The sequence below is a fragment of the Ammospiza nelsoni genome, chromosome 10 (genome assembly GCF_027579445.1).
Source record: "Ammospiza nelsoni isolate bAmmNel1 chromosome 10, bAmmNel1.pri, whole genome shotgun sequence".
Taxonomy (NCBI): Eukaryota; Metazoa; Chordata; class Aves; order Passeriformes; family Passerellidae; genus Ammospiza; species Ammospiza nelsoni.
The window spans coordinates 23,000,314-23,143,082 of NC_080642.1; the positions used below are offsets into that span (position 1 = coordinate 23,000,314).

The 142,769-nt window shown below is 42.2% G+C and overlaps 3 protein-coding genes and 1 long non-coding RNA gene across 18 annotated transcripts in view; 2 read left to right on the top strand and 2 right to left on the bottom strand.

The window, feature by feature from the left end:
• The first annotated feature begins 380 nt into the window (after positions 1 to 380).
• On the top strand, positions 381 to 55,362 carry LOC132077333 (vesicle-associated membrane protein 2-like). Its single transcript, XM_059478898.1, has 7 exons — positions 381 to 391; positions 620 to 674; positions 790 to 871; positions 42,697 to 42,863; positions 50,996 to 51,154; positions 52,686 to 52,737; positions 54,752 to 55,362. The coding sequence occupies exons 1-7, from the start codon at positions 381 to 383 to the stop codon at positions 54,766 to 54,768; spliced, it is 543 nt and encodes a 180-aa protein (XP_059334881.1). The 3' UTR covers positions 54,769 to 55,362.
• Positions 18,593 to 22,265, bottom strand: LOC132077764 (uncharacterized). Its single transcript, XR_009419110.1, has 4 exons — positions 22,213 to 22,265; positions 21,082 to 22,126; positions 20,012 to 20,074; positions 18,593 to 18,952 (listed from the first exon to the last, which is right to left on the bottom strand). It is a non-coding gene; the product is annotated as an uncharacterized LOC132077764 (long non-coding RNA).
• Positions 55,363 to 79,878: 24,516 nt separating the features above from the next.
• Positions 79,879 to 129,366, top strand: PER2 (period circadian regulator 2). 14 transcript variants are annotated; one of them, XM_059478834.1, is made up of 27 exons: positions 80,250 to 80,311; positions 88,983 to 89,038; positions 89,888 to 89,951; positions 91,821 to 92,073; positions 94,927 to 95,056; positions 99,795 to 100,284; positions 101,090 to 101,158; positions 104,218 to 104,372; positions 104,890 to 105,011; positions 106,530 to 106,731; positions 108,228 to 108,279; positions 109,570 to 109,712; positions 109,902 to 109,980; positions 114,274 to 114,380; positions 115,014 to 115,167; positions 115,344 to 115,452; positions 115,923 to 116,054; positions 117,208 to 117,304; positions 117,839 to 117,995; positions 118,078 to 118,205; positions 119,669 to 119,842; positions 120,101 to 120,361; positions 121,105 to 121,946; positions 123,454 to 123,640; positions 124,131 to 124,323; positions 125,873 to 126,023; positions 126,900 to 129,366. In XM_059478834.1, the coding sequence occupies exons 6-27, from the start codon at positions 100,013 to 100,015 to the stop codon at positions 127,047 to 127,049; spliced, it is 3,936 nt and encodes a 1,311-aa protein (XP_059334817.1). In that variant the 5' UTR covers positions 80,250 to 80,311; positions 88,983 to 89,038; positions 89,888 to 89,951; positions 91,821 to 92,073; positions 94,927 to 95,056; positions 99,795 to 100,012; the 3' UTR covers positions 127,050 to 129,366. The 14 variants fall into 14 exon arrangements, 13 of the variants coding, with proteins under 13 accessions (XP_059334816.1, XP_059334821.1, XP_059334819.1 ...); XM_059478833.1 differs by lacking the exons at positions 80,250 to 80,311; positions 94,927 to 95,056 and adding an exon at positions 79,879 to 80,002; XM_059478838.1 differs by lacking the exons at positions 80,250 to 80,311; positions 94,927 to 95,056 and adding an exon at positions 79,879 to 80,002 and having other exon boundaries at positions 91,885 to 92,073.
• A 12,772-nt stretch (positions 129,367 to 142,138) lies between these two features.
• Positions 142,139 to 142,769, bottom strand: part of LOC132077576 (transcription cofactor HES-6-like) — a 1,654-nt gene continuing 1,023 nt past the window's right edge. For both annotated transcript variants that reach the window (XM_059479381.1, XM_059479382.1), the window contains one exon: positions 142,139 to 142,769. This exon is cut by the window's right edge. The gene's annotated coding sequence lies outside the window, so the exon portion shown is untranslated.

The window sequence follows — 142,769 nt, forward strand, 5'->3', positions numbered from 1 at the left end:
TCTTAGATTTCCACATCAGAAAACACAGATTGGATCTGATGACACTGTTGGCCTTTATTCCCAACAGGCACCCCAAGATTTGAGGTCCAGGCACTTAGCAAAGCTGCTTGCCCTGGTTTGAATGGCCAGTGCTGGTTCCACTGACAGCCACAGAAAATCAGTGAAGGCAGCAACAGGTGAAGCATCTTTTTATAGGTGAATCATTGGGGCAGCAGTGTTAAATGCCACTGCTTGAAAAGCCATGCTGACTTTGTTATTCCTTCCCCTGTGTTTAGAGCACGTGAAGGCCTTGGTTTGCCTGTGCTGTTTCAGAGTTTCAGTTCTGCCCAGGGCAATGGGCACGCCCGGGAGGTGCTGGCGCTCATGGAGGGTGAGGCTGCATGGACAGAGGGTGGGAGCACGGGCTGTGCTTCCTCTGAGACACAACCTTTCCACAATCAGAGCCTGACCTGGTAGCCTATCTGTCTCTGGACTCGCTCTGTGGATGAAAGGACACGCACGGCAGCGTGGGATGGAGCGGCAGCACCTTCCGTCATCCTTCTCCTTTTCAAGGATGTTTCCTTCTGGCGAGAAAGAGGGTGGTTAGACAGGCACCCAGCGGTGTCCGTCTGTCCCCCAGGCTGAGCGAGCCCATCCCGGTGCCACACCCGGCGCTGTCCCCGGGCAGGAGGAGGGTGTGGAGGGGCGCTGCGAGCCTCGCCCCGCTGCCGGGCTGTGATGCGAGGCGCAGGCATGCTCAGTAGCCGGTGCCTACCCCTCCTCTCCCAACAACACCGCCTGCAACAGTAGGAGCCGGCTGGCAGCAGGCGCGGAGCCGAAAGCCATCTTTGCTGGAGAGGGAGCAGCGCTGCCCGCAGCCCCCGCTCGCCATGTGAGTAGCGGGCACAAGGCTGGCACCGCACCGGGGATGGACACGGCCGGGGGTGGGCACGGGGCAAGGATGGACAGGGCTCGGGGATGGACATATGGCAAGGATGGACACGGGTCGGCGGTGGGCAAGGATCAGGGATGGACACATGGCAGGGATGGACACAGGTCGGGGGTGGGCAAGGATCAGGGATGGATACAGGTCAGGTGTGGACACATGGCAAGGATGGACACGGCCAGGGATGGACAAGGACCGGGGATGGACACATGGCAAGGATGGACGTGGGTCGGGGGTGAACAGGGGCTGGGCGGGGATGAACAAGGACCGGGGATGGACACACGGCAATGATGGCCACGGCCGGGGCTGGACACATGGCAAGGATGGACATGGCCGGGGATGGAAAAGGACCGGGGATGGACACACGGTAACGATGGCCACGGCCGGGGCTGGGGCGCTGCCAGGGCGGGGGCTCGGCAGGTGCCGCGCTCGGAGCTGCGGCAGCACCGCCCGTCGGAGCCGCTGCTGCTGCTGCACCTGAGAGCACGGATGGGCTCTCCCCGTGTCTGTCCAGCAGCCCAGGGGTTACTGGCGCGTTTCTGGTCGGATTCATGCTGAGAAGGGAAGGCTGGGCCAAGATCCTCAACAGGTTCGAGCCAGGGTGGTTCGATAGCATGAGTCACCGGCGCGGCTGCTCCCGGCACACGGGTCCCGTTTGCTGTCCGTGTTTAATGAAACGCTCTCTGGCAGACGGGAGCTGTCTGATCAGGCCAGCCTCACCTCCTCCAGTGCCTATGGCTTCCTGTCAGCAGTGCTTGGTGGTAATCTGTTCCTTCTTGCTCCCATCTCTCCAAATTCCTGCTCCAAGTTTTCACATGGAGCATTAATGGCAGCGTCAGCGTTCTCTGCTAGGCAGCGATGAAACCCCCAAAGTCCATTCTGAAATCAGAAGTGTGCTGAGGTAAAGAGGAATTGATCAGACCCCTGTTCATTCACAAAAGGGTTCAGGCAGCTGAACGCATCATTTTACTATTGCCTCAATTCATTTCTCATTGCCAGTGACCCTGAGGGAGAGCCCAGGAGGATGTCTCACACAAACAGTCATTTGTGCTGGTACTGGGTGATCCTGCAAGGGCTGGAGCTGGGGTGATTCAGAGAACATGAGGAGTGCAGGGAATCTGTGATTAAATTGCTTTAAAAATATTTCTAATAACCAACTGTTCTTCAGGAGGCATTTTCAAAATAGAGCCTGCAGACACATATTCTGAAATGTTAGCTTTTGTCTTTAATGCTGCTTCCTATATAATATCTCAGACAAGAAGCTTTTGTCCATGTTGTCCAAAACATTTCTAAAGCAAGGAACCATTTGGAATTCAAAAAACCACTTTCTAATAGAAGATTCCTTCTGCAAACCCCCAAGCCTGTCAGTTGAAGCCAGTTCATTGTAGGCTCCTGTTGCCTGGCTGTGTTTCTGTTGAGCCAGATGATGACATCAAACACTTTTATTTGTACGTGAGCTGTTCTTCAATGATTAATATATGAGTTTGCTGCTGCAGTTTTGTACAATCTGAGCTGCTCTGACACTAAGCAATAATCAGATGATGTTTAACATAACCTGTGTGTGTTTCAGTCTTGGTGTATGTAGGTTTTTCATGAGAGGATTTGTATATTAAGTAGAAAGGGTGGTACTGATATAACTGTGGCAGTGCTGGGCTCCTCCTGGGCTGTCCAGACCTGCCCTGGCACTCAGGCTGCTCTGGCTGGGATAAAGATCTCCTGCCCTGGGCCAGGTGCCAGCCCCACCCAGCCCTGTGCTGTCCCCTGCAGCAGGGTTTGCTCAGGAAGGTACAGGGCTGTGCTGAGCTATTCCCAGTTTCCAGCTCAGGAAAAGGTCTCCAGCTTGGGGAGTGCCTGAGCCTCGGGGGAGTTCTCTGTATTTCATGTTTGTTTGTGTTTCATTTCTCCTGGTGGGCTTTGTGCTCTCTGTAAGGTGGCAGGTGCTCAGTTTGTGGTGTTTGGGGTGAGGAGCTCTGCAGAGTGTGGCAGCAGCTCCCTGTTGGTTTGGAGCTGACACGGAGCAGGCTCTGCCTGATCTCACTCTCATTTTGGAACCCAGAGAACAGCATTCCTTATTCGCTCTGTTTTCTGTGGCCCGTGGCTGTGTGTCAGCCCAGCAGAGCTGCCTAATCCACATCAGGTGGGGATCTGTGCCTGTGGCCTCTCTCAGTGAGCACAGCCCAGGGCAGGTGGGATCCACCCAGGTAACAGAACTTCCACCTTTGTGCGGGCAGAGCAGGGGGAGCTGCAACATCAATGAAATGAAATGAAAGGAGAAGGACGTAAAAAGTGTTTAAAGCAAGAACAGGGAGAGGTCAGACCTGCCAGGAGAGCTGGGAAAGTTGTTCCAGGTCTGAGGAAGAGCACACAAACTCATTTGGAGATGTGAGAAGCAGTGAAGGACAAAATGGTGCCCAGAGCTGAGGTGCTCCTGGGCTTTGTTCCTGGCTGGAAAATAGGCCAAGAGCAGCAGGTGAAGGGGTGGCTTTGTCTCCTTTACAATGGCCACAGAAAAATGCCCATCACTTGTTTTTAAAAGTTTAATAGTAATGAAATGGTTATAAAAATAGTAATACAATTAGTGTAATAATAATTTGGACAATTTGAATTAGGACAATATGAGACAATAGAAACAAAGAGTTATGGACAGTCCAGGTACCTTTTCTGGGCAAAATAAGACCGAGAGGGGACCCACATTAACAGAGGATTAACCCTTAAAAACAACAGCCTGTTGCATATTCATACACCTCATACATGATGCATAAATCCCATTCAAACACAGGATTCTGTCTGGTCAGCGTTAGCTTCTTCCTCTGAATCCTGACAGTGCCTTTGAGGTAGGAAGAAGTTCATTTCTTCTGATAATGGAGCAATAAATTATTTTTCTCTGAAAGATTCAGGTGTCCTGTGGCTGCTATCTCACTGTGAGTCCTTTCTTTAAAAAAAGTCTTACATAGCATAGTTCCTATTTTAACATTTTTTATAACCTAAAACTATATTTAACACACTACTTAAGAGAATTACTACAGCATAACTTTCTAACACAACACATACAATATTCATTTTAATATTTGCAAAAAGCCAATCATAAAACGCATGCATTTTTCACACAGCTCAATGGGCAGTCCCATACAATAGCAGCTGCAGGCAAGGTGTCACCTGCTGCTCAGGCAGGCCAGTGGCTGCAGGGAGCCTCTGGCTGCCTTGGTGCAGCACCACAGCTCCATGGCAGGGACACCTCCTGTGAGACAGCAAAAGCACCTGGGGCAAAGTCCTGCCTCATTCCCCAGGCAGCAGTTAGAGCTTCTTAAAAAAATTATTCTTGTGCTTGTTTTGGAGCAGCAAGGAGGGCATGGGTGGGATTAAAATGGTTCCAGCAGCAGAGTGAGTCTATTCTGGTTGGGTGTCTGTTCAGTTTCTCTGAGAAGAATGTCATGGCTGTTGTCTCCTGTTGTTTGTGGAGTAGTACTTAGCCCTGCTTTTGTGGGCATAATTTTATAAAACTTGTCAAAACCTCCCTGCCCTTTCCTTGTACCAATCAGCAGAGACAAACAATTCAGTATAATCCTCTTCACAGCCCTGATGCACTGCTTGCAGGGAGTTCAGTGCTTTCCAGGAGTGCATTCAGCCAGGGCATGTCCTGGGAAGGTCCAGCACGCAGGAAAGGGAGGGATACACATCCAGAGGGGTTCCACACTGTGTCTGTGCTCCCTCAGAAATGTGCTCCACAAGGGTTCTGCAGATCCAGGCTGCAGGGAGATGGGATTGCCCTGGAGCTCTCAGGGTTTCACACCTGGTGCCAGTGCTCAGGCCCAGCCAGGCAAGGCCAGCAGTGACATTTGCTGCCATTCTGTCCCCTCCTGCAGGTGCTGGCTTCAGGCTGGCTCACACTGCCATGGCTGAGGAGCTGCTCCTCGCATCCAGGGCATGTAATGGAGCTTGTGGTGAAAATAACCAGGCTGTGCTCAGAGCTGTGTGCATGGGAAAAGGATGCTGAGGAGTGGGAAGAGCCCAGTTTTCAGCACAGCTCTGTGCTGACCCCTGTGCTGGTTCTGAGGCTCACAGCTCTCAGTAAGAGCCTTTAAGGAGTAGGAGCTGCTGTTTAATCTGCTGCCTGGAGACATCACCAGGGGGATTCAGGTGTTTTATTCACTGTTGGCTTCCCCTGACTTGCTCTCCCGTGGCACCATGCAGACAGATCATCTTCATGTGTTGCAATAGAAATAAATGCTGCCAGCTCACAAGATGTGCTGTTCCTCATACACTCACCTTGCCCTTGGAAGTGAGGGTGGCCCAAGTAGGTCATAAATTGTGACAGCGTTCACAGGGGTTCTTGGATGAGGGAAAAGACGAGAATGTTGACTCCATGTTTCAGAAGGCTTGATTTATTATTTTATGATATATATTACATTAAAACTATACTGAAAGAATAGAAGAAAGGATTTCATCAGAAGGCTAGCTAAGAATAGAAAAAGAAGGAATGATAACAAAGGCTTGTGTCTGAGACACAGTCCAAGCCAGCTGACTGTGATTGGCCATTAATTAGAAACAACCACATGAGACCAATCACAGATGCACCTGTTGCATTCCACAGCAGCAGATAATCAATGTTTACATTTTGTTCCTGAGGCTTCTCAGCTTCTCAGGAGGAAAAATCCTAAGGAAAGGATTTTCCATAAAAGATGTCTGTGACAATAAATCTTTTGGATATTTGGGTGATAAGTGTTTGGAAGTGTAGAGATCAAACTGTGTGGTGTCTTGAGGGCCTCAGCCAAGGAAGTAATCTCAGGAAGGGAAGGATATGTGACAAGTGCAGGCAAAGATTGTGTCCTAATAAACATTCTTGCAAAGTGGCTAATATGAAATAGATGAAACCCAAATCCATGTAGTTTGGAGATCCCTTTCCTTGTGACTTAGCTCTCCTTTGTTGTGCTGTGCATCACCACAGCTTGTTCCCCTTGACTCCCAGCATTTCTCACAGATAGCTCCAGCTGTGGAGTGACTCACAGGACACTGAGAGTGGCTGCAGCAGCAGATGAATTGGTCTGGCAGAGGAACACTTCTCCTTCTTCAGGAACTATTTCCATAATTAATGTCTTCCTGCAGAATCAGTGATCAGGCTGAGCCACATTTGTGTGCAGGTGTGTGGAGAATGTTCCTGGGTGGGGAATGAGCAGGCAGGGCTGAGGGGAGGAATGGGCTCCATGTTCTCCCTCTCCTTGACTGCCACTGGGCTTTCTAGCGAGTGGGAAGAAGGATGGAAGGCAGGAAAAAAAGAGGTGTTGGGATCTTTAGCTGCTCAGAGTGACCCCAAGAAGAGTTCCAAAGTCTCTTTTCCCAGCTTGGCACTTGAAGAAGGAGTCAGGGCTCTTCATTTCTCGGTCTCAAGGTTGTTTATTGTTCCTTATCTATAAAATTCTTTCTCCTGCCCTGCTGAGGTCCGTCCAGCAGGACAGTTCCAGGCACTCTGCCTGCCCCCAGGGCAGTGTTATGTCTTTATACTAAAAACTACGTGTACAATGTTTACAATTACTTTCCAATACCTATCACCTGTGTTAGACAGTGAGCTGCTACTCTAAACCAATCTGTCAGTGCCACCATCACAGCAGAAGATGGAGGCCAAGAAGAAGAAGAAGGAGAAAGGCTGGGCACACCCAGTTCCCTCCATCTTGCCTCCTGACCCCCCATACCAAAATCCCAAAATCTACTTTTCCAACCCGTGATAACTTCACTATTATTCCACCTAAACTGTTGTGGCTTGCTGATTTTCATACAAGGTTGGTAATTTGATCCACGGGTCATAATCAAACCCACAGGTGTTTTGGGCTGTGTGCCAGGGTCTCTGAGCCCCCTGGCAGGGTCCTGGCCATCCTGGACAACCAGAGGGATGCTCTGGGTCCTGATAAAGAGGGAGCTACCAGTCCAACACAGCATCAGCTCTGTGCATTCGAGTCATTGATCAGCAGACAGGGAAATCAGAGGTACTGAGCTCCACTTGCTCCTCTGGCAGTCTGTGTGTGCAGAGCCCCTGGAGCTGCTCCCTGCCAGCCAAACCTGCCCAGCCCCAGGCACCAGTGGGTTCAGCCTGACCAAACTGTTTGTTTGAAGCGGTTCCAGCTCAGAGGGAGAATATTGCCTCTCCTACGTCACTGAGCACTCTCTGCTGTCATTATTCATGGCCATTACCTGCAATTAACCGGCCTGGGTTTCTGGAATGATGCAATTCCTTTTCCCTGCCTGTGGCTGAGCACTCCAAACCCTTTCGCATTATTCACTGCAGAAGCATCAAGTGATTGCGAGGTGGGGTTTTTGTAACTGCTCAGCTATGACAACCTCATGTTTTTTCAGTGTAAATTAGTGAGTAACTCATTGAAATAGAGCTGTCTGTACCTTTGCAAGTGTTTTGTTGGTTGCAGTTATATTGCTGCTTCTGTACTAGGTGATATATTTAGATTGGAGGTTTCTGATCAAATAATCTGAATTACATGATCTAGTTCCTTGATCTTTTTGGATGAAACTATTTAATAAGTAAAATAAAAGTATTTATATTTCAGAATAAATGAGAGAAAAATTTAATTTATCTGTGTTTTAACTTACACCTGGACTCAGCACCACAGCATCAAAAGACAACTCTTCTGGAAAGCAGAGATTCTCCTATGATCACCTTTTAGGAGATAAACCCCATAACATTTCAGGGGGTGTGTTTTGTTTAGTTTGGGGTTTTTGGTTGGTTTTTTTGGGGTTGGTTTTTTTTGTTGTTTTTTTTTTTTATTTTTATTTTTTTTTTGTCTTTGGGGCTTTTGGTTTTTTTTGTTTGTTTGTTTGTTTGTTTGTTTTGGGGGTTTTTGTTAGTTTGTTTTTTGTTTGTTTTTTTAAAAGTACATTCTCCTCTTTCTCATCTCTCTCACTGCATTGCAGTGAGAACCAGTAGATGGATGGTCATGGTTCCCGAAATGTGGGCACTGCACGTTTGGAAGCACCAGGGAACTGAAAGTTTGTGTTGGTGAGGGGTCTGTGCTGTGACCCTCAGTGGAAATTCATTGTTTTGGAACTGTGGAAAGCACAGGGAACTGCAGCAGCCTTTGCAGACAGAGGCAGAGCTGCTGCATGGTGGGAGCACCCCAGAGGTTCTGATGGGTCCTGTCCCATCCAATGGTCCCTAAAAAGAATGAGGCTCCATGGGCTGGAGCCTGAGCAGGCGGAAAAGCATCCACAGAGCTTTCAGCACTCCCTATGTGATCTGGAAAAGAGGTGAAGAGAGGAAACACACAGTGATGAGTGTTGAATTGAACTCTTCTTAGTGCTTGGTACTGGAGAGGTGCTGGTTTTCTTTTAGGATGTGATCTTACACAAGGTCCAGGTGGGAATTAATATATTTAAATTTTAAATTTTTAATTAGTAATTGAAATTTGAAAAGCAAACAGTATTAAAAATGCAGTAATTGTAGCAAAAGTGTTTTTTTTCTTATTTCCTATTCTGGAAAATGTGTCATTACAAAATTATCAAAACGCTTCTTTGCATTCAAGGAAATGAAGTTGGAAAATTTTGGTTTGAAATAACTTCTTGAAGGGCTTCTTGCAGTGCCTGTGTTGAGGAGAGATGTTTTGAAAATTGTTTTGGGAGATAATGAAAGGTCTGACTGGATGGTGTCCTGATCAAGTCCATGTAATGGGCTCTGCTTTGAACAGATGGTTGCACTAGATAATCTCCAGAGGTTGCTTCCAGCCTCAGTGCTTCTCTGGTTCTCTTTGAAAAGGTCACTCATAATTGAGAATGTTGGAGTTAATTAAACTAACATTTGGCTGTTTCCCAAACATTCAAGATGCTGACGTTCCATCCATGATAACTTTGATTCTCAACCCATTGGCAGTGGATGCCACAGAAATCCCTCTGATAGAATGGGCAAACATATGGTATTCAGGAAGGGAGGGAATGGAGGAGCTTGGAAAAAATGCAGATCACTGGAATGCATTCTTAAATTTGTCTTGGATGCAGAAGTTTGTGTTCTTCCCACAGAGAACAAACCCCAGATTCTCTGCAAGTGGGCTTTCTCATCTCTCACCTTCAGTGCAGGCTGCTCCAGCCTGGTGCCAGCTCCCAGCTCCCTGCAAGGGCCACAGGGCCCTGGGGCTCTGGGGCAGCCATGGAGCTGCTCCTGGAAGTGCAGCCTCAGCAGAGCACAGTGGTCAGTTCAATAACACCAAATAAATGTGTTTGTAGCAAGTCAGGGTGTTTAGGCCGCAGCAGAGGAGAAGGAAATGTCCCTGCTGTCACCTGCAGCATGAGGAGGGGTCACCCACAGCAGGCAGGGAGTGCTGCTGGCCAGGGCACCAGGGGATGCCTTGGGAGGGCTGCCTAGAGCAGAGTTAAAAGAATAAAGTGGGGATTTATTAAAGGCCTTCAACAGCCACACCTTGGGCAGCCACAGCCTCCCAGAGGCTACACCCAAGCTGGACAATGGGCACCAGTTTTTCAGACAATTATAATTTTGGTCCATTTACATATCAGGGGTTAATTATCCAATTACAGCTTCAGCTAATGAAGTCATTTACCCCCAGTTTGCTGCCCCCAATTCACTTTTGTTTGTACTTTTTGGGGCCTGAGGCTGTGGGGTGTCCTTGGATCCCAGGCCCAGAGGGATTGTGTTGTCTGACCAAAATGTGAGGACAGTAATTCACACTCTGTGTGGAGTTTGGAGTGATGCACTGATGCAGTACTGGATCTGAAAAATAAAAAAGCTGAAATCCTAAGGCATCATCAGAAGCTGGATGGATCCCTAGCCTAGCACCTTCCCTGCCTCTCCAGATCTCCTTCCTTATACCAGACTTGTGTACCTCTGGAAGAGGTGAGCAGTGAGTTTCCCATGCCAACTGCATTTCTTGCTGGACTCAATCTCTGAACCCTCACAGGGAGTGATACCCCCCAAAGCATGGAGCCTGTGTGAGGGGAGCTGTGCATCCATGAGAGGAGCTGTGCATCCATGAGGGAAAGGTGCATCCATGAGGGAAAGGTGCATCCATGAGGGGAACTGTGCATCCATGAGGGGAGCTGTGCATCCATGAGGGGAGCTGTACATCCATGAGGGGAACTGTGCATCCATGAGAGAAGCTGTGCATCCATGAGGGAAAGGCCTTGGGGCCTGGCCTGGGCTTCTCAGCATCCCCTGCACACCCAGAAAGCCTCTGGGATATGGGGGTGCTGTGATTTACTCAGTGCTTTTCACACTCTGAGGTCTGGGATCGTGTGATGTGTCAGCATTTTAGAGATGTAAGGATCCTGATAAAGCTTTCCTAGAAATTATGAAAAATATTAATTATCCCCAAACCCACTTGTTATCTACTACAGGAGGTCAATGGTTAGAAATTGCATTTGTTCACTTGAATTCACACACAAAAATAGCTCCTCTCTATCTGCTGGTGGCTGCCCTGTGCAGGGCCTTAATTCCAGTGTGCAAAGGGCACTGCTGTGGCAAGCACAGAGCTGCTCTGGTGGCACAGACTGGGGCATGGGTCAGAGAACAAAATAATGTTCTCTACATTATTTTGGAGTTTGGAGGGGGATTCTGTGCCTGTACATTCCTTACTGCTGTCAGTGATCCTGAGCAACACCAAAAGAAGAGACAAAACTCTCTCATCCCCTCTCCCCCTCACTCTTTTTAGGCTGACTTGTGGCAACTGAATTGAACTTGTTTCTGAGCTGAACTTGTTTCTGAACTGCAGCTGGCTTTGCTGATAGCTCTGACAGATTCCCCTCACACATCTGCAGCAGAATCACTCCCAGGTGTACCCAGAGACAGCACCTGGTGCCAGCAGCTGTGACAGCTCAGCTGGGGAAAGGGGAAGGGAAGCAGAGGAACAAAGAGCTTCAATCAATAGCAGCAAAAACATCCCAAGGACACTGAGTGACAGAGCAGCCCTTCCAGGAGGCTCTGGGTGCTGGGCTGGTTCCTGCACCTCAGAAGGTGATGGGGTTTTGGGTTATTTGGAGTTTGGGGTTTGGGGTTTGGTGGTGACCTCTGTCCATTGGCTCAGCCCAGGGTTTGAAGGCAGAATTTGCTGAGTGGTGTCAGAGCTGTGCTGGAGCATTTCTGCTGATTGGCACCAGGGACAGCTCACTCGGGGTGGGCAGTGCCAGGATGAATCAGCAGATATCCCCTCCTGGAAGCACTGACAGCCTGGATATCCCAAGTGTTCAGAGAGATCCCAGCAGGCTATAAAATGAAATGTTTGACTTCTCCTTTCCAGCAGGGAGCTGTACAGTCATTCCCTGACAGCTGAGCTGGTCTCCCACACATGTGTGAAGATCACACAATGACATTTTTCAGCAACTTTGTTTACTAGATGATACAAACACAAAAATATTTCAAGTCACTTAACACCTTGATGCTTTTTTCTTTGCATTGAACATTTTAGGGAGATGGGGGAGGGAATGGGAAGGCAGAATGTGCCTCACACTCTTGGCATGCTGGCAGGAATGACATTTCCACATCAGCCTCATTGCTGCATGTACATGAGGTGATGTGCTCCCTTGTATTTCATCTCTGTGCCTGATCTGTGGCCTCAGCAGCAGCAATGTTCCAGCACAGACCTTTCCATCACATGTTCACTGCCCTTCAGTGACAATCACCTTTATGCACTTGACTCTGGGGGAGAATGAGCAGATTTGATTAACTTCTGTGCAGACTGAGATGTCTTAGCAGTAGGATGATCTCCTAACAGAAATCACAGCTGACAGGTGCTTTTCTTGTTGAACCCACCTGGTAAAGCTTTGAAAACAAATCCTGCTCAGTCCTGATGTGCCTGGGGCAGCCATTCCTGCTCCAGGAGCAGCCTGGATGCTGAAACCTGTCCTGCAGAGAGGACTTGGGGTAAAACTTAACAATTGGAGTCAAATACAAAATATTGGGGCAGAAGGAAGAACTCTGAGTGTTCGTGTGTGCGAGTCAAGAGAGGGCCTGCACCTTGGAGAGGGAGACAGGGACCCACAGAGCAAAATTCCTCTCTGGAACCTTGGAAAAGGAGACAAGGAACCCACAGAGCAGAGTTTCTCTCTGGAACCCTGGAGAGAGAAAAGAGGAACCCACAGAGCAGAGTTCTTCTGTAAAACCTTGGAAAAGGGACCTCACAGAGCAAAATTCCTCTGTAAAACCTTGGAGAGGGAAACAGGGACCCCACAGAGCAAAGCCCCTCTGAAAAACCTTGGAAAATGAAACAAGGAACCCACAAAGCAGAGCTCATATGAAAAACCTTGGAGAGGAAAACAAGGATCCCATAGAGCACAGTTCTTCTGAAAAACCTTGGAGAGGAAAACAAGGAACCTACAGAGCAGAGCTCCTCTCTGGAACCTTGGAGAGAGAAAAGAGGAACCCACAGAGCAGAGCTCCTCTGTAAAACCTTGGAGATGGAAATGGAACCCACAGAGCAAAATTCCTCTCTGGAACCTTGGAAAAGGAAACAAGGAACCCACAGAGCAGAGTTCTTCTGTAAAACTTGGAGAGGGAAAACAAGGAACCCACAGAGCAAAATTCCTCTGAAAAACCTTGGAGAGGGAAACAGGGACCCCTCTTAGAAAAACCTTGGAAAAGGAAAACAGGAAACCCACAGAGCATTGCTCCTCTCTGGAACTTTGGAAAAGGAAACAGGGAACCCACAGAGCAGAGCCCTTCTGAAAAACCATGGAGAGAAAAAAGGAACCCACAGAGCAGAGTTCTTCTGTAAAACTTTGGAGAGGGAAACAAGGATCCCACCGAGCAAAATTCCTCTGGAACCTTGGAGAAGGAAACAGGGAACCCACAGAGCAGAGTTCCACTCTGGAAAACCTTGGAAAAGGAGACAAGGAACCCACAGAGCAGAATTCTTCTGTAAAACCTTGGGAAAGGAAACAAGGAACCCACAGAGCAAAATTCCTCTGAAAAACCTTGGAGAGGGAGACAGGGAACCCACAAAGCTGAGCTTCTCTCTGGAATCTTGGAGAGAGAAAAAAGGAACCCACAGAGCAGAGTTCTTTGGTAAAACCTTGGAAAAGGAGACAAGGAACCCACAGAGCAAAATTTCTCAGAAAAACCTTGGAAAAGAAAAACAGGGAACCCACAGAGCATTGCTCCTCTCTGGAACTTTGGAAAAGGAAACAAGGAACCCACAGAGCAGAGCTCCTCTCTGGAACCCTGGAGAGAAAAAAGGAACCCACAGAGCAGAGTTCTTCTGTAAAACCTTGGAGAAGGGAAAACAAGGAACCCACAGAGCAAAATTCCTCTGAAATTCCTTGGAGAGGGAAACAGGGACCCCACAGAGCAAAATTCCTCTGTAAAACGTTGGAGATGGAAACAGGGACCCACAGAGCAGAGCTCCTGCCTGAACCCCCCATTGCTGTGTTCTGGCAGGGACCAAGGGGCAGCAGGGTTTCTCAGTAACTCTCTGTGCTCCTGGAGGAACCTGCAGGTCCTGATCCAGGGCAGGAGCTCCAGCAGTGACACTTCTGGTGGCACTGAGGGCTGCGAGGCCTGAAGCCCCTGAGGAGATGAAGTGTAAGCAGCAAAGGAAAGGGGGTGCAGAAGGTCAGATCTGTGTGGGAAGGCAAATCCAGAACCCTCAGAATGGGGCTATTGACTGGATCAGGCTCAGCTCAGAGCCAAATCCCTCTGTACCAGCTGCTGTCCCTCTGAGGCACTGCAGGAGCACTGCACTGTGTGAAGGGAAACATGGAAAAAAGCAGCCAAGAGTAGTTTAGAAGGTAACTCCCAATGAATTGAGCAGTACTTTGCTGAGTGAATGTGAAAAATCCCCCCAAAATTGCAAAATATTAGACATTTAACAAAACCTCAACAGCGACTGGCCAAATGTTTAATTTAAAACTTCACTTTTTTGTTTTGGTAATTTTGGGGTATTTTTTGCTTGTTTGTGTTTTTTTTTGTTGGGTTTTTTTGTTATTTTTTGGGGGTTTTTTTTGTCCTTTGGTGCTGGTGCCTGTCTCTGGGTCTGTTCTGGTTCTTCTCGTGTGTTTACAGCAAAGGCAGCTGTTTCCTCAAAGTGGAGCAGAGTGTTTGTGCCTCACTGTTTGGGTACATGTAACCATTTGTAAAACCCCTCCAGTGGCAGGGATTTTCTGCAGGGGCTGAGGTTGATTTCTGTTGTCTTTGTTTTGCTCTGAAACTGATGGTGCAGGCTGCTGAAGGGATTTTGCAGGTAAATGAGGAAGGAGTAGCAACAGAGACACATCCAACAGCCTGTCAGTGGTGACAGCAGACAGGATTGCAGCAATTCCTTTGTGTTGTCAGATGAACAAAGGGAATCCCTCTGCTCTGAGCTACAATTTCCTTCAATTTGGTCAAAGTAGAATAATCTGCATTTATTCTTCTTGGCTGTTTCTTGGAGAGAATAAATGAGGCAAACTCTGCTCATTCTTTCATAACAGAACAGACTGGATGTGGGTTGGGGTCAGAAGAAAATTAATTTAGAATATGTGAGGGATTGAGGTGAAGGCCTTGACTCTTTCTTACAGAAAGAGAACTTTTGAATTTCTGTAAAGCCTTTGCATTTTCTGTTCTGACAAGCTCCTACCTGGTAAATCCTTTTTTTGGGAGCAGCACAGAAAACCGAGACTTGTCATGATGGACAAAGTGAGGAGGACACACGGACAGCCAGAAATCACTCAGCCTCTCTGTTGTGCAGAGAATGAAATTACTGCTGTCTCTGCCTCCTGTCTGCAAAGCACAACAAAGAATAAAAAAGAAAAGGACTTTGGTTATTTTCAATTATTAAACCATTTGCCCAAGGAGTGGGGGCTTGTTTGGGTCTGGAAACTCCTTATAACCAAAGCAAGGTTCTTCTTGAGAGGCCTTTAATTTACTTGTGGTGTATTTTGTATTTCTAAATATCTGTGTGATTTTTTTTTACATAGATTTTACATAAAACTTGCTCTTGGGTGTGTCCAGATAAACACTCAGGGTGCACAGCTCAGACATCACAAAGACAAGTTGACCTTGCAAGGATTAAGAGAAGGTATTAACACTCCACAAGAAATGTGAGATTTAAGGTGAGAAGATATTCAGCACAGGAACAAACACCTCTGTGCCTGGGAGCATGCAGATGCTTTTTTTTTTTTTTCAAATTGCTGCTATTTATAAAAGACAGTTGCTTTGTGCAAGTGTGTATAAAGAAAGATCAATTCAGAATTTTCCATGATGCTGTGCAAGAGCTATTTTACATATGAGCATTATGATTTCAAGCATGTTCTGTTTGACAGTTCAGTGTTTTGTTCTGTCTTTAGAAATCAAGCCCTGAGAGGCTGGTGCTTTTTCTATGTGTTTGCATTAGATGCCTTGTTTTGGGATGGGAAATTTGTTCTGTTTGTTGTTCAGAATACGTACAATGGAGAAGTTACTTGACAAATTTAAATGCTGGAATGTAACATTTTGTTTTTGGGGTCCAGTGCACTGGGGTGGCTCCTGTCCAGGCGGGGGATGTGGCCTTTGCAGAGCTCTTGTTTCTTGTCACTTTGCTGTGCACCAGGATGTGCTGCTGGTGCTCACCCTCTCCACATTGAGGTATCATTTGCAATAAGTCTATGGCAACAAAACAGCAGCAATTATTTTAAGTTTGTGCCTACAGCATCAGAGAAATGGAGAATTTATTTCACAGCAGGACAGTGGGTGAGCCCTGCCTGCACAGGAACTGGCCCTGCTCATAGAAAGAGAAAATCCTGGGCTATAATAATACAATACCATACCAGGTGGAAGAGGATGCATCCAGCATCTTTCTCTTGCCTGTCTGTCCCCAGTCTGTCATGTACATGTTAGGAAAGCAAACTGATTCTTGCAATGCTGGCAACCTCAGCACTGCACAGATTTACACAACACAAACATTGACAAATGAACCAAAGATGAATTAAAATTTCCTTGGAAAACTAAGGCAAATGTAGCTGTATAGAATATATTTTCTGGATTATTTTCCTTCAGAATAACAACTCTTGATCTAGGACTGAACCTTGAATATCTTTCTCTCCTGTAAATATTTTGCCTCACAAAACCTTCTGTGGAGTGAATTTGCTCCAGCAGTTTGTACACAACGTGTGTCTTTTAGATTTTTCATCAGAGGCCATATCTTGTGTCATCAGGAATAAACTTGCCTGGCTTGGTTCTAATTTGAAATTTGAGTTCTTAAGTGTTCATAAATTTTAAAAAAACTTTAAAAAAGCAGGGAAAAATAAGCATCATGCTGGGATATGTGAATGGAAGAGCCTGTGGACTGGGGAAAATATCTTCTGACTAGAAAAGATCTTTGAAGAGAGAAAATAAATTCCCTATGGAAAGATCAAAGCATATGAATGTAATGGATTATGACAAGGTAAAAAACCACCTGGAGAAAATAGTTAGTTCAAACATAAAAGAGGGGAATAGGAAGGAATAGGGTTTTTTTTGGAGATAAAGGGTAGTTAGATGGCTGGCTAAGTACTTGAGATTACATGTTGTACCTAAAGGGTTATTAGTGGGAATTGGGGCTTTTTTCCTGTCTGGTGCAGCCTCCACTTCTGTGGTGTCAAAATAACCTTGGAGCTGCAGTCCTGAATTCCTGCTCTGTTGCAGAGCCCTGTGTGGTGACTGCAGCCTGATGCACCCCGCTCTGCAAGCAGATCCTGACAGACTGACAAGAGACTGACATAATTGCAATTAATCTTAAAAAGTCCCTTTAATAGTCTGAGCAGGTCATGACAGGGTCAGAAACAGCAGAAAGAAAGGCAGAAACGCATCTGGTGAGCTGGGAAATGTTCATGGGTAGAGAGCTCTGGGAAAAAACTTTGGTACAGGTTATGTCAGCAGAGATCCCCTGCCCTGCTGGATCCCTGTTGTCTCATATATCAAGAGTTCTATTATCATTATAGTGCAAGGATTCCCTACTGCCAGAGTTTCACACAGTCAGCTCCTCTAAACACTGACTCTTCTTGGTCCTTGCAGTAACCAGCTAACTCCAGTTCCCCCCAATCCACTCTTTTATGCCACTGTTCTTATTGGCTACAGGTGTGGCCTGCTCCTAGTCTTTAGTAATTGGTTCAGCTGCAACTTGTTGGGGGATAAGATTACATTCTGTACCACCTTATTTACCCATACTGTGTCCCCCTACCATTCCCCCTTTTTCTTTTAACCACAGAGTTGCAGCATTTCCAGAAGTACACATTCAAATAAATTAATATATTGCATTTAGAACTAAGAGTTATATAAAGGTTCAAACAGTATATTATAGTACAGATATATATATGTATTTTTCTAAATGTTAGTTCAGTTTTATAGCTTTTCCCAGTTTACAAAGCACTTATCTTCAAGGTTTTTACACTCATATTTAACAAACACCAATAGCGGTAATTGATATATTTTACCAATAGTTTAGTATTCAAATCCTGTTTCCCTAAATCCACAGGTCAATATAGTTTAGTCCTGAATCACGTCAGGGTCACCATTTGTTGTCTGATATTATCAAGGATTCTATTATCATTAAAGTGCAAGCATTCCACATTGCCAGAGTTTCGTACCTCCTCGATGTTTCTCATGGGCATCTCCTCTAAGCACTGACTGTTCTGGTCCTTGCAGCAGCCATCTGACTCCAGTTCCCACCAATCCACTCTTTTATGCCACTCTTCTTATTGGCTACAGCTGTGGCCTGTTAACATCAGGCATGTTCCTAATCTTTAGCAATTGGTTCAGCTGCAACTTGTTCAGGGATAAGATTACATTCTATATTATTTACCCATACTGTATCCCCCTATAGATCTAGCTAGAGCTGAGCAGCAGGGACAGATCTCAAGGATGTCCCTGTCAGTAGCACATCACGGGGAGCCAGGCTTTGCCATGCCTCCAGGAGCTGAGATCAGTGACTCTGCCCAAGGCTGGGCCCAGCAGAGCTGCACTTCATCGTCCTGTTGCTATCCCATCCCTCCCTGAGCCTCAGCACAAAGCAGCAATGCCAGGGTTTGTGCCAGGCTTCACCTGAACCAGGAGTTCAGAGTGCTGGATTTCCTGAGAGCCCCTCAGAGCCACCTGCAGGTGTTGCTGCTGGCCCCTCTGGTTTATTGCTGCAATGTTGGAGCATCCCACAAACCTGCTGCTTGTTTCCTTCATTGCCATCCTGCCTAAACAGCACTCAGTGCACCTCAGCAGTACCTGCCTGCCCTCTCTCTTGGGTCACTTGCTCCTTTGCCTTTTCAGTTTTTAAGGAACAACCTGCCTCTCTTATCTTTGTCTGCAGAAGTTCATTTGGAAAAAGGTAGCAGGTTTGCATAGTGACCCTAAGGAAGGGTCACTGTAAATTCATTTATGTGTGTCACCTCTGTGCTGCTGCTGAACAATACTGAACAATAGTAATACTGAATAAATAATGAATAAATAATGAATAAAGCTGAGCAATCCTGGGGTGCACTTCATGAGCCCACCCCATGGGTGCTGTGCCTGTGGCCATTGCTGTGGGAGGGGTGTTGGTACCAGATGGGTACAGAGGGAGATGGAGGCCTGGAAAATCTCAGCTGTAAGAAATAGCTACTCACTTTTCAGAGTTTAGGAAGGTTTATTAAACCTTATCAAAAATACAACCGAAGACTGAATAAAGAAAAAAGGTCACGGCACTGGGAGCAAAAGATTTTCCCTGCCATGTGCTCAGCCACCTCACAATGGAGGTTTTACCCTTTTTAACCCTTTAACCTCTCCCAAAGTTCTGTCCATCAGCCCCTTCTTTGCTGTCCAGTGGTGGAGATCCCCTCCTCAAACCCTGACTGGAGCTCAGGTGTTCCACAGTGACAAGCCAGCCCTCCCAGCTGTCCCTTGATAACTGCATGAGGGGTAAAACATCACTATAAATCTATAAAACTTTTCCTAGCCTATATACTTGATATCTGTCTGTTAATTGTGAGAGTCAATCATTGCAGTACTCATCTATCACACAGCCCTGGCTCCTCCTTAGCACTGCCTGTGCTTTGTGGGTGTTCCTCTGCTCTTCTATGAAGTGCCTAAACTGGTGTAGTATTTGTTGCTTCCAGCTCACAAGTAACCTGGAATGAAAAAAAAATTAACTAAATTAAAAATAAAATTCTGAGCCTTTCTTTTGGTTAGACAGTTTTACTTTAAACTAGCAATTTTCCCTTGTGTTAAAGCAAGAGCAATCTCTTATCTGTCCCCAAGACCAGAAGGAATTACAGAAAGAAATAGATCTCAGTGGGGGCATGGTCCAGAAGGAATGGAGCAACATGAGTGCAAAATTCAGCCTTTAATCGCAAAGCATTGCTATCTTCTCTTCTCTCAAGGTCTTGTTTAGTTTGGCAAAGTACAAACAAACCCCAAGAAGTTATGGGAAGTAGATGCAGCAAGACTGGGGTGGATAGAACAAATGGTTTTGATGAGAGATGTTATTGCTCTGGAAATGAGAAGGTAACAGACCTTGAGGTGAATGTTTGATATTCAGAATTCTTGATAGCAAGATGCCAACAGAATTTCACATGAGTAATTGGCCAGGGCCACAGAGTGACTGAGGCAGGATGTAAGAACTGTCACAGTGTTGAGCCTTTGCCAGCTCCCTGTGTGAGGCCATGTGTTCCCACCTTTTCTGGGATGCTCTGGTACGGTCCTTCCTGTGCCATGAGAAAATTGTGCACTTTGTTGTGTCTGGCACCACTTTTTGGTTGTGTTTTTGGGGTTTGGTTTTGCTTTTTGTATAACCATGCTATCTTAGTTCCCAGCTAAGCTTAGATACCAGCCCTAAAATTTCAGTTTTCAACCCTTAAGGGTTTTTAACCCTTATTTTCCCCTGGTGCACCTGGTCAGAGCAGCAGTGACAGTGGCAGCCCGGGGCACTGTGTCCCTGCCAGGTCCAAGGCAGTGCTCCTCCCAAAGATGCAGTGACTCCTCCTCCTGCAGCTCCTCCTGCTTCACTCAGCTCTGAGGGGCTTTGCTTTTGGGTCACTTTTTGCCATTTTTATCACTTTTACCATCAGTCATGTCCATGGCAGTGTGGAGGGTGGAAGGTGACAGCACACACAGTGAGGTATCATAAAATAAAGGTGGGATAAAAGCAAGAATTAGCTGTGGACATATTGAAAAATCATCATTCCTACCTCACATCGTTGTTCCACCGTGAGCAACACATTTGGCCACCTTGGCTTCTTCTCTTCTCATAGCTGGGAAGAAAACATATGGGATTAGAAAGCAACAGCAGCTCAGTTTTCATTTGAGGAGGGAAATAGAGTGATTCATTCTGAAGCCATGGGCTCCAAGGGAGGAAAATCTGAATTATTAACAGCATATTTAAACATGACAGCTGCTGACACCTTCATCTCTTATTTTTACTGCCATGGATTTTCTTCACATGCAGCGAGAGAATTTACACTGTAGGAACTGTGAATGGTTTCATGCTTCCTATCCATTTTTAGCTGCCTAATTTATGGAAAGCCATTAAGAGGTGAGTCACTGCTTTCACAGGATTAGTGTGGTTGAGATAGAGCTTTGGGTGTTCCTTTAATTTCCATATTTGCTTGAAAGGAGCAGCAGACCCACATTAAAACTGTTATTGTTTGGTATAACAGGGGAGCTCAGAGTCTCTGCTCTCCTTGATCATGTGCAAATACTGAGGAGATGCTCCCTGAATAAACAAGAGATTTTTATCTGCATTCTAGATACTCTGAGTCAGGGTGGCTCATTGCTCAGAACTTGTGCCTAATTGGATGGGAATTCAGTAATTCCAAAGATTACAAACCAAGGAATACTGGGAATTTCACTAGAAATCTCACTTTAAAGAACTAATTGGAGAAGCACATTTACTCTCTGGTTGATCTTGTTGAGAATTAAGACATTTACAAGTTAAAAATGTAATGTGCAAGCCTTACACAGGGTGAGGGTTTTCCACTCATAGTAATTGTGGGGGGAAATACATTTGGGCTGTCTGAATCATGAATGAAACAGGAGAAAATGCAGAATGTGAAATACTCAAGTGCAGAATAAGGGGCAGATTTCATAGCCAATACTCTTTGTAAGAAATAACTCAGAGATATTTGTTCAGTTTAGACAACAGACTCCAGCAGGCGGTAATAGATAAAATTTAAAGGAAATCCTGAATTGATTTTTAAAGCTAATTTACTTGTCTGTAAACCTCTAAACTTGTCACAAAAGGCACCTGTTTGTTACTCACCTTTCATGCAATTACAAGCTCTGAAAAAACCACAAAACTCTTCATAACAGCGCTTGAAGATTGGTATTTTTGCTGGATAAATTCTGAGGCAGATCTTCAGCTACTACAAAGAGAAGTGACTCTGAAGCTTTTCTTTTTTTCTAATGAAAGACCTCTTTTGTATGAGCTACCCACTTCCTTTTTCCCTAGGGTTTTAAAATGCTTAAGAGATTTTAAAAACCAATGGAAATAAGTACAATAGTGACTAATGTACATAAGGATGGAAGACAATCAGTGATCAGTTAATGTTAAATTACATAAACTAAAGATCCATCATGTTAATCAATGTGCATGTTTTCATGTGTACCCCCAAGTGTGTGATTTTGAAAGAGTTGTTAGAAAATTAATTCAAAATTAAATTCTTAAAACCTGTCATCAAACTGATCTTAAGAGCATGTACTTGCCTACATATTAACCAATAAACATTTTTTGGCTCCTGTTTTACTGTGTGAGTCTGTGGTGGAAATGGAACTCCTTGGCATTGACTTCTGTAAGGAGATTCAAAGTACTTGGAGTGTTTATTTAGAATTGAATTGTTCCATCATGCTTTTCCAGTAGGATCTTTCTTAATGGAAATGTCTTTGGACTACATATCCAGTGGCCATCCATCTGGATTTTCAAGCAAGCATTTTTAATTTTCTTCTGAACTGAGATCAATACAAAAATTTGTGGTGGCTTCTTTTATTTGTACTTTCCAAGCACTCCACATTTCTCAAATTGCTTCATTCAGGGCTGAATGCAGAGCAACAGCATTCCTTGGAAGCTGAATGATTGCTGCTCATGTTTTACACCACTTTTACGTAAAATGAACAGTGTCCTCCCCTGGGAGCCACTGGTGAGGCTGAGGTGGAAAACTGAGAAGCAAAAGCAACAGCAGAGGCTAAAAAGAGATGCATGCAAGAGCTTTAAATGGTGCTGGCTTTGGCCAGTTTGTGTCATTGCCCTTTTACCATCCTGCTAAACTCCATAGAGTGGGGAAAACCTCAAAGATGCAGATTCCAGATTCCTGCGGGAAATCAGCAGTAACCAGGTGAAAAGTCAGTAGGTGCTGCCATTACAGTGCAAGGGTTCCATATTGCCAGAGTTTCATACCTCTTTAATGTTTCTTGTGGTCAACTCCTCTAGGCACTGACTGTTCTTTCTCCTTACAGCAGCCAACTGACTCCAGTTCCCACCAATCCACTCTTTTATAACAGTCTTCTTATTGGCTACAGGTGTGGCCTGTTAACATCAGGCCTGCTCCTAATCCTTAATAATTAACCCAGCTGCAACTCTTTAGGGGCTAAGATTACATTCTATACCACCTTCATTTACCCATACTGTATCCCCCTACAGTAGGCAGGTGGGAAATCACTAGCCAGGTGGAAATCAGTAGCCAGGTGGAAATTCAGTAGGCAAGTGGAAAATTAGTAGCCCGGTGGAAAATCAGCAGTAAGCAGGTGGGAAATCAATCAGTAGGCAGGTGGAAATTCAGTAGTCAGGTGGAGGAGAGGCCCAGGGAGTGGTGGCAGCTGAGGAGGAGAGGGCAGGAGCAGCTCAGAGCCTCTCCCTGCTCTTACAGCCCTGCTGGGACCTCACCTGAGCTGTGCTCTCCCTGCAGGGAGAGGCTGGAGCAGGGCTGGGGATGGGGCAGAACTGCAGGAATTGCAGGTGAGCAAGTCTTGTAACAGAGGTGAGCTAAAGGTGTTTGGTGGTGTAGAATTTTGGGGATGTAGCCAGGCTCTCTTGGTTTAGTTACTGCTGGAACAGTTCATAATGCAGCAACAAAGGTTCTTTTTGCTGGCAATTATAACGTCTTAAAGCAGGGGTTAAATGGAGTAATTCTCACGTTTTAGACCAGGAAAAGGGATAAGGCTCAGGATCAATAACCCTAACCACAAAAAAAAGGCAGAAATTGATGCAAAGTGAAAAATGTGATAATATACCATGAGTTTGTTCTATAAATAAATAAGCCAGTGGATGGAGTATTTGTCCTGCTTTGATGCATTTCATTTCCAAGCAGACTAACATACAAATGATAATCAAATGGAAATATTCTTTCCTTTTGCACTCTGACTGTTGTCTCCAGTTGCACCAGAGGAAGCTGAAGGGGTGAGATGGAGCTAAAAACCCCTTGGACATTGCCTGATAGACTTTGGAGTTTGACAGTAATATTTTACTTTAATTGCTTTCTTAAGGAGATGACAGGCTGCTGAAATTGCTGTCACTTTTTCTGCATGAGTTAAACCAAAGATGTGTGATTCAGGCCTGCTCACTGACAGGATGCTCTGAATTTACATGATTGGAAAGTTCTTCAGATTAAAAGCAATTTATCAAGGCATTTCTCAGCAGGCAAATACCTGTGTCAGATTAGCCCCTTTCCCTCTCTGACGGGAGGACAGTAATCCTGCTAAATTCAAGCAAAATCTCTGAACTACCTGCACAAACCATCAGGTGGGGAGTTGCATAATGTCTGTAGTTAATCGCTGATGTAAAACTCTGCAAGTTCAAGATTGGAGGCTCAGCTGAAGCTCTTTCAAAACAAAACAACCACAAAAAAAAACCCCCCAAAAACCAAAAAAAACCAAACAAAAAAAAAAAAAAAAATCCAAAAGTGAAAAAAATCAAAAAACCTAAACAAAATAAAAATCCCAGTACAAAGTGGGGTACCACAAACTTCTGAAAAAGAATTTTTTTCAGAAAACTGGGCCTTTCAAATCTATTGAATCCCATTAAATGTTGGTAAAAATCTTCATTAAAAATGCTTAGCAAAAGGTGTCAGAAGGTTCTTTATCATTCTGGAGCTGCTCAGGAAGGCTGTGCATGGAAACAAGCTGCAGTTCTCTGGGGAGTTGCCAGAAAAGGTTCTTATGGGGTGTCAAAATATCAAAAACCACTTCCAAACTGTTCTTTTCTGCTGGTTGGAAGCTCCAGGAAGTGTTGCTATAAATCCATGTGGTCAGGGGGTGCATTGCACCTGGTGCTGCTGGGATGGTGTGCAACAAAATCATTGCAACAAAATCATTGAAACTGAAAGAACTTGCATTTGTTGTTGAAAAGCTGTGATGCTGTGCAGTCACTTCTAATATTTCTAATATTTGTTCCAATATTTGTGAGATCCTGATTCCTCAGGACAAAACTGGGGGAGTTTGAGACAGCTTTATCCAGAGCAGAGTGCATGAGAGGAGTGGGAAACTGCAGAGTTTTTCCATTGATAAAACAAGTTGGATCCAGGTTTTTTTCCCCATGTTTGCTCCCTGTGTGAGCACAGAGTAAAAGATAATTTGCTTTAGCCCTGCTTGGTTGGATGGTGTTGGTGAGACTGTGGGGATTATTGGCTCATTACTGGACAGGGAATGCTGCTCTTGTCACTCCTAAAATGTTCTGTGAGTGTTCAGTGACTGAATAAACAGTGTGTGAGCAAGGCTTTGTGAGAAGGGGAGATTGTTAACAAAATTGGGGTTTTTTCTGCAAGTTACAGATTACATTTCATTTACTTGAATAACCTGGATGTAGCAAGGTGGAGAGATTAGCATAATCACCAAATATATACTTAATCTGAATTTAATTTAACAGCTATTGATAGAAATCAAATTGTTTCAGCTAGAAATTGATTTTTTTTCCAAAGGAACTGCAGTCTAAGGCCAAAATGCCATTAAATCCTGATTTATTGTGATGTGTAGATAGATTATTTCACAGTCTAGTTTTTTAAGCCACTACAACATTTTTGAATTACAGCAGGGACTAGTGTGTTGATGTTCAATTTTTTAAAATTGAAATTTAGCCTTCATTTAACCATTTAAATTGATAACCCACTAATCCTGGATCATTGTGGCTTTGTTTGCTAGATTGGAGAATAACCTAATGCCTGACATCTCCACGTGCAGATATATCCATGCTTACATATTTGTGGGATTCCTTCAGGTTTTTAAGCAGCAAAACAAGCTCTTGTGCTGGTAACTTCTGTGATTTTGAAGTGAATACTTCACAGTTTATTATTTAACTTTTCAATTTAGAATTGCCTATGAGAAGTCTGATAATCTAATTTTTTTTTTTCAATCGTTTGGAAGTAATCTCTGGGAACTTCTATTCAGTGGGTTACTCACAAGCTGTTGGTTGTTTTTATTTCAAATCTCGTTGTAAAAATGGAAATGTGGTCTGTTCATCTAGGCTGCACTAGTTCTGTTACTTTCTCCTCCATTTCAATGCTGGAATCTGACTTCAAAATCTGTTTTCCCAACAACTCTGTAGTTTGTATTTCTGATAATATTGCCTTAGTTAAATAATTTAAATATTCACAGGTAGCAGGTCCACAGACTGCAAATTTCAAGATTTTGATGAGTATATTATTAAATTATTTTTACCAAGTTAGTTCTGATTAAGACCAGGGAATTGAATCAAAGCTATAAAGATATAAAGAGAGGGGGCACAGAACAGGGTAAAATGCACTTTGCCAGTGATTTCATTGACACTTCTCCAGAATAGGTGTGGTTTCTAATGTACAACTTTATCCACGGAAGATTAGGAAAGGAAAGATTATCCAAGGAAATTCTAGCAGAGAAAATGAATTGTGTTCATTTCTGTACTGAATTCCTCTGTGGATATTCAGTCAATCTAGGGCTTCATGTATAAAATAATGAGGTTGATTTGAAGGTTTTCATGCAGGCACCAAGATTTCCTTGTACTTACAAGTCAAAATTCTTTCTTTTCTGGGTGCTGTGGTCTCCCAGCTGATTCCTGAAATGCTGCAGGTGCATTTTGGGGGCCCTGGGCACTGCAGAGCATCCCTGCAAGGGTTAATGTCTGTGTGAGTTAAAGTGCTCAGGTGGCCCCAAAATGTCCAACACAAATCCTGCTGGGGAGGGGACAGACAGGGCAGGGCAGCAAAGCTGGGGCAGCTCTGAGGCAGCACTCACTCAGCCAGGCCTGGGAACAAGGGGTGCTCAGGGTGGCCTCTCCACTCCTTTTTCACATCAATTTTCTCTTTTCCATTGGGGTAGAAAAAAAAAATAAAACCTCATTCAGAAGGGAATTTCCTGCCAGAAACACTCCCAGCTGTGTCAAAATAAGTTGTTCACACTGGGAACTGACTGACCTTGCGTGGTTAGTTCCCAAAATTTTTACTATCATTCCAAAGCCTAATGATTTCCTGTTATCATCTAAATAAAATCTAGTGTTTTTTTTTTTTTTTCTTACTATTCCAACAGTAATCTATTGTTTAATGAACTTCAAGGTACCTTATTGGTGTGAAATGCTTGCTGCCCTTTGTCAGCAATCTGCAGGGAGCAGGCCCTGCCCAGGCCAGCACCATCAGTGACAGAGCTCAAAGTGGGGCTTAAAACTGGATCCTTCTAAAGCAGGGCTGGATTCTGAGCTTTGCTGCACTCAGTGACCCTGTTGGGCTTTCTGGGAGCACTGGGCTGGGCACTGACAGGTGACTGAGCTCCACACACAGCAAATCAGCTACAGGGCAGTGACTCAGCACTGCAGTGCTCCTGCTGCTCAGGAGCTGGTCGTGATGGGAGAGGTGGGGAAGTGATGGGGAGGGAAGGGGAGCAGAGAGCTCCTGCCTGCCTGCAAGTGATGCCTCAGGATTTCAGCTTTTGTATTTTTCAGGTCCTGTGCTGCATCAGTGCATCACTCCAAACTCCACACAGAGTGTGGGTTACTGTCCTCACATTTTGGTCAGACAAAACAATCCTTCTGGGCCCAGAACCCAAGGACACCCCACAGCCTCAGGCCCCAAAAAGTACAAACAAAAATGAATTGGGGAAACAAACTGGGGGTAAATGACTTCATTAGCTGAAGCTGTAATTTGAGAATTAACCCCTGATATGTCAATGGACCAAACTTACAATTGCCTGAAAAACTGGTGCCCATTGTCCTCTGTGAGGCTGTGACTGCCTAAGGTGTGGCTGTTGAATGTGGATGTGACAGTTTGGTCAGAGAGAGAGAAAACCAAATAAGTTTTCCCAGAATTGGCCTGAGAGATTTAAAGGAGTTAAAAATAAACAATAATAGCTTATTGTATGGGAACACAGTATGGGTAAATGAAGGCGGTGTAGAATGTACTCTTATCCCCCAACAAGTTGCAGCTGAACCAATTACTAAAGATTAGAAGCAGGCCTGATGTTAACAGGCCACACCTGTATCCAATAAGAAGAGTGGCATAAAAGAGTGGATTGGTGGGAACTGGAGTCAGGTGGCTGCTACAAGGACCAGGAACAGTCAGTGCTTAGAGGAGGTGTCCATGAGAAACATTGAGGAGGTATGAAACTCTGGTGATATGGAACCCTTGCACTTTAATGATAATAGAACTCTTGATATATAAGACAACAGCTTATTATTATAAACAGCTGCAGGTATTGTTTTCCTCAAAGATTTTTTATAAGAAAAGCATCTTGTTAATTAACCAATCAAGTAAAATGTATTAACTAAATAACCAATCACATTCACCTAGATCAAAACGGCTTATAAAAAAGACCATTTCCAAATATACAACATGTTATACCAGTCAGCCTTCTAGTCTCTATCATTTCTTACTTAACAGCAACAATTGAAGGCCTTCAATAAATACCCACTTTATTCTCTTAGTCTTGTCTAGCCTCTGTTCTAGGTAGCCACCTCCAGGAATCACAAGGAGCTTGTGAATGAGGATATTATATAACCACCTCATTAGGGAGAAATTTGTCTGTTTCTTCACAGATCCAGGAATTTCTATGTGCTGCTCCTCCATTGTCCGTGGTATCTAGGAAAGTTAGTCATGTGTGTGGGCCTTTATTGTGTGCATTTATTTACTTATCACCACTTTCCCTTTTGAAAGATCTTTTGGTTACCTAGGGAACTGGCTGCAGCCCTGCACATTCCTTCTTCTGTTTACCTGTCAGGTGTGCACAGCTGATGCCTTGAAGGGACTGCCTAGAGCAGGATAGACAAGGGTCAGAGCATAAAGTGGGGATTTATTAAAGGCATTTAATAAATACAATTTGGGCAGTCAGTAGCGTCCTAGAGGCTACACCCAAGCTGGACAATGGGCACCAGTTTTTCAGACAATTATAAGTTTGGTCCATTTACATATCAGGGGTTAATCCAATTACAGCTTCAGCGAATGAAGTCATTTACCCCCAGTTTGCTCCCCCAATTCACTTTTGTTTGTACTTTTTGGGGCCTGAGGCTGTGGGGTGTCCTTGGTTCCCAGGCCCAGGGGGATTGTTTTGTCTGACCAAAATGTGAAGAGAGTAGTTAACACTTTATATGGAGTTTGGAGTGATGCACTAATGCAGCACAGGATCTGAAAAATATAAAAGCTGAAATCCTGAGGCATTCTAAAGGCATCTATCCCATCCACAGGGCTCCAGCAGCACTGGGAGTCTGGAACCCACAGCCCAGCACTGCACAAGGACACAGAGGCCAAAAAGGAATAGTAATAAAAAAGCAATAACTCTGTCAGTGCATTGAATCTTGCTCTAGGTAGGCTGGATTTGTTGTGGACAGGTGGATATAATTCTCAATATTCAGCTGGGCTAGCAGTAGCAAGTTATTTATTTTTATGGAAATAAAATGCATGAATAACATTAAGTTTTAAATTTTCTGTAACTTTAAAGTATCAGAATTGTAGTAGCAGCAGGTAATGCTTTGTCCTTCAAGGGATGTAGCAGATGGAATAACTGAGAGAGCCTGAAGAGCAGCTTTGAGGGCAGGGAATGCCAACTATGGGACTGTTCCAGTCAGCTGATATCTGCTCTATTTATATCAGCAGGAGTTTATGGCTGATTGGAAATGTGTTGTTTTGTCCCAAGCATGATTGTCACCCGTTCTTCTGTCACTTGAATAACACGGGCAGTTCAAATTTTTGTTGAGTCTTTGACTTTTAAAGCATAAATTTAAATTCAAATGCTCTTTGTCAGTCCCAAGGATCTTTTATTTCCAAAGAAGGACAGGAGAAACAAGTGATCACTTTTGAGGTATTGTAGAAGTAATAGGGGCTGCTTGGAATGCTGCAAACCACTGGGGATTTTCAGGCAGGAAAATGTTTGGGTATTTTCACAAATAGGAAAAGGCAGAATGTACCAAACCTGAAAGGTACAACCAGAGTAAACTGGTCTCTACTGAATTAGTAGATGCTCATAGATTTATTGGGGAAGAAAAGCAAAATTGAAGTTCAGTTTCTGGCCTGTGGTGTTTTGCAGATGTTCACAGCACTGATCCACAGAGTGTGGCTGTGACTCCAGAAACCACAGCAGGGCTCTGGACATGGGATTTAAACATGCAAAGAGGATTTTTAAAAATCAGAAGGCTCTGGAAATGGGGTCTTTAAAATTTCCAGGGCTCTGGAAATGGGATTTAAACATGGGCTCTGTGTAATGCAAAGAGGATCTTTAAAAATCTGAGTTGGAGGGCAAGAGAGATGGTAAAATAAAGGTGGGAGCTTAGCCCAAGGAGAAACCACAAGGCTCTTGGGCATCCCATGAGGATGGGGAGCTCAGGAGAGGTGGCTGTAGTGCTATAGACCAATCTTACCTGGCATATTTGAAGTTTCAATATAGTTCATAGTTTTCTGTATTTAATGAATTTACATTAGTTTGCCAAGCAATTTATTTCGCCAAATAATCTCAAAAATCTTTTTAAAAAGATCTTTAAAGCTCTGGCTTTGTTTTATTCAAAATATTTTGTGGTTTTGGAGATCTATTTTGTTTTTTTAAATCAATGAGAACTTGAAGTGAGAAGTTACCCTTCATTGGTTCAATGTATTTAATTGGTTAAATGGAATCCAGTTTTAGGAATTGATGGATGTTGAAACTGGGAAGGAGGGATATTATATATCACTGGAAGGAATGTATCACTGTGGGAAGGTTCAGCCCTTGTGACAGACACTTGCAAATGATAGCTGCACTTCATGGAAGCTCTTCAGGAGCTGAGTGTGACCTTTTGGGAGCAATGAGGGTGAGAGTTTGGCTCTGTACAGATCCCTGTGCTGGTCTCTGACACTTGCACAGACTGCTATTTAAGTTATGAATAGGTGGGATAAAATATTCACTGCAGTTTTCTTGGCCAAGTAGCTAGACAAGATTTAAACTTAACAAGCTTCCTGATAATTAAGATTTAAGTAGAGGTGGTAATTACCCTGTGAAGTTTAGCTGTGATGAAACTGCCACTGAATAGCAGTGGAAAATACATAGACAGGCTACAAAAACTCTTCACTGCTGATGGAAATGTGACCTTCTTTCTGCTGTTTTGTTGTTTCTGGGACTTTAAAAACAATCAAACAAAAAACATGTTAAGAGTTGATTTACTTCTAAAATGCAGAAATTCTAAAATTTACTTCTAAATCAGCAATGCTGGGAAGTGATGTACAGGAAAATGGGAAGCCCCAAAGCCTCCTGGGTTTGGATCTGAAATACATACAATTAGTGGGCAGCTGAACTGAAAAGCAAATTACCCCTCTGGGAGCATCTCAGAAGTGGGAGGTGATGGTCTCCAGCCAGGGCTGTCTTTTGGGGAGTCCTTTCACCCTGCAGGCAGAGAACATCATTGCCTGTTTGTGAGAGGAATGAGAACCTGAAGAACACTTAATTTTATGGGGGTGCTGAAAGTCTCTCTGGCCTTCAATCTGAGTCTCTTAAAAGACAGGCAGAAAAACCATCCTTCACTCTTAAGAAAATACTGCTTAAAAGCAAGGAAAGCTTATCAACCTCAGCAGTGCTTTGAGAGCTTCCTTGCTGTCTGTGTCAGAGCCCCTTTTCCCTGGCTGCAGCTCTCAGGTTTCTGTGGTTGGGATGACCCCCAAGGTATTAAAATGTCTTTTTCCCAACCCCACGACCGAAGAAGTCCAGATTCCTTGGTTCTGCTTTTCAAGGTTGTTTATTTTCTCTTATCTGTTCCATTCCTTCTCTGACCTGCTGAGATCTGTCCTGCAGGTCGGGTTGTGGCACAGTCCCTGCCCTTGGGGTGGTGTTGGCTTTTTATACTAAGAGCTACATGTACTTTATTTACAATAATTTCTCAATACCTATCACCTATGTTAGACAGTGTGTCTCTATTTTAAATCAATCCAAAGGTGCCACCACGAGGAGAAGGAGGACAGGACACACCCAGATTCCTCCATCTTGCCTCTTGAACCCCCCTTCTAAATCCTCAAAATTCTACTTTTTCACCCTGTGACAAATTCACTAACATTCTACTCAAACCCCTGTGGCTTGTAACTCTTCACACAAAGTTGGTAATTGTTTCCATGGGCTAAAATCAAAGGCACAGGTGTTTGTGACTGTGTGCCAAGGTCTCTGAGCCCCTGTCAGGGTCTGGAGCCCTCCAGGGCAGCCAGAGCAATGTCTTGGGTTCTGACATCTCCCCTCCTCTCCTGTTTGCACCAAGAACACCTCCTTTGCAACCCTGTTCATGGCCTGTTGCATGTACTGAAAAACTTGTGGCGAAAGGAGCAGAAGAATTACAAGCCCTACTAAAATGTAAAAAAACTGTTTTCAGAAGTTCCTTCCACAATGATGAAAGGTCCAAGAAATCAAACACACCATTCAACCAAGATCCAATAACTTCTCCAAGTCTGGCTATACCTTCTTGCAATTGCTTTATGTTTTCATGAATTGACTTTGAGTGATCAGACAAGTTCATGCAGCACATTCCCTCAAACTCCTCACACCCATGCCCATGTGCCAGCAATAAATAATCAATTTTTTGAAGAGTGGCTCATCTCACACTGTTGGTGTCTGTTAACCTGTCGTTCAGTGCAAGAGAGGTGGCACAAGTGTGCTTGCTCTGCCAACAACCTATGTGATCCAGTTGGGCCAAGGCTGCTCCTGATACTGCCTGAGGTGAGAATATTGCCACCACAATTCTCTGAGCCTTGCTCTGTGTGTGAACACTGTCATCACAAGCTGGATCATATTGTTTGACCAATCTTGTCCCTCTATGTTTCTGCTCTTTTAAAAATGTCAGCAGCAGCCCATGAGTCAGGGGGTGCTGAGCCAAGGCTGCCCAGCTGCTCCCTGAGTACCCCTTGGAGTAATCCCCACGGAGCTGGAAGCAGGGGATGCTCTCGCTGCTCTGCAGAGGTGATGTCCAGCCCTGGGGTGACACATCAGAAAGAGGAACTTTGCAGGTAACGCCTGTAGCACCTGCCCAGAAACAGGAGCTTTGCTTAGAGCTGACCTGTGTCATCTGGGACTGCTCTGGTGCTTTGTCTTGGTTTGGAAAGACAGGTGTTTGCTAAGGAGGGCAGGAGCCTTCCCTGAAATAGAAAATGTAACACCCCCCCTACCACCACCTTTTCTGAATTGTTATAAATTTTAGATTAATTGTTATTAAATTTTAGATTAAAAAATATGGGAGCAGGAATAACAGTTCTTTAATAGGGAAGAAAATAAAAGGATAAAATAAACAACGTAGAACACTAGAACAACACTGACAGAGTCAGAACCCAACCTGACACCCTGTGGGTCAGGGTGTTGGTGGCAGTCCCATTGGAATTGTGGCTCAGCCCTCCTGCAGTGTCAGGGGTGGTTCTGCTGGAGCAGGGATCCTGTAGAGAAGGATGGATTCTTCCTCTGGAGATCCAGTGGAAGGAGAGGCAGCTGCTGTTCCTCTGGGGAATCCAGTGCAGAAGCCGTGCTGGTGTCTCAAAACCTCTGGATTATATCTGGGTAGGAATGCTTGGCTCCTCCCTCTGGGCTCACATCTCCCAATGGGATGCTGTAGTTCTTATCAGCCATGCAGTGACATTCAATAGCTGTTATCAGCAGATGTTCCCCAGTTGTGGAAGAGATGAGGCAAACTGCCCACTGAACAGAAGACAACTGCCATACAGATGGCAAATAGAATACAATTTACTTGACAATCCAGGACAAACTTCTCCTTCCAGGTTTGTGAGTCTGGAACTCTGCCAGAGCACACCAAGGTGTTCAGCTTCACTGGGTTTCTTCAAATCTGCTCCAGCCTTAGAGTCCTGAACTTTGGAAACGTTTCTCTAGCAACATGTTTGCTATTTATGTCTTTGCCCTATAGTTTGTTACGGAGGCAGATTGCATTTCTTAGCTTCCAGTAAGAAATGGCAGCAGTGGCAGTGACTCATTTATTGTTTTATTCTTGCTTTGTTTCAGCTGTGTCTCACCAAGGCTCTGAGTAAAGCTTTGTTCTGTTAGGCCTCCTCTCTCTCTGTGCTGCTGTACTTTGGTGATTTGTGCTTCAATCCAGCATTGTGTGTTTGCAATCAGCTTTTTCTTTCCCTAATTTCACATCAGTAACTTAGGACAAGAAAAATAAAGGCTTTGTGTTATCCAGGATTTGTTTCTTTATTTATTTAATTCATTCATTTATTTTACTTTTATTTATGCAGTGTTATCCAGGATTTGACTTCTCTGCTGATTCTCTTTATTTTGGTTTGTTGGGGTTTTGTCACTGTAGCTGAGGGGGGTTGTGTCTTCTTATGCCCAGTAAAAGAACTTTCCCATTTATAAACTAAAATTCCTTTAATAAAGTTTGCTGGGGAGAAAATGGCATCTCTTCCTGTGATGGTCAGAATTTGGGTTCTCTTTCCAGGGGTGTAACCTCAGTGTGCAGGACAGAGCTGAAAGTATTGAAGTACCAAAGGGATTTAAGGGCCACTTCAGCTCAAATGAACCCCACTAACATAACTGATGGGGCTAATGGAGCATAAGGAACCTTGGGAAAAGAAAATTCTGGTATTTTTTTTGTAACTGTGTGTCCGTTTACATACACTAGATTTCATCTGTATTGAAATAATAACCATTTTGAGAGAAAATGAGATGACAGAGCTGATCTTTGTGCCAGTTTTATTGCCTTTAGCCCACATCTTCACCCAGATAACTCAAGGTTAACAAGATGAAAAGCATCAAAAAAAAAAAATTAAAAAGGGAAAAAAAAAGAAGTTTGTGTTCTTTCAGCTGGTGAAGAGAAATTACTACAGGATCCTGCAACCTGGCAATTCTGAAACCTTGTAAGAATTAATAGAAGGTGCAGTCAATACTACCCAGGAACTAGAGATAACCCTTCCTTCTGAAAGCTGACTTTATTGTAATACAGTGTTTTGGTGTTCTTCTCTGTAGACATTGCACTGAAGGTAGATTTTATTATTAACTATTATGAACATATCACAGAAATGATTTTCTGTATGTTTTACTAAAAAAATTTCTATCTGAAAGCAGCTTGATGGAAATTAAGCAAATTATGAATTTAAACAAGCAGAATGTAGAAAACCATATATGACATTTGTCTCCTTTTACAATATAATGTTAATATCTGTATAAATATTAAGAGAAAGGGTTTTTATTATTGTTCACACTGGTATTTGCTTTCATTCCCTAATGAAAATAAATCTCATTTATGTAGTTTCTAAATGAATACGACGTTATAGATGTTAGAAATGAAGATGTGACAAATAAAAATATTTCTCTGTTCTTGGTAGGAAACACAAAAACCTCACAGTCATAATGCAGATAGCAAATAATGTTTATAAAAACAAATTTCAAGGTGCAGGTATGTAAATCCAAGGGCTTCAAATGATGAAAGAATGTTCTTAAAATATCACTGTAGATCAGAATTTCCTCTAATCCTTCAAGTTGGTGAGCAACATTCATGTGGCTTGAGTAGAAGATAGTGGAGAAGATAAATCAGTTGGTCATCACTAACCTAACAAATGTTGATCAAATTAAAGATGATGTCTTAGGGTTCCTCCCCTTTTCCTCTGTGTGCCTATTTAGTACACCAGATGGTTAATGCAGTCATAATAAACTAGTGGGAGTATTTAATTAAATGTGTTCCCAGGACATTAAATGCAGAGCATTATCCTTTGGCTGGTGATCAGAGTAAATATTTGGTAATAAGGGAGAGTCCTTGTAGAATATTGTCGGTAATACATGAAAAGCACATTTGAGAACAGAACTCTGTTCAAAGCAGAACTTTCTTCCCAAAATGACGACACCTCAAATGCTAATTATTTATACTTGGGGTTTTGTTCTACCACCAATTCACTATTAATCATGACACAGTTATTGCAAACAACAAATTATGAGGAATAATTTGAAACTTGATAGTCCTGGACTGGAATTAGTCAAAGCTTGTAGCCATTTACCTGTCAATAGTCACATTTTTACTGAATACTGAAGGGCTCAGATAGAAAAAAGGGACCATAAGGAGCAATCTCTGTTCTCTTGTAGGTGAAGGGATCCTCTTTGCTCTTGTTGGGAGCTGGTTCTAGAGATCTCAGAGGGCTGAAAACATCTTCCTGTGGTCTGACAATCCCTGCAGACAGCCACTGGTCCAGCAGTGATGCTCCTCTGTCAATCAGCTCTTATCTCCTTAGCCTGACCAGTTTTATGATATCATGGTTTTTTCACTCCCATTGAGCAGCTTTTGTTTGCTCCCCTGCAGAAGTGAGAGGAGTAGAATGCAAACAAGGATAAACCTGGCTTATTAAAATAGGCTGGGCAGTAACTGGTGGGGGGGAAGATGAGCTAGAAATCTGAAATACATACAGTTAGTGGGCAGCTGAACTGAAAAGCAAATTACCCCACTGAGAGCATCAGGATTGGGATGGGATGGTCTCCAGCCAGGACGGTCGTTGAGGAGTCTCTCACCCTGCAGGCAGAGAACATCATTAACTACCTGTAAAAGGAATGAGAACCTGAAGAACACTTAATTTTATGGGGTTTTATGGGCTAATTTTATGAAAATTTTAGAAATCTCTCTGCGCCTCTCCTGGCAGAATTAGTGTGTGATTTTCTAAGAGTAACAGGACCTGCTATTTGTCACTATCCCATTTCACTATGGGAAAACAAAAACATTGGTGGGAGGTGCTGGGGTGGATAATGAATGTCTCTTTCCTGGACACAAGGAGAAACATGACTGTCCTCCCACAACTGTGGCTGAGCTTGGTTCTGAGTCTGAAGGCTCAGAATCTTAAAGAGTTTAAATATAAATTCTTTGAGAGGTGACACCTGAACAGAGGAGCACAGAATTTGAGTCTGCTCTCTTTATCAAACTGAGGTTTGTTGGGGTTGTGCCAAACCTCACATGGCCACGCTGATTGGGAAGAAAGCTTTTTTAGCTAGGCTTGGCTAAACTGGCCTCATGCAGAAATAAAATCCCATGTGGGATTAACACATCCAGAAATGTGCAAATTCCCCCAGGATGCAGAAATCTCCAAGCACAGGCAGTGCAAGTCCCTCTCTGCAAACCAGCAGTGGAAAAGTTGGTTTAGCTGTTACTGCATAGGGACAAACAAGGCAAGCCCAAAACTAACAGCAAACCCCAGGGCTGTGGTGCTCCTTTATTTCTTTAGAGACCCTTGTGCCTCAAAGCATCCCAATTCCCTGATGAACATTCCTGCACAAGGCACAATGGGAGATGGATTCGTTTCTTCAGCTGCTCCTTGGGCCAGAACCTTCACTGACATGCACTAAAATAGTGTGTAAATGTGCATTTGTAGCTAATTTTGGTAATTGTTTTAGAGTTAAATCTCAAGAGTACAAAGCTATGGAGATGTTCTGATTTCCTTTACAGTTGAACAAAGGGGTGTTTGTGGCGTATTTTTCAAATGCCTTTGAAACCACAGACTGTCAGACTCTGCTCCCACAGCAAAACCCAAATGGGTGGGGTGCTTTTCGAAGGGGTCCACATAGAAAAAGTGTCTTAAATATGTGTAAGTTACAGCAGTAAATATGTACTACACAAATGTCATAGCTGAACAGTAAAAAATAAAAAAGGGGAGAGAGGCAGTGCAATTTTGTTTTATTTGAACAGCAGGGAAAGAGTTTGAGGAGAGAGGACTCAGACTGGGGTTCTTAAAAAAATCTTTTCATTTTTGGTAGGGATCATGGATCAGATGTGCTGCACTGATGCACACTCAGTGCCTCTCCCCTGGGCTGTGCCACTGACCCCCCTGGAGCTGTCTGATGGGATTCTCACTTCCCATGGGCACAGCCCCAGCTTTTCTCACTGCTTGAGTCTGAGGGGTAGAAAATAACTCCTGCTGCTGGAAATAGGTTGTGAGCTCTGATTGGAGTCAGATTGGAGAGGAGCAGGAGGAGGAGGAGCTGCTCTGCCCCAGCTTTCCGTGCCCCTTCATCCCCTGTACCTGTTCCTGCCATATGTGGGATAACAGCTGCTCCTTAGCTCAGTGCCTGTTGTCAGGATAAAGGCTTTGAAGGGATTAGGTCCTGCAGTTGGAGGCTTTAAGAAGCACTTTGGATAGATAAAAGAAGATGCTGAAAGCAGCCTTGGAGGTCCTCATGTGAACTGTACCAAGGCACAGTGGTACCAAGGCCTGGCATCCTCCTGGTGTTTGCCTCTCCCTTCCCTAGCCTGACTAAGGGAAAAATTCTGCTGTGTAGCTCACACATATGTGTCGCAGACATCTTTTCTGAAAAATCCTTTCCTTAGGATTTTTCCCCCTGGGAAGCTGGGTGGCCTCAGGAACAAAATGTAAACAATGGTTATCTGCTGCTGTGGAATGCAACAGGTGCATCTGGGATTGGTCTCGTGTGGTTGTTTCTAATTAATGGCCAATCACAGTCAACTGGCTCTGACTCTCTGTCTGAGACACAAGCCTTTGTTATCATTCCTTCTTTTTCTATTCTTAGCCAGCCTTCTGATGAAATTCTTTCTTCTATTCTTTCAGTATAGTTTTAATGTAATATATATCATAAAATAATAAATCAAGCCTTCAGAAACATGGAAGTCAGATCCTCATCTCTTCCCTCATCCTCAGACCCCTGTGAACACTGTCACACATATGAACAAAAATGAAAGTGTGTGTCAGATGGTTTCTCAAAATATTAGATACACAATCATCCTTAATGTTCTTTCAGCCAGTGCTGAAATGCAAAACAGTAACACTGGGTATCTCCAGTTGTCTCTTAATTAAGAGTTGCAGCTGCCTCTCACTGTCAGATCTAAACAGCGAGTTGTTTCCAAAACATCTCAGTGAGATGACAAATCTCTCAGTCATGAGTTTGACCCCCCAGCGCCAGGCCCAGCTGGGAGAGCTGAGGATGTCTGAGTCAGCTGAGCCTATTGTGCTGAATCACTCAGAAAGTCCCTGGAGGTTTCTCCCAAGGTGGCTGCAAACACAGAGCCTGCAGGGCTCTCAGTCTGCTGGGCTGCCTCTGTGCTGACTGATCTGATGGCACAGGGTGGCTGCCATTTAACAGTATTTCCTAGGGATTCATAGCCTTTTTCAACAACAATTGCAGAATTTTGTTCCTCTTTCAAAATTAATTTGACTTGTTCTTGGCAATGGCAGTTCTCAGAACCAATGGTAATTTTTTTCTTTTCCTTAAAAAAGTACACAATCTGATGGTTAGGGGCCTAGTGATGGAGCTTTTATATGGATTTTGCATTCTTTGTAGCTCCCCAAAATCATGCCAGACGGTGATAAATTATATTTTAAAGTTGTGATGCTTCATGTAGTTCAAAATGAAGTTCTACAACACAGTGCTAATATTTTTGCACAAATTTCTTTGAATAACCCTTCTGAGAAATTAGAAGCTGATATGACATGGTCCAGAGGCAATAATAGAAGAATTATGTAAATGCAGGAAGAATGATGTCAATGTAGGCTGGACTTTAATTCCAGCTTTAATTCCTGCTCTGTGATATTGCAGAGAATGTCTGTGCTTTCAAGTGATGCAGGCCTTCAGTTCCCTTCTTTACCAGAAAGCTTGGATTAGATTTTAGGCAATTAATTAGGATGGGCACGCTAATTACGAGCTTGCTGTGCCTGAGCATAAAGATTGTCACCTCTCTTTGGTGGCTGCTGTCACTGTCATATTTTCTGAAAAATCCTCTTTGCCCAGGATTTTCTCCTGGGAATCTGAGAAGCCTCAGAGAGGAATGAAAACAACAATGATCTGATTGCTGCTCCTTTGGAATGTGGCTTGGACATTGTTTGCCAACAGGTGAATGTTGGATTGGTTCCATGTGAATTGTTTTTAATTAAAGACCAATCACAGCCAGCTGTGTCAGACTCTGAGTCACAAGTTTTTATTATTCATTCTTGTTAAGCCTTCTGATGTATCCTTTCTCTTTCTTTAGTATAGTTTTCGTATAGCGTAATGTAATGTAATGTTATAATGTAATGTAATATAATATAATATAATATAATATAATATAATATAATATAATATAATATAATATAATATAATATAATATAATATAATATAATATATCTCAGCCTTCTGAGAACATGGAGTCAGATTCTCATCTCTCACCTCGTCCCGGGGACCCTCACAAACACCACATCCTGCAACTCCTGCAGCTGTAAAACCACCCATCCTTCCCATCACCTCCTGCCTTGTGCAGGGAGCAGAGAAGCTCCAGAAAAGGCAGCTGAAACCAAATTAGATGGCAGCAAGAATGCTGGAAGGGAACAACCTTAAGAGTATCTACTGTATGTCAAGTCATTTTAAGGACAGCTTGGGAGCTGCAAAAAACAGATGAGAATTAGTAGGCAGAAAAGGTGCATGGCAGAGCTCCAGATTTGCAGTTATCTCATAGCTCTGACCAAGAACATCACTGAATTTATAAGCTCTGCTCACAGCAAAACACGTGGCAGGGAAAAACTCTTCTCACATACTCCTGTGGTCTCTGGGACTCCAACAGTGCATAACTCAAGAGAGGAGCTCTCCTGACGTTTGTGGTAGTGACACAGTGTTTCCACAGGAGAAAATCTGCTTGTGATGATTGGGAAAATGCCTATTTACTTCCTTACCTGCAAAGAAGTTTAACAATTTTAATTTTAGCTCTGTTGTTGTACCAGGATCTCCTTTGAGGCTGCTGATGCTCCAGGGAGATCTTGTTTTGTGTTGTGTGTGATGTACGTTATAGTCAGATTTTGATCCTTTGTGACAACTCAAAATAAATCCTATTGGGATGGAGTGGTTTCCCTGGAAGGTGGAACTTGGTTTTAATGGTTTTAAGTAGTGGTTGTGAGGTCCTCAAAGGTTGGGCAAGTTCAATTTCTGCTCTTTCAGCTCAAGCCCCAGTGAAAGGGTGAGGTGTGAGCCACAGCAGGGCTGCAGGCAGCTCTGGGAGCTTCTGGGGCCACTGCTATCCATAGGGATCCCAGCCTCAGGCAACACTGCCAAACTGAATTTTGCAGCCAAAGGCACCTTTGGGGAGCCCACTTCAGTGCCCCAGGCATTCTGGCAGTGCATTAATGAGGCCATAACTCCAGCAGCATTAATCAGAGCCCAGGATGTAGAAGGGAATGATTCACAGAGAAACACTGTGTTCTCTCAGTCTGTCACTGTGGGAAGGCATTGGTGATGCATGAGTGGGATTTGTGATATTTCTCAGTTCACATGCTCAGGGATTTCCTCTGCAGCTTGAGGAAGGGTTTGTTTCCCTGTGGGGAGCAGTGAGGGTCCCTTGCAAGGAGAGGTGAGGTGTGGGTGTGAGGATGGCTGGCTGAGGCTCAGGGACCCTGCTCAGTCTGGGGGGGCAGATTTGTCTGCACAAACTCACACTCTGAGACAGAGCAGATCTGCTGTTGGGGTTTCAGGACATTTGTTTTGTCCTTTGTTACAGAACAGCCTGGAGAAGGGCAGTGTTGGAGGTTGGGAGCTGCTGTGCAGAGGGTCAGGGCTCTGACCTTCTCCAGGGGCTGTGGAGCTGCTCTGGGGGGCAAATGGGGAGGGTCAGCATTGCAGGGCTCTGACCTTCTCCTCCAGGGGCTGTGGACAATGCTGGAGCTTCTCTGGTGGGCATTTGGGGACCAAATGGGGAGGGTCAGCATTGCTGGTGCCAGAGGTGACTGACCCCATGCTGTGTGCAATTCTCACACCCATTTCCGCCTCTGTTCTCTGGAGGTTGCAGCTTATTGCAGCCCTGAGACACGTGAAAAGTCTCTGTTTCGGCCTGCACATTCATAGAATGACTCACAGCTCTTCAGTTCTCGCTCTCAGAGTTGTTTATTGTATCTTATCTATAGAAATTTTTCTCCTGCCCAGCCAAGGTCCGCTCAGCAGGACAGACAGAGGCACTCTGCCTGCCCCCGGGGTGGTGTTATCTCTTTATACTACAAACTACCTATAACATGTTTGCTATTACTTTCCAATACCTATCACCTATGTTAGATAGTGAGCTTCTACTCTAAACCAATCCCAAAGTGCCAACGTCACAGCAGAAGATGGAGGTAGAGAAGAAGAAGAAGAAGGACTGGACATGCCCAAGTCCCTCCATCTTGTTCCCAAAACCCCCATTCTAAAAACCCCCAAAATCTACCCCTTCACCCAGTGATAATTTTATTATTACACTACTTCTGTGGCTTTCAGGTCCTCATACAAAGTTGGTAATTTGCTCCATGGGTCATAATCAAACCCACAGGTGTTCTGGGCTGTGTGCCAGGGTCTCTGAGCCCCCTGGCAGGGTCCTGGCAGCTCTGGACACCCAGAGGGATGCGCTGAGTTCTGACACTCTGATTGTTTCTTCTCTCTTCTGTTTGTGATGGATGTGATCTCCTCCCGTTTCTGATTGTTTCCTTCTGTTTCTCTTGGCTTGGTGAGCTCCAAGCAGGAGGAGCAGGGCAGAGCTTTATCAGCACACTGTAAGGGTCACAGCCCATCCCTTCCTGCAGTTACAGAGTGCCCAGAGCTCAGGGGGTTCCCTTGTTGGACAGAAGCTCTGTGGTCACTTTGGTTATTGGCCTAACTTAGGGTAGACAACTTGAATTTTTTACCATTTAAAAAAACAGCAAGGGAGATGGAAGAATTTGATAAAGTCCCATCAAGAAACAGTGTAAAAACTGCTTGTGGTATGAGAAGGAACAGTGCGAGAAGTAGATTTGTAGAAAATTTTCAAAACTTGACAGCAGGTTCACATAGCATGCCTCTGTATACCAACCTTGAGATAAGAAATGCTGATTTAGAAATGCCATGGAATAGAACAGAAATTGTGGAGAGAAAAATGGAACTAGAAACAAGTTTCAAAGGATGGCCTTATAAAAAAGACTGGATACTTTGGAGAAATAGAACCATGAAAGATGCCCTGTAGTAGGACCCATGAGGGCTTTTTAAATGATTGGCTTTAAGGCATCTGCAGCATGGTGTGGCTAAAAGCTGATAAGCCAAGAAAGGCTTATAGTGTTTTGTAATTAAAAAACAGTTGGCTTCTGATTGTGATGGTTGAATTGTAACATCTGTATTGTCTCACCCTTCCTGTGAGACTGAAAATGGAATAAAAGTGTCTAAAATACCTCTCAGTTGCCCTATCTCTGGGTCAGAAAAGAGTATTGTCTGACAGAATGGAACAGTAGGGTTGTGATCCAAGAATGGAAACAAGCGTAAAGGTCTTCGAAGAAAAACAAAGTGCTTTGAAACTTCAAAAATTCTTTGAAGAGAAAGGTACTTTTTACCATTCTAGAAAGGGGTTGTGAGCAAGTCAGGATGGTTTGGTCACTCAGGTTCTCTGGTTCTGCCCTAGGTCTGTTCCAGGATGGTTTGGTCACTCAGGTTCTCTGGTTCTGCCCTAGGTCTGTTCCAGGATGGTTTGGTCACTCAGGTTCTCTGGTTCTGCCCTAGGTCTGTTCCAGGATGGTTTGGTCACTCAGGTTCTCGGGTTCTGCCCTAGGTCTGTTCCAGGATGGTTTGGTCACTCAGGTTCTCTGGTTCTGCCCTAGGTCTGTTCCAGCATCTGCCCAGGGTCCTGCAGGGGCTGCAGGAGCTGCAGGGCCCCCTCCTGCCGCCAACGTGTCCAGCAACAAGAGGCTGCAGCAGACACAAGCCCAGGTGGACGAGGTGAGTGCTCAGCACCAGGGGCTGCTGTGCTTGGGTCCCCCTTGTGCAGCTCCTGCTCATCTGAAGGGAGTGGGTCCAGAACTTGAGATTTGCCAGCAAAGAGAGATCCTGGATATAAATATCCCTGCACCAGGAACAGCTCTGCAGATTAAATGTGGGCATTGCTGCCATGTAGGAGTGTCACGGATAGGATGGTGGGGATGGACAGAGCCCAGAGATCTCTGCAGCCAGGTCCTGGAACTTGTGGGTTATTGCAAAGGGCCTGGGGGCAGGGCCCTGCTGGGATTTGGGGTTTATTGCCAAGGGCCTGGGTGCAGGGCCCTGCTGGGATTTGGGGTTCATTGCAAAGGGCCTGGGTGCAGGGCCCTGCTGGGATTTGGGGTTCATTGCAAAGGGCCTGGGTGCAGGGCCCTGCTGGGATTTGGGGTTCATTGCAAAGGGCCTGGGTGCAGGGCCCTGCTGGGATTTGGGGTTCATTGCAAAGGGCCTGGGTGCAGGGCCCTGCTGGGATTTGGGGTTCATTGCAAAGGGCCTGGGTGCAGGGCCCTGCTGGGATTTGGGGTTCATTGCAAAGGGCCTGGGGGCAGGGCCCTGCTGGGAGCTGCCAGGCACAGCTCAGAGCAGGCCCCAAAGAGGGAGAGAGAGGGAAAGAGAGAGAAGGCAAGAGCAGAGTAAAGAGAAAATGAGAGAGCCAGGAAGAGTAAAAGAGGATGAGAGAGCGAAGTTCCCATTACAGTACCATAAATCTTCTTCTGTACTGAATATTCTGATTCTCACTAACCAATCTAGTACAAGATACAAATCCTATAGCATTTACATACAGCCTATAAGAATAACTACATTACCATACTGTGTTACATTTTAAACCCTAAAAACTCCTCTTTAGGCCCCTTCTGCCAAGCTGTAGGGTCTGCTATCACCCTTGGAGCTGTCTGCAAGCAGAGGGTGTTGTTTCATCAAAAAAAAATTACCTTCAACCAGCCATACCATTGCTTTCCAGTTGTTGAGTAACTAAAGTATCTCAAAGCTTACTTGCATTTCAATCTCACTTATAATTTCCATATTCTCAAAATCTTTTGCCAGGCAATCATATTTATAAGGCTTTCATGTTTCATCTTCCCCGACACTGCCAGTTCAGGAATTTCTCCCAGTCGTCTCCTTAGGAGGAGATGTCATAGTGGAAGCAACTCTTGTAGTGTGTCTAATCCTAAAGTTTAGATACTATTTTCTCAGACTGTGTCACAGAGACAGAAGAGCATCAGCTTCTTCCAGATAGATTAAAACCACCAGAACTGAGCCACTGAGGGCGGTGTTCATTAGCAGGAGCTCTATTGATTAATCATCCCAATTTATTCCCAAAGAAAGGCACCCACACATGATGTCATAACAGCTTCTCTAACAAATCCCCACTCCTTTTCTTGATCTTGCGGGACCATGTGCCTGTTCCAGCACATTCTTAAATTCTTGTTTTGGCTGTAATGCCAGAGTCCCTTCAGCTGCTGTGGGAATGGGAAGAGTGAGCACAGCTGTAGCATCCTTACATACCTGCTGGGTGCCTTTGTGTGCTGGCTATTGAGGAAAGAATATTGTTCCACCCCTCCAAAGGCTGAAGTAACTCATTACTTACTGTCTGTGGCGAAGTGCACAGAGCTTGTGTGATTCTTAAAAGCCAATTTGATAAAATACACATTAGAAAATATGTACTTACTGTGGTATTCATATTCACTGAAAAATCCCTTTGCCCAGGATTTTTCTCCTGGGAAGCTGAGAAGTCTCAGAGAAAAGGAAAACAATTCTGATCTCATTTGCTTCTCCTGTGTTGTGCTCATGTGGAATGTGTTTGGAGATTGTTTACCCACAGGTGATTGTTCCATTGGATTCTGCTGGGAGTTGTTTTCACTCTTTGGCCAATCAGGGCCAAGCTGTGTCAGGACTCTGGAGAGAGTCAGGAGTTTTCATTATTATCTTTTTAGCATTCTGTAAGTATCCTTGCTGTATTCTTTAGTATTGCTTAGTATAGTATTGTTTAATATAATAATAAATAAAATAATAAATAAAAATAAAATAATAAATACAAAATAAATAAAATTATAAATAAATAATAATATACTATTATCATATATTATATAAATATATAATAATATATATTATATAACATATATAATAATATATAATATATCATATATAATATATCATATATAATATTATTATTATATATAATAATATATTGATATGCAATATAATAATATTATATGAAAATATAAAAATAAAATAAAAATTAAAAAATAATAAATAATAAATAATAAAATAAATATGCCTTCTGAGAACATGGAGTCAGATTAATTTCCTTCCTGCCACGGGGCACCCTCCAAATACAATAACATACATGCCTAAAAGCCTCTATTTTCAAAAGCTTTGGGCATGCTTTGAAGATAGTAGAGAAGACCTCAAAATATCCAACTCAAATGCATTTCTTAAGATGAGTTAAATACACCTGTCAAAATGGGCCTTGTCTTTTTGAGAAGCTTTTGTTTGTTGAAAATCTGGAACAGTGACTTTCTGGTCTTCCCATTGTTGCTGCTCAGATGTGTTCACAACATCCTCTGGCTGCAGAAATGCTGCAGAAATGTCTAGACTAGGTTCTCTCTTTATCTCTTTTTTTCCTCTTCCAGTGGGGAAATGAATGTTACATTTTAACTTTTGTCTTTGGTCAGAATAATGAAATAAATTTCTTGTCCTCAAGATGTTACATCATGAAGGCCCTGTAATTGTTTATGTGAATGACAGCAAAAGTAACTATCCCTAAAAGGTGATAAAATTGCCTTTTATTATCTTAAAAGGAGTGATGCCTGTCAGACACATAGGGCTCTTCAAGTAGATCAGTAGAGATGGCATCAGTGAGGAGAGTGAGCCCCTGCTTTGTGTTTAAGATACTCTGTATTCTGATTCTTTTCACTCAGACCCATGAAAATCTGTCTTTTTGTGGAGATGATGAGATAGTTTTGGATGTTGCTCTTGCCCAGTATGGGGGGGACAATGAGTAGTTCTTGGATTTGAGGGTTGTGTTGGTGAAATCCAGGATTTGTGGGGGTTTTGATGCCATTTGAGAGAGAGGCTGCTGCTGTCACAGAACCACGGAATGATCTGGGTTGGAAAAGAGCTTTAAGGTCATCTAGTCCAACCCTGCCCTGACACCTCCTCGCCACCAAGTGCCCCATCCACGCCTTGTTAAACACTCCAGGGATGGCGACACCACCCCTCCCCGGGCAGACACTTCCAGTGCCTAATTACTCTGTCAGTGAAGAATTTTTCACTGGTTTGGAGCTGATAGCACGTGGTCAGCAGGTCCTTTTTAGCAGGGAAATCACAATATCAGAATAGCCAAGGGAGGCAAGCTGGCACTCCCAGCACTGTGAGCTCGCTGGGGTGGTGCTGGTTTGTAACACCAAGGGATCCAGTGTGATGTCATGATGTTTTTTTTTACTTTTTAAATATATTTTATGTGTTCTCAATACTCATAACAAGCATATTTCTAATTTTTTAAACTTAATATCCTGGTATTTTGCTAGGCCAGACATCTTAAAAGCCTTGCAGCTGGGGACTGGAAAGCCTCACCCTATCCTGAGATACCAAGGCCCCCTCCTAAAACATTTATTGTAAACTAAAATCAGGCCCCTCTGGGGGGAAATACTTTAGAATAGGGAGATGTCAGGCCATTCATTTAAGCCCCTCATTGAGGCATCTTTGTTAGATATTTTGCTAATTTGCAAGGTCTATACATTCACATACATGATCTACTGTGTGTGTGCACCTTGATGAATTGTTGTGCTGATGCCTTGGAGGGGCTGCCTAGAGCAGAGGCTGGACAAGATTCAGAGAATAAAGTGGGGATTTATTGAAGGCCTTCAACAGCCACACCCTGGACAGTCACAGCCTCCCAGAAGCTACACCAAGGTTGGCCAATGGGCACCAGTTTTTCACACAATTATAAGTTTAGTCCATTTACATATCAGGGGCTAATCCCTTAATTACAGCTTCAGATAATGAAGTTATTTACCCCCACTTTGCTCCCCGAAATTCACTTTTGTTTGTACTTTTTGGGGCCTGAGGCTGTAGGGTGTCCTTGAGCTTCAGGCCTGGAGAGGAATTGTTTTGTCTGAATAAAAGGGAGAACAGCAGCTGACAGGTTTTAGAGTTTATAGTGAGTTTAGAGTTATGCACTGATGCAGTACAGGATGTGAAAAATATAAAAGCTAAAATCCTGAGGCATCACTACTGTGAAAAACGCCAATCACTGCTTTTTAAAATTTTAAAAGTTTAATAGTAGTGAAATGGTTATAAAAATAGTAATATAATTAGAGTAATAATAATTTGGACAATTTGAATTAGGACAATATGAGACAATAGAAACAAAGAATTATGGACAGTCCAGGTACCTTTTCTGGGCAAAATAAGCCTGGAAAAGGACCCACGTTAACAGAGGATTAACCTTTAAAACAATAACGTGTTGCATATTCATACACCTCATACATGATGCATAAATTCCATTCAAACACAGGATTCTGTCTGGGCAGTGTCAGCTTCTTCCTCTGAATCCTAACAGCATCTTCAGGGCTGAGCAAGATGGGAAGAAGTTCCTCTCTTCTGATAATGGAGCAATAAATTCTCTTTCTCTGAAAGATCCAGGTGTCCTGTGGCTGCTATCTCACTGCGAGTCCTTTCTTTTAAAAAAGTATCTTACACAGCATAGTTTCTATTTTGACATTTTGTTATAACCTAAAACTACATTTAACACACTACTTAAGAAAATTAACACAGCATAACTTTCTAACACAACACATATAATATTCACGTTAATATTTGCGAAAAGCCAGTCATAAATACGCATCTTTCACAACTAGAAGAAAGATATTTATGAAATACCGAAGTCAAAGCCCTTTTATCCCTCACCTGTGGCTCTGTCCCGGCTCTTTTCCCTCCGTGCGCCCGCAGGTGGCGGCAGAGCCCGGGAATCTCCGCTGTTGGTGATGCTGATGTTGTGATGCCCGGGGAGGATTTCACCTGTTTCTCTATTGGGGTTCCCCCCCCCGATTCCTCCAGACACCATAGAGATTATTTTCTAAGGCCCAGACAAACATTTATCTATTTGACAAAAAATGAAATCTCACCTGGGCGAGTGTTCACTGCAGCCAGGTTAAATTCCGTAAGTGGTTCTGGGGAAACAAAAAAAAAAAAACAAAAAAAAAAAAAAAAAACAAAAAACAAACACAGAACCAAAAAAGCAAACTAAGCAAAAAACCACCAAAAAACAAACAAACAAAAAAACCATTAAAAACCCCCCCAGCAAAACTAAAAAAAACAACCAAAAAAATAAAAAACCAAAAGAAAACCCAAAAAGCCACAAAAGAAGCCCCCCCAAAAAACCCCAGACCAAAACCTAAAAAACCAAAACAAAGAAACCCAAAGAAACCAAACAAAGCAACCCCAAACCCCAAAAACAACACAAAAAAACCAACAACAAAAAACCAAACCAACCAAAACCAAACCAACCAAAAACCCAACCAACCAAACCAAACAAAACAAAAACTCCAAAAAACCCCAGCAAAACTAAAAAAAGAACCCCCCCAAAAAAAACCCAAACCAAAACCTAAAAAAACCAAAACAAAGCAACCTAAAAACCCCAAAAACAACACAAAAATTCCAACAACAAAAAACCAAACCAACTAAAACCAAACCAACCAAAAAACCAGCCAACCAAACAAAAGAAAAACTCCAAAAAACCCCAGCAAAACTAAAAAGAAAAAAACAACCCCCCCAAAAAAACCAAACCAAAACCTAAAAAAACCAAAACAAAGCAACCGAAAAACCCCCAAAACAACACAAAAAAACCAACAAGCAAAAAACCAAACCAACCAAAAAACCCAACAAAACAAAACAAAACAAAAACCCCAAAAAACCAAGCATACAAAAAACCCACAAACAAACAAAAAAGCCCAACCAAAACCGCGCAAAAATGAAGAGAATGGGTAGGAAATAGCAGAGTATTTTGTATCAGCATTTTCAAATAGTTTATAATTTTCACTACAAATCATTGCAGCAAGATAAAATTCAACTAATTACTAGCTGAAAAATCAATAATTTAAAAAAAATAGCATTGTTTATATGAAGTTAAGTGCTTGGAAGGTTTTGGTTTGGAAAAAGCAAGTAAGAAAATTTGGATTGACCAAAATATTTCATTTTGGTTTAGGTTTGGTAGACAAGTGAAACAAATCTTTTGAGACCTTCTGCCAGTCCTGTTAAAGATTCTTTCACTATCAATTTCCTCTCGCTGTATTTGAATAATGTATCCTTTAAATAATTCTGGATTTTTGCAGGTAATAGTTAAATTTTATTAAATATGTATAACATGGAATTCCTTATTATAGAGTGTGAGAATTAATTAACAGACCATCAGCCTCGTTCACTGCTAGAAAAATTGGACTCAGCTTTACAGAGATTGTGACACTGTCTGACATTTGCATTAAAGTGGTGACTTTCTGCAGGATTGCCATTTAGTTATTGGCTTGCTAGAAGAGGATTTTCACCTCAGCCAAAGCATAAAATCCATTTATGAGCAGCCCTTGCCTGTTGCATCCTGGCTCTCTGCTGCCCTTTGGGATGAATTTGCTCAGGTGAAACATTCTCCTCCTCCACTTCCAAGCAGGACGTCAGATGATGGCTGAGAAGTCATCCTGCCCAAAAGATCTGCAGAATGATTAAATGATTTGGTAAGGAAATGCACACAGTTCCCTTTAGAGTGGCCTTTGTCTGTCTGCTTTCCCTACTTCAGGTAAGGAAGGTATTAAATGTACAAGGAGAACAATGGCTTGCTCTTAGTGATGTCAGCCAAATTGTGCTGCAGAGATCTTCATCAGATCTTTGTATTTGTATAAAAGAAGTCAAAAACTTTAATCAAACTAAATGTGGTGTTTCATGAGGTCTCTTTATTTTCTCCCTTAAGGACATCCAGCACAGTGTATCTCACTGGGGCTATTTCCACAGGCTGGGTTTTGGGGCAGTGCTCAGGAAATGCCATCACACACCACACGGCAAAAGGCTGGGCATCACTGCCGCTGCTTTTAATGAAGGGGTGGGACTATTTTGGGGCTGAGAATAATTTATTGCTCAGATAAACATCAGTCTCAGAGGCTGTGAGATTTTAGAGGAACAAGCAGTCAGCCATAGCTCAAAGCAGTCACAAGTTCTTCATTACAAGGCAATATAGAACCTTCTGATCCAGTGGACTGTGACCGTGTTCACAGGGGTCTGAGGATGAGGGAAGAGATGAGGATCTGACTCCATGTTTCAGAAGGCTTGATTTATTATTTTATGATATATATTATATTAAAACTATACTAAAAGAATAGAAGAAAGGATTTCATCAGAAGGCTGGCTAAGAATAGAATAACAAAGAATGAATAACAAAGGCTTGTGTCTGGGACAGAGAGTCTGAGCCAGCTGACTGTGATTGGCCATTAATTAGCAACAACCACATGAGACCAATCACAGTTGCACCTGTTGCATCCCACAGCAGCAGATAACCATTGTTTACATTTTGTTCCTGAGGCCTCCCAGCTTCTCAGGAGGAAAAATCCTAAGGAAAGGATTTTTCATAAAAGACATCTGCGACAGGGGACAGTTGCCACAGGGTTTATTTTGCTTTTCTAACCTATCACCTTTACTCACTTCCACTGCACTGTGGTTACTTTTACCCAATGGGCTTCTGTCTCACATGCACACAAATGCTTCTGTTATAACCTCTAAACTCTTGGCTGCTCTACACAATTACACCCCTACATTATAACCCTTCACCATCTTATCAATGCAGTTTCTCACTTAAGGCATACTCTTACTTAAAACTACAGAAACATAAACTTATGATTTTTCTGCCTAATGTCTGTGTATTGTATTTTTACATCAGTCCAGGCTTCTCCCAAGGCTGCAGATCAAACTCTCCTGTGTCTGTGGAATTTCTGTTTTTCCAATTCCCACAGCTGGGTTTAGGATGAGGTGCGACACTCCAGGGTGTGACCAGATGGGTGCCCCTCATCTTTGCTGTGGGAGGGGTCTCAGGTGTGTCTGTGCCTTCACAGGTGGTGGACATCATGAGAATGAACGTGGACAAGGTGCTGGAGAGGGACCAGAAGCTGTCAGAGCTCGACAACCGGGCAGATGCATTGCAAGCAGGTGCCTCACAGTTTGAGACCAGTGCAGCCAAGCTGAAGAGGAAATACTGGTGGAAAAATTGCAAGGTAAGGAATATAAACCCTTGTTTGGAATCACTTCTTGGCAGGAATTGCTTTCACTTGCATTTAGTGGGACTTTGCCTGCAGGATGGCACCTCTGACTCATCTCGTCAAGGTGAGAAGGAGGTGCCTTGACCTCAAGGCTCCAGAAGTCAAGCAACTCTGATCTTTACCAGAACCCATAATTTCTGCAGTATATAAAATGTAGGTACAATGTTTGATGCTTCCCCAGTGCCTTCAAATAGGGACGGGAAACCATTCCATGTCAATTTGTGTCAGTTCTCTGTGGGAACCACAAAACCTGGTCAGGTGCAGCGAATTCCAGCAGTGGGAGAAAAGAAGCTTTTTCCTTGTGGGGATCATTGATTTGATTTTTCTTTAGGATGGTAAACCATAAAAAAATACTCAAAACTGGGTTCTGTACACTGCTGTGAGAAGGGAGAAAATGACAGTCTCTTATGAAGAGGGGCTGATTAGGATAAAGCAGGACTTTGATCAACCAGCTCCAAAATCTAATCCTTCCCCAAGAGCAGAGGGAGCCTCACTCTACTTTGCTTTTTCAGACCTTCTCCAATATTTGTGGATTTTGGACCCAGAAACTTCATCTTTTACTCTTCTAAGACTCATGCACCACCACCACAAACACTGTGCCAAAAGTTCACCTTGGTTTCCATTGCTCAACACCAACTTTCCTGCTGACCACTTATGTCCACCCAAATAAAAGCAGCTGTTCCCAAGGGGGAATCCCACATGTGTCCCTCACTAGCCTGTTGTCTGCTTTGTCTCTCCAATCCACAGTGCTATGAAATGTAGAGCAAGACAAAATATTCTGGGTAAAATACATGTAAAAACACACCAGAAATAAAAGGGTCTACATTAGAAATTTACCATAGCAGGTCCTCTGGGCCTCTTTTAGCTGTTGCCCAGCTGATAAGTCCAGCAGTGCAGGAAGCAGGGCTTTTGGGATCTGCAAGCACAGATTTTGAGTTAGGTTCACCCCCGTGACTGCCGTCACCAGAGTGACCTGCACTACCTCCAAACCTGCCCTCATTCTCCTTTCCTGCTTTTTGCTGACAAACAATCCCCCTGTCCTTCCTCTGGCTCCCAAACTCTGCAAAGAAAGGGAAGAAATTTAAAAAGGATCTCCTGCAAGCCAATGGCTGGCTCTGTCCTCGTGGTAGGAGGAATGAAGGCTTTGATTTGACATTCCCATGTTTGTTGTTTTTCAGTCTTTCCGCTCACTGGGGTAATAATGGCCACTGGGCTGAAGCCCCGGAGGGTTCATCAGCTCTCAGGGGGCTCTGGGCTGCCTCTGCTCTGCTTTGCACCCACCTATTTCTGGCCAGCTCTGACAACAGGCTCTGCCCATTGCTGATTTTAAAACCAGCAATAAATCTGGGGCCTTAGTAAGTCCCTTTCAGAGTTAAAACTATGAGGATTGAGTCATTAAGTAAAAGAAAAAAAATTGAGGGGTTAATCTGTTGCACATGAAAACCTGACTTTCTGTTTTTCTTTCTCATATCTTCTCTTTTTATAGATGATGATCATCCTCGGTGTAGTATGTGCAGTCATTCTCATTATAATTATAAGTGAGTAATTCATTTTCTCTTTTATTTGTGTTCTTAATGGCTTGTGACTTAAGAATGGCTGATACATTGAAAAACAAAGCAACAAAAAAATGGATATAAAATATTTAAACTGATTAATTTGTGAAATTTCCCTTCTAGTGTTATGCTTTTATAGTGAGAATTACTGCAAACTCCCTGGACACATATTGGCAGAATTTGTTGACATTTAATGTTTTTAACATCAGCATATTACATAACTTTCCCTAGGATTAAAAGCTCTCCCTTTTTATGTTTTAAATAAATTTTTATGCAGTCTCAGAGATCTTCCTTTTAGTATGATGATGATGACTGCCACAGTCCCAGTGTTTTCTGCTGAGAACAGTAATCCTTGAAATATCTCATGCCTATAAAAAGAGGGTGAAGGCACACAGGCATCTGATGAATTTTTAAAAAGCATGTAGGTGCCTGGTTTCTGCCATACCAGCTAGAATCTGAGATGTCAGTGCTTCTGAAGATCCTTTTGCACCTCGAATGCCCAAATGTTGTTAAAAGATACGGCCCAAAGTCTCACTGACTTCTTTTCTCAAAAGATCATCTCGTTCCACACAGTTGTGTAGGGAAGGGAGCTATGAATGAATAATAGCAGCCCTGCTGCTTGGGACTCAGGGACCTTGTAATGACAGGAACTGAACATTTTATTTATGTAACCCTGTGCTAGCAACAGCTGTTAGGTGACATAACTGTAATATGGCATTAACTGCTAAAAGGGAGATTCTCCAGATACACAATGCAGGTGGTAACCCAGAAGAGATTCACCAAAAGGCCAGACTGTGGATGTGAGTTAATTCCCAGCTCTCAAGTTACATGCCTGATGCTCAGCATGTTTCCATTTTCCTCTGTTGCTCCTGTAAAGAAAGCTTGCAGGATCACCTGTAAACATGACTAAAAGGAATGAGATACATGTGACAGTTTATTAGCCTTATGAATGCTGGCACCAGAGTGACCCAGAATAATTCCAGGGTTTCGTAACACTGATACAGTAAGAATGGGAAATGCTTAGATATTAACTGTATTAACTGGGTACTCAAGAGAAAGACCAGTCTTTGTGCAGCAACCAGACAAAAGAAGATGTGCAGCCACTGAACTAATTGCTGGGTATATATTCCTCACTGAGCATTATGTGAGTATTAAGAAACTAAAATGTGGTCAACATAGCTCATATCAACCTCCGCGGAAGTTTAGGAAGTAAGAACATTGTTTTACTCCTGGTTAAAATGCTGAATGCCTGTTCTGCTAAAGTAAAAATAAAGAAAAAAAAGCCAGTGCAGGTTTGACGTGGGTTAGGTTGAGTGCAGGGTATTTAATCACAATATTGTTCAACCCACGCTGTGGCTCACCACAGTGAGATCCAGTACCAGGTCAGTGAGATTTGACTGTACCTGTTGTTCAAATTATTTTCCCAGTTTGATTCCTCTGTGTTAAGTTGCAGCTAAAGGTTGCAGCTTCATGAAGGACCTTGTGTATTTAACTCAATGCTGTGTTTACTTGCACTATATGTTTAAATGCCATAAACATCAAGCATGCAGGTGCTGTTAGACAAGGCCTGCATGGCTTTTCCAGTCTGATGTGAGTGGGAACAAGGCCATGCCCTCCCTGGGGGTGGCTGTGGGTGCAGACAAGCTGAGCCATTCCTCTCAGCAGCCATGGGTGCTGCCTGCAGGAGGATGCAGGACAGCACACGGCTTTGCTGTACTGGGGACAGCAGATAACATCACTGCCAGTCCTTGCCCTTTCTGCCTTCTGAGCCTCAGTCTCCCCTGCTTTCTACCCCACTTTCACCTCCAGATTCCCTTGGGCACAGGAGGAGCATCCCTGTGTCTGCCACACACCCTGCACTCTTCATCTGGAATGTGCTAAGGATTTTTGCAGCCCTCTGACACTGCTGTGAGAAAAGCACAACAGTAACTCTGTAATAACTCCTGGGTTTTGTCTTTTTTTTTTTTTAATCTTTCTTTCCTTCTGCTTCATTTCCCAGTTTATTTCTCCACTTGAAAAAGCAGAGAAGGAAGACTTGGCACACCTTTGTTCATATCAACCGACGATATCAGTGTTCCTTTGTTGAACTCCGCTTTTTAATTCCCGCTGTCTTGGGATTTTTGCTTGTAATAACCCATAAGCATTCAGTGTGGTGTATTTTGGAATTCTGTTGTTTCCACAAGAAACTGTACCAGCTAAATACTGCCAAGTAGTTCCATACACTGTCTAATCACTGTGTCTTAAGATGTGTACGCACTGACCTTCAGAAACTGTAGTATATGAAAAGCATCCTAAACCATCTCAGAGTCAGAGAATGCAGCTGTGGGGAAGCTCCTGTTTAAAGGGACACTGCCAGGTGGATTGGACCCAAATCTAAGGTTGCAGCAAACATTAGGACCAAAATTCTCAATCTGAGCTCCTAAAGTTGGATGGCAAAATCCATTGTCAGACGTATCTGCTACTCCCATTGAAGAGAGTGATACCTCTAAGTATTCATGTAAGATATCATATTTCAGTTTAGCCAACCAAACACAGATTTCTTTGAGGTTAGATGTAGAATCCAAGTCTTAAAACCTTGTCTGCAGAAAATAAATAAAGACTGGTTTATCATCTTTTATGGATTTAATATTTTTCCTCATGGAAAACACCTCTTGGTGTTCTGAACAACCAAGATGGCCTCAATATGAAAGCCAGAAAGGAAAGAAAACCCTGTGTGACAGCCAAAAAGCATTAGCTAGTCACAGTCCTGAAAAAGCCAAGGGAAATGCAGAAGTGGTGATGCAAACATCACAAATGGCTCAGGTGCAGTCTCTTGCTGAAAACTCAAGGCCCCATTTGTCAGGGTCCATGGGACATCTCTTGGATGCCAATCCCCAATGACTGGGCCCTGACCTGAGGCCCATGAGCAGCTCTGGTGGTGTCGGAGGCTGCCAAGCTCTGGGGAGGAAGCTGCATTTGCAGGAATGGTCCCCACTGCCAGGATGGTTCAAAAATCAGGAAGAAGGCAGGGGGGAACAGTGGGGAGAGGCTGAGAAAGGGAAGGGTGCCCAGCAAAGCTTTCCTGGAAAGGAGGAAGGAACAGAAACACTGTTCAAAGTAGGGGTGTTAATAGGCTTTAAAAAGATGTATTTTAATTTGTGCATGTGGATAGTTCATAGACTATAGTGTCATCTTTGTAAAGTGCTCAGCTGAGACACCTATTATACTCAATTAATTTAAATTAACACTTGATGTAATTAAAAGAAATATATTGTGGCTTGAGAGAAAGTTCTTTATGCTTTGGTGAGTTTCTTGTTTTTCTTTTTAAAACAGTGAATAGTTTAATCATCCTTAATCAAACTAAAAATGAATTAATCAAATTTTGAGCCAGGAAATTCAGGAAAAGGTCTTTTTAGGTTAACTCCTTCAGAATTTATAAAAATAATTAATAGAATTTTAAAAAATAATTTGATGGGTTGGGTTTTTTTGTCTGCGATTTAATTAGGGAATAGAAACAATGATAATAGTAGTGTAAATATTCCCACTGAGGAGTATTTCTCTTGACACAGAGTTAAAAAAATTGAGAGCCTGACCAGTTTGTTACTGTGAATCTATACATAAATTATGCTGAAGTAGAATTTTGCAGAGAGAATAAGTAATGATCAATTGAAAGGTTCCAGTTGCATTTTCCCCTAAATATTTATCAATTTCTAGTCATGTGTACTACTTCATATCATTAAGTCAAAAGTGGCCCCAGTCTTAATGAAGCTGAATATTCCAAGTTACTAATGTGATACTGGACTCCCTGGTATGCCCTGATCATACAGTCCTTCGCTGGGTGAGAACCCAAACAATTCAGAAATCCTCCTGGGCTGGACAAAAACGTAGCAGGGATGAAAGACCTGACTCTGTGGGGTGACACAATTGTATAAATGAGCTTTCACTGGGAGAGGAATGAGCCATCCAACTTCAGGAGCCCTGTTAAACTGCTAAGGTTATCTGATACCTGATCTGAAGGAATGATCTGCTGAGAGTGGGACCCTGCCACCCACACCTGTTACTGATATTGATAATTGATATTATTGATATTGATATTGAGCGTGGTGTCCTCACAGGGCTTCTCTGCTGAACACACTCATGAGATGGGCACAGCTTTAGCTGGAGGTGGTGCAACCAGGAAGGTGAAATGCTGATACTGAGCCTTAATACAGATGTTCCTTCTCCTCTGAGAGGCTGAACTGATACTCAGCTGATAGGAGTGCAAATACACATTAAAGAGTTTGAATCCTCTAGCTGCAAACACACCAAGCTCCCACATGAAAATGCAGTGGAAGTGCTACAAGGATGCAAAGCTCACATTCTCCCAGCTAATGTAGTTCAAGCAAGTTAATAATCAAAATCAAATCTCACCTTTAGGTGAGAGTGGAGAACAGAAACTGCTCTTTGTGGAATGTGGACCTATTCTCTCTCAAAATTGTAACTAATGGGGATGACTGCTAAATAAAAGTGAGAATTTTCAAGGAAGAGTTAAGAAACCTACCTTCTAGTGGGTTGTAGAATGTTTCCTCCTGACTATTTCCTCCAGTGTGGTGATGAAGTACAGTAAATTAATGTGTTTAACTTTTCAAAGTCATTGACCCATGATGTGCTCTGGAATGCTCAATGTTTGCTACTGCATGTGCTGTGGTGGTTGGTTGTCATTAGTGAGATAAGCCATGGAATCTTTCTAATTCTGCCCAGGGAGCATGAACAAATGTGTCTGATGCACAGAGATGAACAAATGTGTCTGATGCATGGAGCTCAGCTGCTCTTGCAGAGGGTTAAACCTTCATCATGGTGATGGAGGACTGTTCAGGGTCACAGATTGTGCAACAGCATCTCTCCCATCTGTGCAGGGTAATGCAGAGCACAATCTATATGAACACAGCTGGAGCTCTCAGTTGTGGTGGAGCCAGGATTGATTGGAGCTGTCAGTTGTGGTGGAGCCAGGATTGATTGGAGCTCTCATTTGTGGTGGAGCCAAGATTGATTGCCTTCCACTCTAGGCTGGAAATGTCTGGGCAGTTACAACTGCCTGCCTGTGAATTTTCCATGAAATGGTTAAGTCATTCTTGTTCAGTCACCACCAGTCAGAATTTCAGCTCCTGCTCTGTGCCACTGATGCTGCCTGGGCTCTTCCCCTGGGCTGGTGAAACAAAGGGTCACAAAAAGGCTTCCTTTAGTGACCCTGGCATATCCCCAGGGACTGCAGGGCCACAGCTTCCTGACTGCCACCTTGGGCACCAAACTGACGCCTCTCCTGGCTGGAAGCAATGCTCTTGGTAGCTTTATCCAGAATCAGACACTGTTTGAGACCTGCACATTCCATCCTTTCCAGAAGCTCCTCCTATGCTGTCTGGAGCACAGCTGTACATGACAGAGGCTGTACAGCAGGAGATGCCCTTCCCACAGAGCATACTGAAAGGAAGGGGTTAACAGCTGCTCAGGGCCTGCACCATGGCTGCTGCTGGGCTCCTCAGTCATCTTTCAATGATCTACATCAGCTTCTGAGCTTGAATAAGTGTTCCTTGCACCCACTATCAACAGGCTACTGAGGTCCTGCTTGGGCACTGCACTTCCAAATTTAGCTCGTGTTGCAGTGACACAGGTGTGGATTTAAACCCAAAACACAGGGGTGGCTTTAAACCCAAAACACAGATGTGGCTTTAAACCCAGAACCAGTGTAGCACAGAACTTGGCAGGAAAACTTAGTGTGGAAGCCCTAACGAGGTACTTGACCTGATTTTCACTTGACAGCATTACATAACAGCACAGTCAATCCAAGAGAGTCAAACCTAATCCAATACTATTAGAAGGAGGATGGGAGAATCTGATAAAGATTCTGAATGTAACCTAGGGTCTTGTAAGACAAGGGGTGATTTAGAAATGTAGCCAGCTGGACTTCTAAAGCTGGCACTTCCATTCAGTTGGAACCTGCGTGATGTTACCCACAGGAACAATTCAGGCAAGTCAAATATTTGGCTTTTTCTTCTTTTTATGTAGTGACCTGCAATAAGTGACTTAAACAGTGATGGAAGATCAGGACATTATTGACTGCAAGGAATTAATTAGAACAGCCTCAAAAATCTGCTATGCTTTTGTCTGAGTAGCAAGACCTTTTAAAATTCCACAGTTTCTGTCACTGCTCCTGTGACAAGGCTTCACCTAACTTTAATTTCATGAGCAGCTGCACCACTTCTTGTCTGAATACAATGGATTTTAGCTCTTAAGACCAAGTTCTTGACATTGATATTAGAGCATACCTGCAAGAAGGTGATGTCTGTTTCCCAGAAGGGCATTGACCATGGGAGACTCAAACTTGGGGAACTTCCAGAAGCTCGGCCTCAGCTCTTTCATGCTTTCACAGAGTGAATTTCCTCTACTCCAGGGGAGATTATCCACACAGAGGCAATATGCATGATCTGTAATTTTTTTTTTAAGAGAGCCCCTTGATTGCATGTTGGTGGAGGACCTTCCCAAATAACCTAGGGAGCACTTGGGCATGTTCCAGGATTTGCCTCTCAGCCCTGCTCCTCCTGCCCTTTAAACAGGCTTGGCTGAACCAGCAGCCACATAAGGCACTGGGCTCCCTCCCAATGTACACAGTGAGTATTAGAGAAAGGCCTCAAAGTCTCTTTGATCTGGATTTGCATCCTGACCTGAACTTTAGACCTGTAACAGATCATAACCTTTGGGCCCTCTATCTCGTCAGAAGGCTGAGATGCTCTGCCAGCCAGTTCTTCCTCATCTGATTTAAGTCCCTGTTGCTAGACAAGATACATTTGTGCCAGAGAAAGCACACGAACCATCAAATTAACTTCTTTAAAAGAAAAATCAAAGGCTGAAGAAGGTAGTTTGAAAAAAATTAATTTTAGATATATTATTGGCTGAAGCTTTCTCACACTGTTACATTATTGTCAGGAGGGATACTAGATTGGGATGTATGAAACAACCAAACCAGAACCTCACACCAGTTGTTCTTTCTCCATCTGGTCTACTTCAGAAATACTTCAGGAAAGGATCTTGTTTTCCTCTCCAGTTGATTTCCCTTCCTCAGCTGATTAATGAGTGTCTCAACCGATGTGCTCAGTAGTTTTTATTCTCCATTGAGAACCCCAAGACTCTCTGCCTTTAAACACATGCATAAAAAGAGATCTGAGCCACCCAAGGAGTTTACCTTCCTTCCTGGTGCACTGACATTTAAAAGATACATCTTGGAATAAAGCAGGGAAACTGTGGCAGGCTGGTTACATGCAGTTTTGGTGGAGTAAACACTTGATTATTCAACAATGAGTCACTCCTGCAATAACCTCATTCTGTCATGAGTGTATCACATCTGCTAACTCTCCAAAGCAAAAACCAGAACCTGCACCTCTTCAAAACATGAACACAGCCTCGTGGTTTGCACGTAACACTCCATTCAACCAAAGCCATGTACTAGAGTGTAAAAGGGCAAAGTACTTGTTCTCAAAGGGAAAATAGAGAGAACAACAAAGACAATTGGAAAAAAAACCTTCTTCATTCTTTAGCTCTTCTCACAGTGTCTGGCTTATCCATTATTCTTCGAGCCTCTTAGAAAGCTGTTGAGGTTTTGGAGTGTAGTGTGTTTGCAGCACAGAATTTTGGGGCCGTTCTGCCTCTGGGCTGAGTCCCTTTTGCCACGCCGCCACTGCTGCCCTCAGCCAGAGCTCAGGTGAGGCTTGGCTGAAGCAGAACCTCCTGCCACAGCCCCCAGCTCTCCTCAAACCTCCCTCCTGCTCAGCCACACCTGGGGCAGAACACCTGGGCCTCCGTTTGCTTCAAAATCAGGGGGTACAAAAGAAGGCCAAACAGCAGCATTTTTGCTACACTACCTTAAATTGTAACACTGGACTTTTAATTAAATTTATTTAGCAGTTCTTGTAACAGTAATTTCATTCATTTTGTTGGAAAGAAACAGTAAATAAAGATAATGTGGTAGTGAGAATATCATAAATGGGAAATGGTGAAAGTGAAATATCGCTAGCATTCAGTAAAATCCCTTTTGTAAGTGGCTGTACCTAGGAGAACCCTTTTTATATGAAAATTTAGCAGTGCTTGTCTATCAAATTCAAATCCTTACAATGAACTCTGACAGATGGTGGTGTTTCTCCTGGACAATGCAGGAAGGATGGTGCAGCATTCCTTTGAGAGAGAACCTATTGGGGTGCTCTAGCCCCAGACATGGGGATGCTGGCAGCTGCAGCAGTGCTCAAGGACCTCAGTGAAATTAGGATTTCACAGTGCCTGGGGCAGTAAAGATGCAGCCTGAATGTCCCCTTTGTCCTACAGCAGTTTGGGCTCAGCAATGGAATCTTTTTTGCACAACAGGATTATTTTGGTTACTCTCAATCCACCCCAGTACCTGTGCTTGTCCACCTGTAAATGGCCTAAGGTGAGAATAAAAAATCCCTTCCTGTCATATATATGTGAACACATGGTGGTGGTCTGAGCTTTTTGTGAGGAAAAGTTTGAAAGAATTAAATCAGTTTCTACCCCTGATACATTGCAGGTTTGTTTAAAGCAAAACTAAATAATGGCAGCTGCAATTATTTTCAAGGATTGAGATAGTGCATATAACGGACCTACAAATTCATACATGCACAATGCATAAATTTTTTTGGAAGTTTAGCTATTAATATTTATAGTATTGATCTGAAAGTTTGCTAAAATTTCTTTATTGATGAAAGTAGTCTTGGCTGGAACTGGAAATTGAGTGATTGGAGTGACTACCATGCCACTAGCAAGCTGCTAATTAATACAAGTTCAGCCTCTCCTGAAACCCAAAGGGAAAAAATATTCAGAATAAAAGTAGAAATGTATGGTAAAGACTATGGGTATAAAGTTTACTCATTACTTATTTATGTATTATTTAAGCAATTAGCAGCTATAAAAATAGTCAAATAATTAGTTTCCAAAGCTTAACTATAGATGAAGGAATATTTTTTTTTCTCATTTGAAAAGCTAATTTCAGTCTATGTTCCCCAGACAATAAAATGCCAATAATGCTATGACACACTCACAGGTCTGCACAATAAAATGTTACAGATAGCTCACTCCTTTTTCTGAAAAACATCATCATTTTTGTAAATGAAACATCCTCCCTCCCCCAAACACAAACGTGGTAACATATTACTCAGTCTTTTACTAAGATATTATGAGGTTTTTCAGCATCACTGAAAGATTAGAAATTAGCACCTCCTACTCAAGAGCAGGACTTAAAAACAAGCTTTGTCTGTTGCAAAAATACATTCTGAGGGGGATGCACCAAGTGTGGAGAGGTTAAAGTTTTATTTGGCAAGTCCTATTCTTTTTTCCTTCCCCTTTCCAAAGGAAGTGCTTAAATATGCAGACAGGCATTTGCCATTTGGGTGAGAGGTTCTCCTTCCAGGCAGGAAAGAGATGGAACAGCCACTGTCTGCTGTGGGCAACCTTTAGTTTGCTTTGCAGCATAAAAAGCCCTCTAAGTGGCAATATATGAACTCTTATTATAAACTTGTTATGCTCATTGCAGGAAATGAGTTCATAGCCAGCTAATTAGTATTTTCCTTAATGACTTGTGCCTGAGTGTTAGCGCAGAAGAGCAGCCTCTGGAGGGGTTTGTGTCATCAGCTCAGCCCTGCAGTGTCTCACACTTGCTTGCCTGGAGTGAGGAGCAAGGCATGGCCAGGCCTGGAAGAGGTTTCAACACGTGCCTAAGCAGGCAGTGAATTTCTGTTTAACACAGTGAAAAACCCTCATTTGTCCTGGCTAAATCCAGGCCTGCCGTGGAATCTGTGCCGTGTTCCAATTCAGAAGAGGAAAAACCTTTCCTTTGAGTGATAAAAAACAGGGATAAAGGATTGCTGGGGTTGCCTGGTCCCATGTCCTGCTCGAGGCAGGGCTGCCTTTGGGGCTGGGGAGGGTTGCAGGGGCTTTGTCTCCATGAGGTGTGACAATCTCCATGGCCCATGGCTCCACAACACATTCTGTCATTGGCTGTGTTCAATGCCCTACCAAGGCTCAGAAAGGTGTAGGAAACACCTTTGTGAGTGCATGTGGTTTGTGGTTTTGCCTTTTTGTTCTGTTGTGCACCAATCTCATTGGAATCAAATTCAGATCTAGTGGAATTAAGTGAAACCCCCCTTTTTTCAAAGAACTTCCACTGACACCAAGAAATTTTCTTTCTTTCTTGTTGCCATTGGACCGAGGCAGATGTGATCATGCTGAGGACATCAGAGCATTCTCTCCCCTCTGTGTGTGTGTGTGAGGCCTGGAATAGGCACAGAATCAGAGTCAGGACATCTGTTGAAATCTTGTTCTCTATTGTCTGAGGTCAGTGACAAAATCTTGAGTGGCTGCTAAGTTACTAGACTGGCACCAAAGAAAGAAGAGGATTTACTGAGGTTACCCTTTCTCCTCACGAGTATCCTTGGCAATGCCACGCCTGTTTCAAACGCTGATGGAATGGCAATGCAAAATAAAAACCTTTCTTCTACCTCTTTCCTTGAGATTCTTCAAGCTTTACTTCCTGAGATGGGAACAATCAGAAATAAGTTTTCAGTTGCCCGTTTAAAAGCCCAAACTCCAGACCAAATATCTAGTTGCATTCTTTTACAGGCCACACAGGGGTGTTGAGCTCTGTAGGAACACACTCAGAAAGGGCCTGAAAGTCTGTGCTGAGAACAGCATCTCTCACCTCATAGACTCAGCTGTACTGAGCAAGGAGCTGTGATTCGTGCCTCTACAGAAAACAACCCATTTGCACCTTATTGGAACTATCTGGAGAGGAAAAAATAACCTTGTGGAGACCAGGACATTTCTTAAAGTGCTTTACCTGGAGGTCAGTGGAATTTCATTTATAAATGATAAAATGCATGTATTTTGATGCTGAAATTGTGATGACTTACAAAGTTTGATATTACTGTACTTTTTCTGTGAACAGTGATTTTTTTGAGGTGGTGAACATATTTTCCAAGAGTATCGTAGACATTTGTAACATGTATGTTTGTGCCAATAAATCTTGTTTTAAGAAGTTCGAGTTTGTATCATTCTGTTCCAAATACACAGTTTAAGCAGCTTTAGCTTTCATTCCCTCTCTGTTTTATGTACTAGAGACTTCTAGAAATGAAGATTTTCTAATTCACACTGAGATTTTCAATGTAACAGAAAAGAAAAAAAAGCTCTTCTGTTGTATAAACAGTAATGAACCCTGTACAAAAATATACAAACATTAACAAATGGTGAATAGGAGGAGATGAGAAAATGTTTTTAGTGCATTTGACCATATTCTTAATTTTCTCAATGGTAATATGGGATTCATTTTAACAGGGCATGGTGAACTCAGTGCTATGAAACACTGATAGTTCACCAATTTTGTGTACATTGGACAGATTTTGGTTAAAAAAAGAAGGATTTTCAGTGAGGGGAACAGAGGCCCTTGCAGGGTCCTCTGCTGCCTTGACTTGAAGCAGCTGGTGCTGGCCACTTGTGTGATGGATTAATGGGGCATGGCAACTGTTGCCATGGTTATTCCTAATGAGCAATTAAGCCCTTTGAAGGGACAAGGGTTGGAAGCTGCTTTTCTCCCCTTCCTAGAGCCTACACTAAATGTTAAATTGCATAAGCATCACAATAACTCCCAGGTAGCTCCACACCTTTAATGCACCGGGGGCCTCGTTCAATACCTTCTCTAATTTTGTTGCAAATGATCTCAGAACACATAAAAGGCACATTATTGTCTCTCCCCACCCCAACCCCAGGTAATGTCAAGATGCCTTTTCAAATGAAGGTTCTTTATTAGCAAAACTATAGATTTGTCCTTGGTAGCTCAGTGCACCTGGCAATCAGCTGGGGACACTTCTGAGTCTAAAAGGAGACAAAGCAATCGCTGATTTCATACACTGCACATTCTGGTCTGTGTGAAACAGCAAATAAGGATGAAGAGAGAAAGTGAATTATGTTGACTGATGCATGTGGACACAATATTAAAGGACACAGGAAACACATCAAAGCCAAAGTGAGGCTTATTAAGGCAGTACAATGGGCTGATGCTCCACTAGCTCTCTAACAGCAAGGTTGTGTAATTAGCTCAGCTTTATTGGAAAAAAAAAAATCCCAATTTCTGACTTTTGAGCTTACACAGAATTCTAGCAAATGATAAAACCAAGTGAAAATGAAGTTATGTTTAAAATGATGCAGAGATTTAGATGGATATGGAAGAATCAGTAAGATTATAGGAAAAATCTGTCATTCTGGTCAGAGAGATTTGCATAAGTCATGGCAGTTTGGGGAGCAGAAAGAAGAACTGATTCCTAGGGATTATTAAATTGGGTGGGGTGATGAGCTCTTGGGACTTGCACATGCTTTGGAAAGTCAATACAAGACAGTTCAAAGACAAAACAATTCCTGAAGTGACTGCCTGCATACTTTGCTGTGTAAACTGAATAATCTGAAGGTAAGTGAATGAATAAGTACTTCTAAGTGTTCCTGACAGTTTTAAATTTTTTCAAAAAAAAAGTCTCACATGACTAAAGATGGTCAAAACTGCAATCTGAGAAGAAATGTTGGTAAACTGCTCAAGTTCCATAAGAAAGAAGGCAAGAAAATGGTAAATACTGTAGAGCTGAGGCAGCTTTTTTTGCTTTCCCAGGAGTTTCTAATCTAGAGGAACAAAACCTTGCAACACTGCCTCTGGTTGGGCAGCTATCATCAAGAGCTCTTGCAGGCTGTGGTAACCATAACCAGTACATTTTACTAGGGGAATTTCCTGGCACTGAGCTGTTACACTTTTAAGGGGCAGTTTTTGGAATTGTTCTGCAGAAATAACACCCTTGTCTCCTCCCTTATCATCTGATCAGTGTAATTAGGATTTAACAGCTGCTGGCTGACTGCTTTACAAAGGCAAGCAAGGCCTGGTGTTTCTACATCCTGTTGGCCATAATGCAGATTTACTCTGTAGAATGTACTCAGTGGATTGGATAATTTGACTTATAATACTTACCTAATGACTGGCAGGTTGTTCTTTTTACCAGAAAATGTACAATACAGCATCAAGCTGTTTACACCTTCCCTGGTTGAACCTAGAAAATACCTGATCCAAAGCCCAGTTACAGCAGGAGCTGGAAGGGCTCCCCAGTACCCTCCAGTGCATGCTCCTGTGATATAATCTGTAATAATCCACTTAGACTGTGCACTGCAAGAGCTGCCTAGATCAGGGCTGTTGCCAGAACCACACAGCCCTGCACCAATCCAGGTTTTGTTAAACTTCCTCTCTAATGATCCAAGAAAGAGAGAAAACCAAAAATTCTCACTAGTCTGAGTCAAACAGACAAGAAGGAATCGCTTCTCTCAGATCAGACTGTCCAGTAAGTCAGCTCAATTTTGGATAGGATGCAGAAAGGAAGCATCTGAAACTGTCATGCCCTAAGGAACACTAGGGTTAATAGTGATTGAAATATAAACCAGTAATTCCAATGCACACATTGCCCTGGCAAAGAATACTTTTAATGTCCTTTTAATGTCTGACTCTGAAGACACCTACAAGTTTCAGTGGCAAAGTTCAATCATGTTATCACCAGGAAGTGTCTGAATTCGTTTTGCTATCCTTTTACCTGCTTATCAGCCATCATTTCATAACCACAGACACTCTTGGCATGCTTCAGTCCTCTAGAAAGCTCGATCTGAGCTGGCTCAAAACCTCTTTTTATTGTTCTGCCTCCTATCTGGGCACAATGTATAGTTCTTACTCTTCTGTTTGCTGTTTTCCTTCAGTTCAACTGCCCATGTCCTCCTGGAGCATCCTGACAGTCCCTCCATGCACATTTGCCAGTTCCATCTCTTCTGACCATTGCAGTTCTCAGCTTTGTGCCCCGAGTAAAGGTTTGCCAAATGTTCTGGTATCTGCATTGGAAAAACCTGAAATATCTTACTACCACCATAGAATTTCTCACAGCTGCCTTTACCCTTCAGCCTCCATGGCAGTCATCTTGATCATCCTGTTACACCTGCTGAGTCTTTTAATCTCTTTTTCTTATCTCTACAGTTTAGTGTGGTGGTGTTCACAGGGGTTTGAGGATGAGGGAAGAGATGAGGATCTGACTCCATGTTTCAGAAGGCTTTATTTATTATTTTATGATATATATTACATTAAAATTAAAAAATAATAGAAGAAAAGGTTTCATCAGAAGGCTAGCTAAGCTAAGAATAGAAAGGAAAGAATGATAACAAAGGTTTTGTGGCTTGGACAGAGAGTCTAAGCTAGCTGACTGTGATTGGCCATTAATTAGAAACAACCACACGAGACCAATCCCAGATGCACCTGTTGCATTCCACAGCAGCAGATAACCATTGTTTGCATTTTGTTCCTGAGGCCTTTCAGCTTCTCAGGAGAAAAACTCCTAAGGAAAGGATTTTTCATAAAAAGATGTCTGCGACGAAAACCTGCCTAGTGCACTCATTAGCTGGGCATTTCTTGGCTACTCAGGCATCTCTGTTCTCTTTGAATGCCTGTTGAAAATAGTCTTCTTTCAGGATGCCTAGGGTTGGCAGCTAGGTAGAAAAAACACAGTCTTTGTTAAGGAGAAAAGGCATCTTTGGACAGCTGTAAGCTCAAGTATCCTCAAGGCCTGTCTTTAGCACAGACAGAGCCAGCCCACATCTTCTGCAGCTGAGCCTGGAATTTGAAACTGTATGGGGTGAGAAAGCCAAGCCTGGCTGTGTAAGTGATGGTGCTGGGCCCATTATGGGCTTCCCTTGCCTATATGGAGATTTATCAGCTCTCATGTAGGGTAATGAAGTGTCTTCTGATGCCATTAAGACAAGGTATCCCTGTGTCTGGGCTTGATTAAAAATGGCCTTTGGGTAGATCATTAATACCCAGTTAAGTGCAGCTGAACACTTCTCCAGCCTTGTAGAACACATCATGGTGTGTGAGCCTGGAACAGCGAGGAAGCAAAAGGCACATAATCATTAAAAAGGACCTTGTCAGCATAAAACCTGTCTGCTCCTATTTGGCCCAGACATGAGGGAGGAGTCTGATGCCGGCTGGGGTCTGTGTACAAATCACAAACGGGAGACAGGACTGCTGGGAACGTGCCTTGAGCTGTTTGATTTTCCAGCATCAGCCTCATTCCATGGTTATGACAATGGGAAGATGCCAGCAGCTCACATCCCAGGCAGCAGACACAGAACTTAATGTTACAACTTACTTTAAAAGTTTTTTGACCAATCACACAAAGCAAAAGCACATTGATAGGAGTTCTATCCAAGCACTATAAGCACAGGTACCTTTGGTTAAACAATGCTTGCTTATTTCCAATACAATACCTGCTTGTAAGCCTTAAAACACAATGCTCAGAGCTCCATTATTAAGCTTAAAACTTCCTAATATCTTGCTAGATAAACTTTTCTGTAGCTTAGAGAGTTATTCTAGACAAGTGTTAATATACAGATCATTGTTATATTTGTCTGTGCTTTTCTATAGTTTAAATAATTTTTCTGCTGACCAATCTCATAGCTGCTGCTTAGTTCTAATCACAGTCCTGTGCCTTTTGCAGCTTTCTCAAAGCCCTCTAATTTTGTAGATTCCCACAGAGTCAAAATTCAATCCACTCCAACCAGCACCTTCTATTCCTGATTGTTTTCTCTTTGCAGCCCACAGCACAATCTTTGGGAGCCTTCTGTAGGATCTGCAGAACCACCTCTGCCCCTCAAAATACCCTGACAAGGGTGGGCACATCACTGTATATCTGCAATCCCAGAAAGCAGGCTGTCTTTAAGCTTTCTTTCCCCATAGACAAATAAGTAAATATTTAAAAAGAAATGTTGTCTTGATTTTAATGGAGGGGAAAACCCCAAAGAACAAAAAGGCCCATGTTTATTGTTTCAGCTGTCCAGCAGTGCAGCCAGCTGCCTGCTGCAGCTCCCTGAAGGGATTCTGCTGGTGCCAGGAGGCATCCAGGGGGCAGAGCCACCACCACCCCATGGATGGTGCCAGCCTGGCAATGCCAAACAGGGGCAGTCAGTGCAGGCAGCACTGCACTGTGACAGCAGGGGTTCTGCCAGTCATCTCTCACTGCTCCAGGGAATTTGTTTCACAAATAATGCCAACATAGGCCAAGAGGGTCAGACTCCATCTCAAATGCAAAATAAATTTGGTCACAATTTGTCTGTATAGGATTAAAGTGCATTGTCCACCCCTTGGGTTAGCCATTCTGCTGTAAGTGGCATTCATTTAAAAAGTTTTTCAGAACTCTTTTTCATCTCTTGTACATCAGTTTCTTTAGCCAAGGCTTCAAATTTCTCAAGTGTTTTCAAACATAACTGCATTTTTTTTGTGGGTTTGTCATTGTCTCACTCTTCCTCTTTGCTTCATCCCACCTGTTCTCTGTTTCATGGTGCTGAATGAAATATTGTTCTCCCTCTTGTCTTCAACAGCTATTACTTCTCAAGTAAGTTCATTAACTCTTAAATTCCCCAATTCCTCTATGGAAAAAAGTAATTAGATGATTTGTGTCCAGCTACAAAAGTTGCACACTTTGCCTAAGCCATCTTTGAATTATCCTGATGCTTCCAGAGCTGCTTCCTACACATTGACATTCTCTGTTTTGGCATCACTCAAGCTGACTGATCATGTTGTCAACTCTTGTTTATAAACAAGTATAAAATATAAATGGACCTTGGTCTTCAAATGAAAGGCTGTGAGTTTCTTGTGTGTTTTGGGCCTGTCCTGTGCTCTTGCAAGCATCAGAAAACTCTGCATTGACATGAAGTGCCTGTTGATCCTTCCATCAGCACCTCTGTGAAAAACGCCAAACACTTGTTTTTTAAATTTTTAAAAGTTTAATAGTACTAAAATGGTTATAAAATAGTAATACAAATAGAGTAATAATAATTTGGACAATTTGAATTAGGACAATATGAGACAACAGAGACAAAGAGTTACAGACAGTCCAGGTACCTTTTTCTGGGCAACACGAGCCTGAAAAAGGACCCACGTTAACAGAGGATTAACCCTTAAAAACAATAACCTGTTGCATATTCATACACCTCATACATGATGCATAAATTCCATTCAAACACAGGATTCTGTCTGGTCAGTATCAGCTTCTTCCTCTGAATCCTGACAGCACCTTAGAGGCAGGAAGAAATTATTTTCTTCTTACAAGAGAGCAATAAATTTTTTACTCTGAAAGATCCAGGTGTCCTGTGGCTGCTATCTCACTGCAGGTCCTTTCTTTTAAAAAAGTATCCTACATTGCATAGTTTCTATTTTAACATTTTGTTATAATCTAAAACTATATTTAACACACTACTTAAGAGAATTAATACAGCATTACTTTCTAACACAACACATTACTTTTAATATTTGTGAAAAGCCAATCATGAAATACATGCATTTTTCACAACCTCCAAAGGCAGGAGCCAACGTGCAGCATGTTGCCTGCAGCTGTACAAAGGCTCCCTGTGTCATGTGCTGCATGGGAATGAGCTCACAGCTGAATGGAGCTACTCGACCAGTTGTGGATGCAGTCTGACAGTCACACAACAAACATGACTCACTTAAGAACATTCCCTACCTTCCTTTTTAATAACTGGTTTCTCCAAAGTCAGTAAAGTAGAACTGAGGGGAGAACAGAGAGTTCTCCAGGGAGCTCTGCACAGTGTTCTCACACACCCCTTCCTGTGCTGCAGGAGCACGTTTGAAACCAGAGCTCCACAGCAATTCTCTCTTCTCTCTTCTCTGGTGGTGTCCCAGCCCTCACACTGCAATCACCTCCACAGCAGAGATGGACATGCCAATACTTACAACAGCAATGGATGGCTCTGTGTCCTGGATCTAAAACCGAAAAGCTTTAAAAATACTAAATGCTGGTGTGCTGCGGAGACCATCATCCATGATTATGACTATGATGGTGTTGAGATGAGAACAGGATTCTGAAAATAAAGAGATTTGTGTCTAATTCGACCATCAAAGCTTGGTTGTGTAGCTTCACATACAACAGTGTTCAACTTCCACACTTTGTTTTCTTAACAATGAGCTAAGAAATTAATTCCTGGTATGCTTTTGCCTTTCCACCTTGCAGTAAATCAGTTACCACTTTGATAAAAGTTTTTGACAAAGTAGACAATAGAAATTACAATATATCAGGGTAAACTTTGAAAATTAGAGCTTTATTTGTAAAATGTTTTTGGCATTATAAAATCTTGACCAGGGCCATTAACAACAGAGAAAAAAAAATCTTAATTATATAAGGGGAACTAAGGCTTTGTTTCAGATGAAGCTATTAAAGTATGCAAATAGTAGCATAATTTTTGAATGTGGAATACACAAGTCCTCATACTAGTTCTTCTTCTGTTGTTTCACTTTGATTGTAGTGGACTGATAGCACAGGATTGCTGTGGCTTCCCAAATGGGAAGCAAGGGAATGCACCCACCTCAGGAGCAGTGGCTGTGTTTGGATGGGCCCAGGGCAATTTTCAAGTATATTTTCTTAATAGTCTTCTTATAAAATTTATTGTACTGTCATCCAACATGTAGCTGGGAAAAACTTCATTCAGATAGATTTGGCTGCTGTAACTGACATTTGACATTAACTCAGTGTGAATTGCAAGATTCTCAATCTCACAATTCAAGGTGTGGTGTAAGGACCTCATGATGTGGGAAGTGCCACATCTCTGGTCATCTACACTGATTTGCCCTTCTGAGGGACCTGAATCCAAGTTTTAATGACCAAGTTTATGGGACATAATGAGCTTTAATTGCATTTAAGAACTTGAGGAGATGTTTTCTCAGTAGTAAGTCAGTGTACGACAAGAAAAGTTGATTCACTGGTTATTAGGTTCCAGTGAAGTCCAAAATCTTTCATTTAAAAAATTCATCTGTCATTTTAAAAATTCCCTTTTTCAGTTTGCTTTCTGAAGTGCCTTGAAGAGTAGGACAGCATCCTCTCTGCCTATGGTGACCTTGGGACGTGCTTTCTCGCACAATGTCACGTCATCATTGGAACATGACGAGAATAGTGGAGAGTAGGGCTAGAATAAGGAGTCGAGGGGAGTTGTGAGAGTTGGAAGAAATCCCAAGGATATTCCAGCCACAGCTGAAGTAGATTAGCCCAGTATTTAAATACAAGCTGTGAAGTTTAATCAAAACACCTGTTTGCTTTTAACCCTCCTCTAAGGTGAGTTAGGTAACCCTTGATAGGGAATCCCAGATGGGGCTATAGGGAAACCAACACAGTGAAGGTGCAAAGTCTTTCTGCAGAGGAAAATGCACCTCATTCTAGCAGTGCCATGAGTGGGGGAGCACCTGAGGAAACACTTCAAGGCACCAAGAGTTAGGGTGGCAGCAGCAGCACTGTGGAGTAACCATATGTCCACAGATAGAGAAACATGGTACTGATAGTACAGGACTGCTGTGGCATCCCAAATGGGAAACAAGGGAATGCACTCACCTCAGCAGCAGTGGCTGTGCTTGGATGGGCCCAGGGCAATTTTCAAGCATATTTTGTATAAATAGGTCCATAGATAGAGCAGCATTTTTATAAATTGTATGGAAGTGTATGGAAGGCATAACTCACAACTAGGCTTTTTTGGCAAGGTAAGATTTCTTTCATCTTTCTGTTTTGTTATGGCTACTCCATAGTGGTGTAATATGTAAGTGGATGGAATATGTCCATGCTGTGAGCTCCCAGCAGGAGCAGGGCTCTGGCACCACAGGCTCCATGATCCAGCACTCCTTGGGTCCTTGGTGGGCTTTGCATCCACTCAGCTCTGTACCTGTCCAGGGAGTGCCACTGCTTCAAAGCTGACTTGGGTCTGCCCTCTCAGGCTGCCACTACAATGCAGATGTGCTCTGAGGCTGCCCCAAGTCTTCCTTGCACTGTGCTCACTTTACAAAGCCCAAGAATGCTGTCCCTGCATGAGAGGAATCAGTCTCCCAACCAAGCACTGCTTTCTTCAGTGTTAAATGAAGACAGCAAAAGCTATCAGCATTATTACCAACCACAGCTGTTGAGTAATGCACAGTAGGAGAGCAGGGCTGGGGAAACAAAATGATAATTGTAAATTACCCATATCAATAAAAGGAATGAAAGGTGGCTGGATAAGTTTTTTAGACCCACTGGAAAGAAAGACACCCCAATGCTCACTTAGTTCTTCATCCAGACACAAAGAAACCGTGAGCAGCATTTTTATAAATGTGTATGGAAGGCATATGTCACAATTGGGCTTTTTTGGCAAGGTAAGATTTCTTTCATCTTTCTGTTTTGTTCTGGCTACTCCATTTTTCTCAAATATAGTTCCTTTGCTTTCATGTAGCACTTTCCTCTAAGGAACAACAAATAATTAATATTACTTAGGATTATTAATTCTTGCCTTTTTTAAAATGTCCTTTAACCATTCTCCTTTAAGAAATGTAAGGGTTTGGTTTAGTTTGGTTTGGGTTTTTATTTTTTTCTAGTCACTGAAAAAAATAAAATATTTTTTCTACTTCTACTGCTAATGAAGTATGACATGTTGTAAGTGTATAGAATATACTCTCATTGTGGTAATGAGTACTATATTTTAGTTGGTTTCTGTGTAAAGGCTCATGTGATTGTTTTGTCTGCTTGTTTGGTTCTCCCCATTCAAATAGTAATTTTAAATTTATTGTCTACTGACAGATAGGAAGAAATCCCAAGGATATTCCAGGCACATCATTCTCAAGAAATTTTACACTCAGGAAACGAGATGGTTGAGGATTTTGTCCCCAGAGCTGCACTTAGTAAAGGACTGTAGTTAAGCTCATACCAATTAAATACCAGATAATCCACAAAGATGGGAAAGATTTCTGCCCCCTTTGGTTTAGTTACTCTCTTGAGCAATTGCCAAAGCTGTTTATATCAAAGGGATTTATTCAAACACACTTTGTATCAATCCTTTGCTCCCTGGTTCTGTGTTTCAATGACAGTGTGCAAAGTCAGCTGTCCTTTCTGTTTTCCTTCTAATTTATTAGAATTAAACCAAAACAATTCCTGATCACTTATCAGAAACTATTTATTGATAGCATCTGTAAAACTTTGTTTACTGAAGTCTCTCAAATTGACTCAGTACAAGGGACTTTTGCAATGCCTGATTATTAAAATCCCTGCTTTGTTTTCAGCAGTGTGACCAGGTACATCAGGTTTTCTTCCTGAAGCAAACTCAAGCAGTCACTGAACACAAAAAGTCCTGAAAACAAACCCAAACTTCCTCTGACTTCAGCAGCAGCAACGAGCAGCTCAAAACAGCTCAAGTGTGAACGAAAGCCGGAAAATTAATTGACACAGAGGAGTAATGGGAAATCCAATCTGAAAATGAAGTGGTTTTAATTAAGAGACACTCTCCAGAATTATACCGAAAGACACTCTTTCCCATTTGAAATTTGGCTCTTCCTTCCTCAACAAGCACAAATCACCGGTCTATAATTAGCACTGTTGTAGAAGGAGTGGCTGAGAGTCTGGCTGGAGTCAGGCCTGGGACTGTGGCAGGGAGGGCAGTCACTGTGCTGCAACACTTCCAGCTAGTTTGCCACTTAGCATCCAGTTTCTTACAAATGTTTCTGTTATGATCTTTTAATGTTATCATATTTGTTTAAAATGAAAACAAAGTAAGGAGGGAGGGTGCCTCAATTCCCAGAATCTGAGAGCAGCAGCACAACTCCCTGGCACGGTGATTGTCAGTTTACCTGTGAGCAAGTCCAGCTCCAATCCCATGCCAAAACCTAATCCAACACATTATGTAATGATTATTTAATAAAAATTGCATAAATGCTCACTGGTGGGGAAGTCAGTACCCAGATGTTGTCTCTCTACCCTTATTCTGTTTGTGAAGCAAGGTTTGTCTCTATGTTCCTGTAAAAGACTGGTAACATTTCCCTCTGCAGCTGTGAGGCCAAAAAGAGATCACAAACGTGATGGAGGGCAGTAAACTGACTCTGGTCAGCAAATGCAGACCTAATTTCATTGATTTCAATGCAGAGTGTGCATTAGGAACCAGTGGGGAGGCAAGGGTTGGAATACACTGTGGTACAGGTCCAGCACCATGTCCTAGACCTGGATGCTCAGGTGTGTGTTGAAGAATTTGGGTCTCTCAAGAACACCTGCTAAATATGGGCACATTTAATCCAGAAAGGAGGGCACCTCAGGTATCAAAAGCTGTGGAAATATTTTCTGCAGTCTCATTGCCTTTAAAAGAGCTTTTCAATGCCTTGTCCATGGCATACCTGCACTTGGGAATGTACTTTCTCAGTAGCTTACAGGCAGGAAACAAACCCAGGGAGCTTTCTGAGAGATTAACAAATTGAACTGGCTCACTGAGGGGCCAAGGAAGCAGCAAGACCACATAGCCATGAGTACTTGGTGGCAGTGGTGCCAACCCCTTGATGGAAGTGAAATGTTAGATCAGCTCAGAAATGCTGTGAAAGCTGTCTTTGGCATAAATGTCTGGATGATTTTGAATGGTGAAGCCCAAGATGTGATCACTTTCTATCAGGGCAGAAGAGGATGCATAAATCCAACACAGTAGGCAAGAATAAGGATGCACTTTTCTGCTTGGCATCTCTTATTAGCTCTCTTATGCTAATCTAATGACATGCAAATTTCATTTTAAGTGCCTAACTCTGTAATTTGATGTTCCTCTTGGTCTTGGATCCTCGCTCCAGCTCAAAATATGTTCTTTGATCCTGTTTTGGTTTGGCTTTTGTGCTCCCACAGCTGTGATGTAATCCAACCAAAAACTTCTTTCATGGGATATTTTCAGTCAAGTTGGTTTCCTAACCTAACTAACAGCACAGTTGCATAATCACTGCTTTTTAACTCAGTGGAGGTGGTGGGACTGTTCCTTTTGGTGGATGTGTAAGGACTTTGATCACCCGAGGCAGGCCGTGAAATCACAAACTATCACTCTGTGAGTTATGCAGGAAGCTCTAAACCCCTTTTCAGCACTGTGAATTCAATTTCCAGCTCTCTTCATTCAGCCTTCTGTGAGGCTGACTGCAGAAAATGAGTTGCTAATACACACTAAACAGCAGGATCTCAGACCTGGAATGCTCTGAGCTGTCTGCTTCTAAAATCATGCTCGTGAGCTTGGGGATGAGCACATAGAGGTACAGTGGGGACATACACCCCTTCCATTTGTATCCTTCTAAAAGAACAATTCAGGGCTCCTTCATGTGCCACTTTTCAAGATACTTGGAACATCAAATTACACTGCATTTGCCAACAGAAACTGAATTTAATAAGAATAGGGACAGAATGAAAACCTACATTCCCCAGAAGTTGTCAGCAAAGGTTTTCTCTCTGGCAACAACAAGACACTTGTGTAAAGGACTTTTGAATGGCAGCATATTTCAGGAACTTGCTGCTTGAGTTGAAGTTCTTTATCGGGTTTCTTACATTCCTCTGCATTTTAATCAAAGCATGTATGTTATTGCTTTCTATTTGTTACAGTTTGTTCCTACATCCTCCAATTCTTTTAGAAAAACCTGTCCATATATTTACTGGTAATGGGCATAGTGGGTTTTTTCCTTTCCTCCCCCTTTTGTCTGTATGGAGAGTAAGAGTGACGACTTTTGCTCATTAGCAAAAAAAGCCTTTCCGGATCTTTGCAAGAATCAATGACTGTCAGCGTCACTGTAAATGGTGAGTAATTAGACCTAGGAAATGAAGAATTAGACGTGGGCTCCAGCTGTAAAGTATTGATTGGTTTTTTTAATAATATACAGTTCCGTCAATGTTGTGGAGTATCTTAAAACAGGAGACCTCTACAAGTGGATAGGGAAGCATAGATATTCAAAAAGAGGAGACTTATTTCCTTAGCAAATAGGAAGCTACCTAGCTTCCTCAGGTAGTTTTCCTAGTGGTCTCAAATTATTAATTTTCCACATTGAAAGACTTGGATTTTTTCCCCTTTAAAAATGTAGATACTGTCAATACATTGCTGCTTATCAGAACTGACTGAATTGGTTCAGTTAAGCAAACATTCTACTTTTTATGAATACTGAGAAAAAGCTCGGCATTTGTGTGTGTGGCTAAAAATCTACTGATAGAAGTGTGAGAATGAGCGGGATCCATAGGGAGTCCCACAGGAGCAGCATTTTCCCGGCGGGGCCGCACGAGGGAGCCGGGCAGAGCCTGGGCAGTGTCCGGAGCTGTGTCCGGAGCTGTGCCCAGCCCTGGGCAGTGTCCGAGCTGTGTCCGGAGCTGTGCCCAGCCCTGGGCAGTGTCCGGAGCTGTGCCCAGCCCTGGGCAGTGTCCGAGCTGTGTCTGGAGCTGTGCCCAGCCCTGGGCAGTGTCCGAGCTGTGCCCAGCCCTGGGCAGTGTCCGGAGCTGTGTCCGGAGCTGTGCCCAGCCCTGGGCAGAGCCTGAGCTGTGCCCAGCCCTGGGCAGAGCCTGAGCTGTGCCCCAGCCCTGGGCAGTGTCTGAGCTGTGCCCCAGCCCTGGGCAGAGCCTGAGCTGTGCCCCAGCCCTGGGCAGTGTCTGAGCTGTGCCCCAGCCCTGGGCAGTGTCCGAGCTGTGCCCAGCCCTGGGCAGAGCCTGAGCTGTGCCCCAGCCCTGGGCAGTGTCCGAGCTGTGCCCAGCCCTGGGCAGAGCCTGAGCTGTGCCCCAGCCCTGGGCAGTGTCCGAGCTGTGCCCAGCCCTGGGCAGTGTCCGAGCTGTGCCCAGCCCTGGGCAGAGCCTGAGCTGTGCCCCAGCCCTGGGCAGTGTCCGAGCTGTGTCCGGAGCTGTGCCCAGCCCTGGGCAGAGCCTGAGCTGTGCCCAGCCCGCCGGGCAGCGCCGCCCTGGGGCAGCACCACCGGGGGGACCGGGTGTGCGAGGCACACAAAGGGCTCGCTGGACATAGTAGTGATTTGTTCTGCCATGCTCCAAGAGTTACAACTGAACACACACACTCACACAAAATAAACAAAGCTGGGGAAAAAACCCTGACCATTTTAATGCTTTTCTTATATTCTGGAGAACCATTTGTGTGTGCATATATGTATTTTACTACTGCCTACCAGACAAAGTGACCTTCAAAACAAACATGTAGCGCCCATAAAATTTTGCAATAATTTTATTTTGCTTTGTTCCTTAGTAGATGAGTCAATAGCAATATTCACTCCTTTAGAAGCCATGTGCCTCCACTCTTGTTATTTCAAATTGGAGGTGTCTGGAATAATTTGTATCTACACACATGATTTCTCTTGTGCCAGTTTTCTGGAAGTTGCAGAATTTGGACTGAACTTGTTCAGGGTGCATAATCACATTTTGACTAACATAGCTTACCCTGGTTTTTGGTACATGAAATATAAAGCTGTAATGACTAAAAAATGGTATGAATAAAACTTTTAAATTATTCCCATAAGCTTGACTGAAACAATTGATTAGTATCCCTTTAAAACAAGCAGAACTCAAGTAATGGCTCTGGTAGTTACCAGGGTGGGAAAGGTACTGGCTGTTTGTGGTGATGGGGGTTACTCTTCTGCCAGGACTGGCATGTCCTGGGAACTCATTTAGCTCTAGTGCCATGCTTTGCCATCCTTCTCATGGGGTGGGGGACAGTGTGGATCTCAAGGTTTTGCTGTGGTTGAAGTGCCTTAGTTGGAGTCTGTGGTAACAGACCACAGCCCTTAGCACACAGTCAGGGACAGGTATTTTTGGCACATAACATGAAAAACAACATGCCATGGAAACCAAGAATATTATTCTACATCCCTTTAACCCTAAAGCAGAGAACTTGCAAAAAGACAGTAAAATTCTGGATGTGAAGGCCTACCAACAACAGGTTGACCAAACTACAAAAAGGCTATCTAATTAGGATTAATCTTAAAATTAGACTCCTCAGAGGAGTGCAACCTAAGAATGGTATCCTGGTAAGCTGACTTGTGCATTGCAACAAATCCAGTTGCAGAATCTGGTCCTAATGCTTCCGCTGCCCACCCCCTCTGCTGCCCAGCAGTTAAATACTCCACAGTCCTTTACTCGCAGGCTGTTTCTGTAACAGTCAGAGCATAAATATCTGTGTACCTAATGGACTTATCCTTAACACCGCACTGAGGGAGGGAAGCGGCATTAACCTCATTTTGCAGATAAACAGTGGAAGCCCTGATGGCTGTCCTGTGTTTCATCCTATGGAGCAACTGCCTGCATGCAGTGAGTGTAAAATGCTGTCAGCCTGAACGTGGCTTTGGCACATTCTGTTCCTCTTTGCAAAGCCATCTACCACAGTGGAGACACAGGAAGCTCAGAATACACACACACTAACATTAACACTAACACACTAACATTAATTTCTCAGCTACTGCTCTGCCTAGCCTTGGAAGATGTGGAGGCTAGAGCAGGCTGAAGTGTTCAGCAATGGTTCATGGGGTTCTCTCACCAGTGTAGGATGGATTGGTGCAGGGGCCTGAGCAAAAATCTGTGTGACCAATGTACAAGAACTCATTAAATTCTTCCTTACTGTGAGATGGGAAGTGTCAATGGTCTCTGAATATTTTGCTTGAACACAAGGGGGAAATATTATTTTAATACATATGAAAAACTTCTTTAAACAGTCAGAACTGAAAGCAATCGCATAGTGACGTGTTACCATGTGGAAATGCTGTTGCCAAGAACAGTACGTTTGAGAGCTCGGAAATTCTTAGTTAAATCACTGCTGTAGTTATATTCACGCTGATGCTGCGGGCCGGTGCGGGAGAAAGCTGCAGCCCTGCGCTCTCCTGCGCTGCCCTTTGCTTTGTGACCCGGCGCCTCCTGAACAATCCGCGGGGGCACTTTCGAAACTTCAGGGCGTGCACCCAGCGCGGGCGGCAGCACCAGGAAATGGGATCCGGTCGCCGCTGCCTTATGTAAGCGGACCGAGCGGCAGCGGCAGGGTGACCCGGGGGCCGCGGCGGGGCCTGAGCGGGCCCGGCCGGTGTCCGTGAGCGCTCAGGGGGCCCTGGCGGGGCGCTCGGGCCGGCCCGAGCTGCGCTGAGGGGCCCGGGCCAGGCCCGGCGCGCGCGCCCCGGCCGCCAACGGTCGCTGCCCGCCCGCGCGCGCGCGCGCGCACGACACGTCACGCGCGGCTCCGAGCGGGCGGGGGCGGAGCCGCTCTCCCCGGGGCCGTCACGTGACCGCTGCCCCCCAATCCATCCTCCCCGGCCCGGCGGTCCCGTAGCGGCGGTGGCGGTGGGCGCGAGGGGAGGCGAGCGGAGCTACCGCGGCTTCGGCGGGAGGCGGCGCGGGGGCCGGCGGTGAGTGCGCCTCGGTGGCGGCGGCGCGGGGGAGGGGAGGGGCGGGCCGGCGGCGAGGCAGGCTCGGGAGGCGGCCGCGGCTGTCGGTGGAAACATGGTGCCACACGTGAGGCTTATGTAAAGTGAGCGGCGGCCCGCGCGGCCAATGGCAGCGGCGCGCGCCCCGCCCCCGCCCGCGCGTCTCGCAGGCGTCACGCGGCCGCGGCCAATGGGAGCGCGGGCGGGGCGGGCGCGCGGCGGCCGGTCACGTTTCTGCCCGTATGAAGCCCGAGCCGGGAGGCGCGGGGCCGGCGGGACGCGCCGCGCGCGGTGAGTGGGGGCCCGCCGGGCGCGCTCCCCGCGACCCGAAGGGGCTGGGGGACCCTCGGGGAGCGACGGGAGGGGGCGGCGAGCGGCGGCCGCGGGGGGCACAGGGGCTCTCCCGCCTCCCCCGTCCGCCGGGCCGAGGTTACGTAACCCTCGCGCCGGGGCTCTCCCGTTGCCGGGACGATGCGCGCTCGGGTCCCTCTTGTGCCGCGGGGTCCGTCCCGCTGCCGGCCCCGGCCCGCCGCAGCGGGGGCGCGCGGGGCTCCCTCGGAAAGGCGGCTGTGACACGCCCCCCCCGCTGCCCGTGAAACCGCGGCGAGGGAAGCGGCGGCCGGCTGTGAGTCGCTCCCGGGGCGGGGTGCGGGGCTCAGTGCGGCACGGCCCCCGCCCGCCTTGGACCGGGAGAGCGCCCGGGAGTGGGGGTACAGCCGCCCCACAGGGCCGGGACGGCAGCTGGGCTCTCCGAGGGGCGGCCGCTGGGGCCGGGCAGGGGCGCGCAGGGGGCGGTGGCCCCGGCCCGGAGCGGGGAAGGCGGCAGCGGGGCCGGACTCGGTCCCCCGGCGGGGCTCCGCTCTGCCGGCCGCGGGCTGCGGCCACGGCTGTGCCCGGGGTGCGGAGTGGGGGAACCGGCGGAGAGCACGCGTGTCCCGGGGCACCGAGAGGGGACCGAGCTGGGCCTCACCGGGCGGGCGGGCTGCTCCACGGGAGGAACCGTGTGGCAGCGAGTATCAATCTCAGCGCCGCTGAGATGTGCGAGCTACAGGTAGAGTAGGCAACAGGTGCTGTCCATTTGTTTTTTGCGGTGCCCGTAGCTGTAAGGACAGTCTGTGCCTTGAGACGGTGTGGTCGTGCTGCTGTTCACATTAGGTGCATAGTGTTACATGCATGATTACAAAACGCTTTATGTAAGTACAGTTTCATGCAAATAGGTGAGCAGCATGGTAACAGTCAAGCTGACGCTTTACATTTGACTTTTCGCAATAGGGTAAGCCTTTTCATAATGGGACAGCATTTCCCTGTGTGCCATAGGAGCTTAAAAGGCCTCCCAGGAGGTCGATGTGAGGTATCAGGTACTTGAGAAACTACAGTGCTTTGTAAGTGTAGTCCAGTGAAAAAGTAACTTGGCTGAGACAGTGCATTGATTCGGATCAAAGAAACAGAACCATTAAGTAGGAAAAGACCTCTGAGATCCTTAAGTCCAGTTGTTTCATCCATATGTCCAATCTACCCTCTTGCAGTTTCAAACCACTGCCTTTCATCCTGTCACCATATGCCCTGATAAGAAGTCTTTTTCCATCTTCCTTTTAAGCTCATGTCTTTCTTTTCCAAATGCCAGACTTTGAGATTTATTGTCTTGGACGTCTGAGATTGAATAGCTTTCATGAGTAAAGGGAAAGAAGTGGAAATACTCTAATGATTCTAGTGGTAAGAGTATCTGTCAAGTCAGAAGTAGAGTAAAAAACCTGACTAGTATAGTGAGAAAACCTTACAAGTTGCCAGTATTGTTTCAGCCACAGTTTGATTGATGTTAGGGAGAGTGCCCACATTGTTGCACTATAACATCAAGTTCCTTCTTGCTTGTGCTTGTGCATGTTTAAGTGCTTTTGTGATCTTTCTGTTTTGCCTTTGTCTCTGAAACTTGCGTTGTTTCTGCAAAGTGAGGAAGTTTCACTGTAGGACTGGACTGTGTCCTTGCTCCATGCAGAGCTGGATGTTAGTCTTGTGGTGACGACACTGTCCTGAGCTGTGCAGTCCTGATTCTGGACTCTGCAGGTTGCTCACCTCACTAGTAACACATAGAGCAAAAGAGATGGCCTTTGGCCTGGAGTGGAAGAAAAAAGTCTACCAAAACTTTCAGGTTTTGGACATTTCAAGTGTGTATTTCAAGGTAGTTGGGTGTCGTAAATGTCAAACACCGCAGTGAAAGAGGATGGTCTGTCCCATGAAGAAGTGGTTTGGCTTGATGTAGTTCAGAAGGCAAAGGCATGGAAAGAGGGTTTTTGGCTTTTGTGCACTTTTTCAGATTTGGCAAGTTTTTTTGGTTTCATTTATAATTCAAAGAATGCATGGGTTTGCTGGAATTTTTCTTTATTGGTCCATTGGTGGGACTTGTTATAGACTTCCTATATTCCTTTTAGCAAACAAATTCTGTTGGTGAAAATCCAAGTAATTTTTATTTTTACAATTTACTGTTACTTATTTTGGATTTCCACGGAGAGGCATTAAAGAGGCAGCATACTCTTGGCATAGTACCTTGTCTGCTTTTTCTTCTTCTAGTCATAAGATTAAAGTATGTAACAACACAGTTTACTTGATAAACTTACTTGAGCCTCTCCCTGAACAGTATGCTCTTACATTAATAAGCTTTTCTATTAAACTGAGATGTCGATGGAGTTTAGTCTCAAAGTATGAATATAGAATGAAGTGGGGAAAGTGACTGGCAGTAGAGTTCTGGATTCTTCTTCTACTTCAGACGTTTATTATGACCAGGAAGTGTTTGGCTTAGATACAGACTGATAAACAGTTTTCTTTTTTCCTGGGTTCTTGCCACACCCTTATTTCTCTAACATCTTTACAGTATTAGAATATGCTTTAGTGCATTAAAAAAAAAAATCTTTTTTTCGCCCCTCAAAGAATAAGGAAATGAGCAAGTTACCATGGGATGAGGTGTATTTGTTGTGGTTTAAAAGCAAGAAGATTACTGGTAGCCAGTAGAACAAGTAAATTATCACTAGTCTAGATCAACTGTAGTGTTTTCCATAGGGTTGCTATGGTTGGCCTATGTTAAAAGGAACGTCATGTTCTTAGCGAGGCCTTGTGTAATAGCTGGCATGAGTGTCCTGTAGACACTGTATTATACTCATAACATTACCACATCATAATTACCAGGTGATCAGGTGTTTCTGAAAAGGAATTTTTGTCTCCAGTTTTGATTGCATGGCCTAGAATTCCTCTATAAGGATGGTGGATTATTGGGATCTTTAACTGGTTTGTCTTACTGCATTCCACATTCAGTTATATCCCTGTAGTGCAAGTTTTAAACTGCTTAAATATTCATTGTGTTAACTTAGCTTGTCAAGCACTGAACAGCAAGGGAGTCAATTAATATCCCCATTATTCTTTGTGATACTGTTGTATTACTCTAAAGAGCTTTTACTTGTTCTTTTGATTATGGATGAAGTTGAATGCAGAAAGTGTTGGTCTTGAAAGTAATGCTGGTGCTGTTTTGTGCCCTAAGAAGTGTCTGTCTGCTTTCTTGCTTGAACGGTGGCCTTAAACTTAACCCCTGCTGGGGGGTCAGACTGGAATATTGTTGGTTAGCAAGGCAGGCTTTTTTAAAGTAGAACTGACTTTTTAAAAGTAGAACCAAAGCTGCATTGCCTTTGTTTGTAGAGGTCTGCCTTCTGACGCTCAGAGCTTTGTTTGTGAGGGGATAGGGGTGTTTCTTTTGAGACGTCTCTCTGTGAGGTATTGTGAAAAATGCCAATCACTTGTTATTAAAATTTTAAAAGTTTGATGGTAAAAAAATGGTTATAAAAATAGTAGTACAATTAGAGTAATCATAATTTGGACAAATTGAATTAGGACAATATGAGACAATAAAGACAGAGTTACGGATGTCTGGGTACTTTTTTTTGACACCTGTTAACAAAGATTAACCCTTAAAAACAACAGCCTGTTGCATATTCATACACCTCATACATGATGCATAAATTCCATTTAAATACAGGATTCTGTCTGGTCATCATCAACTTCTTCCTTCTAACCCTAACAGTGCCTTTGAGGTGGGAAGAAGTTTGTTTCTTCTGATAAGAGGCAATAAATTCTTTTTGTCTGAAAGATTTAAATGTCCTGGGGCTGCTATCTGGTGTGAGTGCCTCACTCCTTTCTTTAGAAAATCTCACTAACATAGTTCTTATTTTACCTACAAAAGTTATCTTTTAATTACAAGACTGCAGTTATCATATTATTAAAACGTTAATACAGACTACTAATTAATACATCAAAATATGTGCGAAAAATGCATGTATTTTATAATTGGCTTTTTGCAAATATTGAAATGAATATGATATGTGTTGTGTTAGAAAGTAATGCTGTATTAATTCTCTTAAGTGTGTTAAATATAGTTTTAAGTTACAAAAAATGTTAAAATAGAAACTATGCTATGTAGGAGACTTTTCTTTAAAGAAAGGACTCGCAGTGAGATAGCAGCCACAGGACACCTGAATCCTTCAGAGAAAGAGAATTTATTGCTCCATTATCAGAAGAAACAAACTTCTTCCCACCTCAAAGGCACTGTTAGGATTAGAAGGAAGAAGTTGACGATGACCAGACAGAATCCTGTGTTTGAATGGAATTTATGCATCATATATGAGGTGTATGAATATGCAACAGGTTCTTGTTTTTAAGGGTTAATCCTCTGTTAAAGTGGGTCCTTTTTCGGGCTCTTGCTGCCCAGAAAAAGGTACCCAGACTGTCTGTAACTTTGTATTTGTTGTCTCATTGTCCTAATTCAATTTGTCCAAATTATTATTACTCTAATTGTATTACTATTTTTATAACCATTTTATTACTATTAAACTTTTAGAATTTTAAAAACAAGTGATTGGCGTTTTTCACAATACGGTAAATATCTGTGTAGAGCCATATAATATGCGCTTTTCACAAGTATGATTAAAGGACATGGGAAAAGAGAAGGTAGAATCAAAACCACAGTTCAGAGGGTGATAGGTTTCCTATCTCTTGCTGTGATTTCTTGCAGCCCCGGGCTGCTTTTGTGAAATATTGTGGCAGAGAAGACCAGAAGGAGAAGGGTGAGATTGCAGCGTCTGTAGAGCGAGTGGAGATGCGTGCAGTGCCTCGGAGCCCGCTGTGTGTGTAGTAGGCAGCAGCGAGCACATGGGACCCCGCATGCCTGGTGGCCACGCCGGCTGCGCTGCTCTAAAGCGCCTGGGCAGCCCGCTCGCACCCTGCTGCCGGGACACTCTCGGGAGCTTGCGGGTTACTGCAGCCCCGAGACACGTGAACAGTCTCTGCTCCAGCCCGCACCTTCGGAGAATGACTCACAGCTCTTCAGTTCTCGCTCTCAGAGTTGTTTATTGTATCTTATCTATAAAAATTTTTCTCCTGTCCAGCCTCAGCAGGACAGACAGAGGCACTCTGCCTGCCCCCGGGGCGGTGTTATCTCTTTATACTACAAACTACGTATAACATATTTACATCTAATTCCCTATACCTATCACCTGTGTTAGACAGTGAGCTTCTACTCTAAACCAATCCCAGAGTGCCAACATCACAGCAGAAGATGGAGGTGAAGAAGAAGAAGAAAGGCTGGACACGTCCAAGTTCTGCCATCTTGTCCCCATTCTAAAATCCCCAAAATCTACCTTTTCACCTAGTGATAATTTTATTATTACACTGCTTAAACTTCTGTGGCTTTCAGGTCCTCATACAAAGCTGGTAATTTGCTCCATGGGTCATAATCAAACCCACAGGTGTTCTGGGCTGTGTGCCAGGGTCTCTGAGCCCCCTGGCAGGGTCCTGGCAGCTCTGGACACCCAGAGGGATGCTCTGAGTTCCGACAGGACACGGGCAGGCTCTGGACCTCTGTTTTGTATTCTGGAGGTCCTTTCCAGTGCAGATGGGGTCTTTGAATGGCTGTAGCTGCGATAAACAGGGCCAGGACACCAGCTCCTTTCAGAAGGCTTTTGTTAAAGACAGCTCTGGTGGGAACCCAAGGGGTTGCCCACAGGATGACGCTGAGGAGGAGGAGGAGCAGTGCAGCTTTGTCCCTGGGCAGAGCTGGGGCTTCCCTCCTCACCAGAGTCCTTAGGAAGACAATGTTGGCTTGTAGCTTAGGGGGATCCTCCAAGCTGAGCACTATTAAAATGATGGTGGCAGGACGGAATCTGGCTCTGGTCAAGGGTGGATGATGTAGTGTGGTTCTGCTGGGTTAAAATCGTAGTTTATGTGCTGCTTTGTTGTTTTGAGAGGGTTCATGGAGTTCCCACAGCCTCTCATTTAAATTCAGTCTGGGTGCAAGTCCTCCTGGGAGCAGGGCAAGTGGTTCCCGATGGAAAGGGGTGCAAATACAGAGTATGACGGGGAGAGATACAAATACAAGGTAAAATAGTCACACTTAATAGTGGCAACTAAAGGCAAGTCCTAGAACTCTAACATTCAATATTTAACAACAGACCAACACTTCAAATTAAGACCCTATCAACTTCATTAACATCAGCTAGCAATTACTACTCTGAAAAAGAACTCTCATCTCCAGGGTTTCATTTCTCACATTTGCAAAGGGATTGCACCTGTAGGGAGTCCTTTGACTTGGTCCTGTCCCCTGTGAGGGGTTCCTGAGGGACAGCAGCAATTCACTGAGTTTCAGTGAGCTGCCCAGCTGTGTTCTGTGTTTTCTTGCTTATCCACATATGAAAGGGAGGTTAGGAGCATTTGTGTGTATGAAAGCTTTTGTAAAGTCAAGAAGTTTTTCATACAGATGTTCTCAGCTGCTGGGGATCTGCTGCTGAAGTAGTGTGTGGTAGTCCTAGAGGAGCCTTATAAGTTCTCTGATGTTTTTTGGTAGGCAACTTTGCTTGTAGAACACAATCAGAGGCAAGGCTAAATTTACCTTCCTCAACATATATAAGCATGGAATATGGTTTTCATTTTTCCTTAATTTTCTTAATTTTCCATAATTTCCTTATTTTTCTCCCAGTAGGAAGGAACATTTTATTGAGGATGCTGTAGGGGTAGTGACTCAACATGTGGTTTACTGAAATACACAGAAAGCATTTCTTGGGGCAGGAGGATGAGGAGATTCTGCAGGTGGTGTGAGCAGGCTGCAGAAGTTCTGTGCAAGCAGTACCAGTGTTGATCCTGACAGGATTTGGTGGTGGGAAAGAAACTTCATCTGTATGCCAAAATGTCTGGGAAAGACTTTAGTTTTGCTTCCACCTGTTTTTGAGCATACCATGGTAATTCTTAACACTTGATTTTTCTTATAGGTAGAATAGTTTAGAGATGGTCAGAGATTTCCTCGTATAGATGGCATTTTTTAAAGCAGAATGGACTTTTAAAAAGTAGAACCAAAGCTCCATTGCCTTTCTAACATCCTGTCCTGAAACAGAGGCAATTCACTGTTAAATAACACCTGCAATTGATTGTAATTGAAGCTTTAGGGAGACAAGATGAAGTGGTGAGGATGTCTAGTACTTGTCTTTTTTCTTGGTTTCACTTCCTATCCTCCTTATTCCTTGCAGCTTTTGTATCTTAGTACAGTTTTTGTGCTTGACCTTATTACATGTACTTTTCAGTTTCTGCTTAGTTTCTTTAATTGTACCAAGATCTTCAGTGTATAAAAGCACTTACTTGATTCCAGTTACAGCTCTGCCATGGTTCTCCTGTGACTTGAGCTCTCATTTCAGTACTAACACATCCAACTCCTAGGACAAGTACATGGTGTTTGTCAGGTTGCTGCACTTTTTAGAGTGGAGTATTGCTGTGATGGGGACAAGAATTTCTTTGGCACAGCATCTTCCAGAAGGGGACTTTGATTCTGGCTGAAATTTTGAACAGGCTGTGGACCACAGCAATGTCTGAAGGGCAGCATTAGCCTGGAATTACAGTAGAAGTAGTAAAAGTGTGTCTTTTTCTTAGAGAGGAGTAGTAGATATGCAAATATACTGCTTAATGGGGATGTCAGCAAATACTAAAGTTCATGTTTGAGATACTTTTGAATTGAAATACTCTTAAATCTAGTTTCAGCTAGAATAAAGGTGAAATATATGACTGGTGGGACATTGTTTTTCTCTTTTCTGTGACAACACTTGGCAGTCTCAAATGTATAATCTTTCTCATTTTTTTCAAAAGGAGCAAGAATTGACATGCTAATTTAGAGTTCTGATTATTGATGTTGTGCTTAATTGTCTCTCCAGTTCTACTTGGGAAGACAGTGGCATTTTCTGGTTACAAAGGAAATAAGGTGTTTTTCAAAATTCACACTGCATACAAATAATTTTACATACCTTTAAGAAGGCACCTTTTTTAAGACAGGAAGCTGGAAGGAAGGATATCTAGAAATCGGCATGGGGCATGTGAAGGAGATGGTGTTTAGTGTCTGTGGAAGATGTCTCAGCACAGGCTGCTTTTTTTTTTAATAGCAAATACCCAACTTGTTGGCAATTAAACCTGGCTCCGGGCCAAGTCTGTTATTCAAGGTGAAAGAACACATTTGAGAGACAGTTTCTGTTTGTTCTCAGGGATGATCAGATTCACTATGGAGTCTTGAGCACAGATGGTGGGTTTAACAGCACAAGGAATACTTACCTGAGAGGGTAAAAGGAGCTTTATTTCTGCTCTGGCAGAAATGAGAATTTGGGGTGGTTTCTTACATTTATAAAGGGAACAGACTTCAGTGGGTAATTTTTCTGGGCATTGCTCAAGGAACCAATTTAGAAGTTAGGTTACAATAATAAATTCTTTTATCAGTAAAATTTGGTTGCATTTCCTCTCATCTTGTATTTGTAGTCTTTATAATTGTTCTTCACTTGTGGAAGACATATTTTGCATGATTTGACTTCTGTTGCGTTATGAAATGAATTTGACTTATCTTTTAAAGAAAATTATCTTGCTAACAAAACCTGATGGTCTTTTTTTCTTTTTTTAATAGGAGCATATTGATGACACTTTGAGATTGGAAAGACCATGATTAGTACATTCATTGAGGTGAGTGTTTGATGCTGTACCCAAGAAAGTAATTTGTGATATCAGTTCTGAACTTGGGAGGGTGGGAGGTGTCTCTGTGGTTTTGTTATTGCTCTTTTGTGTACTTCCTTTAAAATGTTGTGTCAGAATGCCCAAAAACAGGGATCTTCAGGGCTTTACATTTCCAAAGACCTGTTGCACAAATCATGAAGCGCATGGAAATGCTGTGGCTTCTCTAAATCTTTATGAAACTGGAATTTAGTGTAGCGTCAGTGTCGAGTGCTGCATCTGCATTGTTTGTGCAGGTGTTTATTAATAGCTTCCGTTTTTTTGATTGCTCTTGCAGGTGGTAAGGAACTTTCAATGATGAGGAAAATTTTGGGGTCCAGAAAACTTCTACTGTTACTTAGAAAATCAGGATGATAGCTCAGGCAGAAAAGGGAAAATATTATGCTCCTAAACTTGAATTTAAAAAAGCAAATCGTGGTTTCCAATGGTATTTTTTGGTTAGCTGTGCTCTGCTTTGAAAATAAAGAAAAGTTGATTGTTATTGGAACCAAAAAAGGAAACATAATTAGAGGAGTATGGTGGAGGAATGTAATCTGTGATGTGAACAAAATTTATAATGTGCTTTCATTAAATGTGATCTGATGATGCCACAGTACTGGCCCTAGACAGGAAAGACAGATGATGTGGATAGTACTGAAATATTGCAGTACAGATGGAATTGTAACTGAGATCTTGAGCATTAACACTACAATGTCTGTCAGTCTAAATGATTGAGGAAAAAACCCAAACAATCCTGTTTTTCTATGGTTGGAAAATGTGATCTGAGTGGGTTCTAACAGCTGACTCTTTTCAATGCTGCAGGTGTGACTTCAGTTGTCTGCAGAAAGTGAAGCTGGTTCAGCTTGGTTTGCCTCCCATATCACAGGTGTGTTCCTACAGCAGGGTTTTCACTCCTTTCTAGTATCTGAAGTCTTCTGTGCTTAGAATAGAGATATGTCAGTGTGGAAGGAAATGAGGAAATGCCACAAGTTCTGTCTTCCTTGGGAACTGAACAAATTCGATTTCCTTCTGTGGAAAACACTTTACTGGAGATGCCATCTGTAGATAAAGTCTTTTAGTGTTTTGGGACTTGGGCATACTCAATCACCTGTACATTTCCTCTGAAAAATAACAGAAAACAGGTAAAATTGGCTGCCTCTAATTCTGTTCAGACTGTTTAAAGACAAGTCATTCAAACCAGGCATTTTGTTTCTGATAAAAATCCTGTTGGTGTAGATTTGTCTTACTTTCCATTAAATTGCAGAAAGGCTTATCATAAGAATTTTTAGTAGTGTACAAGGACTATTTTTCTTGATGTTTTAATGTCTTCTTAAATTGTTAAGTACATGAAACCAATATGATACACAATTAAAATGGTACATGCTGCCACTGTGAGTATATCCTCAAACTTTGACTTTCGAAAACTTTTTAAACTTTTTTTAATAGAAATTTTACAGGGAGTTGAGTTAGTGTAAAGGAATTGCAAGAGCTGTCTTTAACCAGTTAAATCCTTTAAACAAGGATTTAACTGGTGCTGAAAGACATTCCACATTTTCAATGTTCAGGCTAAAAACTGTGAAATCTGCAAGTAGTTCTGGCTACAGCAATTTCTAATGCTTCTTCTGGTCAGAGATAAAGCCTATAATTTAAATCCTGTACTATCAGTTTATGATAAAAACAGAAGCAAAACATTTCAAGAAGCAGTGCATACAGATTTCTATGATAATTTGAGTATTTTAGAACTTGTACTGGCTTCACAACGTCACACAGGACTGAGTGTTGTGAATAAATTCTTCCTTTAGTCTGGCCAACACAAGTGTACTTCCAACAGTTGTAAGAGTTTGCAGCATGTTAAATTAAGGCTTGCTAGCATGGGCTGCCTTCCAGACTGCTTAGCTTGGGATTTGAACACTGTTCCAAACATTTCTTCTGCGTATTCAGATGAAGCACTTAGAATGATGTAATTGTCTGCCACACAAATGTTGGTCTTCTGAACTTCTGATTTTTATTCTGCCATCTATTTGTCCCACATGGCAGTGGCATGCACCAGCAGATTTAGTTTCTTAGATTTCTTAGAAGAACTTTCATTTTTTTGTTTTTCATCTGAATTCCAAGTGTTTCTCTTGAGAAACTTTTTATTAGAAAGAATCATAATGTTAATGGAGTTTGTTAGTACACACTTCTGACCATAAAGAAACAATTTTTTTTTACTGTGTGAGGGAGTGAGCACTGAACAGATTTCCCAGAGAGACTATGGAATATCCATTTTTGGAGATAGCCAAAAGCCATCTCTTGATGCTCCTCAGCAGCCTCTCCTGGGTGACTCTGCCTGAACAGGGAAGTGGACAAGGAACCTCCAGAAGGTTCTTTTGGTCTCAATCCTTGTGTGAACTGAAATTTGATAACTGCCTGGAAAAATCTTTAATGCTCTTACCAATCCTACTGTGACAGAGAGCCATAAAATGATATTGCAGCAAACTTGATGAGCATTGAAGCTCCTGCTGACCAGAGCACATCAGGCTCTGTGCCCAGCTGGGGCAGCCAGCCCTGTGTTCCCAGTGGCTGTGGCAGCCCATGCAGACTGTACACAGTGTGATACCACTCTGATTGTGAATCCTAAGGGTTATTTTATAGTGCAGAACATAGTATTACTTTAAAACTCTTATTTCAGAGCAAAAGTGTTTAAAATGTAAATTTGTGTCTTCTTCCTCTGCTGTATGACAGTTTCATGTTTAACCAACATTTATCTGCATAGGAGTGACATAGCTGTGAGCATCTCTCTGGTATCTGTTTGAAGAGGACACTGTTGGGGGGCCCAGGTATTTCTTTTATATTTTATAGTTATAGAGGTGTCCGGACTCTGTAATGGTCAAAGATTTCCAGTAGAAGAGGATGAGACAAGAATTAAATGCATGTGGGAGACTCTGGACCTAGGCACCTCATGCTTTTGATGCCAGCTGGGAGGGAGCTTGATACACACTTTTGGCACCTTTTCATAGAAAAAACAGGTAAGAAACACACATAATTATTATCATTCATGCTAGTAGAAAGATGCTTCCCCTCCTGCTCCTCTAGAGCTTATGCAGAAAATATATTGTTCTGTCTTTGTTATCTTTAAACTGGGGTTTCAGTCAAATATATGTACTCATTCAGAGCAGTATTTTGGGTATAAATGGGGAGTTACTTTACTTGAAGCTAAAACATTTTTTAGCCTTAAACCATACTTATTCTTAAATTTAGGTTTGAGTTTCTTCAGCAAGGAAACAATCTGGTTGGAAACATCCTCACTGTGGGTGCCAGGGCCCTGATCTGATGCTGACTTACCTTCCTGTGTAGGTGCTGCTATAAATTCAGGGTGGCACTGGGATGGTTCTGGAACAAGGCTGTGTCCTGATCAGTTCCCTTTGTAAAGTGGCACCTGAAAGCAGTGGTTAATGAAGATGACCCTTATAAGACAAATAACAGTCTTGTGTTCAGGATTTTCTTGAGCTGAAAGGTGAATCCTGATCAAAAAGCTGTGAAATGAATATTGTGAAATTCAGATTTTATGGGAGCCTTTGTGATATAGTAGACAATACTATAATTTTAGTATAAAATTAGTATATATAAATTAGTATTTAGTATAAAATAAAATTGATAATTTTATTGACATTGACATCTCATTGCTTGTTTAAAAAAAGAGCAAAACTTTTTCATGATTACTTGGAGTAAATTAAGTAGTCTACTAAAACAGTTCCCTTTCTTTTTTTTAATGAAAAAAATCTTGCAAGAAATTACTGAGCATCTTTCTCATTGTTTCCTATAATCTGAGAATATTGCCATCTTTTCTTTCCCCCCTTCCTAGAAAAGTCCTAGTGAAAGTATTCTGTTCACTGTTCTTGCCAGGAAAACACAAAGCTCTCAATGTTGAAGTTGCACAGTTGAACAAGTCACTTCTTGGATTATTGCTTGTTTGCCAACATTTTCTCTTAACGTTTTTCGACTCACAAGCATTTAATTATTGTCTAATTGCACAGAGAGAATGCATTCATTGCAGATGTTAATTTTCAATCATATCTAGAATTGCATGATCTGGCTAAACCCTTGCTAGTTATTTGTCATCTAAATAAGAAAACTTTTATCATTTTGCAAAGCAAAAATCCAGAAGACATTTGGAAGCCCTTGTTGTTGGCAAGATCTTCAGTAAAATTTAATCCTGATCATGAGGAATGTCTCCCGTAGGTTCTAGTACAGTTAAGACTACCTGAATATTTACATGTCTATAGGCATAAAATGTAGTGTGGTTCTTGCTTTTTTGGGAATATTTGGAATAAGTTGATAGTAGTTGTGAATTTAGACTCAAATCATGAGAGGTTTGCCTCTTACTCAGTTCTTGAATTGGATAATTTTGACTCTGGATTGTTAGTTTCCTTTATATACCAGTACTAAATATGATAGTTTTTGTGTGAAAGGAAATCTGGAAAAATGTTCTCTGAATATAACCACATCTCTGCTGAAACAAGATTTTTTGGGTTTAAAGTTGCTGTTAGAGAAGAAATCTGCCTCCTTGGTGTTCTACAACCCTTCTTAAGGGTGTTTTTCAAAAACCAGCTCAATTACTTCTTCCAGCATTTATCCATACGTATTTTGGTGTGGTTTTTTGGCCATGTTCAAGTTCAGGCTATTTCTTTTGTCTTGCTGCAGAATAAAGGAGCAACTGTAGGTAATGAATAACCAGAAGACCTTTGCTGCATATCTAACCTGGCAAATCAATGCCTGCATTTAGTGCTCAGTGGAATTGTGGTACCTTTCACACACTGCATCAGGATCTTAGAGCGCTCTAGTCTTTACCAGAGGCAATAGAATGGGTTTTTGTGAGCCAGTTGCTGTAAAATTAAGCTTAGCTGGTGCCAGTTTAATTTTATATAAGTTTTTATTTACAGAGTCAAAATAGACATCCCTTAAAAGTTTAGAAGGTGGAGCAGAAAATAAAAACCTGGCTTCTTTTGATACCAACCCTAAAAGAGCTCTTTGTGTTTCCATGTTGAGATGCTTACTGAACTTGGTATGGGATGTAATTACCTTCCTCAAACTGTTCACAAGAGAGAACCTCACACTGGGAAAGCATGCAAGCTTTTGCCTTCCAGTGTTGTTTGGTTAGTGATTGGGCATTTATTCAAGCATATGAGTGGGATGAATATGTGCAATTTATTCTGTCATTTTCCCTGAGATTAGTTTCAAAGATAATTAATCTCCCTGTGTGCTGTCTGACCGTCTGTGCTCCTGAAGTGTTCACACAGTACTGGTGTCTGCATGCAGATGTTCCACTTAAAGGCCTTTCTGTGCTCACAGTGAAGTCTGGCCAGCTGCATCTCTTGTTATCTAAATTGCAGAGCATGCTGGAGGCTTATTGCCAGCCTGAGCTTTTTTCACAGTTACTCCTATCTCTTCTAAGACAATGTCTCCAAAGTTAGAGCATATATTAACATCACATTATAAAGTTTAAAAGCACCAACGTTCTCCCAAAGAGGTAGTCTTGTTTTAAAAAGGCTTCCCTTTCTGCAGAAGCTCTTGCAAGTTTATCATAATATTTTTCTTGTTCCTTCCTCTTTACTCTTCCTGTATTCCTTACTCTGGTATGTGCCTCTGGCGCTGAGGCCTTTGAGATTTTGAAACTGAAGAAATTTTGTGCAAGACTGACTTTCAGTGACGTTAATCTTCCAGTCTTGGCTAGGAAAACCATTCCAGCTCATGCTGAGCCAGTTCTTTTTGAAACATACCTTTAAAGATGACAAACTTGTGTTTTCTCCATTACTCAAATACTCTTTTTTTTTTTTTTCTGGTTTGTTCGTCGTTGTGATCCAAATTGTGGTCATTATTAGATGTGGACAAAGCTGCAGAAATTCTGGCACGTTGTTAGTTAGAACCAGAAGTAACACAACTGAATTGCTTCTTGACACAAATTTCTGCCAGGTATCAAGAGGAAAAAAATTCACATAGTGTCTCCTAAGGGTCAGTATCTATTTCTTTTATATTGGTGACTCTCTTAATTTGTACTCATTGCTTAAAATAAAAATGTTTTTTAAACCCTACAAGCTTGACTGTCATTGAATCGACCAACTCTTGTTTCAGGAATTACAGGAAATTCCTCAAAAGTTATTGGATAGCATACAGATTTATTTTATTTATTTCTTTTGGGAACAATTCTCTCCCACCTAAGGAAACACTGCTGAAGTTTCCTACAAATAACTGGCAGAATCTAGCCTGGGTGTCATAGAAAGAAGGGAGGAGATGAGACAATAGATGATATTTGGAGGTGGAAAAAATTATTCACCAGTGGTTTAACAACTCAGAATTTCAAACTGTAAGACTACATGCTGGCTATGGCACTATTTTCATTGCCTCTTAGACTTCCAAAGATCACAGAAAATACTTTGGGAAAATAATTTTTCAAGGAAAGATTGTGTCAAAAAAGTGTTTGTGAACAATTCTCATGGCTGGAAATACTACAGCACATGTAATCCTCTCTGGCATCAGAATTCAGGAGAAGAGGTTTCTTGTGCCTAAAGGCTAAAACTCAAAATATTTACATTCATTGTTGTTCTTGTAAACTGCACAATTTTACTGCATTACTGCTATATTGGGCTAATTACCTTCAGAGAATTTAGGGCTATTCTGATACTCTGTCTTTGGTAGTTCAGGCTTATAAACCTATCAGTAGTGATTTACATAGTTTTCTTTATAGGAGTAAATATAGCAGCCCAAAGTTGGATTTTTTTTTAGTTTTTTATTTTGTGAGAGCTCTTTTCCCCTATCTCTAAAGAAAACATAATTTCCTAACAGATACAGTGGTGTTTTGATTATGGCAATATTTTTTTCTCATGTATCTAAAACTCTTTCTAAGTAGCATTTTGTCAGGGAAACAGGAAGAAACTCCAAAGTTGGGTACAGACTATAGGATGAGAAATTGTACATCTTGCCTTACATTTGTGCACCTCAGGCCTCCTTTAAGGTGATGTTGTGAGTGCATTTTTTTCTTAAAGCTTCATTTGAACTGTGATGGGGTTAATTTCCTTCCCTCATGGAACTCTCCATCAGGCTTTACAGTCTGAGTGTCCTCTGAGAAATAACAGGATAAATGACACTGGGAAATGGCTTTGGGGAGTGGCTGCAGTTATTTAAGCAGACATGCTCTGGTTTACACAGCAGTGGGAAGAGCATCCCCTGGGTGCAAATGGATCAACACATTTATGTGTGAAATGAATTTGTACAGAATCCTACAAGACAGCCTTACAAATAGGACTAAATACTTTACAGAAATATGTGAAAAACACTAATCACTTGTTTCTAAATTTTTAAAAGTTTAATAGTAATAAAATGGTTATAAAAATAGTAATATAATCAGAGTAATAAAAATTTGAACAATTTGGATTAGGACAATATGAGACAATAAAAACAAAGAGTTATGGATCTCAGAGACAGTCCCAGTCTGTATATTTAAAATAAATAATATATTTATTTTGCCCAAAAAAGACCCATGTTAACAGAGGATTAACCCTTAAAAGCAACAGCCTGTTGCATGTTCATACACCTCATCCATGATGCATAAATTCCATTCAAACACAGGATTCTGTCTGGGCAGTGTCAGCTTCTTCCTCTGAATCCTAACGGCGTCTTCAGGGCTGAGCAAGGCAGGAAGAAGTTCGTTTCTTCTGATAATAAAGCAATAAATTCTCTTTCTCTGAAAGATTCAAGTGTCCTGTGGCTGCTATCTCACTGCGAGTCCTTTCTTTAAAAAACTATCTTACATAGCATAGTGTCTATTTTAACATTATGTTATAACCTATGTTTAACACGCTACTTAAGAAAATTAATACAGCATAACTTTCTAACATAACACATACAATATTAATTTTAATATTTGCAAAAAGCCAATCATAAAATACGTGTTTTTCACAAATAGAACTATCAAAGATGCATGGTAGTAGGACTCACAAGAAGTAATCTTAGATTATTGGCTTTAAGGCCATAAGCCTTATGTGTATGAATATGCAACAGGCTGTTACTTTTAAGGGTTAATCCTCTGTTAATGTGGGTCCTTTTTTGGACTTACTTTGTCCAAAAAAAGGTACTGGGACATCTGTATCTCTATGCCAGCATGGTTGTGGCTAAAGCTGATAGGCCAAGAAAAGCTTGTAGTGTATTGTAATTAGGAAATAGTTGATTTCTGCTTGTGATGGCATAACATCTGTATTGTCTCACCCTTCCCATGAGACTGAAACTGGAATGAAAGTGTTTAAAATGCCTCTCAGTTGCCCCATCTCTGGGTCAGAAAAGAGCTTAGTCTGACACATTTCTAGAGCAGTACTAGGAGGGGAGGTTTGTTCATGCAGGAATTCCTGTTCCATGCTGGCTCTCAGGGCTGGGTTTGGTCCCTGTCATACCCAGCCAGGCTGGCTGAGCTCAGCTGTGGCACTGCTGGACACAGAGCTTCCCTCAGTGTCCCCAGAGGGCAGGGCAAGTGTCAGCTCCTTGTGGCACTGAGATTAGATCAGAGATGAACCATCTGACCCGGTTAATCATTGGCCACCAGAGAATGTGCCATTGTGACATAATCCTGCAGTTCCAGCTCACAGCAAATACTCTTTTATCGTGCTCTGGTTATGTAATTCCCAAGACAGAAGTGGTTAACCTTAGTCCAGGAAAAAACTGTCAGAGCTCCTGAGGGGTAATTTAGTGCCTGGATATGGCAGCATCACAGGAGGTCTGGTTTATCTGCATTAAAATACCTGAAGGAATACCTGAAAAGGAAAAAGTATATTTTTACTCTACTAAAAGGCATTTTTCTAAGTCAATTATGATAATATAATTCACTTAGAAAAAATATTATATTATATTATATTATATTATATTATATTATATTATATTATATTATATTATATTATATTAATTATATTATATTTATTATATTATATTATATTTATTATATTATATTATATTATATTTATTATATTAATATATATAATTTTCCAAGTGAATGATAATATAATTCACTTAGAAAATTATATAATATATCTTGTATATATAGTATAAAATAGATATAATCTATATAGTATAGAATCTATTATATGTATTTTATATATATCATATATTATACATATTGTATATTTTATATATAATATATATTTTATATAATACATGTTATATATTTAACATATAATATATTAAATATATATTATATGTTATATAATTTTCAAGTGAATTATAATAATATAATTCACTTGTGAATTATACACACCTATAATTATTCACCTATAATTCACTTGTGAATAAACTTGTAAGGAAAGAAAATTATTTATATCTTTATACAATTACTGATAGCTTAAGTGAATGTCCTTAAACTATACTTTTAAATGAAAGCAGATATCTTGCATGTTATTTTGACCAAATGAGGAGACTAAGTAGTGTTTTCTGGAAAATGCAAAATAAATGTAAAATGTCTGGAAAAACATCAATTAGAAGGGTAAGCAAATAGCTTCCATGTGGTGTTGCTTTGGAGGGAGTTGAATCATGGTGTGTTTTAAATTACTGTTGTGAGTGTTTCCCATTGCAGTCTTTTCTTAAATACCTAAATATTTATTTATTTGTGTTTAAGACAAAACTGCTGTAATTAATATTAACAAAACTTGGTTGTTAATTTTTTTATTCACTGTCATTCCTGTCAAAGTTTTATTAGTTAATAATTGTAATGGTGAATATTTTAAAGGAACAAAGGGGAAGGAACATACATGGTTCTGTTGTCATGAAAACAACAGAAATTCTCAACAAAGAATCTTAGTTCATAGTTTTACACTCTTGTTGTCTCTGAGTTGCTGAAATGGATGAGGATGTGAGTCATATTAAATATGATCTTTTTAAAACATAAAGTTGAACTGCTCTCCAGTACTTCTCTTTGATGATACTTCAATATTGGTCTGCCCTTGATTCCCCTCTGTATACACTCTGATTGTTGAGCCTGGTGCCTCAGAATTTGGTTTAAAAGGAGGGATATGGGGTGGTTTTTGTTTTAACCTTCCTTTTCCAAGCAATTTTTATCATACCCTCCCAAATTAGTGATAATTAGCAGATAAAATTCTTCTCAGGGTTATTCATGCCTTAGAATTTTTGGTGGTGGTGATGAGGTGTGTTTGTGTGTTTAGTTTCCCTGTTCCTCCTGCATGTTCTGTCTGCTCACCTACATGGCTTTTGTCTAAAGAAGGAAATGAAGAGTACAGTAGTGTTCCTTCCCAACTGATTTATAAAAAACAAACCCCCATATAAAACAAAAGACCAACACAAATTACCTCCAAACCAAACAAGCAATGCTCTGATGTCTGAATAGAGTTTTTTTCCTTTATCAATGCAAACTGAAAATCATAATAGCTATAATCCAAATTCTAGGCAGCAATACTGACAAGTGTTAAGTAAGAAAATAGAAAACAAGGGAATATGTGATCTTTTCAGGAGTTTTTCCATGTTTCCATTCAACTTTCCTTCTTATGTGTGGGTTTTTACTAAAAAATAAATACCTTTTTTTGTGATAAAACATTGTGAGATTTTTTTCAATTTAAATGAAACATTTCACCATGCAAATACTGAATATATTAACCATGCATGTCGTTTTTTACTTTCTTCAGTCAGTGCAAATTCCAGTTTGTCAGCAAGGCAAACAAGAAAATAATTTTTTTTTCTTCCTTCCCTTCCTCCTCAGATTTGTGCATCTGTACTTCCAAAAAGAGTTTATACAGAGGGAAAATTCTGAATATGGCTTGATTTGCTCTTGGTCTTGGCAGTGTTTCTGATGAGTGTCCCACGGACTCTGTCAAATTCTGGGGGTTCTCCTCTAGCACTGAGGAGCAGAACCCTGAGCAGCAGCCTGGCTTCAGTGGAAACCTTTCTCCATCCTTCTCCTTAAAAGAGCAGCTCAAGATGAGTGACTATCCTGGACTTCCCACTGACCACAGCCAGATGATTGCTGAAGACTCAGAAATTCAAGCAAAGCCTGAACACTCTCATGAAGTTCTTCAGGAGGATATTGAAATGAGCAGTGGCTCCAGTGGCAATGACTCCAGTGGGAATGACTCCAGTGGGAATGACACAAATGAAAACTATTCAAGTGGGCATGATTCTCATGGTCATGAATCTGATGAAAATGGGAAGGATTCAGCAATGCTCATGGAATCTTCAGACTGTCATAAAAGGTAGTAGCTCTTATCAAATACATTTCACTTTTATTTTTGCCCCTAAAGACTTTTTACATTTGAATCAATATTTCTGAATAATAACTAAGGTATAAAGCCTCTTCAGCAGGGAGCTGAGTGTGCTGCTTAAGTTGTACTCTCATGTGGTGTAAATTATGTAGTATAAATCTTAAAGAAAAGGTCTCTGCTGTTGGTGTTTGCACTGTCAGCATAATTTGCATCTTTCTTCTCATCACTGAGTGTTTAACTTGCCTTATTTTATTTATTTTCTTGTAAACCAACTTCTGTAATTGTATGTCAAAACCTGTGAGTTAATTCTTATGTGTGAGAGTGCAACCGTGCTATTTTAATCTTTTCAGTAGTAATTTCCTGGACAGAGCAAAGCTGTGTTAAGAACCATCTCTCTAGTAGTCCTGTGAGACCAGGGTGTTGGGACTCAGTGATCCTTATGGCTCCTTTCCCACTCAAGCTGTTCTGTGCTGCTTAGATAAATATTTACAACTTTAGTGCCCATTTGTTATACCATGCAGAAGCTTTTAAAATTTGGGGTTGGGATTTTGGGGTTTTTGTGTTGGAGTGATTTCTTTTGTGGGGGTTTTTGGTGTGTTTGTTTTTGTTTTTTTGTTTTTTTTTTTTTTTTTTTTTGGTTTTTGTTTTTTTTGGGGTTTTTTGTTTTGTTTTTTGTTTGTTTGTTTGTTTGTTTGTTTTGAGGTAACCAGTCATTAATAGTAAAATAAACTACAATGAGCAAAAGTTTGTTGTTAGGTTTTCAAATATTAATCTTTTTCTCTTTTGCTTATTCCAGTTCAAGCTCAAATGCATTCAGTCTGATGATTGCAAACTCTGAACACAATCAGTCCAGCAGTGGATGCAGGTAAATTAATGGGCATCTGTTTCTCAGTAATATGCTAAATGCTGAAAACTAAATAATGTTGTATTTTGGTTTTTTTGTTTTGTTTTGCCTCAACCTGGATGACTACACAAGAAATCCTGTCTTTGATTTCTTCCTGTCCATAATCAGTAGCATCTCAATATATATTAACCACTTGATTAAATTAGAGCTTTTTGTTGCTGTTCCATGTGAGTTTTGTAGTAACCTTTGAAGTTGTGTTACTTTGTTTTGATTTGGTAGCTTAAGTCTGTAATTTTGGTTTTTTTGTGGGTCCCTTTGAATAATGCTGAGGTTTTGTAGCTTTGAATTTTTTTTTGCTCTTCAGAATTTAGTCTGGACTTGGTGGTGTGTTAACATCAGAATCCACCATTGAGCTGGGTTATCCCTGGTGTCCAGCAGCTGTATCACCTGCCTCTCCTGTGTTCCATTTGCTGGGATTCAAGGCCCCAGGGTGTAAGGACAAATGCTTCACATTAATCCCTCTGTACGAACTCTGCTTTTGTCCCTGATAGCCTTGAAGGCTCATATTTAGACTCTTCAGAGTACTGTGCTGCACTTGTTTTAAGTCAAGTTTTTTTAAGTCAACTTGTTGACTAAGTCAACTAAGTTGACTTCTTTTAAGTCAACTTTTAAGTCAGATTAAGAGATCAAAGCCTGGTCTTCAGCAGATCAGAGATATCTAGCTAGATCATGTTGATGTTAAGACCCATATCTAAGACCTGCCTACTTGAATGTGTTTCTACCTGATGCAATTCCTAGAAAAGTGGCAAATTTAAATTATTCCCATTCACCATTTGGTGTGTGTTCACCATATTTTCTGTGTCTGCCTTGCATGCACCTGGAGATTTTGTTTCATTCTGTATTTTCAACTGGAAGTTGTGATCCAGACTTTATGTTGCTTAGTGTGAAAGAGTGAACCAAAGGCATTTCTTAATCTTTGTTTCCCATTGATTTAGTTTTCTTCACTGTGAAATTTTGGAGGGTTTAGTTACTACAGTTTTTTTGGTGTTTCAGTTTTAAATTTTATTAATAGCTCTCTGCTCAGAAATAATTAAGAATCCAGATGGTAGTGTGTTCCCCCCAGCCATCAGGGTTACAGAGCATAATCTGGGAATGGAAGACTGAAGATATCTAGAGAATGATCTTCAAGGAGAAGACTAAAGTAGTCTGACAAACTCCTTACCTTTGTAGGCTTAATCTTTGATTCAGACTACTGGGGTTTGCATTCAGTATCAGTGCCAACCAACAACTCTAGTTTAATATCTGTAGGTACCTTTCCAATTTGCTGTCCACAAAAAGCAAAATTAAAAACTCCTATCTTTATAAACTTGCTTATTCTGTCCTGTGGCTGCCTGCTGTGCCTGATGCTCCTGCTCTCTGGAAAAACATTCTGGAGTTGTGTAACTTATTTTCCAAAAATGTCCATCTTTTGTATTTGCTGCTGTTGTAGGCTGATTTGGAAAGGTTTTTTTCCTTGCAGAAGAATCTGACACTCTCATGAAGCAGCCTGTACTCTGAGAGTACCAACCAGCAGTATGCTCAGTTATTTCATAATCTTTCCTCTCTCTTTTTCCCTACTGCCAGCATGAAGGGTTCTTCTATGAAACTCTCTTAACAAAGCCCTGTTTGATTGCAGCAGTCCAAGCTGTCAAGCCACGTTGTACACATGATTTTAATACACAGCATGAACATCATGTTTCCCAAGGGAGTGCTACAGTCTTTTGTTTGATCCCTTGCCATTATTTCTTGGTACAAAATGACCAGTGAGTAAACGAACGCTGCGTGTCTCACAGTGCTCTGTGATGGAAGCAAGAACAATGTGTATTCTCTAGCACAGCTTTGTCACTTTGCAAGCATTTTTGGTGAAATACACCCAACACCTGTCAGATGATTTATCTACCTTTTCAAGCACTTAAAACTTCTCAGAAAAATGATCACAAATCCTCTTGAAAATTACTTGGCAGCTGAAGCAGCTTTTCTGGCCACTTCAGTCAGGCAGTGCAGTTGCCAGGACTGTTGTTTCCACAGCAGTGCCCAGGGTAACTTCTTACAGATTGCCAGCCAGGACAATCAGGTGTTAAGAAAAGACCTTCCTTTGGAAGGGAAAAAAAAATCAGGATATTTAAGAACTGCTCTACAATCCTCTTGATCATTGTGAATGATCAGCTTTTAAAATCTCCAATGTGGAAAGCAAGGTGATTTATCATTTTAACTCCTTCCTACCCATCTGCCATCCATCTTTGCTACCCTCTCCCTCACTTCCTTCACCTCCTTTTCTCTTCCTTTGTGACTGTATCAGCACCTCTCAATAATGGGGAGAGATCCCAGGAACTGGAAAGGAGGGTGACAACTTTCTGATATTGGCAATGATGGTCTCTGTAGTTTGTCCTTCTCCACTGAGACAGCTCTTCTGAACATGCACCTGAGACCTGTGAATGCAGCTTCTGTCTCCAGCCTCCTCTGATTCTTTCCCTTACAAATTTAGTCAGAGTTTCCTCATCTTATTTAATGTGTTGCCATGCTTAGATGAGATGGATTCAAAGGATTTCTCCATTTGTTTTGTTAACTTGATGCTCTCCCACTGCCATTCCCTTTTCAGGGACTTTTCTTAAGAGAGCCTGCTGGAACAGGAGGTGAAGAGTTGAATGGACCTCCTGCTTCTCTTCTTTGGAGTCCATGAACATTTCTGAGTTTGATTTTGAAAGGAGCTAAGGAAAATACCACTACAAAGGGAGGAGGGGAACTGTGGCAAAGAAAAAAAAATAAATTTTGTGGTGCTTGGACATATGTACTGTTGCACATACAGAGTCCATTTTACAGTTACATTCCAGGTGGTGGTAAATCTTTCATTTTAAATGGTCACATAAGAATTTCCTTAAGTTCTGGAACATGACACTGAGTGAGTACTGGCAAAGTTAATGGGGCTGGTGATAGAAATTGATGTTGGTGATAAATGCCAGAGTGTGTTTGGGCTTCTTTGAGGATGCTGTGTCACTTCAAGCATTCAAGTGATGTTGTGGTTTTTGTTTTTCATCTTACAGTAGTGAGCAGTCCACTAAAGCCAAAACACAGAAGGAATTGCTGAAAACACTGCAGGAGCTGAAAGCTCACCTTCCTTCTGAGAAGAGAGTCAAAGGCAAATCCAGTGTCCTAACGACATTGAAATATGCCCTTAAAAGCATCAAACAAGTTAAAGGTAATAAAGTGTGATACTGCCTAGATAATGCCAACCTGGCTAAAGTGAAACTTTAAAAATAGGAGTTTAAATAAACATAGCCCTACAAAGAGAGCTGTACTATGACTGAAAACCTTCCTAACCAGATATTTTCATGTTGTTCCTCTTTGTTGGCTTTGTTAACTTTTGTTCCTTTGGGAATTGAAGCAGCTCTCTAGAGGCTTGATGTTTTACTGCTGTTTGGTTGAGTTAGAAAATTGATTTGAAAACAATTTACAGTTTCATACTGTTTGAGCTGTCAGACTACAGTATGTGACCATTCATATATGGGTAGATTAAGATGTGTACTTTTGTTTGAGTTACTGATTAGGAAGCTCTACCAGGGAAAATGATATATTTGGAATAGTGCCTAGATTTCCCAACTGCCAACTTCACAACTTCTGCATTTATGCCAAATAAATATTTTTGCCATTTACTTCTTCTGGGCTGGGTGTTTATTGATAATCTTGATTATAAATTGTTTGTTGTTCTCATGTAGCCAATGAGGAGTATTACCAGTTGTTGATGATTAATGAATCCCAACCTGCTGGTCTCAATGTATCATCTTACACAGTGGAAGAAGTGGAGACTATAACCTCAGAATACATCATGAAAAATGCGGTGAGTATGGTGCCCTGAGTCTCAGTGTGGATTGAAAATGTTTCCTGGAACTGGAATTCTCAGGCATGCCTCCTTCTTACAAGGGAAGGGTTGGCAGCTAGGCCACAAAGCTGAAGAAAGTGCCTTTTGCCCCTGAGGGGATTCAGAGTTAAGAAACTCTGAACCTTTTCAGATTTTACAAACTTGTTTCTGTTGGTTAGGTGGGAAATAAGAAGCTTGACCTCCCTGATCCTCTGAATAGTTCCTCGTGCCTGGAGGTGGTGGTGTGACAAATCTCTGTGTCCATGTGAAACACATCATTAGGTTTCATTTCAGTGCAATTGCAAAAGTTGGAGAGTTAAATTTTTCCAAATTTTGCTCCAGGCACACAGTGAATCACTTCAGCTTATTCTTATACTAGGGGCTATTTGATGTTTCACCAGTTTTATGTTAGTGTGACTTCAGAGTGACAAAAGTATTGGAATCACTGTGTCCTTTTCTGTGAGATTTGTCTGGTCTTTGCAACTGGTACAGGCTTTCTGTGGGATCCAGTGAGGCTGTGTTCTCATAGAGACAAGAACAGCTAGGACCATCACTGGAGTTCTAGCAGTGAAATGATAACCTGGATGATTTTTTAAATTATATTTATTTCCATATTACTAGTATTTTAGCAATAAGTTATGGAGTCTTCAAAAAATAATGGCATCTAAATGTATTAGGCTACCTTATACTATTTTTTGAGCTGCAACCTCATTGAATATATGAAGTCTGAACTCTCTAAAACAAGAGCATGGTGGGGGATGTTCCATAGCTTGAAGTAGATGGGTTTTGTTGAACCTGTGAATAGTAAAGACTGCCCACAAGGTGAAATAAATAGGAAGCACAGAGTACAACTGAGAAATTTAGCCAAATATCATAGACATTGTTCAATTAATGATTATCTGTTTGTGAAAGCAGTGTTGTGCTGGCAGCTCTTCAGATCCTGTGCAGTGTTTGTGAATGCAGCACTCGGGGTTGTGACGCAGGGAGCTCTTCTGTGGCAGGAAGAGAAACAATACAAGTGTGTGGGACTTCTTCCCACCTGTGTAGTCATTATTTTTTACCAAGTGGTTTAGAGCCCTTTTTTCACTTTTTGTGGATGGACCAGCTAACACAAACAGCCTTTCAAAAACACCTGAGTTTCATACATGTAAATCATGTCTGTAAAAAGCACAGGGAAAATGTGAAGTTATATAGCTGGAAGGTCATTAATTCTTAATTTGTAAATTCATTCTGCATCACAGAACTGTAGGCAATGATATTTAGGGCTTGTAACTCAGTAAATAGTAGTGTGTTATTCTTACTGCATAATTGAAAAATATTCTGTGTCTACTTAATGAGCAGATTGATTGTGTTCAATATCTGTAATAAAATTAAATTTCCTTAATTCTCATTTTGAACTTACTAATGTTTTTATATCTTAAAACTTTTTCTCAGAAATACATGCTGCACTGAAGAATCTTTCAAACAGTCTAAATAATTTGAGATTTTTGTTTTTAGGATATGTTTGCTGTAGCTGTTTCTTTGATAACTGGGAAAATTTTATACATCTCTGATCAAGCTGCTTCTATTCTCCGCTGCAAGAGGGGCTATTTTAAAAATGCCAAATTTGTGGAGTTCTTGGCACCTCAGGATGTCAGTGTGTTCTATACTTCTACCACTCCATACAGATTACCATCATGGAACATCTGCAATAGAGCTGGTGAGTGGGCTCAGCAGCAGATACTCCTCTGACCTTCTTGCAGGCACACAAATGCAAATACTGGAACTGATTTTGAATGTCCTTCATCCTTCCCCATCACTTCTGAGGGTATAGCACAGGGGCATTATTAGAACACCTCTGAACAGCTCTAGGTGTACAATTCTATTCTGTAAATCAGCAAGACTTGTCTCTTAGTTAAAAGTCTTCTCAATGTCATCATTTACCAGTTCTCATTCCCCTTTCAACCAGATGATGAATGAAAACAAAGTAGGAATTCATGCTGAATGGTGAATTTACTTTCCACTTGTACTAGCAATCAAATGAAAACAATTTTTCTTCACATTTTCTCTTCCTTGAGTGTAAAGGGGACAATACTCTGTCTCTTTCCTTTTAAAAGAGTTATGATTTGAATACTGGGCACCTTGATTATTGTGTAGAAAAAGGTATTTCAGCCGTCATCACTGACACTCACCAAGTGTAATCACAGCTCTCTTCTTCTAGCCTTAGAAAAATTATATTAGGATAATTAATGGTGAAGGATCACATGTCTCTGGGCACTTGATATTTGTTTGTGGTAGGATTGTTTTACTCATGTACCTGCAGCTGTTAGTAATTGAGAAATATCTGCCAACTGTTTCAACTAAATACTTGAAATTCAAGGTCTGTTCTAAATGTTTGAAATTCCAATGTGTTGCATACTAAATCTATGAAGTAAAGCCAGGGTGTGAACCATATTTAATCTGAAAAAACAATCAGCAGTAAACATGTGCTAAGCAAGGCAAACGTAAAGCAGGTCAAAAGGGACCTTGTGAGGTCTCCAGTGCAACCTGTGGCTCAAAACAGGGTCAGTGGTAAATTATATATAATCCTAATTACTCAGGCAGGAGGTTTTATACATTTTCTGTAGCTTTATTATGTTTGTGTACAGCTTCAAATTTAAAAAATGCAGCAAGTAGAAGTGTGCACACTCTCTCATGTATTTGTTGTTGCCAAACAATATAATATCCAAAATATTGTGCACTGGAGGCCTTTGAAATGCCAGAGCTTCCCTTGGGCATCAGAGTGTGGCTATTCTGGAAAAGGAGAGAAATTAGCTAAAAACATGAGAAGAAGTCTTCAGGAAAAAGAGAGAAGAGGGGTGCTAGGAAGTGCTTTTGGTGGTCAGATTTTGGGTCCTAGGTAACCAAACATTTTTGGTCATTGGTATAAAGTAAATATTGATAAGAGTAAGCAGCTCAAACTGGAGAGCTGTTTAGATATGTTTAAGAAACAGACTTGATAAACAAAGAGCTGTGATTCACATGCCAGCCTCAGAATCTGAGTGATGTTCAGATTGAGTTGCTTATGATGTACATTGTTTAACCAATACATATGGAGAGTTCAGGGAAAACTTAAACTTTAAAAAAAATGTATTATCTAAGAAAAAGTTCTTACACTAGATATCATCATTTTCTAGTAATTTGTAACTTGTTATGAAATATGTTTAATATTTCTAGAGTCTTCCACCCAGGATTGCATGGAAGAGAAATCTTTCTTCTGTCGCATCAGGTAAGACAATATTGTAAAGCTTAGTGCTGTGTTATGAAACCAAGCATTACATAAGTATTTGACTTTTATAAGAGCCATATGGTTTGAACATTTCATGCCTTTTCATAATGTGATTGTAAAGCAAAACATATGCACATCCTTGAGTTGATGAACTGTAGCAGCTACAGAGAAAACTGAATTGATTTCGGGAAGTTCCATCTCGGGAGTTAATCCCTGTGAGTATTGACCTTTGTGCCATAAAGGAAGGTGGTACAGCATCTCCTCCTGCTCTGGAAAGCCTTTGGGTCATGGAAATAGAACTGTTCAGCACCTGCCTCAGTCTCCTTCATTCTAAAAAACCAATGGCTCAGATTTATATCAGCTTTCCCCAGGAAGACACCCCAGGGTTACTTGACTTGTCTCTTTTGGCCTCTGGTTAATAGAGGACACAATCCTTTGGTTTGCTTTTCTTCCTTCTTTTCCTGCCCCAATCACTCTTCTTTAGTTTTGGGGTTTTTTTATTTATTTAGGAAAAGCTGGCAACTTAGTTCATGGTCTTTCTTGTGCACTTTGATTTCTTGATGCTTACTGCCTCTCTGGCAGCATTTCTGAAGCAAAAATAGTGGATCCAATTATTTAATTACTTCTGGAGTAAAAAAATACTTATTATTGAGGTATGAATATACTTGAAATGAATTGGAGGTAATGCTCCAGAGGGTTGCACTGGATGTGCTGTAGAAGTACTGCTGGTGTTACTGGAGATTTATTGTCCAATAAACACTGGTTTCAAAAGCTTTACTTTTATTTAGCTCTGCTGTTATAAACTTACTACAACTGATTCTTCTTTGTTCACTGTGTAAATGGTTGTTGTTTTCATTACTGTGTTTGCATTCTGGTTAAGCAAACATCTGTTATTAGATATTGAGTCTTCACTGCTTCTAAACTGGAATAAATATTGATTAAAAGATGACCTTTGTGTTAACTCAGGGGATATAGCAGTCTTCATAAAAAAGCCCTGTAAACTCATCTCTCTGAAGGAGAACAAAGTAATTTAATGTATTGTGTGAGCTGGTTTTCTGTCAGACTCCCATGTAATGCTGCTGCAGAATCTTTATGGAAGTTGGTATGCAAAGGATACCATCAGAATTAGGTTCTCTTCCACAAAAAAAAAAAAATAAACTAAGACCCTGGGTGCTATTTTAGTAGCTAACATGAAGTTCTTGTGTCATGAGGGAAATAGAATGCATAAATTAAAATTGTGTTCAGTGTAAGATGAATCTGTTGAAATAATTAACTCTCTTTAATTATTAGTGCGGGGAAGGAGCGGGAGAATGAGATTTGCTATCACCCATTCCGGATGACTCCCTACCTGATCAAAGTGCAAGACCCAGAAATAGCAGAAGACCAGCTCTGCTGTGTGTTGCTTGCAGAAAAAGTCCATTCTGGTTATGAAGGTAATCCTTGAGTGCTTGCTTTCCTAAAAGTAAGATGTGTTCAAGCTTTATTAAAATGAAAGAGAATTCTTTCTGTTCTCTGTCCTTGCTGCTTTCCTCTTTGCTCTTGGCCAGAATTTTGGACTGGCAGCTTGAAGTACTATATATGCAAAACCCCCAGTTGCTAATATGCTTTTATTTTTCTTTCAGCACCCAGAATTCCTCCTGACAAAAGGATTTTTACAACTACGCACACACCGACCTGTTTGTTTCAGGATGTAGATGAAAGGTAACTTAAAAATTTTCTTTAAATTTGCTCATGAGCAAACTATCCAATATCTTTGCAGGATTTAAGGTTTCTGTATGGGGTTAAAAATTATGCAACTACTGAAGGGTGTTTAACCTAAGAAAAGCACATCCCCCCATTTTCACTATGCATGAGAACACATTACACTGGTATTTAATTTAAGTGCCTGCTAACAACTTGTTCTTCCACTTTCCTTCCCTCTTGGGAAGTTCTGGACATAAATTCAGTCAATGAACCCATGTTCAAAAGAATTCCTGTGCTGCCAATTATTACCTGTATGAGACATTTAAGTGTGGATTTTTTTGTTTTTTAAGTTTGATTCAGCAAATATGCTGCTATTGCTCTCTGCTGGCCCAGGTACAACTAGAGGTACAGCTTTTGAATACAACATTAGATCTTCTAAAAAAAAACGTGTATAAAAACGATTCAAATTACACTGGCTGAAGGCTTCAAATTGCTTTGACAGTCATAAAAGCTGGTTAGAGTAAGTATTTACATTCTAAATTAGAAAACAAAAATGCCACTTGTGATCTTAATGTATATACAAAGATTTAGGAACTAAGCTTTCATAGAATCGTTTAGATTGCAAAAGACCTCTAAGATCATCAAGTCCAGCACTAAGCCCTGTCCCTAAATGCCTCATCTGCACATTTTTAAATACCTCTGGGGATGGTGACTGCACCCCTCCTCTGGGCAGCCTGTTCCTTGACAACCCTTTCCATGAAGAAATGTTTCCTAATAGCCAATCTAAACCTGCCCTGAGGCTGTTTCCTCTTGTCCTGTCACTTATTCCCTGGGAGAATCAATTCTCTCACCCAGTTTGTTGTTGTCTGCAAACTGATGGAGTGTGCTCTCCATTCCCTTGGCCAGATCATGGATAAAGACCTTAAATACAATCCTGAGCCCTGGGGACTTGACTTGAAAAGAGAATTCACCTATTCCTGAGTTGAAAACACTGCCTTTCCCCTTCCTTTTCCACTTTCCTTGATGTTTTCTTTGTGATGGTTTCTGATATTTGCTCTGGATATGGCGCTTTGTTTTGATTTTTTTTTTCTCCTTAGCAAAACCCAAGTAAGCTGCAGTGGTAATATCTGACTGCTGAGATTCTCCTATTTGTTTTTAAGCAGTCTAAGAACGCTAAAATTTTCTTTGGAGGTTGAGATGGGGGGATGTCTTCAGACAGAGTAGGACCATAATTGACAATCTTGAGATTCTGTGGTATTTTTTCAGTGGAAATCTAGTTTCTAAAAAAATATTTCATTCGTGGCAAAATCCTTAAATGCAGCAGAAGAAAGAGGGATTGGAGAAAGGAGGTTATTGTGATGTTTGACTAAGATGGAGTCAAGGTGAAAAGAACTCTGCTTGACTTCTGAGACAGTTTTACCTGTAGAGATACAGATGATGTGGCTGAGTTGCTCTAGGACAGACAGTGAAATGCTGACACACTGTTTTTCCATGCTGTGGTTTATACAGTTCCTCTGAACAGCTCCAGTTGATAAAAGCACTTAATCCACTGTAGTTCTGTCTTCTTCATGGATTTTTCTGTCTCCTTCATTTCCAAGCTTCAAGGCAGCTGCAGAGTGGGTTTATCTTTACAGAGAGGCTGAGGGCACAGTGCAGAGCTTCTGTTCCTCTGTGCATGCACAGCTTAGTGATCTCCAGTAGTCATTTAACAGAAATGGCAAAACTGCTGAGTGGAGAGCCTTGCCCTTATTTATTCTTGGGCTTGAGTGGAGCAGTAAATCCTTCCTTGTGAATCCTATGGAAGCTTCTTTCCTGCTAGTTTGATGTTACCACTTGTTCTCAAATACCATTTTCTAACACTTCCAGTGAGGGTTGATTGAAATTAGGACTTTGTGTCATTTATTTCCGTTCTTGTGATTGTGTAGTTGACTTTACTTTTATTTAACTCCTGAGAGCATTGGCAGCCTGATAAATGTTTACCAAGATATGCATATGCAGTTTGTTACTCTTAAGCTCTCCAGGGTTTGGTGGAATACACAAAGCAAGAGATTCTTAAAGAAAGCAGAATCTTAATATTTGAAAATGTGCAACTTAGCACCTGCTGTTGACTGAGTGTTGTTCATAACATAACCCTGAAACCATTGCTTGACTTGCATAAAGTTAATTTCTGTAATAAGTACGTGTTGATGAGTTGGAAAAATGCATATTTGTCTGAACTCTGCAGGTCAATCTCTGCACAGAGTATGTTAAGTAAAAATAAATATTTTCTTTAAATTAAATGGATCATTCCTATATGTATTTGCCTTAATATATTTGATACTTCACACATTTAATGGGTGTAAGTTCATAGTGGAATGATCTTTGTAAATTAATTTAAAGCAGTTTTGTGTGTAACTTACAATAATAATATAAAGAGACTTCTTATTTATGTTTTTGATACTTTAAATGTCATTCTATGAAACACAAACTAAACTTGGCAGCATCTCCTCATCAGCCATTCTTATGCCACACGTGTATTTGCATTCATAAAATTAATTTATTAACTAAACCTCTGAATTTTTATGAGTTATTCATTATGAGGAAGCATAATGATGCCAAGATGTCATTCTCAAATACAGCATTATGTGAGCACTGAAGGGCTGGTTGGAAGGGACTGCTGGAGGTCTTAGTTCTGTCCTTTTGCTTGAAATGAAACCTTGCCCAGTCTGGCTAAGGTCAGCTGTGGCCTTGTCTCAATAATGCCTGAAAACTTTCAGAGACAGAGATGACACAATCTGTATGGGAAACATCCTGTGTTGCACTGCTCTGTTAAAAACCTTTTCCTAACATGCAGCATCAGCTTTCCAGACTCCAGTCTGGGACCATTGCCTGTAATTTTATTGTCTGGCAACATCAAGAAAATTTAACTCCATTTTTGTAACTCCTCTTTCCAGCAGTGTGGGAAGTCCTGGATCATCTTTTAGTTTCCTTTTCATCAGAGCAGGCAAGGCCAGCTCAGTCTCACATTCTAGATCCCTGACTGCCATAAAGCAGTGGCAAACAGGAGCAGTGCTGAACAAAACCTTCTTGTGGTGTTATTTGATGAAGCCCTGGCTGAAGTTGTTTGGAGTTGACTGAGATTTTAAAGTCCTCTAGCAGCACAACTTTTATCATGTGCTTTGAACTTGGCAGCACTTCTAAATGTCAATGTGTCAAAGTGATCTGGTTTGCTATGAGTCCCATGCCAGTTTCTGCTCTGTTGCTTTAGTTCATCTACAGGCTTTTAAGACTGATTATTAAACTAATTGCTTTGATAATAAGGCGTTAGTTGCTCTCCACTTTCCCCTCTCAGCCTCTTGTTTGATGTTTGATGTTTTGGGGAACTGATGTAATTCCAGTGGGTTGTTGGAAGTGCAGTGTTGAAGGCATTTGCTGCATAATGCTTTTGAGTTCCTGCCTGACACAGATCCCCTGTCTGGGGCTGAGTTCTTCATTAAAGCTGTTCAGATACCTCATATCTCCCTGCCCCTGGGCCTTTGGGGAAGATGTACAGCATTTTGTGCTTACAAGAGGACTTGCTGCCATTTGGCAACTTAAGCATCACTGAGTAGTGTTCACTTAGTACATTTTTTTTCCAAAGCACATTTTCAGTGGTTAACCTTCAGAGTCGTATTTGGGAACTTTCACTCTTTATCCTTAATACAAATGCTTGAAGTGATCAACAAATATTGTTCTGTCGCATAAATTAGTTTTTCACGTCACTAGAAGTGGTCATGGATAACGTGCAGGAATTCAGAACCATTGCTTTTAATTCTCTAGTTAATAAGCCTGCTCCCTTGCAGCTCCTCTGAGCTGAACTCTTCACCTGCCTGTGAGAAAGTTGTCTTGAAAGTTGTCTTGCTGGTCAGCTCCCCTGGTGCTAGTTCAGCTGTGGTAATCCTGTGATCCTTAGCCATGGCTCCCAGCCAAGGGATTGGGCTACTATTTACCTTCATGAGAGTTTTACAAGATTAGACTTCATTAATGCTCTTTTAAAATTGGGGTAAGTATTTATCCTCTAAAGTGAGGCAGCAGAGAAAAGACAGAGCTGCTGTAGCAGACTCCTTGATTTGGTCTAACCACCACCCCACAAAGAAACAAAGCCTCCCTTGCCCTAAGTGTATGGCTGTTGTTAACTTGGCACTGCTTTTTCACCAAATGTAAACTTAAAATTATTCATTCTCTTCACAGGAAAAGCATCAAAGAAAGCTTAAAATTAAAACATTTCAAACATGAACTGTACATTTATTCGGCTTGATTTTTATTAAGTTTTCTTTGTCTTTCTTTCTCCAGAGCAGTACCTCTGTTGGGATATCTACCTCAGGATTTAATAGGAACGCCAGTCTTGGTGCATCTTCACCCAAATGACAGACCCCTAATGCTAGCAATTCACAAAAAAAGTATGTACCCTCTTATTGTGGCAGAAATACACATTTTTTTCTTGAATTTAATTATAATGACTGCAAACACCTCAACAAGTAGTCGGAGAAACTTTATTGTGACTTTGATTTTTTCCAGAAGTAAATACTGAATCTTTTACTGCACAACTTGATTCTTAATGCAAATCCATGAAAATGAGAAATGACTCAGTTTTGTACTTTCTAAGAAGCATATATATCTATTGTAAACAAATGGACTATAAATTAATATTTCATACATAAAAGTATGAAATGAATGAAAAAGTATAAAGAAAAGTATGAGAATGATGTGATAGAAGTTGTCATATTTTACATGTTACTCTTTCTTATTTCATGGAGAAGAGTTTGTAAAGCCACTTCTTCAGCCTTCTTTAGTTTGTTGTATTCTAAAGGTGATTTTCTTGACCATAGTCCAGTAAATTATGAAGATCTGCTTATTCTGGTAGCTCAGAATTTCTAAATGTATCAATGTACCCAGTATTTCTTCCCTCAAGTGTCATCTTCCTCCATAAAGAGGAAGTATATTGAATGTACAGTTCATTGCAAAATCCTGAATTGTTACGTGGAATTGTGCAAACTTTAATCTGAAATTTCTGTTTGATTCCTTCATTGCAGTTCTTCAGTATGGAGGGCAGCCTTTTGACTATTCACCAATCAGGTTTTGCACTAGGAATGGAGATTATATCACCATGGACACCAGCTGGTCCAGTTTCATCAACCCTTGGAGTCGAAAAGTTTCATTTATTATTGGCAGACACAAAGTTAGGACGTAAGTCGGGATATTTTTGTTTTTACTTCCCTCGGGTTTGCGTAGAGATCCTTAAGATGAGGGAACAGAATAAGCATTAAATTCTGAGTAGGATATGGAGGTGGTAAATTGAAAGTGGTCTCTGTGGTTGAAACACTTGCATTTGCAATGAGCTGGTGTATGTTTGGTTTGTGCAGGGGTCCCTTAAATGAAGATGTCTTTGCTGCTCCCAACTACACAGAGGACAGGATCCTGCACCCCAGTGTCCAGGAGATCACAGAGCAGATCTACAGGCTGCTCCTGCAGGTACAGCAGGGGCTCTGCCCCTTCCTTCCCTGCTCACATCCTGCTGGGACAGCCTCTGTCTTGCTGTCACCTTGGCTGTAGCTGCTTCTATCTACTGGAGTTGTTGGCTGCAATCCTGGGAATTCCTTGCACTCATCATTACCACACAAGACTTACTGAAGTATGTTACAGCTCCAGTTGATATCATAAGAATTTCGTGTACTTGTGGAGTCCTCCAGACAAACAAACAAAAGAAGACCAAAAAAAAATCCCAAAAAACAAAAAACCCCACCAAAAAACCCCACCCCAAAAAAACCCCAAAAAAACCAAAAAAATAAAACCACAGAAAAAAACCCCAAACAACAAAAAACCCAGCATAAAATAAAATAAAATTGCTTTTCCTGACATGGAATTACTGGTGTCCTGAGGTGGGTGTGTGTATACAGTACATACATACATGTATTTTTTTTTTTTTAATGTTGTTTTAACAGCCTGTACACAACAGTGGATCCAGTGGCTATGGGAGTCTGGGTAGCAATGGTTCACATGAGCACCTGATGAGTGTGGCATCCTCCAGTGACAGCACAGGAAATAATAATGAAGACACTCATAAGGATAAACCAGTAGGTTTCTGATTTTTCTCATTCAACTATGTGGCACAAAACAAAGTGGGGATTTTTACCTTTTAGAATAATGTTTTCAAATTAGAAATACGAGAAAGGATAAAGAAAATGCCATCTTTCTTTTTTTGTTTAATACAGAAAAACCCTTTTGTCTGAGGGAATAAGCATTTCTGATGTAAATGAAGCCTCAGGGTACTGAAGAACAGTGATAGACATGAAAGTCAGTTTAATAGAGAATTTAAACCTGTACAGTGTGTTCACTTAATCTAATGTCTGTTACATGTTATATGCTGTGTTTCTTGGAAAACCAGCCAGATATGTGAAAGCAGTTTCTTTTGGGAGGGGAAAGTCTGTAATTACTGTTTTCTCAAATGAAAGTAAGAAGATTAAATGCAGCAATACCTGCAGAACTAAGGGATAGCTAAACCCTGATCACTTTTAATGTTGCAAAAATACAGCATTTATATAGAATGAAATAAATTGAATGGAATAAAACAATTTTTCTAGTTTGTGCTTAGAACTTTACTTCGCGTTTAATTCTGAAAGCCAAAAATTTTCCTTGATAAGTTGTATTGCTTGTAGGCTAATTCTCCCAAATCTGATTTGCGCTTCTGTGATCAGACTCTGCAGACTCCTGCTCTTGCCAAGGTGGTCACTTTCCTGGCTTTCAGTTCTTAAACACTGGTGGAGTAAGCAGATGAAGTCTCAGGATTTGTTATTTAACAGGGAAATGGATGCCTGGCATTCCTTCACTATTTCCACAGACAGTGAAGGCTGTTACAGTTCAGTTCTGTAACATCCTGTCAGTGCTTGGTTTGACTTCTAGGGTTTTTTACCAAGTGATAGGTTTAGTTTTTTCCTGCAGTCATCTTTGTAATGGATATTTTATATTTTCCTGTCCAAGTTATTCAAGCAGATTAAAAGAAACACAGAGTAATTGTTTGCAGGAAACATACTTTAAATTTCTTCCCTTCCCAACTCCAGATTTCTGCAGCTGCACAATAAAATTGTATATATACATATTTCTCCTGTGATCAAAGTAATTGCAAGATAGAGATTAACTGAGGTTAGATTTAGTCTACTGAGGAATCACTGTGCATGATGTTTTATGTCAAAATTTGGAAATAACTTGTTCTTCCCAAACTTCTTTCAGGAGGTTTGTCAATATGCCCGTAAGGTCAAGAATAAAGGACAGCATATTTTCACTGACAGTAAAGCAAAACTGGACTACAAGAAAGAGTCTCTGGCAGGTAAGATATGATCAGTTCTTAGTCTCCTGTGCTGGTACCTTGGATAATATGGCAGCAGGACTTTTTTATAGTTGAGCTCTATTCAATGCATAAAGACAGCATTTTATCAATTCAGATTTTATTGTCCTGTGTCTCTCTACTGTGCCCAGGAAAATCCTGTGTTTGGCTGTATTGAATCAATAGTGGTGTAACACAGTTAAGGCATGGCCTAAAGCTGTTGTCTTGAAATCATTTAAGTGGGCACTAGAGTTGTCCTCATCCTGAGTGTGTTTCAACCCTAATTGTATATATTTTCTTACAGCCATAGTGTCTATTCCCTTTGGATCCATATGCAATCTAATTAAACTTTATAACTCCAAGCACCCATAAGGACAGGAAAATGTTTACCTAATATTCATTTATTGATGCATTACAGTGGTTAATTTGTGACCTGCCAAACATGTAGAACTGAAAAACCTTTACTGCTGTTGCTTTTAGGGGAGTTTGTAAGGATTTAATGTCTTAATTGCATAGTAGCAGTATCTCTTTCCACAGAAAAACAGAATACTGTTGGTGGCCAGGTGAAAGGTGCAGGGGGAAAGGATACTGCAGGAGCAGTTGCTCCAAAAAATGTGACTACTGAAGAGTTGGCTTGGAAAGAACAACCTGTGTATTCCTATCAGCAGATCAGCTGTTTGGACAGTGTCATCAGGTGAGTAACCTGTGAGTAAATTACTCTTGACCTCTGCACACAGGACTAGTATGTCTAATATTGCTAAATCTTTGTATTTTAGGTACTTGGAGAGTTGTAATGTGCCTGGTACAGCAAAAAGAAAATGTGAGCCTTCAACTAGTGTTGCATCACTGAGTTCTGGAGTTCATGAACCAAAAGCAGCTGATAATTCTATCCAGCCTTTGGGAGGTAACTCTACATCACAGCTTTCTCATAGCTGAGTTGTGCTGGCAGGCAGTTGGATGCTACTTCTTTGCAGAATAATGACAAGTGTATCTTAGGCATGACCTCATAGCTTCTTTCTCAGGGTTTGATGTTGGTGATTTAACTTTTAGCATTAATACCTTCCTTACAATTAAAATACTGAGTAGTTGATGCATATCATATGCATATCTGAATTGTAGATGCAATAAACTTAATTTGTACTGTGCAAAATACAGTAGGATCTTGAGGTTCAGGACTTGAATCATTATGAAATGTAGGAAGTTTATTTCACAGTTAGGACTTGTAAGAGCAATCAGATGAAGAACCTAGCAGCTAATTAATTGCAACAAAAATACTCATCTTAGTTTTCTGCTTAAAAAAGAGGAACAAGAGAAGGTCAAATGCAGAATTGGAGTGTTCTGTGTTTTGTAAGATACTAGAACCCAGTGTTCATCCATTAAGACAAAAAGCTGGGGATTACTGAGGCAAGCTGTCTGAAAAGTCTGCTGCAGACAGAAACATTCAGTTCATTTTTTAGGCCTTAGATGTAGTATTTACATAGTCCCTTGTCTGGATGGGGAACTGAGTGAAGATTTGTAACTGGTTAATCCAAGGACTGTGAGATTGGTAAAGAACTGCATGCAAATGAGAGATTGGCTCATTCTACCTTGTCATTATATGAGGCTGAAGGCATAGTGTCCAGTGGAATTTCTCAAAAATTGGTTGTGGGAATGATCTTGGCTATTTGATGAGCTTCAAAAAGAAGTTCTAATGCAGCTTTTAGAATCAAATTAGAAGGTATCAGTAGACCAGGAGCAGAGTCCTCCAGCAGGGATTGAAATGCTGTAATTTGGAGTCTCTGTGGTTCTGGTGGGCAGGGGATGAGGTGGGTCACCAGCTCTTTGCTGAGACAGATGAAGTCACTAGTCAGGAAAAAGGCAAACTTTAGATCTTAAATATGTGTTATGGAAGTATTCCTATGAGAGCAGGAATGTTTTAATGCTGTTTTGTGAGGCACTGCTCTGACCTCTGCTGGATTACTGCGTGTAGCTTTCAGGGGAGAGAATTTTAAGTAGCTGCATGCTCAAAACAAAGCTCTTACAGTAACCAGCTAATGAAAGAAATCAGTGTACAACCCTGTGGGAGCCCAGCTAACTCTTGGGCTGAAAGAGGCTAGACATTTTCTTCCAAAATTGGGCCATGAAAGACCAGAGAAAGAGCAAAATATCCCTTATTGAAAAGGTTTGGTTTGGCTGTATGTATAGGCTTAGAGGATTGCATTTGTTGCTCCACAGTCATTCTATTCCTGGAATGTATAAAGTAAAAAGTTCACTTTTTTGTCTTGTCAAGCACACTTTGGCCTTTACTGCTTTGCAGCCCTAGCAGCATGTAACTTGAATTTGCTCTTGTTTATGTTCAGTAAGCTGCAGCTTTATTTCTTTTAACAGATCCTGCTGTGTTGAAGGCATCTGGTAAATCGAGTGGTCCCCCAGTGGTTGGTGCTCACTTAACATCTTTGGCTTTACCTGGCAAGCCTGAAAGTGTTGTGTCCCTCACCAGTCAGTGCAGCTACAGCAGCACCATTGTTCATGTTGGAGACAAAAAAACACAACCTGAATTAGGTAGGATTTTGCTAATATTTTTTTCTTCAAGATGACAAGTGCTAGCAAGTTCAAATTTCAGACATGTGAACAACTGATGTCTGCTCATGATTTAGATTTTCTTCTAGCCAAGGTGGCCTTAGGAAATAGAATAAATAGGGATGGAATGTGTAATCTTAAACTTGCAGCAAAATTATTACAGAATTGTAATACCTTAAAAATGCATAAACCAGGGTTTTCTTTGCTTCATCTTGAGTATTTTGCCTTCTGTTCCTGTAGAAATGATAGAAGATGGTCCAAGTGGAGCAGAAATCATAGATGGCCAACTTCTTGCTCCTCCATCCAGCTCAGCACACATAAATCAAGAGAAGGAGCCATTTAAAAAACTGGGACTTACAAAGGAAGTGCTTGCAGTGCATACACAAAAAGAGGAGCAGAGCTTCTTGAACAAATTCAAAGAAATAAAGAGATTTAATATTTTTCAATCACACTGCAATTACTACTTACAAGATAAGCCAAAAGGACGGCCTGCTGAACGTGGTATGGCAATAGTTTTCACCATAAAACTTGTATTTATATAGAAAATAAATCCTGTTGGGAGAGCATTTCTATTTTTAGTGGTTTTGTGGGGCCAGTGTGTACAGTGACAGTTGCATGCTATTTTCAAAACTGGCAGAAAAATGTTCTGACAAATCTTGCTCAAAGATTAAAGTGGAATATTGCTTTTAGTGTCACAATGGACATTTTAGTAACTCATATTTTGATTTTTGTCTGTTCTCTATACGATTACTGTCATGCATCTATTCTCAGGGGACAAAAAAACCTTCTTTAGAATGTTTGCTTTACTGTATCTGTGCTTGTATTCCCTTGCTTTTCTTTTCCTTCTGTCTTGCCATCTGTGTTTTGTTCAGATTTGTGGTTTTGTTTTGTTTTCAGCTCCTTTGTTTCCCAGTTTTCCCCATTCCACTGTTGTGTAATTGGTGAGACAATCTGATAATTGTTGCCTTTAAGGTAATACTGTGATCAGCAGGATGGAAATGGCAGAGACTAGCAGTAGTGGTGAGATTGTTTTGTTTATTAGGCCTGGGAGCTCTGGATGGCATTTTCAGAAGTGCTTGATATGATCTTTGTTCTCATTTGGGTAGTGACTTGACTTGGAACAGAAATCAGACACTGCTAAGCATTTTTTTCAGATTTTTATCTTAATTTTTTAATTTAAATAGTTATAAAGCTGCTGTATAGCTGCATTCTTACAACCTTTCTTACACCTTCTCCTTTTGCAGGTGGCCGTGGACAGAGAAACGCCACGTCAGGAACGGATCAGCCGTGGAAGAAGAGTGGGAAGAACAGGAAATCCAAGCGCATCAAACCGCAGGAATCCTCAGACAGCACAACTTCTGGGGCTAAATTCCCCCACCGCTTCCCCCTGCAAGGGTTAAATGCCACAGCCTGGTCACCATCAGAGACGTCCCAGGCCAGCTACTCAGCAGTGTCCTTCCCCACTGTCATGCCTGCCTATTCCCTTCCCGTTTTCCCAGCAGCAGGGACGGTGCCACCGGCTCCTGAAACGTCACTCTCTGGTTTCAATCACTTGCCAGACTCTGCAAACACTTGTCCTGTGGGGCCATCCCAGTTCTCTGCACCCTTCATGACCCCTGTGGTGGCTCTGGTGCTCCCCAACTACATGTACCCGGAGATGAACAATAACTTACCTCAAACGCTTTACCCCGGCCAGCCCAACTTCCCTGGCCATGCTACCTTCTCCTCGCAGCCAGTGTTCCCAGCACAGCCCCCCTTTGCCACAGGCAGCCCCTTCCCACAGCAGGCGTTTTTCCCAGCACAGCCATTCCAGTACAACCCCCCAGCAGAGCCCGAGAGGGCTCCTGAGCCCCGCCAGGACCTCTCCCGTTCCTGCACTCCGCAGTCGCCGCCTCCTCAGGACCAGGCTTCACCCCCACTCTTCCAGTCCAGGTGCAGCTCTCCCCTGAACCTCCTGCAGCTGGAGGAAACCACAAAGACTGCAGAGAGCGGGGCTGCAGCAGGGTTACACGGAGCTCTGGCTGAGGAGGGAGCCATGGGCAACATCAGCACAGCAGACAACGGCAGCGGGAAGGAATCCTTACCTGTGAGTCTGGGTCACACTCCTTCTCCTGCCTCTGCTGCATCATTTCCAGTCCTTTCCCTTCCAGGGCAACTTGGTAATAATAGACAGAAGTTATATAATGCTTGGAGCATTACAATTGTTATGGTAAATTCACAGTTGTAGTTGGTAAATTCAAACTTGAGCAAACCGAACAAAACGTTAAGTCCAAACATTAGAATATCCTCAACCTTGAAAAATTAAATCTACCTCATCATTCTTCTAAACTTACACTAGGAAGCTTTGAAATGTACCCTGAAAGAGTTTTGTTCCATTTCATTGAAGAAAATAAGAATATGGATAAGCCCATTGAAAACCACTGAAATAAACTAGCACTTTATTTTTAGCAAAAATGTTTGTGCTAGTGAATTTGTGTGCATGGGAAAAACAATCTGTAAGTGGTCTGAAAGAAGCTGATTTAAATTAAAACCACATCTGTGTTTACAAACAACTAACCAAAGTAAATGAAGAATTCATCATTTCTTGCAGACCGTAACTTCATTTTTGTTTTGTTTGTTGCACTGAAACTGTGCTGAGCTATTTGGTAACTTCAAGGGGCTTTTTATTTTGTGGCTCATTTCAGTTTGATAAATCAGTCTAACAAACAAATTGAGCTGGAGTGATATGTCTGTAAAGGTTTCCATGGTAGAAATATGTAAACTATTATTTGTGCTTTCTAAAGGCACCATAAGAATATCATTATAAATGCTGATGGGATGGAGCAGCAGCCTATATTTTTCTTGGCTGCCTCCTTCCATTATTCAGGAATGTGTTCAGGGTAAAGTCAGTTCTTTCCATTATTACATGTTTTGCTAAGTTCTCTCAGCTTTAATTGCTCATATTCAATATTGAAACTACTTTGCAGACAAGTTTTGATTCAGTTAAAAATTAGTGCAAGTGAACAGGAAATACATTTCTTACATTCTTATGAAACTATATTATTAATTTTTTGAAGAGAAATTCAATTGGTCTCACTGAAGGACCCCCTGTCTGCCTGTCACTCCATTCATTATTCCTTGACATATGTTATTGGTCTTTGAATAATCATGTCAACATTGGAATATGAAGTGAAATGGATTTATTACTAATCATTCACGTGGTTAGTAATACAGCTATTACATTTAGTAATAAATGGATTAATAAATGAAGCCTGTCTCATATGCCCTTCTCATAGCAGTTGATCCCATCCTCTTTGTTTGTCTCCTCTAGTTTTGAATGTAGGATTTTTTTTTCCTAAGAGAAATGTTGAGCTAATTTTGTAAGATGGTCTTGGGTTAAAATACATGGTGATGTGTAAGTATAGAGAAGTGCTCACAACTTTGTGACCTTTTATTTAAATGGACACTGCAAAACTATGAACTGTTTATTACCTTGAAGCATAATTTCTGAGAATATACTAATTTAAAGTAACAAAGCTATTACATTTAGTAATAAATAGCTTCGATTTTTGGTGTTTGGGCTTTTTAATTTTATTTTTTCTCCTTATCACTAGGCTGAATCTCCAATGGATGCTCAAAACAGCGATGAGCTCTCCATGTCCAGTGTCCTGCTTGACATTTTGCTGCAGGAGGATGCCTGCTCAGGCACTGGCTCAGCCTCCTCAGGGAGTGGTGTGTCTGCAGCTGCTGAGTCCCTGGGCTCTGGGTCCAATGGCTGTGGCATGTCAGGGAGCAGAACAGGTAACTCAGGCAGCCCCAGCCCAACTGGCATTGCTGAGCAGTTTGAGGTATTGCAAACACTGTGAACAGCAAGTGAAAAGCTTTATCTTCACTCCTGTTGCATGGTTTAGTCTTGATTTCTTTCTTACTGCATTGTACAAATGTTTTTCAATTGTGTTTGATTTACAGAATAAAACCTTTTCTAAGTGTGTGTAAAACAGGCATTAAGATATGCAGGTATAAAGGAATAATAAAAAGACCATACTCCTTCTTAAATTAAAGTTAGCTGATTATTCTGTTGAAAATTACTAGAGATTTTATTTAAGAATTTGAGTTTTTAGAAGATTAATGCAGTTACTCAAGGGTGGAAATACTCTTTGTTTAAAAAAATAACTAGAATAGTGGTTGTATTTACACATTTAGTTCTCTTTAATCTTCTCTACAGTAAAAAACATTCAGATAATCCATGTATTGGCCAATTTATAATGAAATGTTAAATCTCTGTTTACAGGTAGCAGTGAAACTAGTCACACCAGCAAATACTTTGGCAGCATTGATTCCTCAGAGAATCACCATAAAACCAAAATGAAGACAGAAATGGAGGAAAGTGAGCACTTCATCAAGTATGTGCTCCAGGATCCCATCTGGCTGCTGATGGCCAACACAGATGACACAGTGATGATGACTTACCAGATCCCCTCCAGGTAATGCCACTGGCACAGCCCCTCACACATCCTGGGTTCAGGGGAAGCAGAACATTCAGGAGGAAAGATGTATAAGAATCTCTATCTCTGCAGAAATAAACTGGTTTTCATGTTTAGCTCAGTGCCAGGAAAAATTCTTGCTTCCTTTATGTGTTTTGTACACCACACAAGAACTTCTCCAGAAGGAGAAATTGTTTAATTAGGTTTAGCTGTATTTTTAGGTCAATTTCCTGAGTTGAAATGAGCTGTGTGTATTTTTTGGAAGCTGTTCCATGGTTAGTGATTTGTTCCTGCTTGCCCAGAAGCCCCTGGTGAATGTGCTGAGATCTGGACATGGTCTGGCTGGAAGATCTCCAGTCCTTGGCTCTTGTCCTTGAGGTGCCACATTCACTGGAATGCTACTCTTGGATTTATGGATTTTTTTCTGGGTTGTTAACTTCATGTGTTCATTCTGCTCCATAAATTAGGACAAGGAAGTAGAAGGTAAAAATCACAAGGCTTCTCATCAATTAAACTTATTTTAAAAAATAAAAAACTCACTACTTCAGTAGCAAAGGGCAGTTATAGGGGAAGAAGGGGTGACAAGTCTGGATTGCTTTTTTCAACCTACTTGTTTATATTTCTTGGGAGCAGTGAAGTGTTCTGAGAAGTTTCAGTAAAGACAAGCCTTTGAAAGGGCAGGTAAACAAGCTTTCAAAATACAGAAGCACAGGCATGATGGGGAAAGTAAAGAATACATTGTAAGAACTTTAGTGGGTTTTTTTTTCCTAGTTTTAAAAATACTTTGACATTTCTCAGTTTTTATAGTCTGAAGTGTTGCCAGCCACAGGTGGGAATTCCAGTAGCCTATAAAAGCAGCAAAGCCTGCCAGAGAGCAAGAAATTTGGTAAGAAGAGTGAAGCTTATTGTCAGAGTGTGGTGCCCAAGAAGTGAAGTGTAAATCCAACCTGCTCTTAGCTATCCTGTAAAGAAAAGAAATCATTTTGGGTTTCTTGGAGCTTGCTTTCTATGGTTTTCTTTTATAGAGGGATACAGCTTGTAAATTTGCTGTGGGATGGGTTTTTGTAGGTTTGGATGGGTGGTAGGGCATTTGGAGGGAGAGGGAATTTTGGCTGCTGAAACAGAGCTGTTTCCTAAAGTTTATTCATTCTTGGTGACCTTCTTTAACACATCTTACCCCTTCTGCTTTATCTCCTGTGCATTGAGGGTCTGCTCTGGGCTCTCCTCCCACTGGAGGGGCTTGGCCCTGCAGCAGCACCGAGGGAAACTGGAGCTGTGCTGGTTTCACTGGTGCTGCTGTCTGAATTGCTCTAAGAAAACTGTTCCCACTGATGGGATTTGAAAAGACAGTGAGGCAGCAGAGATGTCTGCAAATGCAGAGAGCAGCTGGAGTTATCACATTTCATTTTCTTCCCATATAACATTTCTAAGCATAACGTTCTGGAACAAAAATAGTCTTTAAAAATGTTAGTATTTGACTGTGTGACCTCACGTAGGCATGAAGCCCAGAAACTGATGAAGCTCAATTTCTAAATATGTTTTATTTTAGGGATTTGGAAACAGTTTTAAAGGAAGATAAGCAGAAATTAAAGCAAATGCAGAAACTACAGCCAAAATTTACAGAAGAACAAAAAAGAGAGCTTATTGAAGTTCATCCATGGATCCAGCAAGGTGGACTGCCAAAAACTGTTGCTAATTCTGTAAGTTTAGTGGGTTAATTACTTTTGCATGTATAATAGTGCTTAAATTATTAGCTGCCTATGTTAGACTCTTCCTTTCCTGTTGCTATGAAAGCTTGGTCAATTATGCATAGGGGAAAAAAAGAAATTTAAACTTCCATGCAGTGGTTTCTAGCTTGATTTAATTTAGCATAAATCTCCTTTCCGCTGGAGGAAATTAAAGTACTGGTGAATACAGTACAAGAAATTTCCTTCCTCTTTCTGAATTTCCTTGTCTGTGTTTGAAATGCTTTAGCAACACAGCAGAAACTTCACTACATAAAAATCTCTATGTGCAGAATGAATGGCAGTATACTGATCCTTTTTTCTATCAGACTTCTCAATCAGGAGTATGATTCCTCTAAGTACTTTAATGGCTTGAAAGGGAAAAGAAAACCCCAACAGAACAAAGCATCCATGCAGTTTTATTTGTTATCTGTGTATTTTGCTTATTCATGCACAAATACCTTTTGCATTTTCTTTTCCCTAAGCTTTCTATCATTTGTGGCCTTTTTTTCACGAAAGCTGTCAAACAGAGAGGCTCTGTTTGCACGTGAGTGTTTCAAAAGTCATTGTGAAGGAATTGCAGTGGAATCCTAATTGAGGAGGTGCTAATGTCACTGCAGCACCCACCTTGTGGCACAGCTGCTTCCAGTTGTGTTCTCAAGTTCTTGCATTGATTTATTGCACTTTATAAAACCATGGTGTGTGGAAAAGTTGTGGAGTAAAATACATCTGGTAGCTACAGCACAGGTGGAAAGGTTCTCTTGGAATCAAGGATTGCATGCAGGTGAACTGGTGCTTGGAAAAGCTTTTTTAGTTTTACTTATGAATGCTTCTATTCTTTTTTCTTTTTAGGAATGTATTTTTTGTGAGGACAATATACAGAGCAATTTTTATACATCATATGATGAAGAAATCCATGAAATGGACCTTAATGAAATGATTGAAGATAGTGGAGACAACAACTTGGTTTCCCTGAATCAAGTCAGTGAAGAACAAACATAGCCTTTGAGCCTGTTGTTTTGAAAATTGCTTCAAAACGACAGTGAAGGATCCACAGAGGTTTTAATCTTTTTATCCAGCTGGATGAATGCAGTTCAAAAAAGCAAATGTGTTTTTCTTGCTCTAGAAGAGTCATTTGTGAATGAATCTCTTTTTAAATGGTGGCAATCTCTTCCCAGTAAGGACATTGTTGAAGATGGTATAGCTTTTCTTTAAAAGACTCATTTTGCACTTACATGCCTCAAGTATTTCTTTATAAACTATAGAAACTTTCATTGATGCCTACTGTTTTTGTAGAGTGGGTTAAGAAGTGCTGCAAATCTCCTCACGTACATACGGTTCTTGAAAAATCTCCTTTTGGTGATGGTTCAGCATTATCAGTTGTTGAGCAGTTCTGCTTAGTGGCTCTTTAGCGTTGTTCTTAATATTTGAAGTGGTCCAGCATAGTAGAAGAAATAACCTTCAAGGAAATCAATTCATACTTGCCCTTCTCATAGCAGTTGATCCCATCCTCTTTGTTTGTCTCCTCTAGTTTTGAATGTAGGAATTTCTTTTGTCTAAGAGGAATGTTGAGCTGATTTTCTGTGATGGTCTGGTATTAAAGTTTATGTTGATGTCTAAGTACAGAGGACTGCAGACAACTTTGTAGCCTTTTATGTAAATGGACACTGCAAAACTATGAACTGTTATTACCTTGAAGCATAATTTCTGAGAAATTTTTACTCAAGAAATCCTTATGCTTAAAGATTTAAAAAACTTAAGACCACAGAGGATGAGTGGCCATGCTCCAGTGGCTGTTAGACAGACCTTGGGGTAACTCTCACCTGACTGCTACTTGTTCTGTCAGGAGGTTGGCCATCAGTTCTTCCAATGTGGCTAAACAAACATCAAATTTCTATGTGGCAAGACAGAATTAGATGTGTCTTGTCATTTGAAGATAGTTCTTATAAAAAAGAAGTGATTTTGAGAATAGTGTTGACCGACTCTATTTGATTTCCAGAATCTCAAATTTAGCGTGGCTGGAATCCTTTGCTGTCGAAAATTTCATTTTAATGCCTCTGAGATTGTATTGACTTGAATGTGTGTTCTTTGTGTTCCTGTGCTCTTTATGTCTGTTGGATGTGGGAAGAGAACATGAGAGAAAACTGTTAATGTGTTGGTTAGTTAAAGGACTGATTTAGTCCTTTAAAGCAGTTTAGTTGCTACATTGCCAGATGTCAGCTGTAAGTCTTGGGGTGGAAAATGACGAAAGTTAATTCAATTAACTTCAATATGTTTGTCTTAAAATACTTTTCATGGGAAGCATTTCCTTTTTTAGTAGGATAACATTTCTATTCACTGAAATGTAAGGTTATTTGCATTCTATACAAATACTTCTCTTTCTATACAGGGAGGATGTGAAGTTACATCTGGCACCAAAAACATGCAAAAGTGACTGGTATTGGCTTAGCATAAGAAATAATTTGTTTCAAGTAATTAGTTATTAATTGGAAAATTTGCACTGGAGACAGGTTCTGCAGGTAGCAAAGTGTGTCAGCTTGTGAAACAAGCAGAATCACAATTTTAAAGAATGAGTAAGTATTTAAATGTAGTGTGAAACACTGCCCAGCAGGATCTGATGCCTGTCTTTAACAGCTCAGCAAGGTCAAACGTAAATATTTGTAAATACAAAGTGAATGAGAAATTTTCCAGTGTTGGTGTTCACGTCCGCTGTATTAATGTTTTAATCATCAATGGAACAGTGCAGCTATACCAGCATAGTAAATATATTTCATTTTTACATGGAGACACAAACATGGACCAGGGTTTGGGAAAAATGAAAGCTTTATATAAAAGGAGTGCATCATCATTATACAAATAATTTTCAAAGACTTCTCAACCACTTTGAACTTCTTTGCTTTAGCATGGTTTCTTTTTTCCCCACGTCTTTTTTATTTGTCCTCATTTCTTTTATTATTTTTTTTCAATGACCATCTTGTAACCATAACTTAGTGAAAGGAAGAGAAAAGTATATTTAGAGCATTTTGTGGATGTGCTTACTTATGGACTTAATCTTGCATCCTTAAAGTGTTTGCATTTACAGGGTGGTATTAAAATATTTTCCTGTAACTTTAAATCTACATGCCTCCATTTATAGATAAGATTCTGAAGCTGTAATTTTTCCAAACTGTTGTAAGATGATTTATTTGTGATGACATTTTGTCAACATGTCAACAATGTTTTCTGTACACTGTGCAATATATTTTGGTTTTGCCACTTGTGACTAATTTTTATGACTTTGCTTTTTAGAAAACTGGTAAATAAAACAGATATATTTTTAGTTGCCTTTTTGTTCCTTGAGGCTTCTACTCCAACTAAGAAGTCAGAATATGTGCTTTACTGATGGTGTGTGATGGTATTTCAGACTGCAGAGCTTGCTGTGATGTTAGCTCTGCCTTCCTGTCCTCGAGTAAAACTTCTGCCACCTTTTCTGAGTTTAGTGGTCACATGGAAGATTGAATCTTTATCTTGAGGAGTTGTTCTGAGATCATGTGCCAGTGTCCTGGAAGAGCATGTGCAGCTGGGCTCTGTGTTGTTCAGATCTGCCACAAGACCCCTCTGGTGCTTTTTGCTTTGTTGAGTGTCAGCTGCAGCCCCTGAGCTTTTCCAGGCACAGAGAGCTCCAGTCATGCCCCTGGGATTTGCTCTGTGCAGTGATTTTCTGTCTTCTCTCAAGGTGTGAGGGGTTCTCTTTGAAGGCTGCTGAACTTCCCAAGCTGCAGCGCTGCCCTGTCCATGTTCCCTTCAGCGCTGAGTGAGCAGTGCTGAGCTCAGGGCTGGGACTCCTGCTCAGCAGGGACTCAGGTTTGAGACCTTCATTAATTCTTCTTCTCCATGGCTGTGTTGTGAGAGGTTTAGGGAATTCTTTAAATGGAACAAGCTAGTTTGGTCATAAAGGCCCCAGATCCTTCTGCAAGCTGCACAGCCAGGGTGTTTGTACCACAGAACAGCTCAGCACACAGGAATTGCCTTCACACCAAGGGTACAGTGGTGGTGTTGTGCCCTGAATTGCCAGGAGCTGCATTTTAAAACATGCCTCTTGAACACATTACCCAAGGCTCTTTGCAATCCTCTGAATTAAGCCTAAATTTGTGTGCAGTTCTGTGTCTGTCTGAAAACACTTCTGTCCTAAAGCACCCTCGTTCCTTGCTCAGGTCAGAGAGCAGAGATGGGTTGGTGGAGCTCTGAGAGAGCTCCAGATCTGAGTGTCACCCACCTGAACCACAGTGTCACCCATCTGTGCCACTCCAGAGGTGCTGGCATTGTGAGAACTTGCTGGGAGGCAAGCTCTGGTAACTGGTAATAAGAACCTTGGGAGCACTGAGGTGCTGCTGGTGGGATAAACCACCAGGTAATGGTTCACACTCATTTCTGCTTTTGGTAATTTTTTTTCCAGTTGTAAATGTAATGAGAGTATGAGTTAAACGTGGTTTCGGGTATTCTCAGACTCCTCCTTGGTGTCTTCTGCCAGTCCCCAGAGCCAAGGCTTGCTCTGCAGAGCTGTTGGGTTTTTCCTTGGTCCGGGTTTTCCCACCTCAGCAGCCCCTAGATGTCACTGGTGTCCTGGGATTATCCTTGGCAGCATTTCCACCCGTTTGTCTTTATTCAGCTTCCTGTACACTGTGGAGTTTGCCATGACATTGTTTGAGGTGAAGTGAAAGCTCTGAGGCTTGAATTTCAAATAAGATAATGAGAAATTCATACTGAAGAGCTGTTGGCCCAACGACAGTGAATGCAAACATCAGCTCTGCTTGGAAAAGGGAAACAGAATGCTGAAAGCACCAAATTTTAGTCCATTTAACAGCTGTCATGAATATAGAGGTGAAAAAAAGATGCTGTCCCTTCTGTCTCTTCTGAGATCCTTGATGGTTATTTTGTCTCCAAGAAGGGTGGAAAGAACCCAAGGAATTGAGGAGCCTCTGACCCAAAGAAGAGCCTGGTGAAACAAATTTCATGTTTCTGGCAAAGCAACAAACAGATGACTTGAAGAAGGATAAGGTTTGTAGGTGTAACTTCCAGAAATCCCACTGTTCAACTGATCATAAGTGCTTAGGAGCTTCAGAAATTTATTCAGTGTATTGAGCAAGGTAACCAACAGCTCAGGAACTCCTTTGTTTTCAGGGGTGCTACACGAGGTGTGTAACAGCTGAGTCTCTGCTTCACTGAAACAAAATACCAAACAAACAACAAACCCCAATCTTCTCCAGGCTGTCCAAGTGGAAAAGTAACATAACACTGGGTAGAAACTGAGGCAACTCTGAATCACGGGTATTTCTGTTGGTGTCTGCTGATAAAATGTGAGCTGCAGCAGGCTGCCGTGTGTGTGGTGGCACCATTCCCCAGGGCTCTGGCTCTGTGGCTGACATGAATAGTGTTTAACCTCAGTGGATAATGCACAGTGTGGAAATAGTGCCTCTCCCTTGGAGAGAAATTGCTTTTCACTGTGAAAGAGGCCCCGTGTGCGGGGCAGGTGCAGGGACGGGCAGGGTGGGGACAATGCTGTGTCTGTGAGGTGCAGGAGGGTTTGGAGAGCAGCACCTGCTGCAGCTGCCCCGAAAGCTTTGCTGGGGCAGCACTGCACCCTCAGCCCCACAGGGATCTGCTGCTTTGCACCTCATTTGTTTTCCTTTGTTTTGGGTGGATTCAAATTTCCTGGTATCCCAGGATTTGTCAAGGTGTACTTCTCACTCCTCACTCTGTAGCAAAACAGGATAGAGTGAATTCATTGCTCTCTTTAAATTGTTACAGTGGTCTAAAAGTAAACTGCTCGTGTTGCTGTTGCACTGCCTGCTTCAAAAATTCTACTTCTGTCCAAGAACTTACTGGCTGTGTTCTTCTTTTTTAAAAACCCTGACTATTACTTGTCTAAGGCAAAGTCTGCTGCTTTCCCCTCTGCTGCCAGCAGCTGCTCCCTTAGAAATCTGTGGCCTTTTTGCACAGGGTGCTGGATGAATTCAGCAATGTGCTTCTCTGGCTGTAATGTTGGATTTGCTCGGCTGTAGGAAGCAGGAGGAGGCTGGGTGGGTGTGCGCAGCCAGGTTTGCAGGAGCAGATCTGAACGCTTCCAGTTCCAGTGCTGGGGGTGGCACACGGGATTTCCATGAGGATTTCACCTGAGCCCTCTGCCCTTTGTGCTCTCTGTCACTTCTGCTCCTCCTGATGCCTCTCGGAGCCCGTGAGTGTTTGCAGGTTTTTGGGAGCACGCACAAACCCAGGCTGGAAATGCGCCGGGCTCAGCACTTCCTTTATTCTCTGCTAATAAACTTCTCCCACCTCCTTCAACACTCAATTTTGAATACTGGCAGATCTGTCCTCACATATTTTGGGAAACTATTATTTTGTGGTTCACCTTTGTTTCTAAATTTAGTGCAAACCAGGGGTTTCTGATGAAAATGGTTCATTAGATTGCAGAGCAACAACTTTGTGCTGAGCAGAGCTACTGTTTCTCCTGGAGTCCTGAAATACAGAGTTTGTTTCTGCAGCAATACACGATTTTAAGACATAAAATCATGTTATTTTTCTCTTGCAGTGAGAGAACACATGTCATTTACTATACCAACCACTGTATTTCAGTATCAAATGGTATGTAAGTGAACCATTTTGTAGTTTTCATTGTTCAATGTAATAGCTATCTTCTAGTGCAGTTTCTCTTTCTTCCTGTTAAGGCTAAATTTACTTTTTCAATTTACTTAAAGAAAACAAACAAACAAACAAAAAAAAAAAACACAAAAAGAAAAAAAAAAGCAAGAAAACAAAACCAAAAAACCAAGCCAAAAAAACCCAAAAAAACCAAAATAACCCTCCCCCAACAAAAAAAAAAAAATCATCAAAACAAACAAACAAACAAAACTCCAAAAAACAATAAAATAAAACCCCAAAACAAACAAAAAACCAACTCCAGGAAATAATGGAGTTGAAAAAAGACTCAGGTCTGTTTCAGGGCATGGAAAAGCCAGGAATGGCTCTGGCTGCAGGAGGATGTTTGGGGTGGCTCTGCCTGTGCCCCCAGCTTGTGCCTGTGCAGAGCTCCCAGACCCAGCATCTCCGCTGTTGCAATTTGTGCATTTCAGAAGCATCTGGCGCGTCCCAGCGCGGGCAGCAGTGACAATGGCAGGAATGTGGCCATCGGGGGCTATTTCCAGTGCCTATATGCAGTTGTCTTTACAAGCCTCCTCCTTTTTTGTGCTCTAAGAGCTGCCTGTGAATAGGGCAGACCTTGTCCCAGCTGCTCGGGGCAGGGAGGGCAGGTGGGCAGCGCCTTCTGCTCAGACCTGATTTCTGATTTTCTGATTTTCTGCCTCTTCCCAAACCCTGCATCCCTAAGGCAGTGTAGATTTCATGTTTCTCTTTGCTGATTTATGTCCTGAGATAGCTCAGGGACGCCACTTGTAAGTTTTCTGTGCTGTCTAGGTGGCCTGGAAAGGCCCAGGGATGGCCTTGAAGAGCCGGCGCTTCAAAGGACGAGGAGAGACTCCTGATCTTGTCTCGGTCTCGGTGTTTATTAATTGTTTATCTAAAAGATTTTCTTTCAGCCTGACAGAGGTCTGCACAGCAGCCAGCCATGGGCACACTCTGCAAGCCCCCGGGCGGTCACTTGTCTTTATACCCGAAGTTACGTGTACAATATTTATCATTTCTCCCCAATACCTTCTACCCTTATTAACCGGTGCACTTCTAGTAATAACCAATCCCAAAGTGCCACCATCACCACAGAAGATGGAGGCCAAGAAGAAGAAGAAGAAGAAGGAGAGGACACGCCCCAATTCCTCCATCTTACTTCTTTAGACCCCCCTGTACCAAAATCCTAAACCCTGTGTTTTACACTCTAATTAACTTATCCCTTCACCATTCACCCAGTGAAACCTTCCCAGTCCTCATACAGGTGTCGTCTCCTGTGTAGGATCAAAGTCCAGCCACCAGACACTTCTGGCAACATTCCAGGACTCCCGAGCCCCCCAAGGGTGGTCTCGGTCCCTCTGCACCTCCATCCTGAGGTGCTGAGATCCCACAAGGCAGCAAAACTTCTGTGCACTCCTGGTTGCCCTCAGGATGTTTTGCCTCCCTCCCTTTTAGAGACAAATCCAAGTGTAAATATATTTGTTATAGAATTGTGCTGAAATTTTTAACTTTTGAATTTTTTAACTGCCAAAGCCACGTGGCAATACCAAAGGGTTCCCACACCGTGTAAAGAGCTTGGAAATTCTTCTATTGTCTTTAGCTTCCATTGTCTTTTAGCATTCAAAAAGATGGTTACAGAACTCTTTCAGTAAAGGCTGCTAAAGCTTTGGATGTAGTCAGGCAGTCAATTTCGTATTATTTTAGAAATAATTACTTTGCATTGCATGAGCAGTGAATTTAAATGAGTTCAGCTATAAAGACCTGATTAGGAGCACATATATGAACAACATTGTATTATTAGTCCTGCCCTCTATGTGCTCTACCATTATGAGGTGATGCTTAGGTCTTAAATTTTAATAATAGAATTTCCAGGGACTTCTGGCTTGGATTTTTAAGGGAAATCTGTTTGCTTGTTTGGCTTTTAAAATTTATTTTTGTCTGATATCTCTGAGCTAACAGGTGGGATAAAGATGTCTGTGTCTCAATCTCAGAACACCATTTATAGTCTCCCATCGATTTCGTGGCAGAATGATAAAAATTGAAGCAGACTGCACACTGTAAATGGTTGTAGAGGTTTCACTTGCTGACAGAATTAGTTTGATGAGGTGATTTATGGCTCCTTTACCACCTCATGCAGTGTTCAGAGCCTGTGGAGTTTATGGAGTTGTCCTTCCCTCGTTCCCCTGGCAGGGTGGCTCTGCAGGTCGGGTTTTTTGGGAGGATTGAACAGCACCAAAGGGCCAAAGGCTCAGAGGTTGTGGCTCAGTGGTGCCTTGCAGGGCAGGTTGGGGCTCCCTGGTCCATAAACCCTGCATGGCTGAAGGATGGTCCATAAATCCTGCATGGCCAGGAACTCACGGGGAAAGAGCAGCTCTGAGCTGGGCTGAGAGGGGTCTGAGAATGGAGGTGGAATTGTCATCATTCATACAGTCCAACTCACTCATTCAACCATTTCCAAAGAACACCTGTAAAACTGTCAGATGTAAAATTTGTCTTTCAGCTGAGAAAAGCAACATGTGCTCCTTGTTCTGCAGGGCGCTCCCAGGAGTGGGGATGCCGGAGCCTCCCCCAAGTTCTGCACACTCTCTCAACACACAGCGCTGACCTGAAGCTGGTTGCCAAAACTCCCCGTGAGTAAATGGCTGTAATTAAACGTAATTAAATGTAATTAAATGTATCCCCAGCCCTCCAAGCACTGTCTGTGCACTGCTCAGGCTGTAGATAAGGCTGAGCTGGGCTGTGACACCTGGGCTATATATAGGAGGTGACGGCTCCCTGCTCCTGGAAACATTTGGACTGTTGCACTCTGGTTTGTGCCTTTCATGAAAGAATTGGAGGAAGAGAATAATAACAAAGGGCACTGCCTCTTTGGCACTGCTTAACACTGCCTTTTGCAAAAAAACAGTTTTATCAACAGCAAAACACAATTTTTCTTTCTTTGTGTAAGATACAGGGGTTCCTTGTTGGAGAGCATTTGAGAAAGAGACAAAGGTGAAATCACTCTTGAGGCTTGAGGAGGTTTGGACCTTTAGGAACAGTTTAATGGAAAGGAAGTGAGGAGTTGGTAAAATACAAGCAGAAAAGAAAGACACGGGGCTGAATCTGTGTGGGTCTGTAATCTGTGACCATAACGAATGAGAAAGCTGCCAAAACAAGGAAGGTTGGAATTGCCCTGTGCTAGACAAAAAAATGGAAAAAAGCATTTGAGGAGGGCAGGGAAAAGTGATGTTCAGAGCTTTTGCAAAAGCAGCTGGAGCTGCAGAGGGGCTGTGTGCTGAGCTGCACTGTCAGGCCAACACAGAGCTCAGCTCTGGGGCAGCTGAGTCACATCAAAACTGTGTCCAGGCACTGGAGATTTTGGGTTCTTTGAAAACCAAACCCCAGATGAGCAACTGGGCTGCCTGAATCTCTTTGCAGATTTATTCAGAAAAATGTCTAAAATATCATTGTCCAAACAATGCTTAATATCCAATGCTCTCTGAGAACAAAAGCAGTGAGCACAAACCCTGTATAAATGATTTTCTTTTGTTCCAGGGGAAGCACGGGGGAAGTGGAGCCCTTCCTCTGAAGGTTTGTGTTTGAGGTGGTGCTGCTGGGATGCCATGGCTACAGCACTGCAGGAACAATCCCCAGCACCAGCTGGGCTCTGCTCAGCCCCCACCTCCCTGCCCATGGCTGACATCCTGGCAGGACATGCAGCCAGGCCGAAGGCTCGTGTGCTTCAGCATTGGAAAGGACCAGAGCTCAGAATCTTTATTTTGGGCCAGAAAGCCAAATCTCCCCATTGCCCTGCAGGATTCTGCTGCATTTCTGGGGGATGCAGAGTGAGCAGCAACTTTGGTTTGGTTTGGTTTGGTCTGGTCTGGTTTGGTCTGGTTTGGTTTGGTTGGTTTGGCTGGGTTTGGTTTGGTTTGGTCTGGTCTGGTTTGGTTTGGTTGGTTTGGTTTGGTTGGGTTTGGCTTGGTTTAGTGTGGTTTGGTTTGGCTTGGTGTGGTTTGGTTGGTTTGGTGTGGTTTGGTTGGGTTGGGTTTGGTTTGGATTGGTTGGTTGGGTTTGGTTGGTGTGGTTTGGTTTGGTTGGTTTGGTTTAGTTGGTTTGGCTTGGGTTGGTTGGTTTGGTTTAATTGGTTTGGTTTGGTTTGGTTTGGTTTGGTTTGGTTTGGTTTGGTTTGGTTTGGTTTGGTTTGGTTTGGTTTGGTTGGTGTGGTTTGGTTTGGATTAGTTTGGCTTGGCTTGGTTTAGCTTGGCTTGGTTTGGTCTGGTTTGGTTGGTTTGGTCTGGTTTGGTTGGTTTGGTTGGTTTGGGTTTGGTTTGGTTTCTCACCCACAGGAAATGAAGGAAGCTGAAGGCAGCACACTCAGTGGGGATTCCTCACAGCCTGGTGTGCCCAGATGGGACAAACTGGGATCCACAGCAAAGCCCCTCCTGCCTGGGCAGGCACTGCTGGGAGCTCGGGGCCAGGAGCTGCGTGTGACAGGTGTCACAGGTGTGTGTCACAGGTGTGTGTCACAGGTGTGTGCCACAGGTGTCACAGGTGTGTGTCACAGGTGTGTGCCACAGGTGTGTGCCACAGGTGTGTGTCACAGGTGTCACAGGTGTGTGTCACAGGTGTGTGTCACAGGTGTGTGTCACAGGTGTCACAGGTGTGTGTCACAGGTGTCCCAGCTGTGCTCAGTGCCTGTGGGTGCTGCACTGGAATAGTGACAGAGGGCTGCCAGAGCAAGGAGTCCCCCTGTTTGTGTCCCCAAGGTCCAAAAGCACCTGGCAGGGGCTGCAGTTGTTCAGGAGGGAGGTGACACCTGGGAATCCCTGTCCCAGGGCAGGCAGGAGGGATGCAGCCATTCTGCTGGGAGGGGAAACACAACAAACAAAACACCCACAGCCAAGCCAGAGAATGCTTGAATACATGGAACTGCTTTCTTTCCTGATCTACTTGTTTTGCATGACATGGATTATATTTGTTTGCATGTTTCATTTCCCATCTGGCTCATCTCATTTGCATTTATTAATTTTTAATGCACGCATGTGGCCGAGTTAGAGGGGTCATGGCTGGGAGAGGAGAGCCTTCCCTGGAGTGCTCAGTGTTGGGTGGGATTAACAAATCTCTTTGGGTGACCAAAGGGGACAGGGAGAGTTTGTGCATCAAACATTCACCCATCAGCACTTGCCCTTCATGTGAGAGCACAGTGGTTCATCCAGCACTTTGGATCAAAGGAGACTTGAGAATGTAAAATTTGAGGAGGCTTTTTCAGCTGAACTGTTCAGTTAGGCAGGGACACTCCTGCCTTGAGAGACACATGAGCAGCGCTCCCCTAATTAATTCTGGAGTCAAATTCACACTGCCTGAATGCAGAATGGAGGGAGGAGTGTCTGGCACCAGACTCCAGCCTGAGAAACTGAGAAGATTTTGCTTGTTTTGAATGTACTGACTTCAATTTTATCTATGATACAAATTAAAGTGCAAGAAAACTTTGCCTTGAATCGACAGCAGTGGAGCCCTGATTTTAGGGAAAGTTTGACAGTTCTGAGAGGTCAGCAGATGCTCTGGCCTCACAGTTTTGTTCTTCCTCTGTGCAAGCCCAGGGCACACAGGGAATATTCCTGTGTCAGCTCTGGGTGCCCTGACCCCCAGGGCAGCACTGACTGTGACCCCCATCCATGGAGAAAGTTTCCCACACTTCAAGACAGACTGGAACCCACAAAAGTGTGAAATAGATTACAGAGAGCAGTGCAGGTGTGTCACTGGGTGAGAAATTGAGGGTTTGGGGTTTTTAGTGTGTTGTGGATGGCAGCAAGATGGAGGGCACAGGGTGCTGTCCTGGGTTTCTTCTTCAGCTTCTTCTTCCTCCTTCTCCATGGGTTTGGGTGGCATTTTGTAATTGGGCAGAACAGTCTGCACTGTGGGCTCTGTGGGATCAGTTATTGGGTTAAAAGGGAAAATAATCCAGGTGTCAGCTCTTAACTGGATAGTTTAGTCTTAGCAGATCTTGTACCAAGAGGTTGTTGGGCATTTTGTGCCTTCTAATGGAAAGTTCTCACTGCTGAACTCACAGCAGTGAGACTGTTTTACTGATAAGAAATAATGGATACTGAGTCTGAACATGAAACTACTGCCTGGAGTGCCTCCTTGCTTTCTACTAATATTTTAGCCAGAGACCAATGCAAAAACTGTAAAACCACAAATTGAGTTAATTTTACTCTTAAGAAATCCAAGGCCAGAAGGGATCAGTTAATATAATTACTTGTGTGTTGTTGTTTTACTCAGTAGTTTTTGTTTGTAACCAAAGCAACTTGTATTTGCTTCTGGAAATATATTCTGTCCCACTTGAAATTAAAAGAAAGGAAAATCATTACTTATTCTGGTATCTAATTTCAATGCTTTTCCTTCTCATTTCAGACACCCTGGACCTACTATCTAGGTCTTGGCACTTTATTGGATTAAAAGACTTCTTGAAGCCATGACTTCCTCAGCTGGTAGGTGAGCTATAGAACATGTGTGTAATGCAACATAGGCAGTATAACTAACCAAATCACCCTCACTCATCATCTTGTTTAACTAAATTAACTCAAGGCCTCATGCTCTGAGGTGTATTTTCATGTCTGAACATTTTATGAACCAGCTTGAATTTTTTTTAACCTTCTTAAAATGCAGTGCAATGAATTTCACTCACTGAAAACTATAATGAAATGCTAATGTTGTGTAGGGAGCTAAAATCTGGAAGGAGTGAGAGACTGTTTTTCCCCTTTGCTTTTTCTTTAGCTTTGCTCATGCAGAAGCCTGAGGGGCTTAAAGTGGACAATTTAGAGACACTGTCCATTTAGATAATTGTGGACTCAGGAATTTGCTAGAGGATGCATCTTGGAACCAGGCATCTCATGAAAAAAAAAAAAAATCTCTTAGGAGGAGGGGAAGGGGAGGCTGCTGGATTAGTGTGTGAATCCCTGCTATTTCCATGTGCTGCCTGCACCACCTTGGAACCATTGTGCTCCTCTGTGGAGCAAGATGATCCCTCCTCTCCTGGATGGAAAGATAAGTGTGTGTTCTATCTCCATCTGTCAGAGCTGGGGCAGTTCTCTGCTGTCCCTGGGGCAGTTTTTTCTTTCTCTCTCCCCCAGCCAACCCTCCCTGCAGGAGATCTCTGCCGTCCATGGCCTGCTGTCCATCTTTGCCTGAGAGCCCCTTAATTTCAAAATGATAATAATTCCTAGGGAGAGGGTTTACATTTTCCATTTCAGGGGAGGCTCCTGCCTTCCTTAGCAGACACCTGTCTGTCCAAACCCAGACCCCTCCCAGTGCCACCCATCCTGCCAGGTGTGAATCAGGCTAAGCAGGGATGGCACAGACCAAGCCTGGTGTGCTCCATCCAGCAGCTGGACACAGCTCTGTACAACCTGTGTGTGTGCAGGGTGGGGAGCTGCTGCGGTGAGAGTGTGCAGAGCTGTGCTTGGACATGGGAACAAAACCTGGGGAATCCTGAAATGGGGCTCCAGCAGCTGGAGTGGATGGCCCTTGGGGATGTGGGGCTGTTACCTGTGCAGAGTTTACCATAATGGGGCAAGGCGAGCACCAGGATTCACCAGCATCCCCTCCAGCATTTCTCATAGGAATAAATCCTCCTTTTTTGTGACATTTCAATAGTGTTCTGCCAACAGCAGCACCCTGGATGATTAAAAATGCAAGCTGTGTAACAGACAGGAACCAAGTGCCTGCTTAGCAGAGATCTCCTGTGTGATGTCTGTGCACCCCCTGGACCTGCTGCTGAGGCCTGGGCTGGTTTTACTCTTCTGTGCCTTTAACTGGAACAGAGACTGAAACATTTATTTGGAGAGGGAGACTGCAGAGAGCTGCAGGATGCTCGCTGTGGGAGATGAAAGAAGGTGCACATTGATTGGTGTGATTTAAAAGCTTGATCTTGCCTCCTGGCCAGAGGCTCTGATAAAAGACCTGGGACATGTTGCCAAGAGGTTGGGAAGAGGTTTGAACTCCAAGTCCTCCCAGCTGACCTGGTCTAACAAGGAACATTTTTCCCCTGTAACAGGTGTGAGTGACTGACATACAAAGAGAGGGGAAAACGAGCCCTTCTTTCCATTATTCTCCACCTGAATATCAAACCAGAGGAGGCCTGCTAGTGTGCTGCCTCTCTCTCCTGTTACAAGGCAGGGCACTGTCAGATCAGATGGTCTGTTTGTATTACTTTGGAATGAAAAAGAGTAAAGGCAGTTTCTATAAAGAAGGACTTGAAAAGGCTTCCCTGGTTTTTCATCAGAGCTGTTGGAAACCTTCCTTCCCCACACTGCCCCTTCCCCTTTTCCTCAAAATCCTCACCTCTTCCTGCCTTTGTCAGGCAGGTGTCAGATTTGACACCTTTGCAGTACGGTACAGAAATGCAAATGGACAAATCCAGCAGCACCTCATCACAGCATGTAAACTTTCTGTGAACCTAATTTGTGGATTAAAAAAAAAAAAAAAAAAAGGCCATATTGGTACCACATTTCTAAAGTGCTTTTTAGACTATTGCAAAGCTCCTCATAGCCCTACAGAGGCCCTCACCTGCCCTGGCTCAGCTGGGCTCTGCCCCTCTCCTCCAGCTCTGAGGGAATTGAACACAACAGAAGGACCAAACATTCTGATGGACACCTTTGAACAAGAACACACAGCCCAGGTAAAGAAAATTACAAAGGAAAGGCCTTGCCAGTGCTTCAGTTTCTATTTTTATTAATCTGCATGGTTATTAACAAAGGCACATGTCTATCCCTTGGTCATTGGGTTGCTTCCTTTCTTGCTTAGTCTATGTTTGGGAACTTCCACGTATTAAGACACTTTACAATCCTTTTTTTCCTCTTTACAATGACAGCTCCCTGAAAGGTATTGTACCACAGCAAAAATAACCTGGCATCTCCCCAAAGCAGGAACCAGGACAAGAATGCTGAGGGTCCCCCTCCACATTAAAGAACACTTTCCAAACCCACTGGACACTCCATTCAATGAAGTCTTTTTTGCTTTTCCCCAACAAAAAAACCCCAAAATGCAAACCAGGCTCCTGTGAAGTTATGCCCCAGGACAGGATTTGCCTAGCACTTCTGAAGCTGGGGCTGTGCATGTGTGAGCAAGGCCTTCAGATGGCAGATCAAGTAGAGCAGGCTTGGGGCTGGCATCCAGACCAACCAGCCCCAAACTCTGCGGCCCAGGACCAACCTCAGCCAGTCTGACCTTGCTCAGTCAATAAACTTCAGTGTCAACTACAATTAAACAAAAGAAATATTTGAATTCCAATAGTTAAGTTAACAAAGCTTAGTACAAGAATTAAGTACTTAATTGCCAGCATTGTTTCCATGATATAGACATGCTGGTGTTGAGAGCCAACAAGAGGGAGCTGTATTTTTAATGTTCTTAAACGGGTTAGAAACACACCACATTACACAATATACGCCACGTTGTGAATTCAAGGGTTTTTTTATTAAAGATCAAAAATAAAAAAACATTTGACACCCTAATATACATAAAGTCACAATAAACTCAAACGTGCTAAAAGCAAAATGTGCATAAAGACACTCATTTCTAAAAGGCACCCTGCCACCAACATCTTTTAAAATGTTTGCCTAATTCCACCAGCTTTCTGTCCCTCCCCTAAAGGTGAGACTTTAGACTGCTATCAAGTACAGACACCTTTCAGGGGTCTGTGCTATCACTAGAACGCTTGAAACCGTGCATGCAACTTAGCTCCAGCTTCTCCTGCCATTCACTATCGTGATTTAAAACGCACAAGGACTTTTTCTTAAAAGGCAGCGGCGTTTGGGCCGCTTCTAAGGGCCAAGAGAGAGACAGGGTTATAAAATTACTGCTGCGTCTCCACCAGAGAGCTTTGCTACTACAAACCGCTTCCCTCCTCCCCCCCGCATCCTTTTGTAAAAACAACCCCCGAAGTTACAAAACGCCACACACGCACAGGGATGAAATGTTCACGCGTTCGCTTTAGGCTGTCAGGGGCGGACAGCGACGGAGAGCCCGAGTCTGCAGGCACAGCGCTGCCAGCCGCACACAGACAGACACACGGACACTCTCGCT

Excerpts from the sequence above, each read along its gene's own strand:
- LOC132077333 (XM_059478898.1), top strand. Across the intron at positions 872-42,696 it reads CCGCAGCCCCCGCTCGCCAT|GTCTGTTCCAGGATGGTTTG; the intron begins GTGAGTAGCGGG and ends GTTCTGCCCTAG. Across the intron at positions 51,155-52,685 it reads ACTGGTGGAAAAATTGCAAG|ATGATGATCATCCTCGGTGT; the intron begins GTAAGGAATATA and ends CTCTTTTTATAG.
- PER2 (XM_059478833.1), top strand. The coding sequence starts at position 100,013 with ATGAGTGACTATCCTGGACTTCCCACTGACCACAGCCAGATGATTGCT. Across the intron at positions 109,981-114,273 it reads TTTCAGGATGTAGATGAAAG|AGCAGTACCTCTGTTGGGAT; the intron begins GTAACTTAAAAA and ends TTCTTTCTCCAG. Across the intron at positions 126,024-126,899 it reads CAAAAACTGTTGCTAATTCT|GAATGTATTTTTTGTGAGGA; the intron begins GTAAGTTTAGTG and ends TTTTCTTTTTAG.